We start from the raw sequence: 126947 nt of genomic DNA, 5'->3' as shown, positions 1-126947 counted from the left end.
ATCTAAATATATATACACATCCTATACTGCCTTATGGTTCGTTTTGTTGAAATAAATACATCACTTTTAACATTGTTGAATTTTGTATATATTAGTAATAGGACGCCAAAAGATGAACAAGCAAAAACCATGACTTTACCAATAAGAAGTTTTCTTGATGTCAATGTCAGGTGGCGACATGGAGGACCCCCGAATTATGACGCTGTCAAAAAGCTGTATATGGAAGAAAGGACTCGGCAACACGAGGATGGTTCACTGGAGAAAACTGTGGAAAATCTTGTGAAAACTTGGGAAATTGAAATCGAGCATAAGGCCACACCAAATTGATATTTCGTTCCGCGGATTTACCGCTCCTATTTATTTTGAAAATGTAAAAAAAATATTTTGATCGCCAAGCAGATTTTTTTCAGGTACTAATTTATTAAAAGGCTAAAAATAATCAAGTATAATTTTTCTACGCTAATTTTCGTTTTTTTTTAATGGGAAGTTACCGATGCGTAGTGTTTTTATACTGTATATCGATCGGTTTAGCATGGGTTTCAATAAATTCAATCAAAATGGCGGCTTCCGGTATAAACAATGGAAATTTAATCTTATTTTTGACAATAAATATGTTTTGAGCATACTTGAAGTCATTGTTGATCGTCTAATGCACTAAAGGATTATTATTTAAAGCAATCATTCTGCAATAAAGCATGTGTATCTGAGACTGGTAGCGATTATATTGCGTAATTAGTGACTCGTTTTGAATGGAAATCGGAATGATCAACTTAGTACTATTTTAATCAAGTCATGATACCAGGGACCAAATTTTTACCTTGTTACGACGATGCTGAAGATGACAGGTCAACTTAACTGGAACATGAGTCATTGTTTGGTCCAAATTGATGTATCAAGCTCATTTTTGATCAAATTCTGACAAATCAACAGTTTTGAACAAATATCTGTTCACAAATAGCGATATAAACACTGGTCTGGATATACCTCAACATAAGTAAGCCTAAGTTTATCACCTTATTTTTTTTTTTATTTGCAGCATAATCCGGGATTGTAATGCACTTGTCAATTGTAACCACTTCCCCGCCCACCCCTCGCGCTTGTTCCAGGGGTATACCGGGGACAGCAGAGGCAATGGGCTGTGTTTTTACCTTTCAGGTGGCCCCGAAGTGCCTAGTGAATGTGGTTTTGTCTTCATATTTAAAATAGTCGGGAATGGGTCTCACATAGGTATTCGGGGTTGCGGGGCCATTTGGCAGGGATTTTACCAGCAGTGTGTCCCTGCAGGTCGGGTATTTTACCCGGACTTTGAGAGACCGGATGTCAAAGTCCACTCTATTCCGGATTGTGGGGGGGGGGGGGGCATATACAATTGCCTGGTGCATAAAAACATCTAAATAACCAAAAAAGTACTCTGAAAAATACCCTTGTTCTTTTTGTTTTAATAAGCACATGTCATTGCATTTCCTGTGATAATAAAAACAAAATTTAGTCTATGTTATATGGAGTCTGATGTTTGATGATGCCTGTGTAAGTGATCATTTTTTTTACAAATCCAAAATAAATCCTAAGTTATGTCTAAATACAGTTGCATATGATGTTAAACTGATTCAGGTGATTATGAATGATCGTCATATTAAAGTATGTTTTAATTATATAAGCAATTATATTTATCCATATAATGTTTATACTAAACACGGATGAATAAATAGTATGTATTCCGACATTTTCCCAGTGTCCATTAGAGGTTCAGTTCAAGATGGCATTAAAATGGGTTTAAGGGCAATTATTTTGAACATTTTTTCTTATTTATATTAAATATAAGGAAAAATATTTTTTTCGCTCTTCGCTCGCTTCGGTTTTTATGAAAACTGACAAAAAGTTTTTTTATTCGCTCGCTCGCTCCAATTTTTTTTTTGCAAAAATCCGAGGAACTAAACATTAATTTGGTGTGGCCTAAACTGGATATAAAGGTAGACAATACGATCTTTTGAAATTATATTTTTTATAAACCGATTTATTACTTCACGGATAAACTTCTCCCCTAGTATAGCCTTAGGAAACCTTACTGTAGATTATTGAAGGGACTTAGAAGAAAAAGAAAGTCCAGGCATACTATTTGAATAATAGTGTCATTTTAAGTTATCTAGTCATATTCTAATCAAGTCAGTATGTCACTTCAGTTGGAACACGCCCAGTAGCCAAATGTTTACGCAGACCATGCCAATTTTTTATCAAAAAGAATACAACATGGTCGCAAACAATTTATATAAAGTTTATTTTATATTTAACTACACTGTAGCATGCACGACGTTTAATAGAATGACACATATACGTCAAACAAACTATTACTGTAAACACAGGACTGGCAGACGGTTGATAAAGATAATTTCTACATCCGAATGAACGGTGGTAAAAAAGTTCACAAATGAAGACGTGCTGCTCAAGGGGAGTTACAGCTTCCTGATGACGGAAACACCGCTGTATGACGCCAGTAACGAGACACATGAGACGTCACATAAGATGTTCCATGACGTTTTCAAGAATGGATTTGCATGGGAAGTACTGGAAGTGTATTCAGGTACAATGTAATACCTTTATGCCACACCAAAATATGTTACGTTCATTAGATTTATCGCACCTTTTTACGGAAGCCTTGGTAATTTGGTTTACCAACCGCTTTTCACAATTTAAGTAAAAAATATATTCCGAATGATGGGCAGAGTTTGGCTTACTAAAATGCACCAAATTCCGCTTTCTGCGCGGCAATGTTGTGTTAAATTAAACTAAATGTGTTTCACGAGTGCGTTTTTTGTGTGTTACCTTTAAACAACATTGCTTGAGTTTGACCTTGCGCTCAGAGCGGTGAACTTTAATTCAAGGTATTAATCAAATGGAAAAGGTGTGTCTGCTTTTGCCGTCTCCGATTTTAACACTAAATGAGAACGGTGTATTTTATTCTATTTTGCCCGCTCGCTCCAAGTTTTCAGTCAACATCAGAACAGCAAAAATAAAATTAAAATTGGTGTGACCTTGGTTATTTTTGTTCTATTTCTCCGCAAAGAATCCAAACAAACTAATTTGCAATTGTAGGTATTTGAATGATTTACTTTAAGTTTCAAGAATATTAAATGACATATATAGAGAGAGAGACAGATAACATTAAACTGATTCAGCTACTGTATTTTAAGTAACTTAATCCAGCCATTGTTTAATGAAGAAAAGCAAAACAGATTGCCGGCAGAGGTAAAATCCCTAAGAAGGTTGACGTGATTACAATTATAAGACCATTCGAGACAGCTGCTGTTTACATTGCATACATACATGCTCAAGTTACATTTCTGTAATTGTGTCTTTTATCGAAATAATGCCAGCTTTCTTTTGAATAAAGTCCTGCTTGTCCATTTTAGGACCACCAAAGGTGTCGTTTACCTGGCGTCATTGGGGAAAATGGGAGGAGCCTTACAAAGACACCCCGCCCACTGGTGAGGACATTGAAATGTTTGGCTGTTGAATTGCAGAGGTGAATGACAAGAATCAAATCATCTCCGTGGAGGTTTTCTTCGACCCCAACACCATGCTCATGAAGCTCACGAAGGGCGGTATATCAAGTTGCCCGTTTGCGTCCTCTGGCAGGATGTCAAAGAAACCCAGTGAATGTGAAATTTTGTAACTTTGATCTTTTAACTTTCTATGGCAGGAAACTATGTGTCTAACATACACGTACATGATGTCTTTTATACGCATTTTTTCAGAGCTCATCAAAATGAACTTAATGAACACGTTATTTAATCAGTAAAGTGTGTGTTTATCTTCCCTTAATCGTCATTGGATGTTTTCATTTTCAAATTTCATTATTCTTTTAATACAATTGTTTATAATACTAACTTTCAGCGCGTGTGTTTTTCGAAGGAAACAATCGGGATATTGTTATGCCCGTGTCGTCGACGGCAGCATCGTGCACATTTTTAACCTTGGTCATAACTCAATCAAGATACAGGCGAATCCCGCTATGTCGAACTCTGCTATTTCGATGTTATTGTTATGTCAAATTGTTTTTGTTTTTATTCGGTTTAATTGTACTCTTTGTATTTCGGTTATTTCATTATATCGAATGTTCGATATCAAGAAGTATTTCCTGAGGTCCCAACGATTTCAACAGTTTTGACTGTTTTCAAATGTACCATGGTACATGTGTAGCCAGCAACGATACACATATGCATAACAAGGCTATAGCTCTGACATTATAATTTGTCTTGTTATACTCCTTCATGGGTGGATAAAGTCTTGCAGAATCCTTAACATGGTCATATTTCAAGATATTTTAATGAAATTTTGTATATTTGGAATCAAAAGGAACATGTTAAGCGAGGCCAAACAACTCTGGGTTTATTAAGTATCAATACTAGTGATGCTCCTAGATAGGTGGGAAAAAGTCATGCCAAAACTCTAACTAGGCAATAACTTAATAAACGATTACAATAATTGTATTGCATGTTATATACACATTACGAGATACACTATGCACGAAGCAGTTAACATTCCCGAGTTATGCCCCTTCATCAACTTCACTTCAATCATGCGTTAACGTTCGTTCCGCGGCGCTCTTGTAAGAATACTTTCTTACGTCATAAAAATACTGAGATATGCACAAAACATTTTCAAAATACGAGGGTAAAGATAGTTCAACAACACCTACTAACGATTTAATAGCTAATTTGCCTCGTGTAATACAAACTGTTGAGAATGCATTTATTTACTATAATGGATAATTCGACTAATATCCGTTGATAAACATATAGTCTTTGTTTATATTAATACAGTTAAAATGTCAGAGTTACTGTAGATATCAGAAAGTTGTCTGTATCATAAATATTTGTTTATTAGCTGTTCCACTTGATTGGCATAATCCTTCATCATCTAATTTTGTATATCATATTCAATAAACGGTCATTGTTCCTATAAATGTTAAGGAACACCTTTTAAAACTACACATTTTATTTTTACGTAGAAAATGTAGGACGTTAATGTTAAGTTAATGTGATTATAAAGATGTAAAAATTACATCAAATCAACTGTTTCATGGACTGGATGACGGGTTTCCCTTATTTTTTTTAAATTGTCTTTTAAAACACAACCCATAATAATGCAGTCTGGTTTTGAAATTCTTCACGTCGTTAAACCTTATAATCTTATTAGAGATATATTTTGTGTTTAAAGTTTTTAAGTTCTTGAAAAAGTTATGTTATGTCTGTAAACACCATAATTCATTTAAACAATCCGGCAAAATCCTGAACTGGTCCGGGATTACAATAGCTGTTGAGCTCTGACAGCTCGCACTGGTGGTAACAGCACTCACAGACAATGCCTTGCCAGTAGTAGCCAGAACGTCGCTCCATTCCCAGGTACGAGTTTGCATCAGAACGGGGCAACAACACCGACCTTATGTCTGAAGTACATGATCAAAAGCATTAGAAAAAAATATAGGCGATACAGCATCACCGAATTTCTGTAATGATAAAAAATCATGAGGAAAATCGCTCTGCCTAGATTATAAAACAGCTGAAGATTGAACGTTATAACATCGAATATCTATTTTATAAGTTAAACTTTTTACTATGATTAAAATAAAGTTTGCATGAGTGAGTTATAGTTGGTTTTAAAATTGAGTGTGAGTATGTTTAAATATTATCTTGTGTATATTGTCCCCTAACATATATCACTATTCGTTACCTTCTATTGAACGTCGTTTCCTAAACATTGATGGACTTTGGTTATAGCCGTTCACACAGAAAAGACTGAGGACTGAGTCCAAGTTCCGTCCGCACAGTCCGTCTGGATGGGGCTTGTTTAAGGGTGTACACCTCTGAAAGAAAATATAGGGTTGCGGATTCTTAAGTTATGTGTTATTCCTTTAAAGGCTGTTGGACCACGACCATGTCGAGGGGTGAATGCGAAAAGGTTCTAAGTGACATTAAATAACGAAGATGATAGAACCGTTTCGCTTTAACCCATCGATGTGCTTCTAAACAATACCACTTTGATAATGGGCTTGGCCCTGTGGGTTCCATTGTATTAATGGTGAGGTTATACGATGACGTACAGTTGATATTATTCTAATAACCCGACGTGCTTTCATTGATTACTTGTTAATGTTCATCTTTAACAAAGTGTTCAAAATATGTGACTGAACAATCTAAAAAAGGATTTAATAATGTTAACTTCTACGTGATTAATTCTGCCCAAAGAAATATATAGATAATAGTCGAAAATGAATGGGTAAAATGGAAACTATGATTTGCAAGTTGTTTTCAACAGCATACCATTGTATTGTACGTATAATAACTCCGCTACAGCTAGGAACAGTTACAATAGAATATAATACATAAGTAAATGAAACTGGATTGCCTGTTCGTGTCCAGCTGACACTGTGTCCGTCATCAGTAGCAACAACAGCGATACGACAGGTGCAAGATAAGTGCTAAACATCTTCCTCGTATTCTGCAAAACATGTGACCCCATATCATGTAGGTATTAGGTGTACATGTCGTAAATAGCTCAATGAGTTAATGTTTCTCGTTAACACATACCCGACATTAAATAAATACTTTTGTATCTTGTATCTACTTGAAAGATCGCTGATTACCTATATAATTGTAAGTATTGTAGATTACATGTTTGTGTTTTTTAACTGAAAACATACCAGGAAAACAGATAATTTATAGTATTATTTTTAATAAAAACTTTTATAATCACTTCTATACATATAAAACCCTTTCAAAAGATTCCAAAAATATGGGGTGACAAACATTCTCTCCTCACATAATTGTACATTGGACACGACTATTCCGGGCCAGGCGTTTTAGCTGTTTTATGTAGAATAACCATTATTTAGCTATGGTTTCCAATAGCAAAACCAATATATAACTCAACTTAAACCTAAGAATTTACAATGGTTATGTAATTGAATTAATGTGAACTTATTTTAATGTGTTAGATCTTGCATCTGTTTCCCACTTGCCATGATTTACATCCACCCCAGTAAACAGGTTTCGATTATTCAACAAACAAGCTCCGAAAATGTTGAACTTACTGCTTTATCTTGATACAAACATTGGAATGGTATTACAAATTTGCTGGGCAAATCAGTAAACTTCGTGAACTACATCTATATTTCGCTACCACCAAGAATCAACGACCAAAGCCAAGATGACTTCGATGACAAGTTTAGTTCTTCTTTTGCATTGACACGATAGATAAAAACGTTTACAGATGTAGCCAGATTATTTCTTACAGATAATGAACCGAGCATGGCACAGCAAAATACAAATATGTTGCCATAAAGGTCTTTTCCCAAAGTTTCCCTTTTCAATAGAAATCAAACTCATAAAATAAATCCGAGCATAAAAAATATCAGCAGTAAGGTTTAGGCTATACAAAATTATACAAAATGGATAGTTTTGATCCCGATAGCATGTGGCTGAGCTGGCTAGAGCAAATACAAAGCACATCAAAGTTCTACCCATTATCTACTACCTAACTGTGTACATCCAGTAACGGTTCCACTGATCGCACTATAAACTCTACCAGAGACAAAACAAGCTACTCTTTCAATTGCACATCATGTCCTAACTTTATGACAAAAAAGACCAGCTTATATACATTTGCTCATCCTCGCCTTAACTTGGGGTGCTGAGCAAGAGAAGCCATAGTACTGTATACAATTTCCTGTTTTTGTGTTTTAGTAATATATACGTATTCTACCTGCCAGTTGTGACAATTCAGGAAACTGTAATTCAAAATATGTTTTCACTTTTTCAGACAATCATGTTTACCTTTATGCCATTGTCTGGTAAAAAAGATTCGAGGTCATAACTTGTAAGTGCATGGAAAAGCAAGGAGTGCCTTGTTATTTAAGTGATAAATACTTTTAAAACTGCACTCAAATGCCTTTATACAAACAACTATTTACCTCTGAAAACTACATTAATTTTCCTCAATTCTTATTTTTATAACCAACAGTAACGATGTTGACCATGACGTTGGTAGAATATCTGCTACAATTCCTGGTACAAGACCTGTAGTTTCATTTCATTTAGGATTTTAATAGACCATCATCTAAGAAGTTTTGCAATTATTATTAGTTTAGTTTTCGAATGATGAGTAAAAAAAGCAATAAACCTTCAGTGAACAATGGTTTTGCTGTATATTTTGATGATGTACAATTTAACACTACTCCTGTACCATGGGTTAGCACACAGATGAACATATGCTGCAGTACCATGGGTATACACACTGACGAACAGATGCTGCAGTACCATGGGTATACACACTGACGAACAGATGCTGCAGTACCATGGGTATACACACTGACGAACATATGCTGCAGTACCATGGGTAAGTACACAGACGAACAGATGCTGCAGTACCATGGGTATACACACAGACGAACAGATGCTGCAGTACCATGGGTATACACACTGACGAACAGATGCTGCATTATCATGGGTAAGTACACAGACGAACAGATGGTGCAGTACCATGGGTATACACACTGACGAACAGATGCTGCAGTATCATGGGTATACACACTGACGAACATATGCTGCAGTACCATGGGTATACACACTGACGAACAGATGCTGCAGTACCATGGGTATACACACTGACGAACATATGCTGCAGTATCATGGGTAAGTACACAGACGAACAGATGCTGCAGTACCATGGGTATACACACAGACGAACAGATGCTGCAGTATCATGGGTTAGCACACAGATGAACATATGCTGCAGTACCATGGGTATACACACTGACGAACAGATGCTGCAGTACCATGGGTATACACACTGACGAACAGATGCTGCATTATCATGGGTATACACACTGACGAACAGATGGTGCAGTACCATGGGTATACACACTGACGAACAGATGCTGCAGTACCATGGGTATACACACTGACGAACAGATGTTGCAGTACCATGGGTAAGTACACAGACGAACAGATGCTGCAGTACCATGGGTATACACACAGACGAACAGATGCTGCAGTATCATGGGTTAGCACACAGATGAACATATGCTGCAGTACCATGGGTATACACACTGACGAACAGATGCTGCTGTACCATGGGTAAGTACACAGATGAACAGATGCTGCAGTATCATGGGTATACACACTGACGAACAGATGCTGATGTACCATGGGTAAGCACACAGACGAACAGATGCTGCAGTACCATGGGTTAGCACACAGACGAACAGATGCTGCAGTACCATGGGTTAGCACGCAGACGAACAGATGCTGCCATGGGTTAGCACACAGACGAACAGATGCTGCAGTACCATAGGTAAGCACGCAGATGAACAGATGCTGCAGTACCATAGGTAAGCACGCAGACGAACAGATGCTGCAGTACCATAGATAAGCACGCAGATGAACAGATGCTGCAGTACCAAGGGTAAGCACACATACGAACATATGCTGCAGTACCATAGGTTAACACACAGACGAACAGATGCTGCAGTACCATAGGTTAGCACACAGACGAACAGATGCTGCAGTAACATAGATAAGCACGCAGATGAACAGATGCTGCAGTACCAAGGGTAAGCACACAGACAAACAGATGCTGCAGTACCAAGGGTAAGCACGCAGACGAACAGATGCTGCAGTACCAAGGGTAAGCACACAGACAAACAGATGCTGCTATACCAATGGGTAAGCACACAGACAAACAGATGCTGCTATACCAAGGGTAAGCACACAGACAAACAGATGCTGCTATACCAAGGGTAAGCACACAGACAAACAGATGCTGCTATACCAATGGGTAAGCACACAGACAAACAGATGCTGCTGTACCATTTGATTATATGATATGAAAAAATGTTGCATATATTTAAATTAAGATATTTTTGCAAATAAAAATCAACTGACTGTTTTTATAAGAAAAAGTTGCCGTGTTTCAAACGTGTTCCTGAACTTGAAGGTTAACGTAATGCACTGTGTACCATAATACGTCAACATCGTTTACATTGACTGTGTTGTTTGTTTGTTTATGTCATAACTTCATGCATTATGTTTAATTCATTTTGTATATTGTGTATTTGGGACGGAGGCCATATAATGCAAATAAATTGAATTGAATTGTTCGAACATTTGCTTTCGTACAAAAAATATACATGTGAAATCAACTGCTCGAACATCAATTCGATGTTATATTCGAATCATACTGATCTCTGACAGTGAATGGTGATTGAATATCTATGTATCATTAAACAAACTCTAAGACTGTTTTAAAGTCGATGCTTATTCACATTTGCTCGTTCGACCTTTTCAATTTCCATTCAATAAATGGTAATCGGTGTTATTTTGGCCATGTATTTATGCCAATTTCAATTTAAAAACACTTTCGTGCATTAACTGTTATTATTTGGATCATATGTGCATTAATAAAAGTCAATTCGAGAATGATCATTAACATGTTTGCATTCAAACACGAGTACATGATAAGCAGTGAAAAACAACACTTTTTGAGAATAAGGCCGCTCGTAAACCTCGTTTCCGCAAAACACCCTACGCTTGTGTTGGGATGAACCTGTCTTACACGAGCGGCTATGGTAGATGTCTTTTCTCCCACCTCAGTTAAACAAAATTAAGTAAATATGTGCTGGAATTCTTTTGTGCGTAGTGAAAATAAATGCGTATGGATATGTGATAATTCGTGGTTGTCATGGATATGCGCGCAGTGATTCAGATTATGTTAATAATCAAATCAGTCTTTAAATAGTTCTAAAAAGAGTGAAGCATTATTATGGTGACATTTGAAGCGAGAAATAATTAATAAGCATTCTAAATATTGCCACAAGACAAGGTTTCAATGATGCTACAGACGACAGCCTTCAACAAGGGAGGTAATAACAATGTGGTGACCATTGAAAAGGAGTTCCATACGGGCATTTTATCTTCGCCCGTGGGCAAGATAAGAATTTTTAGCATGGTAAAATTATTGGATCTACTTTTCTGAGGTGGGAGAAAAGAATTTCTAGCATGGTTAAAGTTTTGGATCAACTTACCTGAGGTGGAAGAATTAATTCTCCACGAGACGGAAATAGAAAAGACAGCTAGGTCGTCAGCTATCAAAAGTTTCCACCAATCGTGGAAATATGTTTTTATGACACACGTGAAATAAAATACGATCTTACACTGAAATCAACAATTATCCACCTTATACTCACTGTTCGTTAATACTAATTTATTTTAACTCGAGTGTGAAGATAGCTGAACGCTGTCATTAATCATTCTCGAATCCGTTACTTCGGTAGAACCCAGTACTGGTGACAAAGTGAAATAAGCTTATTTGTAATACAATTATTTCGGTATAATGGCAAAACCGCTTCCAAATGAATCCTCTCGTCTTTGAGGCGGACACCTTTAACACTCGAACTCTCACCCTAATCACTGTTGGTTTCAGGTTCAGCTCTGTCGCCATGGTGTACGTCTCTACGCTTGTCTGTATTGGTCTTTGCACCAAGTTCGATCGGAGGCAGGTGTTAGATCGAGTTCAAATACATGTAAACGAATCGCTTTGAAATAGTATCAAAACTATCTTTAAAACAAATATAACTATCAAAACAGCGATCAAAAAAGTTCAACGTTTACTTCTCACCACATGCATCTCTTTCGTACTATCAACTTCAGATGAACCAAGTTATGTCCGTTTTTTTCCATTCTTCAAGTTGTAAAAACACAAAGATACATTCCAGGATTATTCAATGTCCCTAATAAGTTTTCATTTGAAGTAGAGTTGATATGAGTTGACACATCTAGCAGCAGACTACGTTTTTTTATTTCATATCTGAAAGCGATATAATCAGACGAAGTTATAGGGAGGGCTAAGTCAATAAATATAATAATACTAAAAAAACACACAAAAAAAACTGCGTTATACTTTTGTGTGGCAGGATCGTTTGCGACTGAAGAAAGCATTTGATGCTTATGTCCGACCACTTATTTGTCATATTTAAAGGTCTGTACGAAATGGATACCAGGTTACTCGGCAAAACCTAAAGCCTGACCATTGAGCAATCGTACTTTGTTGACGTGATCCAAGCGGAATAATGTATGACATTGTACTGTCGCAAGTTCCATGTACGAAAAGGCCGCATATACATAGGTGTTCAAGCGTTGCTTATCTTTGCTTCATTTTTAAAAGACCTCCTACTCTAGTGATTTTGTTCAATTAATATATTGGTTTTGTCATTATTTTTATTTTTGTATCGAGAGGCATAAACCGTATGTTTTAATCAAAGGGTTAGTCGAGATTGCTTAATGGCTTTTAAATTGTCAACAACTCTAAGATAAATAAATGCATATTAAAACAGAAAATGCTTTAGATTGACGTAAATAATATTTGTCGTAAGAAAATCCTTCGCCTCCTACTATTTTGTGAAACTAATGATAGGTGATTGAAGACCCGTAATCCAGTCCAGACATGTACAATCCTTTCCCTTAAACTTAGTGTATTGTGACACCCCCAAAGTAACAATATTTGCAGTGAGAAAAGCCGTTGTCAAACAAAATTCGAAGCGTTCCAATTGCAGCAAAGAAGCCTACGAAAATTTAAATTAAATATCTGAGAATATAGTTCAGTTCTAAATATATAATAAAAGAAGAAAAAAAATAGCATATAGAAAGAGACTGAATTAAACATGTAATTGCATGATTGATATACACATGTGTTACGTCCCTTGCGATATTTATAAATATATTTAGTTCTGCAGTTTAATCGTTTGTATTTTTTCCATAGAACGAATTTAAAGTTGAAAATCATCAATACAATCATCTTTATGGATATCACTTACTGAAACACATAATTATTATATTTTGAAATCGGTGCGCAAGTTCTTTTGAAAAGAAAGTTTTAATGGAAATGTAATTGTACCGTATTTACCGTGTAAATATACTTATATACAGTATAAATATACAGTCTGATCTAGTCTGAAATTTCGAAATCTGATATCAAACGGTAATCAATATCGGCTTTGAATTAAGAGACCATGTCAATGTATTTTAATGGTCGATCTACGACGTACTTCCCAGATCAACCAATACGTACAAACAATTCGAAGTGTATTTGTCCATGAGATGGTTGACTCGATATAGTCTTAACAAACTAAGAAAATAAGATTAATACTACAGTCGAAACCCGTTGGCTCGAATTCCTCGTTGGCTCGAATTTGATTTAGAGGAGCGATTTCTTTATACTGATTTGAAGGTTAACAATCCCGTTTGGGTCGAGCGCTCGAAGTATTTTCGCCGATCCCTGCGAGTGTGACCGCGTTTGACTGTATTTCAGCACATGATTAACATATGATAGCTTGCTGTCGTCAGATTAAATATTTTTTATAATTATTTTTTACATCATTCCAAAACTGCTATAATGTGCGGCTATGAAATATTGTAAGCACCTGAAACGGACTGACTTATCAAGCAAAAATTGAAAGATATCGGAATGAATTGAGGCATGACAATAATAAGGCGACGAACCGTCAGATAAACTAACATAAACGAATACAAATCGCCAAGGCAGCTCTAAGGGAGACACCGACTGTAAAGCACGTTATATTCATATACGTTTTTATATGATTATACATATATTAAAAATAAAAAGCATTACTTAAAGCGAAAACCTTGACAAAAATGACTGCATTGAATATCTTGTGTTTACTGATGAGTATTCTCGCGGTTGATGGACTAATATCTTACAGAGGTAAACACTGTTTCTTTTGTCATAAATGCATGCATATTGCAGGATTAAAATATTATGGATATTAATGGGTTCTATCATATTAATTTTATTCCAATTAATGTAACTTTTGATGCCTGAAATTGCTAATTTAATAATGATACCATTTCAATCTATCTTGATTCCTAACTATGACAATTAATTGACACAATTACTTGCGCAAAATGTTTTTGTTTCATCAAAAAACAAACATTAGTAAACAATTTTGTCATTTCTATATGGTAAAATATCTAGTTTATTCTGTTTTATGATAAACTGTTAACATTTGTTTAACTCTACACTTTGAAAAAATACCAACATAATGTGAAGTTTGAATTGATTTATTAATATTAATTGTTTAAGATCTGCATCTAAGAAATGTTCGTATGATGAGATATGATGGAATATTTCATTATTCGACAGTATATTAAATTCATTTTTAAAGGACAATAAAAATGAACAGTCATTTTTTGACATTTGTTTCAAGACGATACGATCATGGAATGCCGCATTCGATGGTAAAAACTGCTATAATAAGACGTGTCGAAAAACTGCATCATCATATTTTCAAAAAGTCATCGCAAAGCGATCAAAGTTTTATATAAAGGTTGCTTGAACCTTTTTTTTTATAGATTATAACCTACATTCCCAGAAGTCTCCAACAAGCATCACATAACATCACACACATAACATACAACATCACTATACAACACACATAACATACACCATCACATAACAACACACACATAACATACAAAATCACTATACAACACATATTACATACGACATCACATAACAACACACACATAACATACATAATCACTATACAACACACATTACATACAACATCACATAACAACACACATAACATACAACACCACAATACAACACACATATAACATACAACATCACAATACAACACACATATAACATACAACATCACTATACAACACACATATAACATACAACATAACAATACAACACACACATAAAATACAGAATCACCATACAACACACACACATAAAATACATCATACACATAACATACAACACAACACACACATAACATACAACACACACATAACATACAACATCACAATACAACACACACATATCATACAACACGCACATAACATACAACACACACATAACATACAACACACACACATCATACAACACGCACATAACATACAACACACACATAACATACAACACACACATAACATACAACATCACAATACAACACACACATAACATACAACACACACATAACATACAACATCACAATACAACACACACATGTCATACAACACGCACATAACATACAACACACACATAACATACAACACACACACATCATACAACACGCACATAACATACAACACACACATAACATACAACACACACATAACATACAACATCACAATACAACACACACATAACATACAACACACACATAACATACAACATCACAAAACAACACACACATATCATACAACACGCACATAACATACAACACACACATAACATACAACACACACATAACATACAACCCACACATAACATACAACACACACATAACATACAACATCACAATACAACACACACATATCATACAACACGCACATAACATACAACACACACATAACATACAACACACACATAACATACAACATCACTATACAGCACACAAATACCATACAGCATCACTATACAACACACACATAACATACATCATCACTATACAATACACACATAACATACAACATCACTATACAATACACACATAACATACAGCATCACTATACAACACACACATAACATACAACATCACTATACAACACACACACAAAATACAACATCACTATACAACACACACATAAAATACAACATCACTATACAACACACACACATAACATACAACATCACTATACAACACACATATAACATACAACATCACTACACAACACACACATAACATACAACATCACTATACAACACACACATAGCATACAACATCACTATACAACACACATATAACATACATTATCACTATACAACACACACACAAAATACAACATCACTATACAACACACACATAACATACAACATCACTATACAACACACACATAACATACAAGATCACTATACAACACACACACAAAATACAACATCACTATACAACACACACATAACATACAACATCACTATACAACACACCTATAACATACAACATCACTATACAACACACACATAACATACAACATCACTATACAACACACACATAACATGCAACATCACTATACAACACACACATAACATACAACATCACTATACAACACACACATAACATACAACATCACTATACAACACCCGCATAACATACAACATCACTATACAACACACATAAACATACAACATCACTATACAACGCACACATAACATACAGCATCACTATACAACACACACATAACATACAGCATCACTATACAACACACACACAAAATACAACATCACTATACAACACACACATAACATACAACACCACAATACAACACACACATAACATACAACATCACTTTACAACACACACATAACATACACCATCACTATACAACACACACATAACATACAGCATCACTATACAACACACACACAAAATACAACATCACTTTACAACACACACATAACATACAACATCACTATACAACACACACATAACATACAACATCACTATACAACACACACATAACGTTAAACATCATTATACAATACACACGTAACGTTCAACATCACATCACAACACACATATAACATATAACATCACAATAATACAAGCACACACACACACAACACATTACATCACAATACAACACACATATAACATACAACATCACTTTACATTACACATATGATAGTTATATCCATAAAGAGGTCATACATCATCTCCCGCGATACTGCCATCTAAGCGCGAAAAAGGTTCGCTAAAATACTATATAAAGGAGTATTATTTGTTTCAAAGTAAGGTCGCAATATGTTTTATGGCATGAACACCAAAAGCAATCTTTCACGAAGCCACCCATGAATGCTTGTGAAATGCTCGTGGAAATGGACAAAACATTTTAAAGACTTGAGTTTTGATATATGTTTATATTGTTTTTTTCTTGTTCTCATGCAGACATTGTAGCTGCGATTCCTTATGTGGGCGGTTATTAGGCTTCTTTTCCATTCTCTTTTTTTCCTTCTCATAGTAAGTGTTCTACATACCTATACTTATAAATGAACATAATGTACATAGGATGTTCACTTCGTATCCATTTACTTATGAAAAAGTGAACTTAAGATGTTTACTACATAATCCATTCACTTATTAGCATAGTGAACATCATACGGATGCTTACTTCATATCGATTTACTTACGGGCATAATGTGCACAGGATGTTTGCCACCTATTCATTTATTCATGAAAAAAGTTTAAATACACATATTGTGCGCCTTTAACCGTTCATATTTTAATAGAAGACCTAATTCTTTTAAGCACAAACGTGTATGATGTTAAGAAAAACTTGATGTTCTTTCATTCAAGGTTACTATCGGGTAGGCAATTTATGTAAATATAGTTCACTGAACTTAGCGCATAACGCGGTGATTTGTAGCTGTGATTTTGTACCGGGCTCTTTTTAAAACAGTGCTGACAAAGTAGTAAATTTACAAATTAAAGAGCTGATGACGCGTTTTTAAACTAGTTCATTCTTTTTAATACGCAGAGAAAAGCCCGAATTAATAACCGGCAAATGAAATTGTTAGCGTCTGCCATAAAAATGTACTATCTGAAAATCTGAACATAATGACGAACAGTTGAAGCGAATCATACCATAAAGTCAACTGGTAAATAGTCATGAATTTTTTCTCGGTTTAAAGGTCAGTGTTCAACTCTGTAGGTAATTGAAGTAAAACAAAGGTTGATGATCAACTGAATGAAAACAAAGGTTGATGGTCAACTAAAGGAAAAGGTTCTTTTGCTCCAGGGTTGTTTATTCTACCTGTACAAAAGCACACAGAACAACAATTAACATTAATGTATTAAAATGTACAATCGGACAATCTTGGCTTGATTGCGAACACTTGAAGCGTGATATCATAAAAGGCTTATGTGACTGGTAAATAATGAACACTCGAGGGCAATGTCTGCAATTTAGTACTATACTTGTCAACATTACATAACTAGTACCTATTATATCGCTGATAAAATGTCGACAACGAAGGTGTCACAAATCCCCGCCCCAACTCATCTTCCATCATTTACTTGAATACTTCTTCATGTCCTAACCGAATCCTGCGTTCACGATTTTAAGTCTGCTTACCAAAAATATGCCTACTTTTTAATACGGCGCTCTGTCCACTTCATTCTCCAGGCCCATTAAAACCCTCCGAATATCGCGTACCAACACAAAGAATTCGTCTTCCCATCACAAACATTTCGTATCTGTACTTTGTAGAGTTGGAAACATACGAAACCCATCCGTGTTATCGGAAGTGTGAAGTGGGACAGTCACGGAGGTGTTACTATGACTTTACACTGGAGCTGTACTATACACTGGCCAAGGGCTGCTACGACTGCCCCCACAACAAGACGGACTGTTATCGCCCGCACTGTGTGGCCGCGGATGGTGTCCAAAGAGCCATATACACCGTCAACCGTATGCTGCCCGGACCTGCTATACATGTAATCAAAATGCAGGGTTTATAATCAAATAAAAGTCATTTCGAAAACTAGAACAGGCTCATGTATATTATACTTTTATAATGTGTATGTCTTGTAATGTGCTTAAAAACAACCTCGGCATTGTGCAAGGGGGTATCGGTACTGTTATGAAAAATGAAAAAAAACAAACAAACGCGAAACTAATCAAAATTCAAGCTGGAATCATATGCTGCAGTTTGTATTGTTTCCCCTCCCTCAAATTTAATTCAACATGTTATTAATATGTATTACCTGATTTTCTCTGCATCCTGAGTAATATCAAGTACGACTGGTTCTTAATCTGATGTGTTTATTTATATATAATATTTGCGGGTTGTATACATTGATTATAAATAAATAAAACGTTGATGGTGAAAAATATGAGTCAACTAGTGTATATCGCCAACTTTTGTTGCTTTAGTTATAGTGTTTACAATGTTTTGCCCGTGACCGCATCTGACTGCATATGTATGATTGTACTCACAAGTATGTGATCAATCAGTTGAACATGTAGTAATGTCGGTTTAATTAATAGTTAAGATATAATAGTATATTAATGTTGTTTTAATGGATTAAGTATTTTGGTGACGTAAATATATCAGAGAGTCCATTTAAAATTATTTTTCTAAAGACACACACACACGCATGCACGCACGCACGCACGCACGCACGCACGCACACACACGCAGTTTATCTTAAAATTACATATCCTAGAAGAAACAACAGTACACATCGGATGTTTTATAGACGAGTTTTTTTTAATAATATTATTATACACAGGTCTGTGAGAACGATACTGTCATTGTGAACGTACATAACGATCTTAACAACGCAGAAGGAACCAGTATCCACTGGCATGGCGTCCTACAGCATGGTTCCCAGCATATGGACGGCGTCGCCATGGTGACACAGTGTCCCATAGCCGCCAAGACAGAGTTTGAATACAGGTAAGCCTTACTCAAAGTAGATATTTAAATTATTGGTATCATTCCCGAATAAGAGTTACAATTAAGCCCATACTGGTGGCGTTGACATAATTATCAATAAACAGTTCAGATCAACCCGTGACCCATATTTTTATATTTTGAGCATCTTTTTCAGAAGGAACTCCTTCAGAATGTAATATTAATCTTAAAAGTATTTTTAAATGGATTTTTTACGTTTTATATTGCCAAACATTGAAAAATAATGGCTATACAAATAATAAAAAGACCTATCCAAAACTGACAGAAAATGTTCTTTTCGCCGGAAAGTTTTGGTAACGCTATTAAATAAGGTACTGTTTTAGCCTCAAAGTGTGATTCAAATTCGATTCATGTGAGCCAGGTTCGGTGTTTTGCAAAATTAAGATGCTCAGGACATACGCTTATGGTAGATAAAGGACGACACTTGATAATTGCACGGGAACTTCGAATCTGTCCCTTACGCTCGAGAACAGGATACATGATGTCGTAGAAGACGAGAACCGTTTGCTTCTGTCCGTCATTCTTACGATGGTTTACAACGTGAATTGTTCCGGACAACATGGCTCACTCATTCAAGCTTTAAACTGGTCAATAATATAATGTGCACTGATGCTACTAGCGATGTATTATCGTTCGTATATAAAGCATTCGAGAAAGCAACTGACCTTAAACGAATGATATATTGTACACCTTCTTATACATGAAATGGAATAATAATAATAATAATAACTTTATTTATAGAAGGTAACACATTAAGACATAGGCATCATATTATGAAAAACATAACACACGTCTTATTTACAATGCGGCCATCTGAAAGAACATACACAGACACACACACACACACACACACACACACACACACACACACACACACACACTAAATAAGATGTGATGCAAATAATTGATACTCAAAACACAAATGTGAAAACACATTTTGAACAATACCGCAAAAATACATATTGTTAAAAAAAGCATTATTACATTTTTTCGTCATGGCCTATAACTAGAATTAATGATCGTTTTAACATGTAAAATGCTTAGAATGGGATTTCAGAAAGGTACGTATTAAAATGTAATACGAAAACATAAAGAAACATGAATATAATACATTCATTTAACACATCAATGCTTAATAATACATCAATTTGTACCTAAATGTTAACAAGAAAACTCATCAAAATTGTTTAATTGAGTAAGTAGGACAGTCACACATTTATTTAACACCTTACTCAACAAATACATACGTATAAACTATACCTGTGGTATGCATGGAATTATGCATATAATTTTTACAACGGATTTTGCGATTGATGATGTAAATAGAACTTCTTACAGCGGGTTTTAAATGTCTTTTCCGTGTTAGACTTACGTATTTCTTCTGATAAAAAATTCCAAACTTTCCCACTGTAGCATGCAAACGAGTGTTTCTTGTATTGTGTTTTATGTCGAAAGTGAGCAATGTCTTGTCGCGTGGAAGATCGTAATCCATATCTTGTGTTGCTAGATATCTTAATAATGTCTCTTATGTAACTCGGTGTAAGATTATTAATAGATTTAAATACCATAACAGCCGTTTGATATCTGCAACGGTATTCAAATTGAAGCCATTCTAATTTTTTTAAATAATTCATGCGATGGCGTTCTAATAGGCTTAAAGAGAATAATTTTTGCAGCTCTTTTTTGAAGCAAGGTGATTCTTCTCATATGCGTTTGCTTACTTTTCCCCCAAACGCTACAACAATAGTCAAACATAGGAAGTATATACGATTTATAAAACAATTGTCTCATTTGATCCGTTAAAAAATAATTGAGTCTTTTTAAAAGGCCTATCTTTGCAATTACTTTCTTGCAGACAAATTCAACTTGCAGATTCCACGACAATGATGAATCAATAATAATTCCAAGCAATTTCTTCGAAGTTACATTTTCAATTAGTACTTTGTCTACGAATAAATTGAGTGCACATGCATTTCTTAATTTTGCATTTGAACCCAACAACATGCAATTAATTTTTGTGGATGTATTGCCATGTTGTTTACTTTGCACCGATCCGATACCATATCTAAATTTATTTGCAACGTACGTTCAATTTCCTGCGTATTTGAACTTTTTGCATATAGTGTAGTATCATCAGCATATAAGTCAATCATGGAATTTTCAATTTCAAAGGTTATGTCATTAATATATATAAGAAAAAGAGTAACTCCAGACCTTATACATCTTCGTGAAGATTGGGAATCCCCAAACCCCAAACTTTACAATTTGGTGTCTATCTTTCAAATACGAAGTTATCAGTTGGACGGAATTATCACTGAAGTTGTATAATTTCAATTTATGTATAAGTATTTGGTGATCTACTAGATCGAACGCCTTTCGTAAATCAAGAAAGAGAGCACCTACATAGTTTCCATTGTCAATTCCATCAATCCAATCATCAATTATTCTTATCAACGCTGTATGACAAGAATGTTTTTCTCGAAACCCAGATTGATATTCATGTATGACATTCGTATTTTTTAAAAATGTTTCGATTTGATCTGCCAAGTGCCGTTCAAACAATAATAATATATATATGTATGTGTGTGTGTGTGTGTGTGTGTGTGTGCGTGCGTGCGCGTGCGTGCGTGCGTGCGTGCGTGCGTGACCATTACTTTGATATGCTTGATTTATGCAACAATATAGAACCATGTTTTGTAAATATCCAATATATTTTATATTTGACGTACTAAATACTACGACTTGTTATACGTTTTCTGGGCTTGTGGCCTTAAATTACAATAAACAATATGCTTTGTTATGTTATACTTGGTGTTGGTTCACAAGCGTATGTGAAATGACTCCTTTTCATCAACGTTTATAAACATATTCTCCAACCTTGAATGAGTCCTTCTAACACCAACCTATATTAGTTTGACTTTAGTGACAGTTCGCCCAAGGCTAGTTGTTACAAACATAAGTATAAAGCAGAAAATCAGGGAAATCGAACGATACTGATCATTCAGGTGTAACAAGATATTTTGACATACTATACAACTTCTGCTTAAAACTGGAAACCCGTCATTTGATAAAACTAGTATAAACTCGAGTTAACCATGTAACCTCATTGAAACCCGCATCAAATTTAATTAATACATACACGATATAACACAACTATATTACTTTTGACAAAACGAAACTCGTACAATTACGTCAATGTACCAACCATCCCCGGTTATCTACCGTAAAAGGACTTTGTTTGCTATTAGTTATTGTCTGATGAACAGGCAATTTTATTATTTAAATGTAATATTTAGAAGTCTATCGTGAATAAGATCTTAAATTATTCACATAAAAAACAAGATCAAGTGTTATGATATAACGAAGGAATGTCCACACAAATAATGAGTCAAATTAGTCAATAAGGTTCACACCTATCACGAGTGATCTTTATTTCAATTTTTATGTAGATAGTATAAGATATTTTGATATAAATTCAAACAGGTTCAAGGCCGCGAATGCTGGAACCCATTTCTGGCACGCCCATTCGGGGTTACAGAGGTCAGACGGTCTGTATGGAGCTTTCGTGATCAGACAAGCGGACGAACATGAGCCGCACCTGGGTCTGTACGACGAAGACCTTCCCGGGCACACGATGATCGTCAACGATTGGCTGGTCGAGCTGGCTATAAATAGATTCGCTAATCATCACAATAGCGCAGGCGATAACAAACCACGTTCTATGCTTATTAATGGTAATGCTGTGATGCATTTTTCGTACTAAATTATTATTACCTTTAAGAAACAACTTAATCAGACTGTGTAAAATCTTAAGTATTCAGAAAGGCGGAGCAAGTGAACCAAACGAGCATTTGAACATGTACAATAAGTGAATCGAAACATCTCCTGAAATATATTGTGAACCCGATCATTTGCTTAGCACTTAGTTTGGTCAACTTGAAGTAAACTGTCGGGTCATTTTATGCACGAAATTATTCAATGATGTTTTTTTTTTTACATTTGTGCTTTTCGTTATCTTTCTTCGCTATCATTTCAATGTAGACCCACAAGTAAGTCCTAGAACCAATGCAACAACAATAAGAAAGAGGGATGTCAATGGTATAGACAAAGTTGATTCAAATCTCACTGAGCCAATGCTTCATCCATTTAAGTGTTGATAATGTTTTAACAGACGACTGTTAGCATTGCTCAAGTGCAATGAACATATTTATAAGCAATACAAGTATAAGAATATATATTTTTCTGTCTGCTTACATAAACATAAAACGTTAATTCTTATAATTAATGCCTCTTTTTGCTTAATATATGCATGCCTGTTACTTGAACACGTGTTGCTTCAGGCAAGGGCGTTCTGCAGGAGTTTTTCAGTAACTCTGACAACACGAGTTCATACACGCCAGTCCATGTGTTTCAAGTGACACAGGGACGACGGTTTCGTTTTCGGACCATCAGCAATGGAATTCTTAACTGTCCCATACAGGTGAGTTCACAAGTTCTGCCTAGATATAATAGACAGGTTTGCTATTTATTGGTTTAGATATCACACACATGTTGAACTCCCTACAGATTTTGTTTTTGGACATAGTAGAAGTTGAGATATCATGCACATGTTGAGCTCCCAACAGCTCTTGTTTTGGGACATAGTAGCAGTTGATATCTCCCACACATGTATATCTACCTACAGCTCTTGTTTTGGCACATAGTAGAAGTTGAGATATCACGCACATGTTGAGCTCCCAACAGCTCTTGTTTTGGGACATAGTAGAAGTTGATATCTCCCACACATGTATATCTACCTACAGCTCTTGTTTTGGCACATAGTAGAAGTTGAGATATCACGCACATGTTGAACTCCCTACATCTCTTGTTTTGGGACATAATAAAAATTCATATCTCACACACATGTTTATCACCTACATCTCTTGTTTTGGGACAAAGTAGAGGCTTAGGTCTCACACACATGTTTAACTCCCAACAGCTCTTGTTTTGGGACAAAGTAGAGGCTTAGGTCTCACACATGTTTAACTCCCAACAGCTCTTGTTTTGGGACATAGTATAGGCTTAGGTCTCACACACATGTTTAACTCCCAACAGCTCTTGTTTTGGGACATAGTAGAGGCTTAGGTCTCACACACATGTTTAACTCCCAACAGCTCTTGTTTTGGGACATAGTAGAGGCTTAGGTCTCACACACATGTTTAACTCCCAACAGCTCTTGTTTTGGGACATACTAGAGGCTTAGGTCTCACACACATGTTTAACTCCCAACAGCTCTTGTTTTGGGACATAGTAGAGGTTTAGGTCTCACACACATGTTTAACTCCCAACATCTCTTGTTTTGAGACATAGTAGAGGCTTAGGTCTCACACACATGTTTAACTCCCAATAGCTCTTGTTTTGGGACATAGTAGAGGCTTAGGTCTCACACACATGTTTAACTCCCAACAGCTCTTGTTTTGGGACATAGTAGAGGCTTAGGTCTCACACACATGTTTAACTCCCAACAGCTCTTGTTTTGGGACAAAGTAGAGGCTTAGGTCTCACACATGTTTAACTCCCAACAGCTCTTGTTTTGGGACATAGTGGAGGCTTAGGTCTCACACACATGTTTAACTCCCAATTTGGGATATAGGAGCGGCTGAGACTTTGTTAACCTATTAAGCCACAGTAACTCTTGTTTTGGGACATAGTAGAGGTTGAGATTTCACACACATGTTTAACTCCCTACTGCACTGTTTTTGGGACATAGTAGAGGTTGATATCTCACACACTTGTTTAACCTCCAACTCTGCAAGTCCCTGTGGTTCCCATCGCATTATTGATTGACTTGAAGATAAAATAGATAAAATAAATCAATACAATTTGGAAGCAAGATATTCATGCAGTAATCTCAACTTATACTGCAAGACTCAAAAGATATCAGTAATATTAATTCCTAAGGATAAGGTTGGTTTTGATAGAGCTTTTTCCATGCACATTCAAAACTTCGGACAATTTGAGAGTGAGTTACACTAAAGAAGGAATAATTTAAACCTGTTGTGAAATGCACCAGCCCACCTAAAGAAAAACTAAAGTTTTAAGTCATCTGGTCCATTTGAAAGAAATCATTTGTTGTTGCTCTTTTTCTTTACAAGAATGTGGCTTAATTGTAAATGTGGAATGACCATTCAAAAAAAGTATTATTAATGATTTTGTAAAACCTTTGCAATTAACTTTTAGATATTTTTACATGTGGCACGAGGTCGGGTTAAAAATGCTTCATCCAATGTTTATAACATTTGAATGAAAAGCAAACATTTTATCACAAAGACATAACAAATTTCTAATGTATTTGAAAAAAGACACAATAACTTGAAACGCCATAGCTCATTCAACTCCTAGCTTTAATTTGCTCTAGGTATCCATTGACAACCATACGATGACAATGATCGCCTCGGATGGGAATGCGTTTGAGAAAGTAGAAGTGGAATCGTTCAACATTTTCGCCGGTGAGCGATACGACTTTGTTCTTGGTGCTGATAAGCCCGTTGGAAACTACTGGGTGCGGGTGCGTGGACTTGCTGACTGTGGGGTCAAATCCGCCCATCAGGTACATTCTTTTTGATGTTCGCATATATCGCATACATATTTTAGTATGACTTTTCTACTATGCTTAAACATTTATACGTCATTAAATGTTACGAGATAAATCTGACCGCCATTAAATCCATTCAAATTATTCACATTGGTTGTATATATGTTCAACATTTTTGCTATATCAGAACACGAAAAACAGGTCCATTTTGAAGTTCTAGATATTTTAATATATAATTTGAGTCTCAAATATTGAGCTGTTGAACTGAATTCGTTATTGCCATGTTTAAATTGGTCAAATATCAGTGTATTAAAAAATCGGTCAACGACATTCTAGTTTTGATGGTATGCAAACAATTTGAATTCTAGTGTTCTCAAGACTGTTGACCTTGCAACTATCTTGTGGCATTCAGTTAAATAAGAGATCCCTTTTATTTGCAAACGTTCTCTAAGGATCACTAATCTTTGTCTGCCACTTTGTCTGCCAATATGCTTATACAATACTTGTTTGCAAAATGTGATTATTCACACCCTTTCCTCATAGTTCGACATCAAGGGTGGCTTAATTATTATGATACAATTGAATTCTAATCCTGATATCAGAGCACAGAAATGAACGACGTCAGTCCCCTTCAAAGTAGTTAAGGTTTTATCAAACCCCTTGATATATAACGTAAATCAGGGTTTGTAAGGCGGTAATCTTATCATTTATCGCTAAAGTCATTTTGATGGGTGTGGAGTCGGCACACAATGAAATTGCCCTTCTTGTTCTATGTAAAATCACTCCAGTTCACCACTTTATTATAAATTTGCAGAATAGATTTCAGCTATGACATTTTTTTCCAAAAATTATGAACACTTTGTCTGTTGATTTAACAACAGAAAAACATATCAAGATACTTTCGTTTTTCTGCTATCACCATTTCTTTACAGTCACTATCTATAACGTCCATGTGCCACAGTCATGGCCGCATATCTGGGGTCATCTCTGAATCCATCCACCCAAAAAAGAGGTCCTGCAAAATATCGTTCAAAACCACATAATTATCTTCAAATATGATATAAATCATGTGTAAACTTGAAACTACATACAAGAATACAATGTACACAAATGCTACCTGAATGGGGAGAAACATTTTTTAAAGAACTACTTGAAGGGGTACTACGACCCGGAAGCATTTCGTTGTGGTCCGGTGTGTGGTCTATTGGCCATTAGGGTTTACTTGTGAATTTTTGACCTGTAGTTTTCATTGTATTATTTTTTTATTTGTTATTTCCTAGGTTGCTATCCTGCGTTACGATGGTGCCGATGATATCGATCCTCCCTTGGACGTGGCTTATGATCTTGCAGACAGAGGGGGCAAGGTCAGACAATTATGTGTTTTAACATAGCTGTATGTAAAAGTAATGTCCTGAAATATGACAAATAAATGTTTATCATTCTAATTTCAATCGGGCAAAAACCGTGAAATAATATGAGTTAATATTGGGTCATCTGCGCTATTGGCATTTTGATTTTAACATCGATTGAGACTGAAGAGTGTCTGTATTCGGAAGATAAAGAAAGGAAGTGAGTCCCAAAAGTGTTACCATATGTATGACATATTTCAGTAAACGGACCAGTAAATAGTTCAAGTTATCACAAGATAAACAACGCTGCCAAGAACAGAGTAATAATGATATGCAATACACTTTCTATTTTCTTTTAATTCAGAAACTGAATCCGTGGAACAAGAAATCCACAGAAGAGCTTGTTGCAGTCGCTGACCTGAAGGCTAGAAATGTTTCAACGTATGCCTTGCAAAAGACAGTACCGGACAAAACGTTTTACCTGGCTATGGACTTCAACATGATCGATAACTACCACTTTAACGACAAGAGTTTCTACCCCCTAAACGCTGTTGATAAGCCTGGGAAACTGTATACCCCACAAATCAACCATATTAGTCTGGTCCTGCCACATACACCTCCACTTACACAGCTCCAAGACATACCAGAGGTAATGATGGTGTTGTTGTTGTTGTTGTTGATGATGATGATGATGATGATGATGATGATGATGATGATGATGATGATGATGATGATGATGATGATGATGATGGTAGTTGCATTTGTGGGGTTGCTGGTGGTACTTGTGCTGCAGATGTTGATGAACCTTCTTCAACTATTTTTCCTCATCATAATTGATTATGAGTGATGTTTTTTTTATTTTTTTATTATTCAGATGCTGGAAACAGTTACGTTTTCAGTCGTTCATGATGACGTTGCTAGTATTTAAGATATAAAATACAAATAAGGAAACAACGACTGTTATGAAGACATTTGAATTTTATATTAAACATCTAAAACTCTATTAACAAAACATAGCAATTGAACGCTTCTTATGTAAGGAAAATGGATCTTTTTTAAACTTAATTTGAATTAATATTAAAAAAATAATGCTTATGAGTATTTAAATGAGAAGCCTAGAATGTATTTAAATTTGAGACGTCTATATGGAAACCTCCGTTGAGTGCCAATAACAGTGAATATTTGAACAGATTATGGGGGTTGGCCGGTTTATATGAAATGCATTTAAGTTAAAGGCTACACAATTCTGTTTGTTTATTATAGTTGATATTAAAACTACGCTAAACTCAATTGACTTCTTTTACGCAAAACGTTGTTCATATCGACGTTGCATTTAATACTTTGAGCTTACTGATGGATAACATCATTTTTATCCATTTATCATTTGTTTTATCACCGTTTTCTAAAATGTGCCAGCTTATTTGGTGCCTGTTCTTTGCAATCAACGGTAGAGCATTCGTGTGTTCAAAACCTTTAAAAATGAGACCATTAGTTTCATTCATACGGATGCGTATAACGTATTTTAAGATAATGTGATCATGTAGTCTTGTCAACTTGTTTAATGAACAAACAAATATATGAAGTATAATTCATAAAATGAAGACGACATGTTTAAATATTTTATAATTAATATATAATTAATAATGCCCTATAACACATCACATTGAAACAAGACTTCATCATCATAATATTAATACACTTGCAACGTTCCGTATGTTGGTGTCAAGCTTTTCTCCCTTACACCAACCTGATAACACGATCGAGCAGATTTACCATGTCTCTTCATATTAGAGGAATTAAAGAATCTCTCTCACTCTCTATGTTAAACTTTCAGGGGGATTTTTGCAGCTATGGAGACGCAGCAGCGGCTAACTGCAGTTCGGAATACTGCGAATGCGTGTATCGCCTGCAGGTGGCGCTTGGTGACGTTGTGGAGCTCGTGGTTATCGACGAGGGCGTCACGTTTAACGCTAACCATCCCATGCATCTGCACGGTCACGCTTTCCACGTGTTAGGCATGGATAGGGTAATTGAGTTTAAATAAGATTTAAGTAAGTTGGCGTTTTGACCTGAGCAATTCATTCACTCCAACTACTTTTTACCAATCAGCGTATGTCTTTCCCCTGATTAAGAGTAAAACGTATCACAAACAAATAAAGTCCTACCAGGTTTTTTCTCAAGATATAAGTTGCAATTATTATTATATTATTTGTGTAATTAATACAAACAAACGATTCGGTACCTAATAAGTGAACGTCTGCATCTCGGATGAAACGAATATTGAAATACTTCATTCTTTAGAGTACTAGTATATTAATAAAAGAAACGGCGTACGATAGTCTCAACCCAAAGAATTTAAGTTGCAAAAGTTCATCCAGCAAAATATGAATTATAATAGATTTCCGAAAATGCAAATTCCATTACAGTTATTTATGAAATTATTAAATACAGAAGAAACAAATATTATGATATGTCTCCTCTCCTGTGAACAGGCGACTAGTGTTATTACATTCACGGCTATTTAGGAAGAATTAGAAAAATGAATACATACGGCATGTGCTATCTGTAAAATTTTCAAATGTTGTCATCGGATTACAAATTTTAACAACGAAAATGTATGGTAAACGAGCAAGTGCTTGAACGGATCACAAATCGCAAACGATTAGCCTGACGCATTTAAGTAAAAGATACAATACTTGTGACTGATCACGCAAATAGCGTTCATTTATTGTTGTTTAAATGAATACTTGGATATTTATGTTTCCTTGCAGCTGAATGAATCCACTTCTTTAGAAGAAATTCAGAAGCTAGATGGGCAGGGGCTTCTTCCTCGTAACCTGAACGACTCTGTGCTCAAGGATACAGTTACCATTCCAGATGGAGGCTATGCCATTCTTCGCTTCCATGCAGACAACCCAGGTAATCCTTTGTAAACAGAATAAACGCTTATATGTTACGAACACCAAACGCGACAACGAAAAGAAACCAGCAACAATCTTTATAACAAAAGCATGTTTTTAGTTGAATGTAGTTGTAGTTTATATGTTCCACAACATCAAATTTAAATCAGTAATGTGAAAATAGCAAAACCTGAAATGAAGAATAATGTCCAGATGTTCACAAAATATTTTCATTGATCCTGGTGTTTTTGAATGTCTACAAAATTTAAATCACGTAAAATATAGGGCACACTTTATGGTCTCTAACTAAATCCAACAACCCTTTCAAAATACTTCCCTCAAAAGATTGGTATGTAGACCAGAGATGTTTGGAAAAAAAGTTACAGTACTTTCTGCTATAATCCTCTGTCAGCACAATTCCCTCAACGTCTTATAAATATCTTGTTCATTTTAATAATTCTAATCCTAGAATTAATAAAAAAAATATAAATCATTCCTGGAAAATCTTGACATATATTCTAATATATCACACCATATATCACAACATGGCATTTTCATGAATCTGGTTCACCATGCAGATAAAACTAGTTTTTTAAACAATGACTACTGAATTAACTTAAATAGATATACCTGTAACACAGAATTAACATTGTTGCCTTTGTTTGATTGAAATTGTTCATGGCAGTTACAATAGGAGCAACACATGCTACACTTCCTAGCAACAGCTTATACGGAATTCTTTTATTAAGAATCACTGGTGTGTAGCATTTGGCCGTGCTACAAAATTTGTCAGGCACAACCATGCCAGAAGAATTATTATTTCTTTTACTGTTTAGTTTATTAAAAGTTACGTACGCCATTTCAAAAACTCGCTAGTCGTATGTATATTCGACAAGAAATTTAATCAAAAACAAAATATTTATCTTTTAAAACGTGATTTTAAAGGACCTATATGACCACACCATTGAACTGAATTATTAAGTTATGGCCTTTGGAAATCTGACCCTCAGGCATACTGCGTTGTCGGTAACACGGCTAACGCAAGTGTCCTCGGGTCGGTCTGCCTCGGAAACACTTGGTAGGTATTATCAATATATACAACTCATCCTCTGTATGTCAAAACCAGGAGACATAATAATGTATTTTTCACAACTATGGGCAGTAAGTTAGACACCTGTTCTGCGATGCCTATTCGCGTGTGATATGACATAGCTGTTTCCAATTACAGGGTTCTGGTTCTTCCACTGTCATATTGAATTCCACGTTGATATTGGGATGGGAATGATCATACAGGTCGGAGACCAACACGACATGCCGAAAGTGCCTACGGGATTTCCTAAATGTGGCCATTGGAGCTTTAGTGGTTATGGAGATGCAGAGGATTACCCTTCATACTGTGTTGGTGGGGCCTCAAGGGCGTTCACAGTTTCTATTTCAAGTTTTACTGTATTTTACATACTGTATGTGTTAATTTCTTAGATGCCATAACAAAGCGCTTGCTTATGTTAATATGAAGTTAATATGTTACAAAGCATATGTTTTACGTTGATTTATTTTTGAGTTAGCCTGTTTTTTCGAAGATATTGTTTTCAAGTTGTTTTCAAAGCCTTGGTATCTTATACACCGTGAGCCCATTAACCATGGCCATCTGGAAAACGACTTTCAAGGCGTTAAATGGACTTTGTTACACATGTTGCCAGTTACAAAGCGCATGCAAATACCGATGTCCTTAACTATGGCCATTATAATTGATGAGTTGTACCAACAGCCCAGCGTTGGCGCTTCATCTGCGGCATTCTTGTTCTGAAGATCAATCAATGAGTAACATATATTTTTTATAAGATGTATATAAACAGAAAGCGGAGACTTTTATGTTACGGATATAAATATTAAAAAGTAAACGAAATTAATGTCGACTTGTTTTTTTTGATACCGATTGTGTTTAAAATATTTTATTTTGTGATTTTTATTTTACTTTTTTAAATAATGGAACGTTATTTTTCAGAAATATTTCCAAAATTATCTATGCGTTTTTATTGGCATTGATGGTTCACTTGAAATGAATTATAATTGTCAGTTTTGCTAATGGCGGAATCAGAAAGGATGCACCAAAAGCATGCAATGTGCATTATGACAATATGATTTAATTGGAAGACGGTAGCTATATTTGTACCGAACCATACGATGGATGTCCTTCGAATGTGCTGTACCAGTCATTGCCATATACCTCTTTCACATGTATTGAAACACATCAGTTCATTTTGTCCTGTCTGGTCATTTAATTGTTGGTTTATGTACTTCCCTCAAATTGTACCTGTGTACGTGTTCTTAATATAACTACAAAACACTTAATTTAAACAGCATTTATTTCAAATTTACATATACAAGGTATTTTAACAACAATACAAACTGAATAAGGATTGGAAAACAAGTTACTAAAAAACTTATGTCAAATGCTTTTCTAAAAAATAATAAAACCGTTACAAATGTTATTATACTCTTCGAAGATAGAATGCAAATGAAACACCTTCATGAATTGGAAAATAACCATACAGCGAGAAAAGTGATAGATTGAACTTACACACACCCGGTCTTGGCATAATACGGAAGTTTTCGGCCATAGAACGATGTGCATGTTATTCACTTTCAAAACAAAGAAATAGTTTCAACGCGGGAATACTGAACCATAAACGTGTTTTCTTGTATCGATTCGATGTATAGTATGTGCATATATGAATCCTTTTTTAAACGTAACTCATACAAATAAACACCGAAAATACTGAAGTCAATCGGAACTGGACATTCACGTACGAGCACAAAACAGTACACACATACTCATTATCTGCATACGTATGCCTTTTTATGTTTGTTAATGTAACAGGTCGTATATTTTATGGTTATGTGTAACCTGTACTTGTACAGTACGGTTGTATTTTTAAGCAGTAAGGTAGCGTTTTACAGTAGTTATGGACTTCCGATTCCGGTTTGCCTTTGGTAGTGGCAAGTTCATAAAAAGTAGAGACGTCGAGATATCTATTAGTATCAAAGTAAGTTTGTATCATATTCATGTTTTTATATTCCATAAGTTGAAATGAATATTTGGTCTCTTCTTCTAAGTTTGAATAACGGTCTTATTTATTATAATTATGTTTATTCCTCTTCTGAAACTTGGGCAATGAATCTTCGTTTATCTTATGTTTCACTAAACTTTAACTAAAATACTGATAGGCATGTTTGCAGCCTATAACGACATAACCAGTTCCACCCAGTTACTGAGTGATTAAGCAGCTCTGCACATATCACCGTGAGAGAACCTTTGCTTTGGTAACATAACACAATGACTATCCCCATGTAAACACCGTGAACTATATCATTATGATCAAGAAACATATGTGAATTATAGTGTTTATACCTTCATTATGTGAATAAAGTGAGGGCAAAGGTGCAGTGCGCCGGAACTTCATTTATAAAACTATTAAAACCAAGGCATTAATGAACATGCATCCATTCTTACAAGAAGGTAAATGCCAAGACATGCGCCTATCGCAATCCTTTTACGGTGCGCAATTATATGAATACCAGCGTTAAGGAATAGCACAACGAACGACATTATATCAAACATTTTCCTAAAACAAAATATATTGTATTTAGAATCATTTTGTGTGAGTTTTAAGTATTAGGCGAAATAAGCATGAAAAACAAACTGATGCAAAGATACCAGACAATGATTTCTTTAGTTGTATTTTTCTCAGAGTATTTTCAGTTGGTATTTAGAATAAGATCACTGATTTAAACAAATGATGCATGTATGAAAAGCCACTCGCATCGACAGGTGGGTCATTGGCGTTTTTTGGTGATTGAAAAGGGGCGCCGGATCGCTGATATGCCTTGCCCAATGTTAATGCCCCACCTGCAAGTTTGTACCAATTTCAAATTGTGTTTATATAACTTAATATTTTTTCTACTTTTTTCTATTGAGTTCAATTTGAAGTTTTTATTGGCATTGACAGTTCTCTTTCAAAACCTTATGAATTAGTTTTTGTTAATAGAGGATCAGACAGGATGAGACAGAACCCTACAAAGTGCATTAATATGGCTTTATGAAAAAGCAAAATGCAGTCCATTTTTTTTACCGGAAATGGTATTTGTAGAGATTCACAGGAGAATCACAGGATGAATGACTTTTAATGTGCTTAATATGCCTTGCCATATACCTTACTCGTATGAATCGTTTTAAAAAGCATCACTCCTGTGAATCCTGTCATATTTGGTCTAAACGTCCAAAATGATATACGATAAATTTAATGGTTGGTGTTTATAGTTCACTCAAATTCAACATGTATAAAAAAATAACGTTGATTTGTTTATTTAAATTTAACTACCTTTTGGGTATTGTCAATGATGCCCTTTTAACGGAATCTCAGAATGCTTTTATTCCCTTCAAGGATGAATTTTAGAATTAATCACTATTTAACATCTGAACTTGATTACATATATTATCTAAAACAAATCTTCAGCATATTTGCTCCTGCTTTAAAAAATACCGCTCCGTCGATCAAATGTAATCTTGAAAGGCTGATAATTTTACAATTCCCTTTTGTTTGATAGGCCAAAACCAAAATTGTGCGGTTTTCATTCGCATTTTTTTTTATTATTTAGTTGTACTTTGACTATGATTAATTAATTGCACAAAGTCATTCATACATCTTGTCATGTCGTTGTTGTTGTTATTGTGCGGGCCCTTTTCATTTTTACAAATAAATCATTCGTAGTTGATTTGACTGTGACTGCATATGTAAGGTTATACTGTAATTATATGTGATTAATCAGGTAAACATGCAGTAGTTGATAGTTACGATATAATTAAAGTGCGTGAATGTTGATTCAAAGGATAATATTCGTTATGACTTTATAGGCATAACGACATTTATTTTTAGGAAATAAACCGCTCTATTTAAGTTCTGTAAGAATTGTTTATGTAGTCGCAGTAATACACAACTTTGTAATTTTGACGCATTGTGGTCGTTTGTTTACACTTTCTGACAGCCGGAAGTGCAATTAATTTTTATAGACTGCTTTCGATTCTGGGATCGAATGTAATCAGATATCAAGATTTAAGGCTGAAATTATTAACCAGTCTGTCATAGCTCTTCCTTTCCGTTTTCGTCGTCTGTAGGATAGCATACAAAAATTTACAGCTACATAAAATCGTATTAAATCGAAGTATTTTCATTGTTTTCTTCACATTATTTTAAGTTAAAATTGCACAGAGATGCCTAAGGCTCGAAGGAAAAGAAAACATCAGGTGGAAGAGGACCTGGTCGAGGGAAATTTGGAAGATGTACCAGAGAAACCTGCGGGTGAGAATCTGATTGATTTTGAGAAAATTATATTGGCCTCAAAAATTATTCCGGGGGGTGGTGAGGGCACTGATTCACCAGGTCAAAGTCAATGTCCAGAGACCACTTTGACAATTTCAGTTGTTCGTCTTAGTGATGACGACTTGGCTGCACATGTTCCACAGCCATTGAGGGAACAAATTCAAAAAGGAAGTTTTATTAATTTGGCTCTTCTGTTAAAGGGTTCCATTGAATTGCAAGACTATGCTAGTAGTAACATTTTGCGGCTAAATGACGCCGGGCAAATTGAGTCAAAGCCACGTGAGTGCAGGGAAAAAATCAGTAACATCGAAAAATGGACTGACGCCTTTATTATTTTTTCGGGAGTGTATCTCGCAAGATTTCCAAGTAAGGCCAATGAATCCGTCATCTTGGGCCCAAATAAACACAGATCTGTGGTGGCGCTGCACACAGAACAGTGAACCCGTCAGTCACACTGGGCAAATTCCATCGACCCGCAAATTCACATGCCACGAATACAACAGTGGCAATTGTAGGTGGCCAAATTGTCGTTTTAGCCATACATGTTCAAGCTGTGGCGGTCAGCACCCTGCAGCGAGCTGCGGCGGGGGGTCGAACCAATTTGCTGTTACACGCTCACCAGCCGCAAACAGAGGCCGCCATATTGTTTTTCGCGGCAGGGGGAGACCCTTCTTTCGAGGTGCCCGCCAATGAGCCAAATAATTTGGACGTTATGAATTTGTCCCCCACCCCAATAGATGTACATAAATTACAATTGCATTCGGAAGGATTTGATTTTAACAAGTTACAGATTATTCTTAAAGGATTTAAAGAAGGTTTCCCAATACATTATGCCGGGCCACGTGTGGCGCGAAATTCAAAAAATCTTCGTTCAGCTCTTGCTCGGCCAGATATTGTATCACAAAAAATAAATGCAGAAATTGCTGAAAAACGGGTTGCGGGCCCTTTCATTTCCCCCTTTTGAGAATTTAATTGTCTCAACACTAGGTCTAGTGCCTAAGAAAACCAGTAACCCAAATGCGCCGGATGTGAATAAATTTCGTATGATCCACCACCTTTCTTTCCCGGAAGGGGAGTCGGTAAACGATTATATAGATCCAAACTTAGCATCTGTACAATATACTGGTTTTGACGAAGCTGTTGCAAAGATTAGGAAAACATTGCAAATTGTTCAAAATGGACATCAAAAATGCTTTTCGGCTAATTCCCATTAGGCAAGTCGATTTCGAACTGTTAGGCTTTAAACATAAAGAGCAATATTTCGTTGATAAGGCATTACATTTTGGCGCTTCTATAAGTTGCAGCACCTTTGAAAGTTTTTCAACGTTACTAGAATATTGTGTTAGAAAAAAATGTCATCAGGCGAGTTGCTGCACTATTTGGATGATTTTTTAGGGGGGGGGGGGGGGGGGGGGCAAAAATGCAGAGGCTTGTGCGTCAATCATGCATATTTTTATAAATACTATGGCGGACATAAAAGTACCAATTGCGAAAGAAAAAACGGCGGGACCGAGCGAAATATTAGTTTTTCTAGGCTTAGAGCTGAATTCTAATAACATGACTGTTAAAATACCGCGAGATAAAATAGAGCAGGTCATCGAAAAGATAACTGTTGTCTTGGCTAAGCAAAAAACAACATTAAAGGCTATGCAATCTTTAATTGGCTCGTTAAATTTTTGTTGCAGAGCTATACCAATGGGTAGTCCTTTCTGTCGGCGCCTAATTGACTCAATATGCGGTTTAACAAAACCGTATCATCACATAAGAGTTAATAAAGATATAAAAAACGATTTGTTGATGTGGCTCGAATTTTTTAGGTCGCATGACGGAGTTTCTATCTTTCACGACAGTTTTTGGATATCAAATGAGGATGTAGAGTTTTTCTCAGACAGTGCGGGAGGCGTAGGTTTAGGGTTTGGAATATATTTTCAAGGTGAATGGTGCAGTGCAAAATGGCCCGACTTCTGGCATAACTCAGGTTTGACTAGGGACATCACGTTACTCGAGTTATTCCCTATATTAGTTGCGTTCTTTTATTTGGGAGGATAGGTTCACAAACAAAAAAATAAAGTTTAATTGCGATAATGCAGCGGTGGTTCAGATTATGAATAAACTTTCGTCTAAAAACCCCAATGTCATGCGCTTGGTTAGACTTCTAACCCTAAAATGCCTCAGATTAAATGCAGTGATAAAGGGACAACATGTTAGCGGGAAAAGTAACTTAATTTGCGATGCATTGTCTCGTTTTCAGTACGAGAAGTTCAGACTAAATCAATTTGAAAAGTATTTCAATCACGTTAAAAACACACAAAACAAGTCAAAAAACGACTCCATTGACATTAAAGCTCCCAGCAGAAGCGGAAAAAACAATCTGCCCTGTTTTTGGCGATGCGTGAATATTGTAAAACACGCGCTTTATCTAAGGGCCCTTTGTTCTGCCACAATAACGGGAGGGCGGTTACCAGGCAGCAAGTGGCAAGTGTTCTTTCTAAGTGCATTCAAAAAACTGCGTATGCGAGAGGCCATTACAGAACGCACAGTTTTAGAATACGCCGGGCTACCGATTTGGCTTCATTGGGTATGTCAAATGAGCAAATTATGCAACTGGGCCGCTGGCGTTCGAATTGCTACAAGCGCTACATAAGACCGTAGCCAGTGAATGCGGGATTTTACAGTATTTTTTAAACCGAAGAAAAATATATAGTTTATGTGCCTACAACATCTAGGTCTATCATAGGGCTGCTATTTACCACTTTTCAGACATCTGGATAGTTGGGGATTCCCTACCATATTGGGGTGGCGTCCGGGTGAGGGACACGGGGAAAGTGAACCTACGCACTTCATGCGAGTTAGGATGGTACGGGGTAAGGGGCCTTGGGTGGCACGGGCTGCGCCGTGCCATCGAAACTAAGGTATTGTTTCAAAGTCCACCAAGGGCTGTTTTTATTCACCTCGGTGGTAATGATCTCGTGTCAGAGTCAATTTTTAGACTCAAAAACATCATAAATAAGGAGCTCTGTTACATTAGAACCGCCTTCCCGGCCGCCACCATAGTATGGATAGATATAATTCAACGCCGCAAGTGGTTGGGTGCGAGCGATGCGAAAGCGATCGAACACAAACGGACGCGAATAAATAGTTGATAGCTGCATCCGGGGGTCCGTCTGATGCGATTACTTGCGACATTAAGGCAGGAGATCATTTCTTTAGAAATGACGGCGTCCATTTAAATGACGTCGGAATCGAATTTTATCTCGATTACCTCAGAGACGCGATTTTAAAAATAAGTTAAAAACTTGAGCTGCTAATTATGTCGGGCGAATTTTTGGGGGAAACCAAGTTTCTGTGGCGGAAAAATTCAGCCAGCTGAGAGTAGGGCAACATTTAATCTACATGATCACTATATCAGTCAATAATCTTTTTGGTTAAATCCAATATTTCTTATGTTTGTTCCCAACTTGAAACTTGATGGCGGGGCTAAGCCCCATACCCATCGGTGATTTGGTGGTTACAGACAAACGGGCAAAAACATGTTAAGACGATAATTTAACGCAATATAATATACAAGTCCTTAGGTTGTTGCTCTTGTGTTATGGTAACACCTTTGTTGCGTAACCCTGCAGGTTCTTGCGTGTTGTGTCTAGTAATTTGTGCGTTGAACCTTTAAATGCTGTGGAAACAGTTTGCTTTGCGTTTTGATTGCGTGTCAGCAGGTTCTTGCGTGTTGTGTCCAGTAATTTTTGCGTTTAACCTTCAAACGCTGTGGAAACAGTTTGCTTTGCGTTTTAATTGCGTGTCAGCAGGGTGTGTATTGCGTACAAACATTGCGTTAAGTTTAACTTTAAATATTTAGCAAAGGGGGGTAAAAATACAAATTATCTGCCCTTATCTCGGCTGGTTGTATTTTTAACGGACTGCTTGGCGCCTTAAAGCGAACCCTTGCAGTTCCGTTTTTTGCGGCCGCATATGTCCACTTTTTGTTTTGAATTTTATTACAATAAGTACGTAGTACATTGATGTTATATATTGCGATGTCATCCACGATATTGTCTCTGTTTAAAAAGTTGCAACTCAATAAAATGATATGTTTAAGAGCTGGCGTTTGTTACAGTTTATTTCACTTATAAAATAATGCCTTTATATATATATTATTATATTTGTATACTGCCTTTAAAATATTTTCGATTTAAAAGAAATGCACGCACGCACGCACGCACGCACGCACGCAAGCACACACGAACACACACACAGTAACTTTATTGAAAAAATACTTTGACTTTACACATTCGGTTAGATGAGTATTCGCCAGTTCCTGCTTGGTGCTTGGTCATAAAAGTAAGTATAATTGAGCAATAATTGCTCAATTTCATCAACGTTTATCAAAATCGTTCCCAACCTATATGTCTGCCTTGAACAAATAAGTTAACTACACTTTTTTTCTGAAATTAAAGTCCCACAAGGTAACTTGTTGTTTAAAAACACTAATCGGATAACTCTAAAACAGAAAATGAGAGAAATCGAACGATACTGATTAATCCTGAGTTAAATGTTGGCAATTTTCAACGCATAAATAGGACTTTCTTAGATGGCAAAAAGGCACACTTTCGCCGCATAAAAAACAATTGAAACACATATAGTACAATAGTGGTTAATAAAGTTTAATCAAGATCGGACATAGTTTTTTTGTGTCCACTTAACCAAGCTTTGACCTAGACTTTTAGAGACGTAAATTCTGACAAAGATTTAGTAAGATCGGTTTAAATATGAACTTAACCAATTGATCTTTCTGCGAAAACGTTTGAAATGACGTTTGGTCCGACTAAAGGTGGGAATATATGTTACGACAACGCACAACACCGTAATTTGGGACAATCAGAAAATTGAATCGTCGTATGACGTATCATATATTTTCGCCTTATTGTCAGACTGACGGGCACGTACCCTTGACAATGCGCACTTTCAACGTCATTTCAGAAGTTTCTAGAAAGTCATTTGTAAACGACGGACAAACAACAGAAATCCAACAATCCTTACATATCCACATGTGCTCTTTGTGCACAGATGAGCTAAGAATTATTTCCTTGTCAAGAACCACTGGTAATTGTGTGATTGTGAAATTTATACACATCTAGGTCATCAGCGTATATCTCTGGTTACCAGGGCAACGAAAGGAAACTTTTGAAGATTATATTGTTTCCAAAAAATTCAACACAACATTAGTTTTGGGCACTTGAACAAGAGGACTCCGATGACTGATATAGGGCCATCATAGACGCCTTTCTTTCATTGATTTTGTTATTATGCACTAATCATTTGTAACCAAGAAAATGCAGATGGGAACACTCTAAGGGGAGTTATAATTTATTTTCAACTTTCAATTTTGGCTCAACTTTAAAATATTACCTTAAATTTGACCCAATTTGCCTGCCTACTTTTCCCGTATTTTTTCGAAATGACAGTAATAATTGCTAGGCCCTAATCTTAATCATCATCATAATCAACAACATCATCACAACCACCATAATCATCACCACAATCACAACCACCACCACCATCATCATCCTCACAACCGTCATCATCATAATCATCTTCATCATCATCATCATCATCATCATCATCATCATCATCATCATCATCATCATCTCATCATCATCACAATCACAATCATCATCATCATCATCATCATCATCATCATCATCATCATCATCATCATTATCATCATCATCATCATCATCATCATCATCATCAACAACAACAACATCATCACCGTTTTTGATGAAATATTAGAATTCTATTTTTTAGTTTTATAATAAATGGTTAACTTAGTCCTCTTTATGTGGCAAAAAGGCACATCATTCCTGGATTACATCCGCATTAAAGAAGTTCCTGGCAAGAGACCGCTGCCTGTGAAAGTGAAATATAATTTTCTAACCCAGCCCCGTTACGCCTGACTTGGTACTTCAGTACAAAGCTTCAAAAGCCGTACCAAAATATATCCCGATTGATAATCTGCCAGTTTGTATCCTCCAAAAGTGCTGCAGAAAAGGGTGCTATTTGTTTTGTTTATTTGAATTTATCAAGGTCTGCCCGCGCCCATTGGCTGCATTATGGCTTGACCCTGCCGTGACGCCATCACGACTTAAATTATGTTTAAATGCCATAAATGACATGAGATAGAAGTGACAGCAATTCGCAGTCAAATCCCGACTTTGGAATACTTGAAAAAAAACAGAGTGAGATACAAGAGATCCAGTTGCGATACCCTAGCTCTTCGCGAAACCTCTTGGTTCTTTTACGTGCTAGGTGTAAAGCACCAATACACGGGATATACCTTTCATGGGTTGAACCAGTACTGAGTACACTACTTTTCCAAGCATTACCCTTTAAAAGCCGAGCGCCAGGCAAGGGAGCTACTTGTACCAACTTTTAACGTCTTTCGGTATGACGCGGCCCGGGATTGAACCCACGACCCCCCACTCCGTAGGCAGACACCTGGACCACAAGGTCACGGAGACGGTAAGAGGGTGCTATACGAGTAGATTCAGTAGATAATGCTATTGAATGAAAAGGTACCATCGAGCATCATTTTGTTGTTACACAGGTTCCGTCATATATAAGAACAACAAAACATCCTGCACGGAAAGGGCATCAGAGACAGTGGGAAGAGGTATGTTAGGTATAGTAAGAAGGGTCTGTGATTGGAAAAAGTTGTTCAGAAGATTTGCCTTGTAAATACGTTGTGGAAAAAAGGGAGAATGTGTGGTGATAGCGGCGTAGGACTAGTAAAGTTTGTAATGATTTTCCAAAAGTCTGTTGAGGAGAGGGTATTATCCCGTAGTATCGAAGCAAGGTTTTCATAATGTGTTTGCTTGGCAGTTCTTATAATATGGTTGGCATGATGACGTATCATCCTATAAGACCGCCACTGGTGTTCATAGTTCGAGAGTCTGGCTCTTCTATATGCTCTTTGTATTTGACGGATTAACTTTCGAATTTCATTATGAAATCAGGGGAAGTCCTGAGTGCGAATAAACTTTGACGGTATACATATTTTACAAAATGTCATAAGTTGATTAGTGAAATTATTAGCGTACATTTTGAAATTTGTGTGGAAAAATGAACTCCAGTCAAAAGATGACACAAGCGATCGAAGTTCGACATAGTCCCCTTGTGAAAATTTCTAGACTTTCCGTTTAAATGTTGATCCGACCGATTTGTTAAATTTAAATATGCAATAAATAGGGCAGTAATAACGAGCTTGGCAACTGATCCAAAAATGGTCCCCCTACACCTCATTGTAGAACAATATCTGATGATGAAACTAAGAAGTCGAGAAGAGATTTAGTCGAGAGGGTTTTTAGTAAAATGAGTAGCGTCACGGATGACTTGTGAGAGACTGAACTGTTGACATACGGACTCAATCTTTCGCCCTGATAATGATTTGTTCACATCAAGATTAAAATCTCCTGTAATGACTATGTCTTTAATACCAGTATCAACCGCCAGTGATATTGAGTTGGTAATGGATTCAAGATCATGGGAGGTCTGTTAAAAGAACCCAAAAGAAGACGTTTAACGTAGTTTTAATGCGTATTTCGAGCCAAAGACATTTTACATCATTAACTTCAAGATCATGTCGCTCTTATACAAATATGTCATATTTGATAAAGACAATGCCACCTTCATGTGGGTCAGTAGATCTGTCTCTTCTAAAAGGTGTATGAAAGGCAGGAAGATGCAACTCAGAAGATTCAACGTTAGGCGTGAGCCATGTTTCAGTAAAGGCTAAGATATCGAAGTTAAGCAATAGGTCAGCATACAAAATGTCTTTTTTTGCCATAAAAATCTGCACATTGTAATGCATTATATTTAAACTGCCATGAACCGCACTGAAAGCTTTGGAAGAGGAGGTCGACAGAGATGATATCGGACCGGGATTTTCATGAACATCATCGGAAAGAAGTAAAAGCATAGACAACCAAAAAATTAATTCAAAATGAGTTAAATGTTTAGTACCTTTTGTTTGAGCTTGATAATAACAGAACAAACCGACCCTCATTCAATATGTGCCTATTTCAGACATTTAAAATCATGTTATACCGGGACCAAACAGCCCTCTGAGTGAGGGATATCTACACAACTTGACCTGTACCACGGGCAAATAAGGATAGCAAGAGAAAGAGGGAAAACAGATGTATGAGGAAAGTACTTGTGTAACATAACTAGAACTTTGAAGTTGAAAGTTCCCTTAAATAGTTAGGGATTGGGTAAATTTTATTAAGTATATTCGTAGATATAAAATGTGTAACGCGAATGCGAACATTATAGTACAACTACAAGTAACATTTGAAAAACTTTATAGAAACAAATTAATGTTAACAGCTTCTTAGAGTATATTCCATGTTTTCGGATTGTTAACGGACGCGACTTAATAAATAACAAAACCAAATGAATGCTACTTTTCTGATCAAATATCAATGTAATTATTAAAGGAGTCTTAGACTCTTGAAATAGTTGAAAATCAGATACAAGGAAAAAACTGCACACGATTTTTGCATGTCATTTGTGAAGCATAAACGATATACGTTAACAACGCGAAATATTTAATAAAACAACCTTTTTTATGTCAATAGTGCCGCAGGATAGGACAATACGACACTACCGAATGTTATTTTTACCGAAAATTGCAAATAATTCAATGCGACTGAGTACTGCCTTTAATGTGTCAACAAGTGTGCACGCTTTTAAAGCGAGGTTCAAAATTACATCAAATCGACCTACATATATTTTTTATCAATGGGCCTTCACGTATAGATAGACAGCGAGTGTACATATCTATGACATATATACCCGAACCTTACCTTGTGTGGCAAAACTTATATAGGTGCATTACGTACTCTTAAATAATAGTTTTGTCGTGAAATGACTATTATAAGACCTTGGACGGAGTTTTAAAAACAGGTGCCTGATAAATTACAGATTTTTTTTTTGGCCTATGAATACAATTCCATGCTTAACTGTTCATTAAATGTGATTTATTTTGCTTCAAGGAAATCATGTTTTAGGAGTTGTATATATCTTTCTGATGATACAACGTGTATATGAGAAATGGAGCAATGAAATAGCGAATGCCGATTGGTTGGATTAGAGTGGGCGTGGTTTTATAATACATACGGATGAATTGACGAAATATAAGTATAGGATAGACAACGAGTGGGCGTATTTATGACGTATATATGTCATAGACACGTCCACGGGGTGTCTATCCTATACTTAAACCACGTGAACTAACGCTAGGAGGTTTGGTTCTAGTTCTTCAATATAAAGACTCTTAAAATCTAAATACCATTTAGCTTTGTATAACACAGACAATGCATATTTGGTTTGGCTCAATCACGAATTTCTATGGTTAGAGAATTAATGTTTACCGTAAACAAATTGCAAGGCAAGAATTTTAACCCATTTGTCATAACTGGAATTGCCATATCGGAATTCCGTTAAGAGTCCAAGGACGGAATAGTTTTGAAACGGGTGGTCGAAAAACTAAATTGAATATTATTTTCTTCATTAATATAATTGATATTGATATCGAAATGTAAAGTATCTGTATTTTTTACATCAAAAGGGTTCATGTTTTTGACGTTTTTATTTTATTAACGCTTTCAAAGATTTTCATATGTCGGAATAAAGCTAACCGAAAAAGTAATTTGGTATGGCATTACACATAAATGCACTTTAAGTTTGATTTATAACTTTTGGGGTAAAGATAAAATGCGTTTTCAGTGTTATTAACTGTTGTTTGTATGTATAATTATCGCCATTGAACTAGTTACCAACGCTAGTGTTTGCTAATAGAGATAAGTAAAAAATATCTTAAATGAGAACAGCATCATGCACAAGTCAGCGTTTTTCGTAAACACGGCGAAATTTAGGTTAGTGCAGTTGGAGAGGAGTCTTTTGGTGATGAGTTGACTTGATATTTATTCATCGGACGATACACCACAATGGGGTTGAGAACGCCATCCCTGAACCTTCTGTATGCCTAGACGTTTTTACGCAATCATCAGGTTGTCTATATATCCTATGAGTTCCAGTCACACACACCATGCTCCGACCCTTACCTGTTGGGGCAAAACTTCTATAGGTGCATTACGTACTCTTTGATAATAGTTTTGTTTCTTCTGCTGTATTGATTAGCAGCATCCCTTAGCGATTGAACTGAGCCTTTGACATAGACTATTTTCTTTAAGGAGCCGTACTTTTTCATGGTCAGCAGAGTTCACCATAGCTTTTAAACCATCTCTTAATGACACCCGGAGACAAGTCACTTATTCGCTGTATATCCCCGTCAGACAGCATGGACTGTTGGGGGTGGGTGGGGCCCTGAGTTGGAATCTGAGACCCGATGTGTATGGGCGATTGCATGTAGACTGTCAATTGAAGAGGAGTGTAAATATACTGATGTTGTTGCTGCTGTTGATGAGGCGTAAGATATGCAGATGCATGTCTGACATTGACAGGGGTTGTATTAGGGCTCATATTTGCCATTGTGAAGATATTTTCATTTGCATTAGACATATCAATTGTAATGTCAGGGTTAGGACTAGTGTTAACCCAATTTATGCACTTAATATTCGCACTTTCGATATCTGGGCCAGAAGAATGATTTGATATTTTAGCTATACATGTACATTCAATACCAGGCGAGGTAACTTTTCTCTTTTGTGATCTGTTTCTTATTGTGTGTCTGTCAAAGCTTTCTGAGACAGTATTTGGCTTAGATTTGGGGTTAGATTTTACTCCTTTATCCATTTCATATTAGCTGCTTTAGATCTGCATCGGGAGGAAGTTGTTAGATAGTGTATTTACATAATTTGTGATATGGGAGAAAAATCAGGTTTGTTTACACCGGAAGTTGTACTCTGTATCTGTATCTGTATACGGTGTAGGACCCTTTCAGGCTTTGCACACGGGGGACGGCACTAGTAAAATTGGAGGGCAGCCGTAAAGCCCTTAACTGTTTTTGCGTTGACCACACATTCTTTCAGCTGGTTCAACTATCTTAGCGTTTTCACAAAAAATGATTTTTTATTTGCTCAGATTTATATTGTCTTATTTGAAAACCTCTAGAGTTGTCTATAACTTGGTTTTGTATGATGTTACACAATCACTAAAAGTTTTAGCTTTAGTGTGCCTTTTTTTCTTTGCTGGTTGAAGATACACTGCTGATGGTAGTGCTGGCACCAGACCCTCGGTCGCCTTGTAGAGGAAATTCAGACGTGTTCCGGTCCGGCGTTCCTGGAGGCTTGTTAGTTTCAGTTTTTCTGTGACTTGTTTAAGAATATGGTCGCAAAGGTTGTTAAAATGTGGATTCTTGTTTTTTGTGCTCATGAAATTACATTTCTTTGCATTAAAGCTTAAACCCCATTTAACAGCCCAGAGTTCAAGTTCTTTTACTCAACACTCTTTTATTTGATACTTCGGTATGTTCGTGAAGTTTGTATATAGGAACAGTTATGCATTTATACCTCTTCAAGGGAAAGGATCCCGTATTAAGAATAGCATTAAATAAATCATCTTGATGAGACGACAGAATACCAACTGCCTGGAAAATTTTCTCTTTGAGCAATTGGTCATTACTTTAAAGTTTCATTATCTTAGTTTAAACACTTTACCATTCTGGAGTGATTTCCTCAGATTTATAAGGATATCTAGTTCCTCGTGCCTAAAATTAATATTTTCAAAATCATGATACTTGCAAATAAAGGCTTCTTCCTGGTTTTCAGCTGAAGGTATATAAATTTGCAATGAAAACATGATTGTAGAAATCATCGATCAAAATATTGCTATTTGTATCAGGTTTAATCTTTTCAAACAGTTTCCAAAAACACATGGCTTTAAATGTCTAAACCTTTCAGTTTTCTTTATTTTACTGTTTTCGTAGCCTCATATTCATTTGATCTGTTATTAATATTCTCATCACAGTTGAGGTAAGAATAACATTAATCTAAAGATAATGTCATACCAATCTTGGCGGATATGGTGTGACATTCGCTACGCGGATTTAACACACCTGTATTTCGAACAATTTAAGATAAAAATAAACACACTCGCCTAGAAATCGAGATACCCATAGACAACATTCACCAATCTTCATTGCAATAATTCCTACGTCAATAAGTGTCAAGTTCTCTTCAATTTCCTCTTAATTTTGCAATAAAGGACGTCAAATATGAGTAGCTAGTGGTATAACATTATTTTTCATTTTCTTTGTAATGTAAACAACAGAATCTTTATTAAGATCTTAAGAAATAATGTAAAATGAATATGGAAAGATTATAAGTATCTTCCATGGCCGAGAGTGTAAGAAAGGTTCATTCTGACCCGAGCGTAGGGTGTTTTGCGGAAACGAGGTTTACCGAGTTTCCGCAAAACACCCTGCGCGAGGGTCGGGATGAAACTGCTTTTTCCCACCTCAGTTAAACAAAATTAATTAAAAATGTATTTTTTGGTGGAACTCTTTTGTGCTTAGTGAAAATAATTGCGTATGGATATGCGATAGCACGTGGTTGTCATGGATACGCGCGCAGTGATCCAGTTAATGTTAATAGTCAAGTCGGTCTTTTTAAATAGTTCTAAGGAAAATGAAGCATTATTTCTTGAATGCTGCGTGAAAAGTGTTTTATGATGACATTTGAAGCGAGAAATAATTAATAAGCGTTCTAAATATTACCATAAGACAAGATTTCCTTGATGCTACTGACGACAGTCTTCAACAAGGAAGGTTATTATAATGTGGTGACCGTTAAAAAGGAGTTCCATACGGGCATTTTATCTTCGCCCGTGGGCAAGATAAGAATATCTAGCATGGTTAAATTATTGGATCTACTTATCTGAGGTGGGAGAAATTGCAATCGAGAAATTAAGTTCTAAGAGATTAAAAAACAAACACAGGCACATTCTCTCGTAAATACAAATTTATGTGAAACTAATACTTTCACAACATCTGCGACTTAACAACATTTATTTTAATTTCTACCTATGTTTTTCCAGACAGTAGTTGCAAAGTACATTATCTTTACTTTAAAACATTAGATTCCCATAATCAATACTTGCTTTATACAACTTTTTCAGGTGATTAATCATTTCTCCTTTAAAGAACTTAAAGAATTTATTTCATAACACTTGGTTATCACGTTTTCATCACCATTTCGTTAGTAGTAGCGTAGCTTCCGCTAGGCTTAAAGGCCGGGCATGTTAAGAAAGAACGAAAAACTACCCGTAAAAGACCTTTTGTGAACTGTTATGTTAATTATCCCTCAAGATAAACGTCAAGACGCACCGTTAGTAGTCTACAAATATAAAAAAAGACGAGCGTGGATGCCGCCTGACCCAAAAGTGTATGGTGCCTGCACATCAAAAGTGGTGTAGCTACGCCGCTGATTAGAATTTAGAAGATTATTTTCACGTTTGTCCTTTGTTCCCAGACTTTAAAAAGTTGCTTAAGGTATAATTCTATTAACAGACATGAAGAATTTCACAGTGATATTGTGTATAAATTTTACCAGACATTACTGACAAAATGCAGGCAGGATAATACTTTTTGAATTCGATGAAACATTCATAATAGGTACATGCGGGATTTGGAGATATCGTTAACCTGTTTAACACCAGTATCTTTTTGAGAGGATGCGATCTTGTTAATAATTTTAATCTCTAGGGGCTCTTGTTTTGTGACATATTGAAGGTTAAGGTTTCTTAAATATATTATTCCATAGTTACTCTTGTTTTGGTATATGTAAGAGGTTAATATCTCGTCAGCCCTGTTTACCCTCAGGCAAGATCTTGTTTTGGGACATGTGACATGATGAAATATCGTGAGCCTGTTTGGCACCAATATCTGTTGTTAAGGCATATATGAGATGCTGAGTTATCGTCAGCCTTGGTTCCCCCAGTAGCGCTTGTTTAGGGGTATGTGACGTGTTTAAATATTGTTAACCGGTTTAGCCCGAGTAACTCTTGGTTTAGAACATGAGCTATGTTGAGATATCGTTAACCGGTTTAGCCCGAGTAACTCTTGGTTTAGAACATGAGCTATGTTGAGATATCGTTAACCGGTTTAGCCCGAGTAACTCTTGGTTTAGAACATGAGCTATGTTGAGATATCGTTAACCGGTTTAGCCCGAGTAACTCTTGGTTTAGAACATGAGCTATGTTGAGATATCGTTAACCGGTTTAGCCCGAGTAACTCTTGGTTTAGAACATGAGCTATGTTGAGATATCGTTAACCGGTTTAGCCCGAGTAGCTCTGGTTTGAGTGCATGTGACATTTTGAGTTAGCGGTAACAGATTTAGTCCCACGACGTCCCAGGACTCTTATTTTAAAACATCTTAAATTTTGAGATATCGTTAACCGCTTTAGCCTCAGTGGCTCTTGTTTTTGGGACATGGGAGAAGTTGAGATATCGTTTATCGGTTTAGCAACAGGAGCTTTTGTGTTCAAAGACGGTTAAGCGAACATTTATTGATTAAACAGATTCCAATGTAATGATGATTGCATAACAGATATCGTAACGGTTTGATTGCCGAGCCAGTCACTAAGGCTCATATGGCATAAAGTTGGATAATGTTATTCAACAACGTGTCACTTTGGTATGTGTTGATATATTTTAATAAACATATGTTTCCGAATAAATATGTTTATTTGGATAGTGCACTGCAAGCATCTTAAAGCTGCACTCTCACAGATTTACCATTTTTACAGCTTTTTTTATTTTTTGCCCTGGAAAGAGCAAATTTTTGCGTTAATATCTGCAGTGATATAAGATTATTGACGAAAAAATTATACATGTTCATATTTCCGTTAGAAAATTAATGTTTTATGGCTAAAACCGTTACTAACGGTTTAAGAAAAATGCATAAAAACTTCAATTTTTGAACTTAAATTTATAAATCTGCGATCTATTTTTTGTCGGCAGTCTTATTTAACTGATTTCCACGGATTTTCGCAAAAAATGGCTCGTTCCAGGACCAAAAATAAAAAAGATGTCAAAACGTCCAATCCGTGAGAGTGCAGCTTTAAAAATATAATAATAATTTAAATTCATAACTTTAAGGATTTTTTTCAATTGAAAGAAATAACATAACCCTGTTTTCAAATGCATTCACCAACTTAAAGAAAAACTCAATTATGTTATTTATTTAAACTAAAACAACAACAACTACTGATCGTGAAATTCACAGTTATTTGAAATCCAAATGCTCATTCAACTCACTGCTTTATGTTGCTCCTAGTGTCCACTGTCAACCATACGATGAGAATAATACCCTCGGATTGAAATGCGTTGGAAAAACACAGAAAAGTTGGATCGTTCGCCAGTGAGAGGAACGATAAGCTGTGTTGGATCGTTCCCCAGTGAGAGGAACGATAAACTGATAAGCCCGTTGGAAACTACTGGTTGCGGTTGCGAGGATTGACTGCCTTTGGTAGGGATCCGCTCTTCAGCTATGTTTCATTACGACCTTATATATTAAATACAACTTTTGCTATGACCTTTCTAATATTTGTTTAAATAGTTTGATGTAGATAAATGATACGAAAGCGTCATTTAATGGGCTTCGATATAACCATTTATTTTATTTAATATTCCACGCTCGTTGTACATATGTTTTGCATTTTCTCTATAACAAGACACTAAAAACATGTCAACATTCATGTTCCAAGTTATCTCAATATATAGTTTGAATCTTAAATATTGAAATATTAACCTGCAATCGTTTACAATCAATTTGTATTCTTTATGACTTTTGAACTAGTAACTATATTGCGGCATTCGCTTAAATCAGAGATCCCTTTTATTTGCTAATGGTGGTTTGTTGTATTTGCGGCTGGTGCTTAGTCTTTATTCTTTACTCCTTATTTTCGCCGGTATCATCAGAATGCATAAATGTTGCTGTTGAAAACTATGTTGTTCTTCGATGATGCCACTGGTAGTGTTTTAGATAGTTATTCTAAATAAAAAATAACTGTACCTGTGAAGATAGTTGGATTTAATATTTAACTTCACAAAATCAATGCAACAAAAAGCATATGAGCATTTCTTATGTCTTGAAAACGGAATTTTATTTAGAATCAATATAGATAATAGTGCATTCAAATGAATATCCCAGAGGTATATAAATGTCACATGGCTACATTGGAACGTGGGTTTATTACCAATAACAGTGAATATGAGAACAAAGTATGCGGGTTTTACCGATTCTAAAGAAATGTATCTCACTTGAAAGTTGCACAAAATTATCTTATAAGTAGGGGATATCAAACAGACGTTAATAGAAATTAAAACATTCATTACTACGCCTTTTTTATAATATTGATGGTGCATTAAGTAATTTTAGCATGACATTTACTTCATCTATTTCTTGTATAAGTTCTGAAATTGGCGAGCCCTTTTGGTGTCGTTTCTTTCCAGGAAGCGGTTAAACATTGATGTACTTGCTTCTAATCTCTTTAAATTGAGACAATTAGTTTCATCCATATGGTAGCATTTATCATGGTGACACACTACTGTAAGAGTATTTCATTATTATACATTCACCTCAATTGTCAAACTTATAGCTCGTTTAGCTTGCATCGTTATTGGTTACTCAAATACAAACATGAAGGCATGCTGGATCTACGTAGTAAATCTTATATCATGTTTGCTATGTTTGTTTGGTTCAAGCTTGATACAGCCACACCGACAAAATAACACAATCAAGCTTGTTTTATGTTTTGCTTCCAGAAAATGATTGCATTTACGCAAACAACTTGGCGGATAACTGCACTTCGGAGTACTACGAATGCTTGCCCAGCCTGCAAGTGGCGGATAACTGCACTTGGGAGTACTGCGAATGCTTGCCCAGCCTGCAAGTGGCGGATAACTGCACTTCGGAGTACTGCGAATGCTTGCCCAGCCTGCAAGTGGCGGATAACTGCACTTCGGAGTACTGCGAATGCTTGCCCAGACTGCAAGTGGCGGATAACTGCACTTCGGAGTACTGCGAATGCTTGCCCAGACTGCAAGTGGCGGATAACTGCACTTCGGAGTACTGCGAATGCTTGCCCAGACTGCAAGTGGCGGATAACTGCACTTCGGAGTACTGCGAATGCTTGCCCAGCCTGCAAGTGGCGGATAACTGCACTTCGGAGTACTGCGAATGCTTGCCCAGCCTGCAAGTGGCGGATAACTGCACTTCGGAGTACTGCGAATGCTTGCCCAGCCTGCAAGTGGCGGATAACTGCACTTCGGAGTACTGCGAATGCTTGCCCAGCCTGCAAGTGGCGGATAACTGCACTTCGGAGTACTGCGAATGCTTGCCCAGCCTGCAAGTGGCGGATAACTGCACTTCGGAGTACTGCGAATGCTTGCCCAGCCTGCAAGTGGCGGATAACTGCACTTCGGAGTACTGCGAATGCTTGCCCAGCCTGCAAGTGGCGGATAACTGCACTTCGGAGTACTGCGAATGCTTGCCCAGCCTGCAAGTGGCGGATAACTGCACTTCGGAGTACTGCGAATGCTTGCCCAGCCTGCAAGCGGCGGATAACTGCACTTCGGAGTACTGCGAATGCTTGCCCAGCCTGCAAGCGGCGGATAACTGCACTTCGGAGTACTGCGAATGCTTGCCCAGCCTGCAAGCGGCGGATAACTGCACTTCGGAGTACTGCGAATGCTTGCCCAGCCTGCAAGCGGCGGATAACTGCACTTCGGAGTACTGCGAATGCTTGCCCAGCCTGCAAGCGGCGGATAACTGCACTTCGGAGTACTGCGAATGCTTGCCCAGCCTGCAAGCGGCGGATAACTGCACTTCGGAGTACTGCGAATGCTTGCCCAGCCTGCAAGCGGCGGATAACTGCACTTCGGAGTACTGCGAATGCTTGCCCAGCCTGCAAGCGGCGGATAACTGCACTTCGGAGTACTGCGAATGCTTGCCCAGCCTGCAAGCGGCGGATAACTGCACTTCGGAGTACTGCGAATGCTTGCCCAGCCTGCAAGCGGCGGATAACTGCACTTCGGAGTACTGCGAATGCTTGCCCAGCCTGCAAGCGGCGGATAACTGCACTTCGGAGTACTGCGAATGCTTGCCCAGCCTGCAAGCGGCGGATAACTGCACTTCGGAGTACTGCGAATGCTTGCCCAGCCTGCAAGCGGCGGATAACTGCACTTCGGAGTACTGCGAATGCTTGCCCAGCCTGCAAGCGGCGGATAACTGCACTTCGGAGTACTGCGAATGCTTGCCCAGCCTGCAAGCGGCGGATAACTGCACTTCGGAGTACTGCGAATGCTTGCCCAGCCTGCAAGCGGCGGATAACTGCACTTCGGAGTACTGCGAATGCTTGCCCAGCCTGCAAGCGGCGGATAACTGCACTTCGGAGTACTGCGAATGCTTGCCCAGCCTGCAAGCGGCGGATAACTGCACTTCGGAGTACTACGAATGCTTGCCCAGCCTGCAAGCGGCGGATAACTGCACTTCGGAGTACTACGAATGCTTGCCCAGCCTGCAAGTGCCTTTTGTTGCTATTGTTGAACTCGTAGTCATCGACGAGGGCGTCAAGTTTAATGACAGCCATAATATCATGAACCTACACGATCACGCTTTCCACGTTTTAGGCATGGACAGGAAACTGTAGTAACTACGATCAACCTTACTAATCTTGGCGTAGTAATAAAAGAATATGCGTGTTATTGTCCATTATAGCTAAAAACAATTCCAGTTGCAATAGTTCACCCAGCAAATAATTGAATCTGAGACATTTCAGAATATTTGCAGTTGTTGATAGAAATGTGGTAATAATAATGTTATGAGATTTAAGATCTTCATGTTCGATATTGACCTATTGACCACCTTTTCTCCCACCTCAGATAAGTAGATCCATTAATTTAACCATCTAGAAATTCTTATCTTGCACACGGGCGAAGATGAAATGCCCGTATGGAACTTCTTTTAAATGTTCAATAATTAGCAAGCATATTACAAATATCATGTGTAGCTGTTATTAGAGGTTGAGTTTTTTTAGAAAATACTATTGAATCAGAATTATTATAAAAAACATTTGCATTTTTCCGGAAATGTTTTCGTTTTTAAATGAATATTTTTTTTGTAAAATAATAAGTACTGCCAAACCAACAATGTTTCGAGGCTTTAAGGTGATTGCAGCTATTTAAAGAAAAATATATGCGCTTTTCTTACCAAAATATAAATTAAATTTGAAACAATATTTTATTGAACATCCTTCTCATTTACTAAGATAACATCAATAACTCACAAGACATCGTTAAATCTGTATTCTCGAGCATTTTCACACCAAAAAGTTATATTATTGAAAGACTTTTCCCCAAAAATGCAATGTTTTTGGTCCAAAATCCAATAAAATATTCTTTCGTAAAAATTGGTCAACCCCTTATTATCCCATAACGTGTTGCAAAGGATGAATTTTTTTCCCCTAAACAGATTGTTTCTGAAAACTTAATAAAACATTTTAAACTTTTGAAACGTTTTAATTTTTGGTGTTCCCACCTCCTTTTGGACTTTGGAAGGCCCTTCATAAAATAACAAATAATTGAGATTAACTGATGAATAAATAAATTCATAGTGAAATATGGATAATTTTATTTCATACATTTTAGTCATAATATAACAAATGTTTTTCATTTAAATAACATTGCAACACATTTTTTTTTATTTGATTTATATAACAAAAATTATAATATACATATCAGATGTCATAAAGGTTTATAGTTTATAATGTTAACCCATGAACGTTAATGTCAACGGAGACGTTAGCCGAAATTGACATCAAAGTATCGAGGGTTAACAAAATAATTATGTTTTCACCCTCCCTAACGGTATTTATTTTATTATACCGAACAACCATTGTTTGCACTGGTAATTTTACAAAGAATCACAATATCGTAATTACCAACAACTATGAGGTGATAAAAATAACATCATATAATAAACTGTTTCTGGTTCATTTCTACCTTTAGATTTGCAATTATACGAGGAGTCAAGTGAATGGATTTGAAATCAACCTTTGACTGTATTTGTGCACAAATTTATGTTCAATTGTCAGAAGTCTCGTCTACTTCTCTTAATATTGTTTTTACGCCTCCAAGTAAATTGTTGTTTCTCTGTATTATTATAAGTTATTTTCAAATGTCACACTTTATATGTGTCTTAAAAAGAATTGATAAGTTTTTAGCTCGACTATTCGAAGAATAGGTTGGCTATACTACTCGCCCCAGCGTCGGCGTCGGCGTCGGCGTCGACGTCCGGTTAAAGTTTTAGGGCAAGTTGGGATTTTCACTTATAAGTCCAATACTATACATTCAATTGACTTAATACTTAACGCAGTTGTTCAGGGCCATCACATGATGAGGTTAGATAACTCCATATTATTCTTTACATAGATTATGGCCCCTGATTGACTATGGAACTTAGGTTAAAGTTTTAGGGCAAGTTGGAATATTTATTAATAACTTCTATATCCTTTGTTCAATTGACTTAATACTTTACACAGTTGTTCAGGACCATCACACAATGTAGTTACATAACTCCATATTATCCTAAATACAAGTTATGGCCCCTGCTTGACTTAGGTTAAAGTTTTAGGGCAGGTTAAAGTTTTAGGGCAAGTTGGGATTTTCACTTAAAACTCTAATACCATTCATTCAATTGAATTAATACTTCACACAGATGTTCAGAGCCATCACATAATGAGGTTAGATAACTCCATATTATCTTTTATACAAATTATGCCCCCTGATTGACTATGGAACTTAGGTTAAAGTTTTAGTGCAGGTTAGGATATTGTTTAATAACTTCTATACCCTTCATGCAATTGACTTAATACTTCACACAATTGGTCAGGACCATCACCGAATGAGGTTACCTAACTCCATATCCTTAATACAAGTTATGGCCCCTGATTGACTTAGGTTAAAGTTTTAGGCAAGTAAAAGTTAAGGGCAAGTTGGGATTTTAATAAAAAAAACTTCTATACCGTTCATTAAATGCACTTAATAAAATTCAAAATTATTAACGACCATCTTACAACAAGAAACATAACTCTGTTTTAAGCCTCAATACAAATTATGGCCCATGATTTTTTTTTTAATTTCCTTTGAAAGGCATATTTGTATATTCTTAACCACATTTTCATAATGTTAAATCAACTTTTTTGAATGACTTGCGTCATTGTTTGGGCGGGCTGGTGGGAGGGCAACATCAAATTCACCTTATGTATCGAATAATTTTAGTTAGGTTTGACATAAAGAGACCAAACTTGGTATTATTACATCGTTATTGTATTCTAAGTCAATGGGGCGTAGTCTTACGACGGCTCTTGTTACCAGTATTTATTATCTCAGACTTTTGTGACTTGCTTTTCTGATCGCTAATGGTTAATGTGTCATAATAGTTACCTCCAATAATCTTAATCCCTGAAATATAAATTGGTATGAAAGTGTTTTTTTTTACCATTTAGAGCATAAGAGTTTACTAAAGTGTATGTTTTATCAAATATGTCTAAATTGAGTTAAATATATCTGCCTTGTATATAGCTTACGTTATTTAAAATATTAATTTGAAGTTCATTTTTCATTAATATTGAACAATCCTTACTATTCGATTTACCATAATTATTTTAAGAGTCCACTCAATGAATTCCTTTTGAATTAACTCGTCGATATTATCAGTAATTTGTGTTCCCTGAAGAAAGCCAATACATGCTTTTTGGTCTTTTACCCATTGAATTACATGGCCGCGTTTACTATATCCCTTAAACCTTAAACGTTAAAGGCCTAATTGAAGCCTTCTATAAGTGACCCCCCCAAAAAACACACAAAAAACAACAACATAAAAACAAACAAACAACAACAACAACAACAAAAAACCGTGTATTTGTACACAACCTCTGTTAATTGATCTTAATCTAATTGCCTAATTGTCTTATCAGATCTTCGATCTGAATATCCTACTGTGCTGTTTTGGATGTTTTGTTATAGAAATGGACTCTAATTGGCCCTGCGCCAATAAACGAACACAGGAAATTGGCCCCTACTGTGATACCAGTGCAAATAGCAGGAGATACACAGCAGGGGATTATTATGCCAAACATTCTTTAAACTATGCATTTATACAAGAGACATCAGATGAATAATACTTTGTGCGTGTGTTGTATTATATAAGAATGTTCTTAAATATAGATGATTTAAGAAAAAAATCGCTCTATCACAGATTTTTAAAGTGAAAAAAATAGAAATAAAATGATGTAAACCCGAAAATGTCCTATCGTGAACAGGAAGGAAAAGTTAAGAAGTGCAAAAATGCACCATACAAACACTTATTTCTTATACACCACAGAAACAAACAATACTTCAAAAAGCGAAGTAGAATAATTATGTATAGAAATATTGCATTTTGACATCTGTCATAAAGCATCTTGTCAAACGGAAATTATGTTTAAGATTTTTTTTATTGCGTACAATGGACAAATACGTGTAACATGTTTACATGCTGTATTGTGTTTTTATTTGTTTTAAGTCGTACATTTGTCAATTATTTGTATAATTATGTTTTTATGCTTGCAAATTGTTTGTTTCAAGTATTTAAAGTTAGATATAAGCCAGTCTTCGGACGAACTTAAAAGAGTCGCTTTATCAAAATTGGACCTCCGGTATAAATTATAAGACCACTGAAACCGACAACGACAAGAGCCATGTAGGTCACTGTATGTTCTGGCAAGCTGATCTGTTTGCAGAATCCAGTGAATCGAGCAATCTTCCCTATACTTTGCGTTTCTGTCATTTCGTTGTTTTGGATACTAAGATTAACCCCAAGCTGATGGTTACTGTCAATGACTTTCTCTTTCCGAAATTTCAAAAGGCTTTTATTCCTTGCAAGCGTAAATGCCAGAAGCCATTTTGTTCTTATCCTATTGGGATCTAAAAACACAAAAAAACACATATAATTCAATTGTGTCACCACAATTTAAAACTAGAAAGGAAATAAGAAACAAAATCAACTTTCGCGAAATTAGCCTATTTTCGTAATTTAGTCATACCGCTATACAACATCCGAACATGACTAAATGTATTGACCTTATTATTTCTACAGCAAATTTGCCCCGGCTTTAATAAAAACGAAGCTCGATTGATTAAATTTATTTTTGAATGGCTGGCAATTTAAAACAGAAAAAATGCGGTCAAGATTCCCCTATGCTCACAGCCAAAAATACGGTTTATACTCGTATTCTTATATATAATACTCAGGCAATAGAATATACAGCAGAATGCTCAGTAATTAAACATTCTACTATTGGGATGTTTAATTACACATGTTGTCAATTGGTTCCATACAAATTGTTATATTGTTATTATTATTAAAAGAAAACAAATTGTGTTAGGAGTAATCTCAATAGAAGATGAAATAGTTTGTGAGTATTTTGGTCGAATTTGTTCTTCATGTATTTTTTTTGGCACAGACATGTTTGAATCCATTTTTTCATGGCAAATTCCTAGACTAAAATATAAAAAAGTCAATGTAGGCCTTTTGCTACTGGGCATATCCTTGTATATTCTATTAGAACATAAATACATAACCATACATTTGGATCTACCGCTACTCAGTTGGAAAGCTGGATTCTCCAACTTTTTGTTCTGAATTGTTTCGTAAATTAGGTCACAGAACACTCTCATGGCGGGGTTATTGTTTGTAGCATCTACCACAATCATTCCGATATAAGCACCATAACCTATAACAGTATGATTAAAAGTAAGACCAAAAGTGTTTAAATCAAGACATATATGTTTATGATATTGTTATAATTACAGGAATACTTTCTCAGTGTTAACCTAGAGAGGGCAATACCGGTTTATTATACAAAAAACAATAGACGAATATACATGCGAACTCTAGTGTTTCATACAAACACTTGTCAAAATAATTTGGCGTGATACGTTTGTTGAAATCAATATGTACAGTTAAATTTAAGCATTCATACTTACATATATCAAACGATTCAAACCCAGACATTAATAAACATGTGTCCATTCTCCCGAGCAGGAAAAGACCAAGACCTGCGCCGGTAGCAATCCGTTTAAAGTAAGCAAATACTCCAATTCCTGCGTTAAGGAATAGCATAAAGAACGACACCACATCGAATGCTTTCCTACCAGTAGAACGTAATGTAGAGTAAGTAAAGAGTTTGCTTATAACAGTGTCACCTCTCTCAATTAAGAAACATTCCGCTGGATTTATGAGACACGTTGATCGTCGAATATCTTTACTCCTAATTCCCATCCTATATTCCGGGCGAGGAAGGCAGTAGGTCCCCATTATTGAAATAACTGATTGAACAGGACTCTTGTGATATACACATTGTCAGAACTTTTTGAAACTCAAAGAAATGTATTTCAATATTTTATTACCTGTCTACAAAAAAGGAACAAAATGATCATTTTAACGAAAAGTCACAAGTGTGCGTTTATATACCATTTAGAAAAAATCTATTCGATTTCATATATATATTTCATGTTTCGCAATCAATAATTGGTACTCCCGTAAAAAGCAATGTTAAACACAATGAAGTTTTAGTATTGCACGATATCTTTTGTTATGCATACCATGGAACCAGTGTACATACCTGTTGTTAATCAAATATCCTTCAGCTCCATCCTCAGTACTCACAAAAAGCTTCTTAACCAAAACTATTTGAATCTGGATGATGACGATCGCAATTACAGGGTAGCTAAAACAGAACGAAAATAATTTTCTTTGCATATATAAAGTAAACACAACGTTCTCTGCTCTTAAAACAGATCAGTTCACGAGATTTAAATTTCATTGCATATTTTGTATTAGACCACAGTAAATGCCACGCAGATGGGCTTGTCACGGTTGTCTCTCTTGTGTTATTGAACAGAATATCGTACGAGTGTATATATAGTAAACTAGTTAACTACTCACACTAATACATCACATCGAGAAAGCAGCTCCATGAATAAATGTTCTTGTCGTGCTAAGTCCAAAATAGCTATCGTGCAGAATAAAGCAACGCTAAGTATAATGTAATTGATCAATGTATCTGAAAAAAATAAAACAACTATTGTAATTTGAACATTTATCTTTATGTTTCTATTTAGAAAATTGTTTTACACACGTATCTGACCGCTATGAAAAGTCTTGTATTTATTTCAAAGGCAAAAAAGCAACAACAGATAATCATTAACTGTCTGTAATTGTATAACTATATTTTGCAAGCAAATGTCGATTCTAAATGTGTGAAAATCATAAAGCAAGCGTTTATAAATGGTTTAAACAAGCTAAGTTGCCGAATGCTGAGGTCTCCACAAGTAGCTCATTTTAAAAATAAAAGATAAAGTTGAAGCATGATGTCAATGGCGCCAGAACAACTGTGCATGCTTATATCTTTGAAGTTTTGTATTGAGACTAATATACATTATATGTTATCTGCGTTTCAAATATCGTCTTTATGTTTGTTACCTGCGTTTCCAAATACCCTTCTTCGCTCATTTCATATGTGCTACTATATCTCATTATATATGTCATTTCCTTTATATATAAGGGACCAATACTCGTTATTAAGCTGTTGATAATAACAAATAGACACCAAAGCAATATTTGATAAAAAAAAGCATAATTATTCGTAGCATGAAAATATATTTGGAACAAAAACAACCGTTAATATTCTCGAAACAATTAAAACAAATTTATTGTAATGATCTGAATAACGTCTCCATCCATGAACAAATGCAAATGGCCGGCGTCTTACTATCTAAACTTTTGAAAAATGACTTACTATAAAAAGCACCAATCATAAAATACCCAACAAAGCGCGTGGAACTGTGCTGCAAAATGAAATAAGATTTATACAAAATATGGGACTGCAGAGCATTTAAATATATAATACTGTCACATGACAGTGCGCCTTAAGAATATTTTGCACCGCATATACGAAATTACGTTTTTGTGTGACCTTCTTAATGCATATTATAGAGTCTTAGACACGTAATCTATGGACGGTTGAGACCACAACATACATTTACCGAGATATACATGAAAGCATGGAGACTTATGAAACTAGGTAATCAATATACCCTTTTAAGCTTATGATGAGACACAATGTGGATTATGCTTCCCTTGTCCACTATATCATGCTCAAAGATATCATCTATACGGCCTGATTTCGGCTATTAGACTTTTTCTCTGTAAGTACTACCCTTTGAACCAGCAGAAGCCCGATACTAGACAAACAAAACGATTTTCAACCACGTTCAGCTCTTATTTCGTCAAACTTGACGTTTCAGATTTGCTTTGCATACACTAAGTCAATCCTGATTATACCATGTCCCTCCCGCCCTGTGTTTCCTCCCGTTTCTTTCCTTTTCTTCCATTTTGTCTTTCTTAAACGCATTCTACCATTGATTTCACCATACGTTTAACTTATTCACCGTATTAAAACCAACCAATATAAAAAACAACAAAAATAAACAAACAGCATTACAGCCTTTAAACAAGTATAAGAAGCGATGTATAGTCTAGGTTTCAAAGCTTCTTATTCTAATTTGTCGTGATTATTTTGTTTTGAGCATATGCCACCGTTAAACCTGAACATGCTCAAATTCTGTACATCTTGAAATTAAAAATATTATATTGAAATTAAAACGGTTTAAGCCAATGTAAACTCCAGCCAACAATGGTCAGTGGTGAATAAATTAACATGATCAAATATGTTTATATATGTTACTACACACACTATTTTGTAATGCATAAACGTACAATTTTAAATTTTGTCTCTTGACTCAATGGTTACTTCATTACCTGGTATTTAGCCGGTGAACAGTTACGGAAAGACTTCGGCAAGAAACTTCTGTCACCAGAGTGTAACATCTTGATGTGACGCCTAGTTTATTTGAAACAGATGGAAATGCCCGCTGAGTACCGCTTTAATAGTAACATTGCATGAGTACGTCGTGAAGGTATTTTATAGGAAAAATGAATATACAATGATCGTGGCAATATCGATATACTGACCAAAACTACTTAAACTGCATTTTTTAATTACCGACATGTGCAAATATATATGCCCCTTGTTCAAAAGGGGGCATAACATTTGTTAGTTGCATGTTAATAAAGAAGTTTATTTGTACTCCAAAACACTCAAAAAAGGGTTAAATTATAAGCGATAAATCGTACCTGTAGCTTTTGATGAGATAATAGCTGTTGCTTATAGCTATAACGATCACAACCAAGACAGCGCACGAGCTCGCGCCTAGGAATATATAAAACAGGGTAAAGGTAACGTTTACTTGAAATAGATTTAGATTGACGAAACGCCATTAAATTAAAGGCAGACTAAATAATTTTATGAAAATGCATATTATATCAATGTCTTGTATTATTCATTTCTTTGTGCGAACTCTATCGAAATTGAAATTGAATGGTACACAAGTACTTGCCGAAAATATATTTAATAAGCTGTTCAAAATCCGATTGATCACTCCATTCCTGAAGAAATCTGTACGTCAAACCGAAAGCTTCAACCACCACCTAGTTTTTCGCATATAGCAATATTTATAATGCATATAGCAATACATAGCAATACATATATACTATGTTATATCTGTGTGTGTGTGTGTGTGTGTGTGTGTGTGTGTGTGTGTGTGTGTGTTTGTTTGTGTGTGTGTGTGCGTTCATGCGTGCGTGCGTGTGTGTGTGAATGAAATATTCAATGTACACTACAGGAAAAAAGGATGAAGCTAAAGTGTTAACGAAGACAGGCACAAGGCACCAGGCCTAACAGACACTTGACAGACATACAACTTATTACAGTTCGCTTCCTTTCCAAATAACGGATTATGATCAGCACATGCAGTTTGTCTCAAATAAGCAGTTATAAGGGATTATCACATTCAGTGAATAGATAAATACATTTAGACAACACACTTACAAATACATCTCATATCCTATGTTGTGATGAAAATAGACTCTCTGTTATTAACGGTCATCAATTGAATATTGATCCACTGGTCTAATACTGCCACTACTAATGTGATATTATTACTAGTGTGTGTATCACGTACCTGATATGTAACGACAGCTGCAGATACAACTCCAATAAGTATTGGCATAGAAAGATCAAATGCATCAGAGATGGTCTGTTGTATACTTGATATGAAAATAATTATCAACTTTGTAAACAGTAAACGAACAATTTTCATATCAAACTTGGTGCATTTAGGAAATAATGTGTATAACTGCAACTAATTGTATAAAGATGGTTCATTCTTTGGTCTAGTCAAACTAAGCCAAAATATTTATTTATCCAATGATTACTACATTTGCAAACCGGACTTAAGATAACTTTGGGACTAGTAATTTAGATTGCATAGTGGGCTGCTTCTACCTTGCATTATTTTCTGATATCTTGGCTATCAAATGTTTCACATAGTCCCTCTGTTTTTTTGTACACATCGTTTCGACCTACAAGTAAACAAAACACTTTTTTTTTTTTATCTTTTACGTCAAACACAAACTCGAAACGAGCCATTCCACAAATTGCCAATAAGAGTTACCTTTGAACTCCTCGTTTTCAATGTTTGAACAAGTTTCCAACAGAATTTCAGAACGACCAGTACGCTAAACACCAAAGTTGGTATTTCTTCGAAGGGTATCTGTTTAAAACATACATTGTTAGACCTTCAAACACACGAAACATTACTTTCGCCCAAAAAATACATATTATTATAAGACAACACTGCAATAACGACAGAAACATTAAGGCAAACAGGTTAAGCCAAAATATGTTGCGATAAGGTATGTCTTTTAAATTAACATATCTTGATTTTATATAGATTAGTAGATAGATTTAATCAAACTCGTAGGCAGTGTATTTAGCCATAATAATATTTTCTTATTTTCGGAACGTTTAATTAAATAATCAAATAATTAGTTAAAAACTTTTAAGAATCCTGAAAGGATATGTAATTATTATTATTTCAATAAATTTCTATAATAATAAATGCAATTATTCAATAATCAATATTATTTTAAGCATAATGTAAAATGCCTTAAAGTATTTGATTCACTTAGGAACAGGTTTAACTAAAAAAAGATACTTTACTGGATTACCAGGTATTCAAAATGCTTGACGGCGCTGTTCTGCGTAAGGCATACGTCTACAGACCACCGAACGAATGTGCAAAAAATTTGCATCGCGAGCCTAATAAAAAACATATATCACGTAATTGTATTAAGATATTAATGTGTTTTAATGAACTAAACATGACTTGTTTACAAGCAGTAAAACCTTTTGGTTATACAAAGGACAGTTAAACATGAAATGAGTTTCACAAACCTTAACATTCAACTTGCAAAATTAAATAAGAATGGCCTCAAATTATACAGTGAAACTACTCATAAACATCAAAAACGAAAAACCTGTCGTAAGATACTTGCGTTAATGATCTCAGTAGTGTACGTAATTTATATAGTTGTATTGTGTGAGATTTCGTAGTGACCGTCGTATATTACATCTGTATATATGTTCACTGATTGCCACAGGCACTTACTAATCGTTACAAAGGTAAATACAAAACTAACATACTCCAACAGTATCAACATTTTGAGCACATGAGAACTTAACAGAAAACAAAAACAAATGATACTTACATAATCACTTTAATTCATAAAAAAAACAGTAAAAACAATACATACTGTATCAAATGAATATTAGAGTAAAAATGTTCTAGAGGTTTAGGTGTCCGCGTCTTGAGGTTGTGGGTTCAATTCACACCTGGGAAACTTCCACATGGCGTCTCGTAAGAGACATCAGTATTGGTCCTACCGAGGAAACGGACTTGAGCGTGACTTAATTAGTTATAGACTTTCGGCAGAAATGAGCTTAAAGATATGCATTTACACTAAATAAATGTTCTTACCATAAAAGGGAATACAGTAACCCCAAGATACCACCGGCTAAACGGTGTGGTGTCGTCAGACAAGCAAACACAGGGTACATCGCCAGAGAGAGGACTATGGTGCTTAAGTAAGACCATAGAACTAAAAAAATAATATTGTCTTTAGTTATATAAATGAGATGGAATCAAACTCATTAACCCAAATCATTTTTCAAGGCACAAGAACCAAGGCCAAAAAAAACACTAGACGACAGACTTATTAATGTAAAGTTTAACGTTTACTATATAAATAATAAGGAATAAATATCCACACATCGTTGTACTTGCTACTATTAAAATGAGTTGCAATATACCATTTGTAATAAATACTTAATTCAACAAGTACATGTTAATATATATCTTCAGGCATATTGTAAAAGCTTGCATTCTTCCAGTGTACAACATAATGCGATTCATGAACATGTATACATCAATAATTTGCCAGCAAGCCCTAAATAAGTGATATATTTGAAGAAAACGCTCCGTTATCAAATCAGAAAAAAATAATATCGACTAAACAAATGTTACATGTATGTCACAGTTGAAAATCAGACTACTATACAGCAAGAAATTGCAATATTGAAATCATCGAAACAACTACTTCAGCGGGATGTGGAGTATGTCAGAAAGAAACGAACAAAAATTAATGTAAATTGAAGATATGGACCGAAGCATTAAATTGTGTCAACAATCAATAGCACATTGTATATCGCAGGACAACCGCTTACGGGCAAAAAGGTCGCCATGAGCGATCAACAAAAGCCGATCACAGACCTACGTGAAATGAAAACAAATAAAGTAATATCTTCGGGCTCCGTCTATGACGTGTGCAGAAGCTCTATTCTCGAAATAAAATTGCGCCAAACCTGATGACACATTGATCAGAAGTACGAACACCTCTAAGCCTCCCGGGCAACCGAATGTCATGGAAACAGCAACAAACACAGCTGTTACTTCTGAAAGCTCAAAGACTACTACTAGACTCAAAACACAACCTGCAAAATCCAAACTTGAAACTGATCATTCTCTTTTTAAGCGATCAGGCGAACGACTAATGAAGAAAATTCACATGATGGTAGTGGTGTAGCAACGCCAGCAGTGCAGCCGTGACATAATATCCAAATGAAGTACAGTAAGTAGAACATATGAACGCTTCGCACGGAATCGATGTGCACGTTACCAAAAGGAAATGACACGGTCGCGACAAGGAATCTCACCAACAACAATATCAAAACTTACCGCATCAACAGCATAAACAACAAACGAAAGACGACGGGCCATTAAGATTCTGCGATGCAGATGAAAACGCGGATTATTCTCATGCAAATAATTGTGAAATCGAGTGGCTGTATGAATGTGTACTGTCCAAAATGACCCAGCGCTATTGCATTGGGGGAGTCTCGAGACGCTCAAACAGGGCAGGCTTACGCGAGTTTCTGATACATTCGAAGAAAATTGAACCGGTAGCAGTTGAACTTATTGACACAAATCGTGGACGCCTAGCAGCCAAATTCACTGTGTATCAGTTAAAATGTGAAGTAAAGAGGCGGAGGGCATCTGGCCGAAACGTATGTATTGCCGACGGTGGTACTCTGTGAAGGCAAGGCTAGAAAAACAGAGTTTGTTAGGATCCTAACTCTGGATCTCGATGAATGTCTTGTCTCAGACCATCTACCTATATTAAGCAAATGTATCAAACCCCTGCGTGTAATAAGTACTCCAAAATTTCCGCTCATCGATTGGAGAAAATGCAATGACGATATTATGTTTGCATAATTATATATTAAAATGAAGAACACTTATGCAAATGCTTTTCAATAATACACATCGTAAACCATACTAGAAGAACAAAGTAAAACGCGCTTATTAAGTACAAAAACTGCAAGGCACAGGTGAATGATTGCCAAGGGGACCCACGTTTGTTGAATTTACACAGTACACACATTCTAAACGAAGTTTTATTAATGAATGCAATTAATTTGTGCAATACCTCTTCTAAATGCTATCTGGATAATAAACCTGAATGTAATATAAGACTTTTCTGAATCTGGTGAGAAAAAAAGTGTAAATCGAAGGACAACTCTGTGACAGAAATCGAATATGCTCGCATCAGCTCATGAAATCAGGCTATAAGTGCAAATGTTCTCACTCCAACAAAAAAAAGAAAGCTAGATGAAAATGTTTATCTTGTAAGTTTTTTCAAGTGAGATAAAAAAAATCATGGTGCAATTAAAAAGCATGAAACTCAGAAAAGCCGCCGGGATCGACTTTAATGCAAATGCACACATACGATGCAGTGGTGAGCAGCTGGGAATCAACAAAACGTTTTTGTTCAATGTGAAGCTCTAAACCGCCTACATACCAAATGAATGCGAAATTGGGATCATTATACCCATCCATAAAGAAGGAAAGGTTATAACGTATCCTAAAGGTTATAGACACGTGGTGCTACTTCCGGTTGTGTACAAACTGTTTGAAAAACTAACTCACAATCATCTAACGGAGTGGTGCAACATACACGAAAAGCCTTTTCCAAATCATTAGTAAAACGTACCAGATATTCATGCTCGATTACTACATCGTTTAACCTACAGGAGGCCATTTATGACACCCTCGAACATGGATCATGAGTATACGCGACATTTCTTTTTCGCTGTTGGTATCGTTTATCACGGTGTCCTCTATATTAAGTTGCAATGACTTGTTAAAGGTGGCAAATGTATTAAATTGATGATAAATACATACATGCATCTGCAAGGAGCTGTAGGAGTTGTAAACGGTGTACTCTTATATTGCTTCCATATTAGGCCAAAGCGGATTAAAGTGGATTTATGTAATCTTTCTCAATGATCTACTAGATAAACTTGAAAACTAAAACAAATGGCCAAACTGTCGGTCCCTTGAAATGTGGGCACCCTATCCTAGTGGACGATCTGTCGTTACTATGCCCATCAAACAAAGATTTGGAAGCACAGCTAAAAATCACGCACTCCTACGCAATTAAATGGGTCTACAAATATAACAAGGACAAATGTAAATGTATCGTGTTTAGCAAAGGTCCAATGAACCCAACATCTGTAAAATTCTATGACAGCATAATCAATTGAATGTACATATGTTGGCATTCAGAACCGCTTACGCAAAGGACGATACTGTCCTTTATCTGTTTTAAGCGTCGTAGAAAATGTTGGAGAATTGAATCCCTAACTATTACATCAATCTTCAAGAAAACCTCGTTTCCAACAGTATTTTATGGCACTGAATTATATTGACATACGAAAGTTACTTCTTTTCCAGAAATTGTGCACAATGAAATCGAAACTATTTTAGTTCCGCCTTAATTTATGCATCACTAAAGGCATCAAAGCCAAATAGGCTTCATACCTGATGTTTGTGAACTATTTGTTAAGTATAAACTTACGGACTTTCTGAAAAACTGTCATCAGTGGTATACACCCTAACAATTTTTTTTGGAAACGTATCATTAAAACGGCGGTTTTTAAATTTCGCGAAGAAAATTGAATGTCACGCATCGAAAACAACACTGACTTTCGAAAGTTCTTGCAAATTGCCATCTCTCCATTTTCAATATATACAGAAACAAGGAACGGATTCACGCACTAAGCGCCAAATATGTTTCAATATATGGACAATTTTACAAAGATTATTTGTGTAATTTATGCAATGAAAGCACTACTGATTTCATGTTCCATGTAATTTGCGACTGTTATGCTCTCCGGCCGATTTTTTTGAAATAGATAAACTCAATTGAAACACAGCGTTTTTCAAAATGCTGCTTCATCGACTATTTTCATTTTGCTAAACGTCAACCAAATAAGCCACTTCCATTCAGCAATGCATTGTGTACATAATGTTTGTATTGTTTTAAACAAACTAGGTAAAACTCTGTCCGATAGATGGAAATGAATAACTATATAACATATATAATTAAACATATAAAGCAGAGATCACTGCTACCTCTGAATTTCAGCGTTTACGTTTAATCTTATTGTCTTACTGTTTCGTTTTGTTACTTTAAATATTAAATAGTTCGTATCGAAAAATCAACATATTTTGAAATTAAAACATACTTTATAATATCTCGAACGAGGTTACATGATTTTAATAATCACCTCGTCAAAATGATGACGGCAGTAATTACTTAACAACCCTTTTAGTATTCCTTGCTCGCAGTTTGGTTTTAAAAAGGCAAATGTGTAAACAAGGGTACGTGGGGGTTAAGGTAGTGATTTATGCAAGCAAACTACATTTATTGCCAACTGCAACCTTTCTTGTTCGGATAGCTACAATAGCATTTCGAGTCTTGCAACTCCTCTTAAACGTTAATTACTGTTTTAAAAGATTCGAACTTACCTTTCTCCCATGCAGATTGTGGGTTACCGAGAGGTACCATGATATATTGTAGAACTATTGATGTCAGTGATCCAAATCCGAAAACAATACCCCATTTATTTCTCCGCTCGTCCAAAAATCGAAGTGGTCTGTAAAATAATTTGCAATTTCATAGTTGTGTTCACATACAGAATTACAATCCAATCCTTTTTGATATGGGTATTATTTATATCAATTTCATAAAATTATATATGATCGAAACTTGAATATAAAGAAGCTACATAAGACCGACCATTTTTGGGATAAGGCTTTATTGTTATCAAATATCATTGACAAAACGAAAATATTTTGTTTCTGTTTTAGTGCGACTAGGTCACAGTTTTATGTATGTAGTCTATCGCCTTGTGTGTTTTCATTGATTGTCAGGTATGCTTTGATCATTGGGACAGTAAACAAGATGAATGTAAATGTTGGCACCTGTGCTTGTCCCTGCAATACTACGTTGTTTGTGTGAAGTAAACTTTGATAGGAAAATAACATAAACTAACAGGTTTTTTTTTCTTTTTCGAATCGGGCCGCTTTTTTTTACTTCATGCGTTATCCGCGTGTGGTGTCACACGTGGTATGACCACTATGTGAAGATTGCACTTATTTTAATCTATCGGATTATGTTTATTTTATCAAAGGATTTCCACTTTATCTAAAAATATTCAAGTAAAAATGACAATGAATATCAGATTCACATATTGAGGCATTGGAAACTAACTTAATACACTCTGAAAGTCAACAACTTTTGATATATTCTTTTTTTCTGAACATTTGTACGTGTTACATTTAGATTATTAAATACGACACGTTACTTAAACATAATCTATAAATTCAACAAAATAAGTATCTATGGAGGGGTACTTTACGATATGTTTCTCAAACTAAAATCATCAACAATATATTTATATTCATTCAAATTGAAATAAAGAGTACATTAAATTACTTTTTAATATGACCACCTTATATGATTCCAAAATCAAATAACGAAACAATAATTCAGGTAATGAGTCTTTACTTGTAAGAATAACGAGTGTCAGTGCAACATATTGCTGTCGTCTCAGAATGATAAACGTATTAAGCGAATTTATATATTTAAATGATACCGTCGCATTGAGAAGGATAGAACTCATAGAATAATCAAACATCATCATTTTTACAAATATATATTTAAAGCATGGTACAGACACAGATTAGACTTCTCTTAAATCACATGGCGAAGTTTTTCCAATTGTTTTCACTAAGTTCTGTTTAAGTCTCGCGTATTAAACAATGTATTAACAATGAGAAAGCATAAGCTTTCCAAACGTTTTTAAACCGGAAATATATTTAAGAATATTTGACGATTAATAACAAAATTGGTGAGCACATAATACGTATCAAGTTTCATTGAGCTGACAACTAATAATACTGTTTTACGTTTGTTTTTCTTTGGCAAAAGAAAATAAGGTCTTTTGTTTTTACATTAACAGTTTTCCTAGTATATTAATTAACGTGCCATAAGGGCAAATATGAAATGAACGAAAAGCCTATTTGATACAGAAGGGATACTTATAACTCGCTGAATTCCGTGAGGATACGCACAAAACACTTAAATTTTGCTATAGCAATCGAAATGCATAAATGTTATAATGTTCATAATTATTTCCTTTATACACATAAATCTATAAGAGTTTCAAAAATGATAATTGCGATAAGTTGTAAAGTTTTCGAAGTAGCAAAACTGTTCAATAATATTAACTTCTTCAAGAGTTTTTATACTTTCGATAAGAATAATCTTTATTATAATCACAATTAACCATTTTTCATTCATCAAACTTCAGTTTAAGTATGTATTTAGGCTAATTGAAATAAGCTACTTAAGCCTGTTAAGCTTAAGAAGTTTCAAGAAATTGGGGCCAGGGGTTTACTTAGAATATTTATGTCCTCTTCAAAAAATAATAAATGACAATAACATTAGTCATACTGAATGCATATCCGTAAAAATCATTTCTGCATACTATTAAAAAGTAATAGTAATAGTAATAGTAATAAAGTTATACTCTGAATACCAGATCTATATAACTTTTACCACAATGCATTTTTGTAAATACGACATGTTCTGATACAATGTTTTACTAGGAATTTCAAACTCAGTTTTTTCTAACATGATCAGTTATTCGAACACTTACCAATGAATAAAATATGCGAAAAAAACACACGATCGCACGATACTCTCACTGATAACATATATCTTATATCATGATACGGATATCACCATACACAGAAAAATGACGTTACAAAACCAAGTTCGGGATGACCGTGTAAGGATTGTGTCTGTTTTGTTTAGTTGGGATTATTTTTTGTCGCATTTCAAAATTCGGTGAAAAAATGGTGCAAGTGGATATAGTCCGGTTTGAAATGTTCGAAATAAGCATCAAGTGTATGCTTATGAATGACGTTGTTTTACGTGGTATGCACACTGTGTACAAGTAGGGGAATGACTGAGTGGTCCAAGCAGTTACCTTGCGACTCCAGGACGACTGTAACACACGTTGGTCAAACAAGAGGTTCTCTTCTCTAGTAGAGACAGCACACTTAATATAATGACCTGTAGACAATACATATTCTGTTATATATAGTATACATTCCTGACGACATGTCTATCGAAGAACGTAACATGTATAAAAGTAGGAATATAAAAAAAGCAGTGGCGGTTTTATTACGACGAATAACTCCAAATACAGCATACAGGTTTTTCGAATAATTTGAGATAAGACGTTTTTTATCCGCCTAAAACTTGCTTAAAACTTGCGTAATCAGTTGAAGAAATGGTTTTGACACCAGGCGAAGTCTAACAATTCGTCATTTGAAATACTAGATTAAATTTATCTTTCTGCCTTCTAACGTTAATAAATTTTAACCATTTACCATTGTTCTTACGATAAAGGCATCTCAAGTTTACTGATATGCTGCAAATGTGCAAATGAAATGTTAGACATCAACGTGTCTAGCCGGAAGAGAACGATATAATTTTTGTATATTATTCAAATTTCAAAGCATAAAATTAGTCGTACATCAATGGGTTTAATTTTTACTTTAATTGTATCACCTAGATAGTATCATGTTTGATTTACTTAACAAAAATATAATACCCCGTTTTAATCTGGATTTACCCTTTGGCAACTTTGATCACGTATATTACCTGAAGAAGGGTATACCGTTTACACCGAATTAAACAAGGTCTGGTTACTGATATCCGGGGATAACCTACCGCTGATAGGGAAAATTCATTTGCGATATGTAATTGAAGTAGATATTCTTATGAAATATATATGCGGGAAAAAATATTTGGTTTTTGTATTATATTAGGATTTCAAGTAAATAACATATGCCGAATTTGTAGGATTTATTTTCGCCACTCTTTATGTATAGTTTGTATTTAAAAACTTCATGATGCATGCACACTTTGTAGAGAGGTTGACAAGTTCAAAACCAATCAGCAGTTTGCACTCCGAATATCTTCTTTTTTAAACAACAACATTGTTTTAACAAGTGTCGTAAAGTAAGCGGCCTAGCGGACTGGCGGCCTAGCGGCCTGGCGGCCTAGCAAGTTGGCGGCCTAGCGGCCTAGCGGCCTGGCGGCCTATTTTTTTTCTGTATTTTAAAGCAATTGTTAATGCTTTTTTTTTTGAAACAATGATATATCGAAGTTGTTTATTCATAGAGTTACATAGCGGCCTAAAAATGTTTTCTATTTAGAGCATTTTTCTATACGTTTTATTTTAAAACAATGATATACGAACTGTTTTAATGCACAAATTATCAATCTGAAGCAATGATAAACAATTTTCAAAAAAAAACGAACAACAGTTCAGAGGCCTAGCGGCGCGAAGTTAGCGGTCTGGCGGCCTAGCGACCTAGCGGCCTTAAATGGTATCCTATTTCAAAGCATGTATACATGTATGCACAAATTATCACTCTGAAGCAATTATCAACATTTTTTTCAAATAATCGATTAAGCAGTCAGCTATTTCAAAGCATGTGTGCTTCCATTTTCTTTTAAAAAATGATATATTTACTGTTTTTATGCCCAAATTATCACTCTGAAGCGTTTTTCAACTTTTTTTCAAAAAAGTTTATAACTTCACGCCGCTAGGCTGCTAATTTCACGCCGCTAGGCCGCTAATTTCACGCCGCTAGGCCGCTAATTTCACGCCGCTAGGCAGCTATGCCGCTAACTTCACGTACATTATACAAGAGAGGTAAATACATGTTATAACAATTACGCATGTAATACAGACCAAATATAAAATGTTCCAACAGTTTTCAAGTACAGCTTAGAAATTCAAACATAGTACAGATCAAAAATTGAGAAAGACTTAGCTAAATAATAATAACTGCTGTAGTACCATTTAGTGCATGGCAGGTGGATTTAGCAATGATATACAGACTATAAATTTAAATTTGCTAAGATTAATTATGTAGACTTTTTCCTTTTTATCTTTGTGTCTATAATGGAAAGTTAACGTTTTTTATGAGAAACATGACAAACCCTAAAAACAATTTGAAACAAGTTCTTATATATATATATATAATTTAATCAATATACTCACAGATGGAATGACAGAAAGAAATACTAATAAACTAGTTAAGTATTCCAATCCTTCTGATCCACAGTCTACTGTTTGCGTTTCGTTTAAAGTTGAATTTGTCAGATTTTTGAGAGACATTTTTTACTTAGTCGGATGTAACGAGTAGTTTTAGAAATGTTTACTAAAGTACTGAACCCCACATGTTTTGTAATAAATATTTTCCTTAATTAAGCACATCATACGGCCTAAACATTAAATCCCGTAGTTTACAGATAATGCAAGATAAATACTGATATCAAATCTTCCTACTATCATAAATGAGTTATCACAAACACAGTTGTGCACCTTTCCACAAGTGGTAACATCCGTCAACTGAGATATTTTATAAACCACTGAAAATCAGGTACTTCTCTATTCAATGCAATGTCAAGGCTCCCGTCAGTGAGATAACAATTACAATAATTATACAACTTTCGAATGAGTACCTTTTTCAATTATCGAACTTCAGCAAAGTAAATTTGCGGACAATCCTGCTGGCCTTGATGTTGAACATAATATTTTCATGTTTTATGATTCCCCCAGTCAGCAACGATGAAGGCCTTTGACAAAAATTCAGAATTACAGCCTCAAAGAATGCCCCACTACTGACTTTTTTGTTTCCAGCAAGCATCTGTAGAGAGACTTATTATAGTTGTCCTCTTGTCGGTCTTGAAGAAGTTCTTTGAGGGGTCTGTAACCATCCACTTCTTGGACTGCACCTTGATTTCAGTCTCATTGTGATGAAAAAATGTCCCCCTCTCTCTACCCAGGAATTAAACGTGATACCTCACTAGTCTGGAGTACCTTCCCCTAATACTTTCGTTATCGGGTCAGGCAAAGGCCAATAATGGCGGCGCCCAGTGGACAATATAAGGTTACCATTAATTTTACTTTTGTTGATCACGTTAATATAAAAACGGCATTTGAACACTGTTAATATGTAGAAAATAATGGTACACTTGATTTTTGGTGATCTCATGTCTGGCAAGAAATATTTTGACTCAAGTGAAGTTTAGGTAATTCGGAAGTTGTGTATTTTCGGATGTTTGTGAATTGGAAATGAATGCTTTATATGACTTCACGTTCTCTTATTAAGACTAATGGTAAAAATGGGAAATTTAAATGAATAATGGAACAAGTAGATATAAATATAAGACTGTATTTATTGCAAAATTTGTTTTGTTGCATAAAAAATAAATGTTTTGTGTTTCAGATTTCCCAGTTCTGATGTTGGAAGAAGTTTGCTGCTCAACGACTTACATCACCTGATTTAAACATTCTTATTTACAAGTGTGTCAGTTTATTTCCATTTGTCATTAGAGTTTTCTTTCTGGGTGTGTAATGCCGAAGTTTTTTCAAAAGTGTTAAGGAAGGACTCGGAAGGGTTTCAGATCATCGCGAAGTCATGCCGAATCATCCCGATTTTGCGAATTCCGCTTCCATAGATGAGACATATTGACATATAAAGCTCGCCAAACATGTTTAAACTTTCAAGCTACATCAAGTGTAAAATGGATGTCCAACTATCTACAAGTTGGGTCAAAATGTGTTTTGCCATTATATCTTGGACAAGTTTATAAACCATCCATATTCATTTACTGTATCACTCTAGAGATATGACCCTTGAATTGGCAAGAAATTTCTTCACAGTATACGCTCTCTTAATTTTGCTTAACGTACAACCACTTATCACCAAACCTGATGTCATAAAATTAGGATGGGCATATTTTGTGACAGTGACAGCATCAGCATTTTGATATGTCTGCCCCAGTTTGAACAAGCGGATGTGCATTACTTTGCATATGCTGGTCATTCTGTCAGTAGACCAATGCTTGTGACGCTGAAACTAGAAATGCTCAAGCCTAAGTTGGTCCTCACACTAGATAGGGAGATTGGTCATGGATACTAGATGACACCTTATTTGAGATCTTTAGGTCAAAGGAAGAGTAAGTTAACCATGAACACATAAACCAACAACCTCTCGCTCTGTAGGCGGACGCTTAACCACTAGGCCACGGAGACCTAAGGATGACTGACGATATAACTACCTTTACCAATCAACAAGACTAAACAAGGATTAAGGCTTGTAATTTATAACAATTTTTACTTTGTAAGATAAATAGATTGAATCTGTGTCTTTGTGCCTGCTCGGCCACATCAGTAGCCCCTTGGTTCTTCTGGATGCGATGTGAAGGCCCTCTAACATTTTATCCTAGATCGGAATGGTCATAGCCTCACTGACTGAGCTCTCAGAACTTGACACAAGTAAACTGAAACGAAATTAGCTTCAAATTTTAAACATATTTAATGTCAATTCATCCCCATGACAATCTGAACTGTTGAAACATAGTTTTTCTCATAAGTACCTCTACTGATACTTATCTCGAGATCTAAAATTAAAATCATGATACGAATTGCTGAGCGGGTTGGTGTGACATAAAAGTTTTCTGTTGCCAATGAAACCTCGAGTGACAATATTTCCGCCAAGACCAAACTGGTTTAGAAATTGAGAAACAAGAATAATTTTTATTTGTAATGCTTTCAATTTTTTAAAGATCCGGTTTATAAGGAGGTTAAATTTATTAAAAATAGCAGAACTATTTTAATAATCCTGAAAATAAAACAAAAAAGTAAACTAAATCATCCTGTGGTATCTAGTCTCCAGTTGTGCTCAGAAATCAATGAATGGTGCATTACAACGCTAGACAGTTGATACCTTCTGTATCTAAATGAAATTCATTAAAGATACAGTAGCATGACATACAGATTTCTGTATGTCAAGATGGTTAGACGTGTGTAACCGCATTACCAGTAAGCTCTGTAGAGCCTTTTAAGAATAGTTACCTGGTATTTGGGTTTGGCCAGACGAGCTACCCCAACTATCCTATTCCAGCGATTCGGTCCCTAGATTGATCTCTTGTTCTGAGAATTATAAAAGAAATGTGTTTAAGAATTTTATGATGCACAAAATAAACAAATACTTTGTTCCTATATCTCATGTTTTAATATTTCATACAATCCTTTACAATATAATTGCAATTGCTCAAATCAGATAGTTGGGATTGCTTGAATGGTCAAAACTGTCCAAATTTTAGGTAAACTAGGATTTTAGCAAAGAACGTATGTGTAGTTTTGAAATCTGCTTTGAGCATGTAATAAAGAACCATTTACTGTTTATAACCAGAACTATTTTCAACAAACTCCAGGTGGAGATGGAACTCTGGACCCTCTGAATCGGCGTCTGATAAGCCAACCGCTCGGCCATTGCCACCAATACACAAATGAATGTTGAACTGTTTAATATTGGCATTACTCAAGACAGGATTTAAACCCAAACTCGGTCAATGAAATAATCGTAGTAAAAACTGACCACAGGGGCAGAGTGTGTTGTAATGCCATACCCCTATGGTCCTTATCAATAACCAAAAAGTCAAAAATATTCCCAGGCTGATATATAAAGCATTAGCTGGGGGAATTATTACTTGTCCTAAAAACAAGAATTATAGGTTTATGCCTCTAGTTTCTGTCTAGTCAAGAAATCACTGAAATCAATTGTACCATTATTTTCTACAGATAAAAACTTCAAATTACGTTGTTTAATGAATGTGATCAACAAAAATAAATAAATGTTAACCTTATAGTGGTCAAAGGGCACCGCTATTTTTGGCCTGATGTAAGTCGGTGAGCAGCAAACGTCTTCCGACATCAGCACTGGAAACTTGGAAAATCTAAAACATGAAACATCTCCATTTATTTTTTAAGCAACAAAACAAAATCATGCAATAAATACAGTGTTATACTTCTATTTACTTGTTTTATTATTTATTTGAATTTACTATTTTAACCATCAGTCTTAATAAGAGAAGGTGAAGTCAAATAAGGCATTCATTTTCAACTGACAAACATCCGAAAATACACAACTTCCGAATTACGTAAACTTTACTTGAGTCAAAATATTTCTTTCCAGACCTGAGATCACCAAAAATCGAGTGTGCCATTATTTTCTACATATTAACAGTGTTCAAATACCGTTGTTATATTAACTTGATCAACAAAAGTAAAATAAATGGTAACCTTATAGCGTCCACTGGGCGCCGCCATTATTGGCCTGTGCCTGAGGTACTGTATTGAATATCAGTAAGCAGGGAACTAGACTAATACCTCACAGACACGATTCCTAAAATACTTTGAAGTCGATTAAAAATAAAAATTGGCTCGTTCCCTTTTTCAAGAAGACATCCTATCGCAGTTCGTTGTTCTTTATAGTTTGAGTCCATATAACCATGTATACATACAATGATCGTCCGATTTTTAAAATCGTTGGTGTACAGTGTCTACCAATAAACGTAAGGGTCCGTGTTTGTTAACGTCAAGAGTCTGAGTTTAAGACTCAACCTCAGAAAAGCAAAAACATAATTTTGGAAGTGCTATTACAGGAGCAAATATGGCCAAATGTGCTGTATCTGATACAGATAAACTGTTCAAACAATCAGTCACAAACCTTTTGTTTTAAATAGTAATTTAAAAAAATATATATTTCAGTTTTCCTAAGAGAAAACGTTAACGGACATTGATTGACCCCTAATATCGAATGTGTTTAGTCTGACCTTTGCAATATTTGAACTTAAGACCTCCGAGATAATGTCCTTGTTTTTGAATTATCGGTAACCGTGTTTAAAAGTAGCAGGTAAAATTACATTTTACATTTAACTCCGTCAAATATTAACTCCCGAGGCCTTTTTAACGGATAACGGATATTTTTTTTACGGCGAAAACTGACTTTTAGTTAATGACCCTACGTTGCGAGAACCTTGTTGAAAAGTTTTAAAGGGTGGAAGTCAGTCCTATGGCCATACTTCATTGAATTTATTGATTGTATATGTTGTGAATTTAGATCACGTAATCCGAATGGCTACATTAGTCTTAGATCCAATTACGATAAAAAAATAAGACCCTAAACGTAGTCATTTTTCAACGTGATAACTGACCCCCAAAATCGCATGTAAGGTACTTAAAAACCTGATATGCACTTTTCAGTCGATAAATGTTTTTTGGATTGTGAAACGTATGCCACAAGCCTTGAGTGCTATGCTTTTGCTTAATCTATGGCCTTACCTGTGAAATACTTGTATATTGTTTAGAAAACTCATGAATAGGTAGTATTCCATTTTTACAGATTAACGAGTCATTTGTACCAAGAACAAATCCGCGGTGGATTTTTTAATGCTTTGGAACTTGCTCGTTCAAACCCTGCTGATATTAATGGTTTCAAACTGAGGTAACATTGGTATTGTTCGCATGGACGATCCAGTGGCGTCTATGAAGCCGGCATGCCTTCTGTAAATCCGAGGTCGGTGGATACCTACGCATTAAACCGGTATAGAAAGTTGTACATACGAGCTACTGGACCATTTGTATGAGCTAAGCGACCAAGCGACATAATTTGTATTTAATATAACATGGCGTTATGTAATCTTCTTGAGTGATGGCCATCAACAACGACTTGAAGTCCATTGAATGTACGGTATTTTAGATCTGAATTAAAACCCGAAGATGCTCTAAAACTTTAATCAAACTTTCTAAGTCGATCAAGGGCCATAATTTGTATTACGGATAACATGCACTTATGTAACCTAATTCTCTGATGGCCTTGAACAAATGTGCAAAGTATGAAGTCAATTGAATGAAGGGTATCGAAGTTATAAGTGAAATTCCAATCTTGTCCTAGATATTTAACCGGACACAATGCGCCCTAAAACTTTAACCTAAGTTTCTAAGTAAATCAGGCTCATTATCATGGCGGAAATTGACAATGGTATAGCAAAACATCAGTTAAGTTTTATGTGAACGTATATATTTTACTTGAACACTTAAAATAAGTCAAAGAATTTGCAGTCCAGACGGCAACCTATATATGGAACTGCAAACTATCTCTGTAAAAATCGGAGCTGCAGCCTATCATATCCTTTTCGTTCTAATCTCTTTTAAAATCTTAAAAATATTCGTTCACAAATGCCCCTACATGTTATATTTATACAAAATAAACGTGTTTTATGCGTTTTTCCAAACCATTACCTCATTTTCCGCTAAATTCGAGCCAAATGATAAATGAGCCTGTAACCTACCAGTCGGATTTCGTACATGTTGGAAACATTGCAGAAGTGTTCTCGAAAACGGTTACAGTTTCAAGGAAAATATGGATATGCTAATACACACTAGATAGGTGGGCATATGATAGGCTATGTTTTATTTCCAAGAAACTATTATAATTATATGTATTAACTTGATTTTTGACTTGAGTCGAGCGTTTTGGTGACGCCATCTTGCACTGAAACCCACCATTTGGTCACGTGTATTTCCCGTCGTGATTATTTGTATTTAGGATAATATGGAATTATGTAACCTAATTGTGTGATAGTAATGAACAACTCTGTGAAGTACGTAGTGAGTGAAATTAAGAGTATTGTAGTTATAAGTGAATATGTCATCTTGCCCTAAAACTTTAACTGGACGCCGACGCCAACGCCGACGCCGGGGCGGCGAGAAGCATAGTCCTCAGTGTTCTTCGAATAGTCGAGCTGAAAATAGTAAACCTTTTTTTCGTGACCGGCTTTGGTTTGTTCAACGTGATAGGGCTCCAATTACAACTCTCAAGTCTCAAACGGAAACTCCGAAGTTTGTGGGCGAAGTTTGTAGGCACTTTGTTAAAAATCAATTTACAATCAAACATCAAAAACTAGGACAAAACCGATCATATTTTCCAGAATGATCGTTTCCAAACTAATAATCTTTTTAAAAATAATTGTTTTCTGTTTCGACTGATGTACATTTACAGACCGGTTTATTAATAAGTCTGTCTAGATAAGATAATGGTGAAAAATATTTCAGATTAATATTCGAACTCCAGGACAGTGTTAATGGGCGTGATCCTAATGTCTGACATTTCCATTACTTTTAATTATTAATTTAATGTAATTTTTTATGCTATCTAAACACATTATTGTTCTTGATCCCCGTAATTTCTGTCTGGTCAGACAGTTGCATGATTTTTTTCGTTGGAAAAAGTGCTATGTTACGTCAGAAAATCGCTTTACGCTGTTTTTAATATAGTTGTTGAGAAACATAATATTGGAAATGTCACCACTTGTCTATTTGTTTTCGGAAAAAATCTCGATCGTCAGTCCTGGACGTCAGAACTCTCAGTTTGAATGCTGATGAAAGATGCGATCGTCCTAGATCGTCTGCATAATATCTACGCGCTGGCCCGTGATTTCCGTCTTCTACGTCACTCGGTTTATGACACTCGCTAATGTGGTACGACATGCCAATTAGTGCATATGCCCATGTCACTTATCGATTTAATTGGGAATAAAGGTAATAAAAGAAGATGTACCCTGATCATAAATACAGATAGGGGAAGCCATTTAATGCTAATTAAGAATTTTGCAAACTGTGAAAACACCGAAAAGGTGCGTATATTGTCACGTTCGGTGCTTAGTAACCTTCAATGTACTAGTAATCGATTAATTATTTCATTAAATAAAAAAATCGAGTACTGACACTCATCAAGCACATCTTGTAAACTTGGAGATTTTCATTAACAGCATACGTGCTTATAACTGTCATTTGCTGCAGAAAACACATTTAATTGATTTGGTTCATTATTTGTTAAAGGCAGTTATAATATATTAACAGAATAATGATCGTAAGTTATACAGTGAGACAGGTTTTAACACACTATAATGCGACCTCTGTAAATAATATACTAGAGTATGTACGTAACAAGGCAATTGAAAAAGTGAATAAAGGGTTTATATTTCGTGGGATCTTGAATTCGTGGATCACCTAACCCACGAAAACCACGAACATTAATGCCCCACGAACATTAATGATTTCACAGTATATGGTTCCATTTTGATGAGGCATGATGATGGCTTTGATAAAAATAAAAAATAATTACGCTATTTCTTTACACTTGTACTTGTGTCACATATTAAGATACACTTAGAAATTCAGAGCTTCAAGCACAAGTACTACTACAAGAACCAAACAAATTTATTACACATAGATGATCATCATATTACAGCTTTCCATACACAAGTCTCTATTAAAACTAGAACATATTACAGCTTTCAAACAAGACATTAAAACTAGAACACATTAAGGCTTTCAACCATGACAAAATAATGTCTCTATTAAAACTAGATCCACATTAAGGCATTTAAAACATTACTAGATAATGTCATTTCAAGAACTAGAAAACAGCTTCCAAACATAACAAAATGTCAATAGTACAACAAAAACAAATAAGACATTTTATACATAAATTTTAACAATGTCACTGCTATGACTAAAATTAATTTTTACATATAATGAACACACCAGTTTTCATTGTCTCTATTAAGACTTCAAAACATCTCTTTGTGGTGATATAAACTGTCATTTTTTCACTCTTTTATTGTTTTGTTAGCACCTCTGGTCTTGATAGGTTTTGTTTCCCTGCGTGTTGCACATTTCGGACAAACAATGCCAAAGCATTCTTTTCAATCTCGCATTTCATCAGTGTGAAGAACATCACTGTCCAGTAGAAGCAGATATCGTTAAAAATCATTGTTTGACCTGAAAAGGCAAACATTTTCATTTGTAACCTTAATTAACTGGGTTTGTTATACCAGCTCTAACATAGCACTTATAGAGTAAACTAAGTTGTCAGTCACATTGAATTACCAGGCTGCCACCAAAAAGATGCTTTGTCAACAATTCTTTTTTTATAATTCATGAGAATAAACTTGGTACTGGATGAGGCTTGTATTCAAGTGGATGATTTTCAGGCTAGAAAAGTTGAATGTTCAACCTGCATAATAAGATGCCTCTATTAAAATACTGCTTGACAACCCTTCCTTGACAATGATTTTGTACCTGTAAGTCCTTGCGTGGAAGAGCGGATCCCCGCATATGTAAAGAAGCTCTTCCTCAACTCTGGTGACCGACTGAGCCTCAGATGACGTCAATTTTGCTGGGCAGTACACAATCCAACGTAAACCACATTCCCGGCACATTGTGAACGCCCTGACCTAAGCTGAAATATCATTTAAAGATGAACATAAATATAAATGAAAAATAAAACTGGAATCTATATTGTCCTTTATAGATAGTTGCACAAAAGGTTTCTTAAACAGAAATAAAGTTTTAGCAAAGCTATCAGTACAGTATTTGGACATGTTTAAAAAATTAACTGTAAGTGCAGGATTATTGTCCATAATCATTTCAGTTATGTATAACTTCTGGCAATGAGTACCTTATTGAAATATATGTTTTATAAGGACCAATAATAAAGTTTCTGCAAAATGCTCAATTATTGTTGTTTTTTCAGTTGAACTCTATAAATATACCTGCACAAAGCGCCAAGTCAAGATCACTTTAAACATGATTATGCCTCAAGCTTGAGCTTATTAGGGTCATACTTTCAACAATGATGTGTTCGAACGTCTTGTCCCTCTCATCTGAGAAAAATCCTTCAAAACTCCAAACGATTACTACGTATCCACCTCTGTCTGCTTCTCGGCAAGGACTTTTGTTATCTTAACGTCATTTTGAGCTAAGCATTAATTTCTTCCACAACTTTATCAGCTGATAAAGTTATTTTTTTCTTTGCGTATCAATAATTTTGAAGTGTTTTAGTCAATTAGAATCAATTTTAAATATTTAATATCACATGTTTTATTGTTAACATCAAAGGTCTAGAGCGACGTCATTACAGTGATTCTGATTGGCTTACGTCATATTCAACTGCAGTGAACATCCAATTAAAAGCCGTTATACAATTTACGCGGAATAGTATATTATTTGACAAATCGTCTCCGAATCGTCATCAGTCTTTTTTTTTCGAACACACGAAAAAATGACAGTCGGCGGCCAAAATAAAAATAAAAGATAACGATATAACTTTTATTTTTATTTCATTTTGGCAAAAAATAGGGTCGGCGCTCCCGTCAACCACATTATAAAAATGCTGGTCTTAGTTGCCTTTTCAGTAAGGCCAAAAAAATAATTGTTTGTTGAGGGTAACTTTCCCAAAATTTCTAGGTAGGGTAGGTAGGGATTTTTTATTATTTTTTTTCAAAATTTGTCGTGAGTTCAGAGTGTTTTCTTGCACATGGCAGTCTTTCCTACATTACTATCATTGCCTGACTTTGTTTTATCATATAAACAATAATTCTGATTAAAATCTGCATTTATCCGCCCTTCGTAACTCTCTATTCGCTAAAGAATATATTTTTTTTGCTCAGAAACGGAAAAAATAGTTAGGGTCGGCGCATTTTTATAGGTAGGGTCGGGTTACCCGAAACGGATATATATTTTTTTAGGCCTAATACCAGGTTTATATCGTGTGTTCAGAATGTTCTTGCTGCAGGTTCATTCCGACCCGAGCGTAGGGTGTTTTGCGGAAACGAGGTTTACCGAGTTTTCGCAAAACACCCTGCGCGAGGGTCGGGATGAACCTATCTTACACGAGCGGCTATGGTAGATGCTTTTTCTCCCACCCCAGTTAAACAAAATTAAGTAAAAATGTATATTTTGATGGAACTCTTTTGTGCTTAGTGAAAATAATTGCGTATGTATATGTGATAATTCGTGGTTGTCATGGGTATGCGCGCATTGATTCAGGTTATGTTAACAGTCAAGTCGCTCTTTAAATAGTTCTAAGGAGAGTGAAGCATTATTTCTTGAAAGGTGCGTGAAAACTGTATTCTGGTGACATTTGAAGCGAGAAATAATAAATTAGCGTTCTAAATATTGCCACAAGACAAGGTTTCAATGATGCTACAGACGACAGTCTTCAACAAGGGAGGTAATTACAATATGCTGACCATTAAAAGGAGTTCCATACGGGCATTTTAACTTCGCCCGTGGGCAAGATAAGAATTTCTAGCATGGTTAAATTAATGGATCTACTTATCTGGGGTGGGAGAAATTACTATCTATTTAATAGCTAACTGTTACAATTCTGATGCTTGAGGCTGAGGTGCAATTTCAGTGTTCAAAGTGTAAAATACAAAACAAAGATTACCTCATTTTACCATCAACACTTTTGCTTGTTTTCATATATGTATATGATGTAAAGTGGCCTAAATGTTTGCGAATATACTATGTACAAGGCACAAGAATGAAGACAAATCAAGGCAACGAGAGACAACGAGAGACAAAACACATTACGTAAATATCAATCTATTGTTATACTTACGTTATAAGGTTGGGTTGTTTTACAAAGGTCAGAGAGATATGGACGCTGACTTCTGAGGAACTGTAAAATCAACTTAAACAAGAAAAAAGTTGATGCATAGCATCAAGTCGGCGCAATGAAATTAGAAGAAAAACGTGCATGCAGATAACCAAAAATGGTTATTATTTCAATGATAATATTTTTTTTATGTTGGGTGTACATATGCTCGAAGGACATTATGGTTAATAATATTGTTACAGTAGTTTAAGCCCGGAATTATAGATATTCTGTTTCTTTTTGCCAAGCCAATCTTTCGGTTAAAACTAAATTATAACAAAAATATACATACGTTTCTTCGGAAGAAATAGAGTCAATGGTCTAATTTCTAAAGTAATATCAAATATAGTCGGCGCCCTTCTGGGCGCCGACTAATGAACAGTTGTCGTTTGTTTTATAAGACATTCGAATCATGTCATGCTTGAGGAATGGATGTTCTTGTATGTTCCGTATCACTAATTTAGTGTCTATTTGGCTAAGACCTTGTGCCTTTACACAGATTTATCATCACAAGTTGTTTGGCTACTGGTATTGACCCTAGTTTACATTGTGTTTTCATATAATATGTTGGTTTTACAGTCAAATAAATTGTAGAAGTCGTATGTGTGACGCTTTTTTTCTAATGTTTCGTTATGATTTTGAGCTGGTTGTGTTAATCGTTGTAAGTGTTAATCGTTGTAACAAAATTTGCAAATGAATCCTAAAGTCATTTTATGTATACAGTTTTTTTTAATGATATCGATCTATCGAACACAAGCACGATGTGAAATGTTGTATTAGATTATTATGGAAAGCCGAAAGGCCTGTTAATCGTGTTTCGCTTAACGCCGCATTTCCTTAAATGAAAACCCAGCACACCATATTTCCGCGGATACTATTTCTGTATGCCGCATTTCCACGAGCTGCAGATATCAATCCTACATCGCTATCCCACGATCTATAGATATCAATCCCACACATCGCATTCCCACGGTCTGTAGATATCAATCCCACACATCGCATTCCCACGGTCTGCAGATGTCAATCATATACATCGCATTTCTACGAGCTGCAGATATCAATCCCACACATCGCATTCCCACGAGCTGCTGATATCAGTCCCATACATCGCATTTCCACGGTCTGTAGATATCAATCATATAAATCGCATTTCTACGAGCTGCAGATATCAATCAAACACATCGCATTCCCACAGTCTGCAGATATCAATCCCACACATCGCATTCCCACGAGCTGCAAATATCAATCCCACACATCGCACCCCCATGAGCTGTAGATATCAATCCCCACACATCGCATTTCCACGAGCTGCAGATATCAATCCCACATCGCATTCCCATGAGCTGCAGATATCTATCCCACACATTGCATTCCCACGAGCTACATATATCAATCCCACTCATCGCATTCCCACGAGCTGCAGATATCAATCCCACACATCGCATTCCCGCGGTCTGTAGATATCAATCCCACACACCGCATTTCAACGAGCTGCAGATATCAATCCCACACATCGCATTCCCGCGGTCTGTATATATCGATCCCACATCGTATTTCCACGAGCCTGCAGATATCAGTCCCACACATCGCATTCCCAAGGTCTTTAGATATCAATCCCACACACCGCATTTCTACGAGCTGCAGATATCAATCCAACACATCGCAATCCCGCGGTCTGTATATATCGATCCCACATCGCATTCCCAAGAGCTGCAGATATCAGTCCTATACATTGCATTCCCACGAGCTGCAGATATCAATCCCACACATCGCATTCCCACGAGCTGCAGATATCAATCCCACACATCGCATTCCCGTGGTCTGTAGATATCATTCACACATACCGCATTTATACGAGCTGCAAATATCAATCCCACACATCGCATTCTCGCGGTCTGTATATATCGATCCCACATCGCATTAATCACGAGCTGTAGAAATCAATCCCACACATCACATTCTGACGGTCTGTAGATATCAATCGCAACACATCACATTTCTACGAGCTGCAGATATCAATCCCACACATCGTATTCCCACGGTCTGAAGATACCAATCCCACACATCGCATTTCCACGAGCTGCAGATATAAGTCCTATATATCGCATTCCCACGGTCTGTAGATATCAATCACACACATCGCATTCCCACGGGCTGTAGATATCAATCCAACACATCGCATTTCTACGAGCTGCAGATATCAGTCCCACACATCGCATTCCCACGGTCTGTATATATCAATCCCCACACATCGCATTTCTACGAGCTGCATATATCAATCCCATACATCGTATTCCCACGGTCTGTAGATATCAATCCCACATATAACATTTCTATGAGCTGCAGATATTAATCCCACACATCGCATTCCCACGGCCTGCAGATATCAATCCCGTACATCGCATTCCCGAGGTCTGTAGATATCAATCCACACGCATCGCATTTCTACGAGCTGCAGATGTCAATCCCACTCATCGTATTCCCGCGGTCTGTAGATATCAATCCCACACATCGCATTTCTACGAGCTGCAGATATTAATCCCACACATCGCATTCCGACGATCTGCATATATCAATCCCACACATCGCATTCCCACGGTCTGTAGATATCAATCACACACATAGCATTCCCACGGTCTGTAGATATCAATCCCACACATCGCATTTCTACGAGCTGCAGATATCAATCCCGCACATCGCATTCCCACGAGCTGTAGATATCAATCCCTCATATCGCTTACCACGGTCTGTATATATCAATCCCACACATCGCATTCCCACGAGCTGCAGATATCAATCCCACACATCGCATTCCACGGGCTGTAGATATCAATCCCCCACATCGCATTCCCACGGTCTGTATATATCAATCCCACACATCGCATTCCCACGGTCTGTAGAAATCAATCCCACACATCGCATTCCCACGGTCTGTATATATCAATCCCCCACATCGCATTCCCACGGTCTGTATATATCAATCCCACACATCGCATTCCCACGGTCGGCAGATATCAATCCCACACATCGCACCCCCACGGTCTGTATATATCAATCCCACACATCGCATTCCCACGATCTGTAGATATCAATCCCACACATCGCATTCCCACGAGCTGCAGATATCAGTCCCATGCATCGCATTTCCACGGATACTTATCCTGCGCAAATGATTTACGAACGACACTTTTTCGAACGATCCCGCTCTCTGTAATTTGGCGTTTTTTGACAAACGCATGAGGCCTGCTCCGTCGAAAGAAATTCACGAGATCAAGATTTTTTCCTTTTTTCAAATATTCTTCATGAACGATGATTCAGTTTTAATGGTCTCCAAAGACCAATATTTACAAAATATTGAAATAGTTTACGGTTTTCGTTCCATTTCTTACAATGCAGTCAATGGTAGGTTTTCAAACCAAGTCAGCCAATCATCATTGATATTGTATGATTATAATTCAATAATATAAATACTGAATTTATATATGTATCGTAAACCATAAATTGTTATAATAATGTTCATATTACATTATAAATGTGACTCTGTGATATACATGTTAAACATACACTACAAAAATGAAATATGAATTGATGATTAAGTTTAAACATAACACATCAGACATTCATAACTGTTATTTAACCGATATCATATGAAGTTCAGACAAACCCACAGAAGTTTTAGCAAATTACTGGAAATCGACACTGAATTTAGGTTAAGACGTATTTAATTATCGCAGGAAATCCCGTAAAGCTTAAAAATACATTTCAAAGTCTCAAAGACCAAAAAATTAGCTCCATTTTAAATAAATAAATTAGCAAAGATGTATAATATGACTTTCTTCTAAAATTTAAAACAGTAGTAGCGTTCTTTGTATGCCATGAACGAACTATTTGTATTTATTCTTATTATTAAAGACATATTATTTATATTTCTTTCATTTCGCATATATATTGTGAAGATTGTTCCAGTTTAAAACAGCTTGATAATTTACAACTAGAACTGGTAAATTTTTGCTTTGAGACACCATCAAATTACAATGATCTATAATTATTATGTTAATTAATATCAGAACTATTGGTAAAAGTATCATGCTAATGTGATGAACTTCTGTAATTCACAATAACATACAAAGGATCGAGTCATACTTGCCTATTTAACTCTATTGTCAACATCTAACCAACAAATATTACAAATTCCAATTAGGCCAAATAAGATCTACATTCATAGCCAATACAACAATCTGACAAAGATCTTTTTAAGCAATTCGAAACTTATTCTGAGATTGTTAAGTAAGACCATTATACCAAGATGAGCTAGAATAATAGTCACAGTGACATTGCTGAAATTACGAAGCATATTATGAAAGTTCAAGTTCATAGAAGGGTCTTTGTCTAAACAAAATCTTGATTCTTAAATTATATGCGAGCCATTTCTCACTTTGCCTTAGTATAGTTTCTGCAATCAATTTGGATCCATATCCCGCTTTCATCATTTAGCATGTACACATAATTTACATGATACACTAAGTCATTGGTATAGCATACAATCAAAGAGTCACCAGAACCCTGGTGAACATCATGTGATATAGTCTTAACATCAGACATTAGTGTTGATATTTATAAATTGCAGTAGGTCGCATCAATAAAAATGAAACCGTTATATTGTAAAGCAAAATGTAAATTTAGATTTAATTATGATAATTATGATTCCATCTCTAGTCCTATGTGTCTTATAGGAAAAATATGCTGCAGAAAAATATTAATGTAATCATATAAGATAACCTGAAGTAAGAAGAAAAAAACACTTTGCGTACACGTTGAACTATTTATATTGAGGAAACAAACAACAACACATGTTAATAGATCACGGAATACTAAGCAGTAGAATATTGAAATTTAATATTCACTGATAACAGTGATCGGTCTTCAAGCAATTATATAGTATTTACACTCGTGTAAATATGTATACCTCCCAATACACACGAATTAGTTACATAAAAAAGACTGAATTAAAATTCATTTATTTGAAATATTCATTTCTGTTAAAATCTAAACTCATTATTTCTCGAATTACCATTTTTTCTTTGTTATTGCTTAGACAATGGGCAATGCTGTACCCTGCCTACTTTCCCCGCATTTTCTTCAAAATGACAGTAATATGCTACGCCCTAATCTTAATCATCATCATAATCAACGTCATCACCATCGTTTTTGGAACTATTATAACTCTATTTTTAGCTCTATAATCAATGGTTTAGTTAATCCTTTTTATGTGGCAAAAAGGCACAGTTGCGCCCCATATAAGCAATTTCTGCTTTATGCGTTGAGCGTCGCCGCATAAACGTGGTCACCCTGTTTATGCGTTGAAATATAAACGAAAGAAAAACACGTTTAAGCGACGATGCTGCTATGCGGCGTTACAGGCTTGAGAAAGTCTGCGCTGTTTTGGATTACTCTTCGTATACAATAGCGCAAGTGATTTGTGCGAGTATCGGTGAGCATACAAGTACAAGCTTTGTGAAATTTCACAAATACATTTGAAACCAAACTGTACAGGTTCATACCCACCTCGTTTTTCACAATATCTCTACTTCAACCCATCATGCTACTTTATAAAATTAACTAATGTGTTTTAACGAGCGTTTGGGTTTTTAACAAGATTGACACTTTTCAATGATTCGCGATACTAACATTTGAGCTTTGAATATTTTCTTTTATGTATCTGGACTTGCATCTCTTGTAAAATGTTTTTATGTGAACTACTGGAACTTGGCCATTTTTTTTTCACAAAACTGACATTTGGATTGATTTGCGAAATTCTTTAAAAGTAAAAAAAAACTGGAAAAGTATATTACGTAACATTTCATTCGAACATAGGATGTTTAAAGTGTCAATTTGATGTTTAAGGTAAACATAATATGTTATGCTTTTAATTAGATCGTATGGTTATTTTTGTTAAGAATTACTATATATGTTTCCTGTATTTGTTGTATATTCCTGCTGAATTTTATTTCAAACAGCACCTTTAAATTAATTAACCACCGAAAGAAATATGAGGCTTACTAGTTTCATTTTCGCGATTCTTATCGTCGTCGTCCCGAGCCAAGTTGCGGTCGTCGACGCCAGGGATGTATCGAAGGAACGTGTTGCTTACTTTGTCGACGTCAGAGAAGGATCTGCGTCATGTATGGAATACATTGCAGGTGCAAAATTACATTTTCTACAACTATGTCTGACGACTTAGATCATATATGATATAAATTCATTGCGGCAAATATGTTGGGAAAATTTCAAGAACAACATGAGTGAACGATAGGAATTCGCTTGTCATAATTGATTGTGGAAATTTCTCTCTTTCTTTAATAAGCGGGAATATGCTTACAGCTGGACATTTATGTGTTTTGCTTTTGGGAGTGATTGTGATTTCCTGCTGGTGCTTTTTAATTTAAGTGGTGTTCCTTTTAAGTTATACCGGTCATTAACTATGTATCATTTAAGTCTAGCCCAGGCAGACATGGACTTCGATATGTGGTATACTTTGGTTTTCATTTTCGACTACGATGCAGGAAATATTTGAGGTTTTAAACCAACGGAAGGCACCAATGTCACGCTTGGTCATTTTTTGCCACTTTTGTTTTGAGGTGTCTTTTATATTATAATTAGATAGTTCACCATTTAAATCCTAGACTGATTACTTTGTTTATTTCAAGTTGCTTTCATGTATTGTTTTTTAAAGGATGATAAATGAGTACTAGTATATTAGTAATGTGCCCTTGCTTCAGAGTTACTGTAAAGTACGTTAGCAGTAGAAAATGCATTTGTTAATGTAACGTCAATCAACATGTACATACAAGTTCTTCAATGATTATGTTACCATAATATATTTACAACTTTTTCAATTAATGGTTTCTAGATAACAGCGATATTACGCAAAATAGACTACGTTATTTTAACTCAACTACGTGCACCACCATTTTTTTGTTCGTGACTTGTCTATTTCAAGTTTGCAAATAAATCTTTTAAATAAGAATTTAAATATCTTTTTTGCTATTTTTATTTTCATTTATGGTTATAATTATTCTGATTTATCTTTAAAGGAGAGATAAAAACATAGGTTACATTACGTTTATGCATAATTATTGATTTGTTAAACAAATATGTTTTAAATATCATTCGTATGAACTTTAAACAGGCTGGAAAAAATACGTGAGAAATTTTGTTAACTATCCCTTTTATAATGAATTATTTAACCTTAAAATCAAAGCCTCTGAGATTTAGTCGCCGTGTTTTATCATTATCTTGTTTTAACTATTTATTTTTATTACATCAGTCATCCAGCGTAAGTGGTAATTATGGTTGGTATCTAATACACTGTTGCTATACATTTTAATGACACTTTGATCAAAGTTGTTGAGTATTCCAAAGACGGTTTATTTGTGCTTTAAATAGTGCTTGTTTTCCTGCCTCAATGATAAGTTTAAAAACAGGGATGGCATAATGGGTTTTGTTTTATCAATTTAAAATCAAAATAGCTTAAAGTGTCTGCAGATGAGCTGCCTAGCACGTCTACGAATACAAGTCATTTTAATAGATTGATGTCTTTGTAAAATTGTTTCTTTTGTTTACCAGACGCAATTCTTCTCGATTTCCAATGCAACTAATACGATACTCACTGCACTGAAAATGAATATAATGATGTCTTTCAGATGAAGTCAGAAATATAAAATGAACATCAAGGAAACAGACACACTAGTTACTAAATAGTTTTATGGAAATATTGAATTATTGTACGAACATCATTTAAATTAACAATACCTAACTTTAACAACGTTAACATTTGAATTTTACACACATTTTATGCTTCAGAAAGCTCTTACGTCAGGTTGACCAAAGCACTTGCAGATGCTAGTAGATTGGCATCTTTTGATTGTCATATTAAGATATTATGATCTGTTTGGGTATTCGACAATGTCAAAGTGGGGATTAAACACATATAAAACCATATACCTACCTGTAATCATAATTTACTGAATAATTGCCATGGATATGACCATCTTTAAAAATATAATATGAGTATGCAGAAGATTGATACTCATTGACTTCTTAAACGTTTTATTAATTGTGGAAAACCAATTCCTTACTTATAATTATTTGTTTAAAATTGATATTTATATTTAGAAATAATTTTTTTCATTAGATTATGTCACATTTCTTACCACGCCGTTATTTAATAAAAGTCTCTTTTTAAAGTAAATATTGCCATTACGATTGCTACAGCAATCATAGACTTCACGCTGTATTTCAAGTAAATTGACATTTAACTACTCTTAATATGAAAGTTGATGAGGTATATCTTGAGAAAGTAATTGAAAAATACTTCCCAGCATTACAATAACCAATGTAACGCGTATAAAAGTTTGATATTAAGTTTGAAATGTGATGAGGGTTACAATATTGTTTGCCACTGGTTCTTTATGAATTAATCTTTAAATAAAGGATGTTCACCAGTTTTACTACATGTGGTATAGTTTTCATCAGTTTTACACAGTAATGCATGCAAAAAAGACTTGTTTATGAATATTACCATGCATGTAAAGAACATTGTTTGTGAAGGCTCACCAGTTCTACACAACCATGCATAGCATGGAGATAGTATAGGGGTGGTCACCAGTTTTACACAGTGTGCATGTGATGAAGATTGTATTGGAATGTTCATCAGTCTTACACAGTTAAACATCCATGGCATATTCGCCAGTTTAACACAGTAATGCATGTGATGAAGATTATATTAGAATGTTCACAAGGTTTAAACATACATGTCTATGATGAAGATGGTAAAGGCATGTTCACCAGTTATGGACAGTTACGCATGTGAAGAAGATGGTATAAGCATGTTCACCAGTTTTACAAAGTAATTCATGTATTGTATATGCATGTTCACCGGTTTTGCACAGTACTGCATGTGAAGGAGATATAATAGGCATGTTCACCAGTTTTACAAAGTAATGCACGAAAAGAAATAGTAAAGGCATGTTAAGCATTTTTACACAGTAATGCATGTGATGGAGATTGTATTGGAATGTTGACAAGGTTTATAAAGTAATGCTTGTGATGAAGCTAGTATTGGAATATTCACCAATTGTACCCAGTAATTGTTTGTGATAGAGATATTATATGAATGTTAACCAGTTTTACACAGTTATGCATTTGATAGAGATATTATATGAATGTTAACCAGTTTTACACAGTTATGCATTTGATAGAGATATTATATGAATGTTAACCAGTTTTACACAGTTATGCATTTGATAGAGATATTATATGAATGTTAACCAGTTTTACACAGTTATGCATTTGATAGAGATATTATAGGAATGTTAACCAGTTTTACACAGTTATGCATTTGATAGAGATATTATATGAATGTTTACCAGTTTTACACAGTTATGCATTTGATAGAGATATTATATGAATGTTAACCAGTTTTACACAGTTATGCATTTGATAGAGACATTATATGAATGTTAACCAGTTTTACACAGTTATGCATTTAATAGAGATATTATATGAATGTTAACCAGTTTTACACAGTTATGCATTTGAGAGAGATATTATAGGAATGTTAACCAGTTTTACACAGTTATGCATTTGATAGAGATATTATAGGAATGTTAACCAGTTTTACACTGTATTGCATGTGATGAAGCTTGTACTCATAGCATCAATTATACTTTTTTTTCAAAAAGTGCAATTTTGAATAAGAAAATGTCAAAAAAAATTAAAGCGTGTTTAAAAACAGCAAAATATAAGATGTCAGTTTATGAAGTAAGAGATAAAGTATTTTGATATTGTTAAATTCTTGTGCGTCGAATATATGTTTAAAGTCCCAGTATGTTTAAGTGATGTAAATTTAATGTGTGTATATATCAAATTGACTTTCCTTAACCATTTTGTAACCCCGACGATGATAGAAACGCATCATTTGCATTTAAAAAATGCAACAAACTTAAAGTATTCTCTAATATTAGCGCGCACAACGTTATTTTAAAATTTGCATATCGCGTGACTTAATGCCAAAAAAATATAAAAAAGTATCGTGTGAACCTCGGGGTTTTATCAAATAATATTTGAGGCTTCATCATAGATATATTCGCACCGTTTTCTCGAATTATTTAATCTTAAGTGGATTTTTCGATGCCATTTACAGTAAAAGAATAATAACACTCCCTCTCAAAGTATTTAAGCTTTGGCTAACATCGCCCATAAATATTAGTAAAACATAAATTCGTTTTCGATTTTAATTTTGTGACATTAATTTTTCAGCGCAAATATTTTTTTGATATCTTATAAAGTGATGTAGGCCACCTTTTAAATGACTATGCACTTTTTAATAACACAATGTGAAATCATGCAACAAATAATTTTAAACACTAAGTTTGGGTAGAAAACACCCCTAATAGTATTGGCATTTATGAACATATGGTAAAAAAAAATAGGTGATACAATTTTAACATTGTCCAAAATAGTCTGTGCATTAGTTAATGCATGCTAATTATAAAATAATAGATCTTCATCAATACTTTAAAATGAAAATTTATTCACATCACAGGAAAATAGAATTTGTACGTGACTTTAACATCATTTAAACAGTTTGAAATGGTGGGGTTTCGAAAGAAATATCGATTCTTGAAGTAGAGTGCTGCTTTCTATATTTGTCTTTTTACTGGGCTCATATTCGTAAGAAATGAAAAGTAAAGTACAAGAAGATGTTCGAAATAAACAATACACATGCACATGCACGTGGCCTTATTGAAAAAATCAAACAGAAGAAGCATTTTCCAAATGTTTTGTTCTTAATAGCATTAACACAGAAACACTGCACCATCTGACTGCAAAAAAGTAGTGGTCATATTCGCGACCGTTAAATCAATTGGTCCAAATTTCATTTTTTTCCCAAAGAAAATGCAAAAATAACTTTCCTTGAAATTTGTCCAATTTTGAGTTGGCATTATGCCCAATTCAACCCGTCATAAAAACTGTGAACACGTATGGAAAATTAAGAAAATGCTTTCTCTTGGTTCCAGATACTCAAAATATGACAGTGCCAGCAATCGTAATTCTGGAATACTGTCGTAGACGCTCGTTAAATATTTTCTAAAGGTCCCGATTGGGTCCTGAATGCCCTCCCTATTTAAGATTTGTGCATTAAAAGGTAGCAGTCAACAGTGGATGTATGGTAAGTAGATAGAAACTGTTAATCTGACACTCCGCTTAGCGGAGCTCTTTATAACCCTTACCCCATTGACCATTATTCCGATGATAACCTTATCTTCAACCTTTACTGACCATCGATCCGATGATGACCAGCAGCCGGATGAATTGGTAAATAACCTGTAGACTTCATCCGCTGAACTTAAATCACCTATGCTCCGGTGATGATATATAACCAGTTACAGGTTTAATATTTAAACCAATGTTATATGAAATAGTGTTCAAAAGTTGGAATGATCTTAAATAATGACACAATCAAAACAAGATGCTATCAACGCTGACTTAAAAACCGTGGAAATAGTTCCGTCATCATTTTATAGAACAGGTGCAGAGGAACACTATTTATATGAATAACTACAGAAACAAGCACAGTAGTCGGAAGTGTTAAGATAATAGCCACCAAGTTTATAGAAACGTTGTAGAACATTATTAAAAAGCTATTGTATGCACGGTAATTGTTCCTCTTCGAATAAGCCTGTAAAGGGAACAGGTTCACTTTTTTGACTGTGTTACCTGCGGACGAAATTCTTTTTCATGAGTTAAAGACAACAAAAACGATATTCTTATGTATTTTGGGGGGTGAGGGGGGACGGGGGGTGGGGGTACGATCTTGCTAAATAATACGCTCTCTGAATCTTTTGAAATGCTTGTCACGACAAATCTGTTTAAATCTGTTATAGAACATTCCGATTGCCAAAATGATTCCACACCGACACAGGGTTCCGGGTGAACGTCGTTTCTATATTCATCGTCTCATGATATGGGTGGCGTAAACAATTGATTTGGGGACTGATATGTAGACTAATATTAAGACTGACTGATGTTTTGTCGTTTTGTTTTTTCTCCCTTAAAACTGGGTCTAGAAATCAAAGAGATTCATCGTGTCTTGGAATTCCCCCCCCCCTTGCAGATTATATTGACTTCAACACTGAAATGAAAAAAGAAAGCTACAGCTGCATTTGAGAAAACCTTCTATAAGCTGTTGATGGAGTATTTCGTACGTTATTCATTGCTTCAATTTTTTGTTATCCGAAAAATGTTGGATTTCATACATATTTCAAAATATTGATCATTAAATGAACAACTAATGAGATGAAGTAAATCAATAATAATATATTATATCATGTTTAAACAATAATTTTAAATCCATTTTAATTCGAAATGGTGATATTTATTGTTTTGTTTATCGACTTTAAATATCATCATCATCATAGGTAGCAGTTAACGGTTTTCGTATAAGCGCTCATGTTGCTTAAACATGTAATGAAACATGGAATTTTTCATTTTTTTTATTGAAATTAAATAAATATTTCACTATTGTGTGAAGCTAATGAGCACAAAACTTATAAACATGATATTGCAAGAAAATCCATGGAAAATGTCAGAAAGCACTCTAATGTGGAACTGTGTTACCAGAAGAAACGATTAATCAAACTCTCCACCAAACCCACTTACAAAATCCATAGGGTTTTCTCAGAGATCTTGATGGTGTGGAATTTATTCATGCTAATGTGACCCTTAATAAACCGATATATGTTTGGATGTGCATTCTAGACCTGAGCAAACGTTCGATGTATGACTTTTAATATAATCATTTAAAACAAACAATATAAGGATCTCGAGTGTGACAATATTTTAATGACTACAAATCCCTTACAATTGTTTATGAAACATCAGAGTTTTAAAAAGATCATCCATTGCAGTGTGATATAAGAAAGAAGATTCTTCGTAAAATGAAATCGGAAAGAAATGAAATGTTTATTTCTAAATTTTGTGCATGAAAGCCCAAGATTTATGCCTTTGTTTGTGATAATTTAGAATAACAAAGGTGTAAAGGTATTTCTAAAAGTATATTATAAAATGATTTTAGAGCATTATAAACAAGTATTGTATACATTCCAATATGTCAGTCATTCGAAGTCATGGCATGAAAACTGGATTACATGATATAAATAATGACTGTCTAGTGGATGACAGTGCATGTTGTCAACCTGAGGTAGATATCTTCGACCGAGGCTGGCAGTATCTTCTGTAGGTTGACTATATGTACTCGCATGCCACCTTCAAGGCAGTCAATATCTAATACATTATACCGAAAAAATACTCACATGACGTCAGAGGGTTACAATGTGACAGAGTGTGATAGTGCGGGGTAATAGTCTAAAATATTGTGTTTATTGGTGAGCAAAATGGTATGCACATGGGTTAAATATATCTTATTTTGGACTAAACTTATCATTTAATATATTGTTTTAGTTACAATAAAATACTTTCTTAGAGAAGGAGCTGTTAAATATCCGGATTTTATGCAGGCTTTTGCTTTTTAGATAAGTAAACTTCATATTTCAATGATCGGTTGAAAGTACGTTGTAAATGTTTGCTCTTTGGACTTCTTCAATAAAAGTAAACTTGTATTCCTATGAATATTTTTCGACAAATAAAGGCTGATGATTGATCAAACAGGTATAATAACTGCATCATTGGGATCTTAACTTTAATGTCTTAATGATCATGAAAGCAATGTTAGTTCATGTAGTTAAAAATCTATTTAAAAAATACGTAACCAGAGTTTTGTGTCTGTTCAAAACATATTTATATATAACTAAACAAACCCTGATCGTAAGAGCATTTATCGCAAATCAAACACTTAAGTCATATAGATTGATTGAACTTTCTTAACTACTACTTTAGAGCTCAGATCTTTTTTAATGCGAGTGTATCATATCATATTGATTTCTTTCGATATTTGTCATGATCTCTGTTAATGTCCTATTGCCAAGTGATATGTACATGTGTTGATTTGTTTTGAGTAGATTTTCATGAACAATTTAATATGTAATTAAAATCGGTTGGGACATAATTTCACAAATGAAACATTCCACTTGTTTAGATTGGTTTGAACTATTTAAGGGCATTCTAAATGCCCAGGGTTTTATGCGCGTTGCAAAATATCATATCGATTTCTCTTAATCAATGACTATTTTCTCGTGATCTCTGTATGCTTTCATTAGTGCCAAATGCTATATAAATTATTACTGATTTGTTTGTATTAAACTTCCTTTAAAAATAAATTGAAATAAGTTGAGATCTCCGTTCATTGCTATGTATTGTATTATTTGTTAATGCTCAAGGGAATTTTATGCAGGTATTTCATTTCTGCAAATAATGTATTCTTGATTTCTTCTGAGACTTTATATTAATGATTATGTTCACTTGTCTGAGTTTATTAGTGCCAAATGTTCTGCGTATGCGTTGACTTGAATTGATATAGTACATTTTTTACCAAAACAATATAGGATTAGAGTTGAAAAAATTAAGGTTGTAATACTATATCACAATTTCAACATCATGTTTTAAAACATAGTTTATTCGTTCAGGGTGCTATCTTAGTGAAATCCATATTTTGGTTTTACTTTGTTAACCCCACTTTGTTAACCCCGCTTTGTTAACCCCACTTTGTTAACCCCACTTTGTTAACCCCACTTTGTTAACCCCGCTTTGTTAACCCCACTTTGTTAACCCCACTTTGTTAACCCCGCTTTGTTAACCCCACTTTGTTAACCCCGCTTTGTTAACCCCGCTTTTCTAACCCCGCTTTGTTAACCCCACTTTGTTAACCCCGCTTTATTAACCCCGCTTTGTTAACCCCACTTTGTTAACCCCGCTTTGTTAACCCCACTTTGCATCTACAACGGAGTGAGCAAATGTAGCAATAAATTGAAGAGTTTTGAACATTGAATATACTTGATGCATGAAGATGTTTGCCTTTATGCTTTGGTGATCCTGGTCACAATATTTACAGTATTTTTGTGTTTTAATAGTAAACTAAATCATACAAAATGTAACGATAACCTCTCATACAAAGAAAAAAATGTTAAGATATTCCCATCAAATCATTGACATATTGTCACAGGTCGGTATCCCGCCGGTTTCATTGACATATTGTCACAGGTCGGGGTATCCCGCCGGTTTCATTGACATATTGTCACAGGTCGGGGTATCCCGCCGGTTTCATTGACATATTGTCACAGGTCGGGGTATCCCGCCGGTTTCGATGACATATTGCCACAGGTCGGTATCCCGCCGGTTTCATTGACATATAGTCACAGGTCGGGGTATCCCGCCGGTTTCGATGACATATTGTCACAGGTCGGGGTATCCCGCCGGTTTCGATGACATATTGTCACAGGTCGGGGTATCCCGCCGGTTTCGATGACATATTGTCACAGGTCGGTATCCCGCCGGTTTTGATGACATATTGTCACAGGTCGGTATCCCGCCGGTTTCGATGACATATTGTCACAAGTCGGTATCCCGCCGGTTTCGATGACATATTGTCACAAGTCGGTATCCCGCCGGTTTCGATGACATATTGTCACAGGTCGGTATCCCGCCGGTTTCGATGACATATTGTCACAGGTCGGTATCCCGCCGGTTTCGATGAACTTGAAGCCGAGATCTACTGGACTTATTTTTGTAGTTTTCATATAGATATTATAAATGTTCAGGGGTGCTTTAATGCCGTATTACTTGTAGTCAGTGAAACATTTATTCTGGCATGTCACTTCTAACTTACCATTTCAAATCTGGCTACATTAATGTCAAATGCTATGTATATATGTGCTGATTTGTTATGAGTCTTTTTCTAACATGTTGAATGTGATTAACTAAAAAAGACAAACTATCTCAGGTTGTGAGATAATATCAAATCAAACGTCTAAGTATTTTAGATTTATTAATTGTTAAATGTCCCATTATGTTTTAGGGAAGAAATAATATTTTTATGTATATTTAAAAACATTATATTCACCATTTTGACATTTTTGCCCCCCACAATGCATTGATCGCAATTACAGATGCATCAAAACCGAAAATATAATGTGAATTTAGCGTGCAAAAAGTCATTACGGCATTTGCTTATCATGTGACTTTCTGAATACCTAAAATTGTGTGTGCTTTATATACAATTAATTTACATTTTATTCAAAACGTTTTGGATTTAAATATATTTTTAAACAAAATGACTTATCGTACAATGCTAGTTTTATTAATTAATTCCCTTGAAAGCTAATTTGTATTCCACCGATGAAGGTAATAAGACAATTAGTATTGACACAGTGCTCGCTTATGTTTTGGACCAAAATTAGTTTTCCAGGTAATGCATCTGAAAACACTTATTTTATCATTATTTTCTGTTTGATATTGAAATTGCAGGAAAAGTACATTTATAGTATAAATCTTAGTTTTAACACTCCTTACAATTTGCCAAACTTTATTTCGTCATACACAGAACAGCGTATTTAACAAAAACATGAACGAGTACCCATCTGCAATTTTTCACTAAACAATGATGATATGTTTTCATTTGAAAATACAGTACATACATTACCTTTATTTTAGAAACAGCATCCAAATATCTATATGTGAAATTTCATTTGAAAATGTTCAGTATTTTTCTTGTTATTTCCTCATTTCGGCAACTGCTAAAGTACTGTTTGCCAAGCGCTATGCTCCGCCCACTTATATACCTCATTTGCATATAGTGAGTCAATGGTCCAGTTTGGATTTTCGTTGGGATTCCTCAAACACTTATTTTTACTTAAGCTGCGTGTGGACTTCGGGAATTTATCCAACAGTATATGAGGATCTATCATAGTTATATAATCACTTTTATTTTTTTTCTCTTATTATTTAATTTTAAGTGGCACTGAGGCTTCAGAGATCTTATTCGGTAGCTCTTGCGTATAGTAAGACTGTTGCCTCAAGGTTTCAACGCATTTCATGCAAAGGTGTAAATTCGGGATGTTTGATTTAGATATTCAAAACGGATATCAACCAAATAAACTTTTATAAATCGATATATTTATCATAACTTCCAGCATCTAACATCATATATTGATATAGTTTCACGGCTACATTGTTTCACGTGTGACGTGTAGGATAACTGAGATACACGTTTGTCACAAACTTTTGAACACACTCCGTCATGATTTCCCTTTTCATGTTCACAATATTATGGTGAAATGCCTCGATTCGTATCTGGCCATCCACCCTATTGGCAATATCGTTCTGAAACATTTTATATATGTTTTCGAATAGTCGGATTATAGTCGGAAGGTTTCTGTCCATCGCTCCCATGATGACATTATGGCACATGATGTCCTAAAACACATTGAATATCGCTATAAGCAATATTTGTATTTGGGGAAATTGTTTATCATGTGTTTACGTGAATCATTTTTGGGGGCACTGAAATAAGGTTTGGTTGGCTGTTAGTCGATAGGAATAGGATTGGCCCAATCTCTTAATAGTCACATACACTCACCAATGTTTCTATACGTCCATTTTTTTTGAATTTCATTTTATAGAAACTACTTAATGTATCGTATTGAAATTTGAAACTAAAGCGTAATGCTTAGTACTTTATCGATTTTTATAAAGAAAATACCGCTCTACCGTCGAGGTTAACTATGCGAGACGATACGAGCGATTTTTTGGCACGGAAATCACGTTGAATTCATTTAAACACAACATATTTTGATTTTCTAACACGAAAAACAGAAAATAGGGCTAGAATGACCACTGAAGAGCGGGCAAGGTCCGTCGGCATGATTGATGCAGGTACCCCGATTCGACAGGTATGACTAATTTTGTAAATTGATAACGAAATTTGAGTATCCGTCACATGTCGTGAAATTTAAAAAACCGGAAGTGATGCTGACATGCGCCGAAATTCGAAACGCAGAGTAACAGTGAAGATGAAGTAGGCTCACACAACCGGCCAATTAGCCCAAGGACCGCCTGCAACCGTCTCGGTGCCGTCGGTATTTGCGCCCGTCGACCACGATAGGTTCATGTCCTTACTGCTAGGCACAGAGCAGCACGGTTAGAATGGGCGAGACGTAATGGACGGTTAACTAGAGCTGACGAGGTTAATGCTAGAGAGGACAGTTAGGGCTTTGCCCCAACTTTGGCGTGATATTTATCGGATGTGGTACGTTTATTTCACAGAACTTCATGCACAAATAAAGAGGTCAAGGTGCCATGCAGTAAATGTTGCGAATGGTTGACATACAAGCTACTCAATTTCACACTTTCTACTGGACAGTACTTTTCGACTTTTAATTTTATGGGTGACTAACATTATCATTTCAAATGAATTATTATTCTAATGAAATGATTTCTTTTATTAAATTGTTTGCAATAAAATACGTTAAACGTTTTTAAAAAAAATGAGATATTTTTTATTTCATTCTCATATTTAGAGTGACACTTTTATTCAAAATCAAAACATACATATATTTTTCGACTGATAAACCTTAAACTACTTACTAAATAATACATTTATGGACAATTTTAACTACTGATAACAATATTGTAACCGTGAAACTAATAGCAGAAAGCGCAAAATAAAATAAAATATTAAATGATTTGTGAGTGCTAAAATATTTAAAGGGACTGTACACCAGATCGGCACCAATTTTTTTTTCTGTAACAAATCTTGGGACAATTATTTTATGAAATGTTTTACTCTTTGCTATTATAATTGTAAAAAACATGCCAAAATGTAAAAAAAATCATCGAGTCGGAGACCGGGTTCGAACCGGTGTCACCAAAATTGCAGTACAGCGTTGTATCCACTGTGCTACAAAGGCTTACACTGAGAAGTTGGAATATTAAAGCTATATACCTTACTTGGTCATATCCCGTGATAACATCGACAAGCCAATCACGCATAAGAAATGAATTCTACTAGGTAGACATACCTAGTAATCTTTTTTAATGGAAAAATACGAAAAAACTGGGAAAAAAATCATTGTAAACTATGTGGTACTTGAGCTTGTAAGTTTCAATGCATTGTACACATCGATACCAAGTTTTCGACATTTTTCTCTTTTTTTTCGCTGTTTCATCATATGGAGTACAGCCCCTTTAATATAGTCTATCATAGTCTCATAAGGTAGAGAAAGCGTGTTTTATGCTTCTTTCTTTCAAATTAAACTCGGTCTCCTTCATAAGAACCATTGTTTTTGACATTTATTCATCCTTTTTGGGATATTAAAATAATATTATTAATTGTGTTTAATCTTATCTGGGAGTAAGAGTGCATCTTTAAATAAAACACATAGCGAACGTTTAGAAATGTTGTGTTTATGTTCATTTCAAAAACTTGAATGTACTAAAGTAAAGTAAGTAATACTCAACATGTTGCTTATCTCTATGAGCACAACCGTACCTCTTGTGTACTGTATATCGCTTATATCGCCTGAATATGCTTGTGTTCAATGGATGTATTTATCGCAATTTGCACATTATATAACTTCATGACATTTACATGTGACATGAACAATGGTGTGCAGGCAATGTCATTTACATGTGACATGAACATTGGTGTGCAGGCTTTTACATTGCTCATGTAACAATTATTTGTACACATCTTATCATACATCCTTTTTTTCTTTATTTTTTCTAGTCCATAATATCATCATTGAAAACAAATCATTAAGATGTATTAATAGTTATTTAAATGAATCTACATAAATCACATATAAAGCTTTACAAAATATTCTTGAAAAGTTCAGTTCATATTTTTCACCTCTTTAACTCTCTTCACACAATTACAGGACTGACCTGTGTTGCTTATAATGACTATGACCCAATTATCTGCTTTTCATTGATCCTCACTTATTTGGGGTTAATTCCTCCTGTCATTCACAAACCAGTAATTCCTCCTGTCATTCACAAACCAGTAATTCCTCCTGTCATTCACAAACCAGTAATTCCTCCTGTCATTCACAAACCAGTAATTCCTCCTGTCATTCACAAACCAGTAGTTCCTCCTGTCATTCACAAACCAGTAGTTCCTCCTGTCATTCACAAACCAGTAATTCCTCCTGTCATTCACAAACCAGTAGTGTAAAAGAAGAAACTGAAGTAAAACAAACACAAAATTCAAATAGGATATTGTAAAGATGCTATCTAGAAAGTCCGTAGATAAATATAATAAGCTCTGTTTTCGTTTTGAAACGCTTCAATTTACCATATTTAATAGTATGACATACAATGTTGCAATGAATAATATTTATGTTGAATAAACTATAATTGAATTAAGAAAGTCTAAAAAAAACAATTTTAAAAGATTTTTTCTTTAAGAATATAGACAAACAAATTTCAAAGATTGTGTCTTTAAGAATATAGACGAGCTAATTCCATTATACAAAGTTTTAATGTGGACTTCCCATGTTCATTAATCAAATCAGATGTGTATTGTCGGACTGTTCGACTTTAGTGATCCAGACATTCGGTTAATCTTTCTTTAAACCGAAGAAATTTTATTTCTGATCTGACTTTCACTAGTTACATTTTTATTGTTTGTTCCCGTGGCTGTTCTATTACACTCTTCATATCTTGATCGATCATGTGATCCAAAGAACAACATTCTTAGTTCCCGCCTAAAATAGGCACCGGTAACACTGTATAAAAAGAAGTTAATGCAATAGTTCATGTAAAATATGGTTCGTGTAATAAGAAGCACGCCCCTCCAGTATTGGAAAGATTGAATGTCCTCAAGTTCCATGTCGCTCGATTTTGAATTCATATAGGTTTCTATATATTGCTTGACCCAAATCACAAAATACGGCAGGTTAAAGGCTATGAAGAAAAATGAAATTGCCAACAGGATAAGGGTAAATTCGAGTCGAATGTGGCATTCTGTGTTGATAAAATTGTATCTTAAGCTTCTTTGCCGTTTTAAGAGTTTCCTGATGATTAAAATGTTAAGGGTAGTTATAATTAAGAACGGCACCATTGCAATGAGAATAGCGTACGCAATATCTAAAACGAACGACTCGGAAGCGAATTCAGAGTTCCTTGCACATGTTTGTTTTCCCCTAAAATTTTGAACATCACTCATTATTGGTTTATACAGTGCAACTAATCCCGAAACAAAACAAATTCCACAGATTATCCGCGATGTATCCTTTAAAGAACCTAAATTTCTTCGTCGCATTGGCATGCAAACTCCAATAAATCTCTCACAAGTAAAGGCTACAATTAACCACGATGAAATTAATCTGAAAGTGTAATGAATGTAATTCCAAGTTTGGCATACTCCGCGAAATTCAAAGAAGGATATCTCAAATTCCGGAAATATAACTGAGACTCCTCTCCTTAACCATTCACAAAACACATAAAACACCAACGTGCAGAGATCTGCTGTAGATAAGGCGGCAAGATATCTACTAGCAGACATGCTTCGTAGGTTCTTCGACAGAAAAACTCTTAGGGAGAGAGAGTTACCAAAAAGCCCTATGAGGATTATGCATGGCGTCACATACGCGTAAAACTTCTCGCCAAATTCTTCCATTGGTTGAGACCTTGTTATCACTGGCGTTGTACTGAATATTGACCCAAACGTAAGATAAGTACAGTTTGTGCTTTCGTATGTATAGTAATCACACTCTTCATATTCCATTTTCAACCATGGTGGGGTGCCTTTTTCTTGAGATTTTTATTTGTACCTGAAGAAAACAAAACACTGAGATTATTTCACAAGCTTATATATCCGACAAATGTACGCCATTTCTAAATCTCTATATATTTTACATTTGCTACTTCAATCGGATACCATTTAGAGTGAATGCTCATATGTCGAGAGGCGGAAACAGTTGCTTCTAATTTTATTTCATGTCTTGACTAGTTAAACTAAATAATAAATATTAAAAAAAATAACGGCGTTCACGAGCTATAATTACGTAACTCATGGTAATTACCCATCTGCATTCGTTAAAGAGGAAGGTATTTCAATAAAGGAGATAGTTAAACAAAAGTAAACCAAGGCAAAAATGACAGAGGTTCAATATAAACCATTTTTTGGAACTTCTCGACAAAACCATCGAAAACAACCACGTTTTTGTGCCTGTTCATCACTTACTACGCGACCTTCTTGCACCGTGAATAATTTTGACATTGTAAACCGTCCATATACATCCGAGGTCGTTGTCAACGGAATAAAGCCGATGAGTTCCGATCATAAAGCTATGGGCATTCTCATTATAGACTAATAAGTAAATGGAAATTGGTAACTTATATAATGTTAGAGTCAATTGACCAATTTCAACGCGAAATAAAGATTTTTCAGTGTGTCACGACCCCCCACACAATATGTGAGAAGAAAGTTCAACCTTTGTACTAAGAAGTTAACAACGTTTGAAAAAAAGGAACGTCCTTTTACAAGAAAACAATGTTGAAAGTAACCACTGTGTTTTTCGATAAAACTACCCCATCAGGTTTAGGAGCACGATCGATACAGTGTTTTGAAAACAAACGAAAAAGCTCAGGTAGCTGCATCGTGTTCGGCAATTCATTTAAATCACAAACCATTAAGCTAATACACCCAATAGCGATCAGAAGAAGCCAGTGGTCTGAAACAATACTTTGGCTTACTGCCATGCGTTAAAAAAGGGGAAAATTCATGTAACACTGTGTTGTTACTTCCGAATTGGTGTATTTGGAGTTTGCCCTTCTCATCAATCCGACCCTTATGTAAGTTTAGGATCAAGCGTCCTAATTGCATCCAATAAATGTTGTTTGAGCCAAAAATTAACAAAGTCTGTCTACGAACAAACTCATTTCAATACATTGATATTTGGCAAAGGAAGCAAAGCTAGAAAGTAACGTTTCCTTTATTTGCCGTAACCTATTTTACTTGCTCCGCTAGACTAAAACATACCCTAGCAATGAAAACAAATATCAAAATCACTTTCAGATATAATGATTATGGTAACTATTATGTAATTCCATGCTTTGTATGCCAACCGGTATCCTAGAAAGAATAATGTGTGTGAAGTTGGCTCAGCCATCGGCAATCGAGTTGCAATGTCCAGCTGGATAGAATTCTAGCTCGACATTCGATATTATATAGCAAATCTTCAATGTCGACCTGGGACGTCGAGCTGGACGGAATTCTAGCCTGACATTCGATATTATATATTAAATATTCAATGTCGTGATGAATTGTCGAGCTGGACGGAATTCTAGCTCGACATTCGATATTGTATAGCAGATATTTAATGTCGATCTGAAACGTCGAGCTGGACGTAATTCTAGCTCGACATTCGATATTAAATAGGAAATATTCAATGTCGTGATGAATTGTCGAGCTGGACGGAATTCTAGCTCGACATTCGATATCATATAGCAAATCTTCAATGTCGAGCTGCAATGTCGAGCTGGACGGAATTCTAGCTCGACATTCGATATTATATAGCTAATCTTCAATGTCGACCTGGGACGTCGAGCTGGACGGAATTCTAGCTCGACATTCGATATTATATAGCAAATCTTCAATGTCGAGCTGCAATGTCGAGCTGGACGGAATTCTAGATCGACATTCGATATTATATAGCAAATCTTCAATGTCAAGCTACAATGTCGAGCTGGACAAAATTCTAGCTCGCCATTCGAAATAATATAGCAGATATTTAATGTCGACCTGGAACGTCGAGCTGGACGGAATTCTAACTTGACATTCGATATTATATAGCAAATCTTCAATGTCCAGCTGCAATGTCGAGCTGGACGGAATTCCAGCTCGACATTCAATATTATATAGGAAATATACAATGTCGTGATGTATTGTCGAGCTGGACGGAATTCTAGATCGACATTCGATATTATATAGCAAATCTTCAATGTCGAGCTGCAATGTCGAGCTGGACGGAATTCTAGCTCGACATTCGATATTATATAGCAAATCTTCTATGTCGACCTGGGACGTCGATCTGGACGGAATTCTAGTTCGAGATTAGATATTATATAGGAAATATTTTATGTCGTGATGAATTGTCGAGCTGGACGGAATTCTAGCTCGCCATTCTATATTATATAGCAAATCTTCAATGTCGAGCTGCAATGTCGAGCTGGACAAAATTCTAGCTCGCCATTCGATATTTTATAGCACTTATTTAATGTCGACCTGGAACGTCGAGCTGAACGGAATTCTAGCTCGACATTCGATATGATATTGCAAATCTTCAATGTCGAGCTGCAATGTCGAGCTGAACTGAATTCAAGCTCGACATTCGATATTATATAACAAATATTCAATGTCGAGCTGCAATGTCGAGCTGGACAAAATTCTTGCTTGACATTCAATTTTATAAAGCAGATATTTAATGTCGACCTGGAACGTCGACCTGGACAAAGTTCTAGGTCGACATTTGATATTATATAGAAGATTTCAATGTCGACCTGGAATTTCGAACTAGACGGAATTCTAGCTCGACATTCGATATTATATAGCAAATCTTCAATGTCGAGCTGCAATGTCGAGCTGGACGGATTTCTAGCTCGACATTCGATATAGTCTCAAAAATATTCAATGTCGTAATGAATTGTCGAGCTGGACGGAATTCTAGCTCGCCATTCGATATTATATAGGAAATCTTCAATGTCGAGCTGCAATGTCGAGCTGAACGGAATTCTAGCTCGACATTCGATATCATATAGCAAATCTTCAATGTCGTGATGAATTGTCGAGCTGGACGGAATTCTAGCTCGACATTCGATATTATATAGCAAATCTTCAATGTCGAGCTGCAATGTCGAGCTGGACGTATTTCTAGCTCGACATTCGATTTTATAAAGCAGATATTTCATGGCGACCTGGAACGTCGAGCTGGACTGACTTTTAGCTCGACATTCGATATCATATAGCAAATCTTCAATGTCGTGATGAATAGTCGAGCTGGACGGAATTCTAGCTCGACATTCGATATTATATAGCAAATCTTCAATGTCGAGCTGCAATGTCGAGCTGGACGTATTTCTAGCTTGACATTCGATATTATTTAGCAAATCTTCAATGTCGAGCTGCAATGTCGAGCTGGACAAAATTCAAGCTCGACATTCGATATTATATAGCAGATATTTAATGTCGACCTGGAACGTCAAGCTGGACAAAATTCTAGCTCGCCATTCGATATTATATAGGAAATCTTCAATGTCGAGCTGCAATGTCAAGCTGAACGGAATTCTAGCTCGACATTCGATATTATAAAGCAAATTTTCAATGTCGAGATTCAATGTCGAGCTGGACGGAATTCTAACTTGACAATCGATATTATATAGCAGATATTCAATGTCGTTATGAATTGTCGAGCTGGACGGAATTCTAGCTCGAAATAAGATAGTATAAAGCAAATCTTCATTGTTTAGCTGCAATGTTGAGCTGGACGGAAACTTTCATGCCGTGGCTTAATTTTGGCGTGGAAGGTTAACATATCTTTTTCATCAATCATAGTATAATGAATAATGTTTAAATTCAGGGAAAGGAACTTAATCTAAAAGTAGTAAAATGAAGTTGACAGTGCTTTAATGTTTAAATTTAGAATATGTTGTTTTTTATTTTGTTTTCTGTATGAAATGAAAATAAGGATGACAAATGTGAACAGGTGTATTTGCCCTGCCCCCCCCCCCCCTTCCCCCTTCCGTTAAATCGATAGTGTATATATATGACTACTTACCCTGAATCTTATGACATACAAGCCTACCCCCAGGCCATTATTCTACAACTATTTTTTCAATAGCATGTAAATACCGTTGTTAGTTCTTGTAAAAGTGCTTTGGGATAGGTCTCAATGTTGTACCATGGAGGGTCACGTGATCTAAATGGACCAGCAAACATTAATTTTGGAAAACAAATCTTTTAAACATGCTTAATAAAAAAAACTTTATAAAAATGATTATCTTGTACCGTTACAAACTTATAATACACATTTGGCACATTTAATGAATATTTAATAACTCGTCCTAAAACTTGTAGGCTACGGGTTTTTTAAACCTTGATGTACGATTTTTAGGACCCGATTATAATAATAATAATAATAATAATAATAATATCTTTATTTTAAGAAGGTGACATATTAAGATCATGTACAAAACTACAGAATCTTATTTTCGATATGGCCCTCTGAAACAGAATGAAAATATGGCAAATAATCATAAGACAAACATGAAGACGATGCTAACAACGATGACGATGATGATGATGATTATAAGTATGCTGTTGATGCTGACGATAATGATGCATATGATGACATGATGATGATGTTGAATCAATATTAGACAGATACTCTCAGTTAAATATAATTATGAATAAAACATCACAATTTGTATAATCACAAGTTTCCTATGAGGTACTGTTTGACCTTTATTTTATACGTATTAAAGTTTTTTGATTCTCGTATTTCCAAAGGTATATTATTCCAAACAATTCTGCTGTAATATGTAAACGATGCTTTCATATAATTAGTACGAGGTCTAGTTTGTAAAACAATATCTTTGTGTGCCATTGATCTTAGCATATATACATTATTGTCTGAAACTGTTACTAATTCTGACATATATGATGGAGCCATGCTATTCAACGTCTTGTCAACTAATACTGCTGCGTGGTATTTACATCTATCCGAGAAGTTTAGCCATTTTAGTTCTTTAAATAGATTTGTTGATGAATCTCGTTTAGATTTACCAAGTATGATTTTTGCAATTCGTTTTTGTAAGTTATTTATTTTATTCACATATGAATTGGTTCCCTTGCCCCAGACCAAGCAGCCGTAATCACAATTTGGCAGAATATATGCATTGTAAAACATTCGTTTTGTATCAGGTGTGAGGAAATATATTATATTTTTTAGAAGTGCAATTTTCTTATTCAGATTTTTACAAACATAATCGATTTGCACATGCCGGTTTAGTGTATTATCTATATACAACCCTAATAACTTTTGCACAACAACATTAACTATTTAAACATCATTAATACAAAGTTCAAGATTCCCAGTGTTTTTTAATTTATTTGCAGACCCTATTAACATGCATTTAGTCTTGGAAGGATGCAATGACATATTATTTAGTTGACACCACTTATTAACATAATCTAAATGATGTTGTAATTTATTTTGAATATCCGTCAACTGATATCCAGATTCATAAAGTGTTGAGTCATCTGCATATAGATCTATATTTAATGTTGGATGCATAACTGCAATATCATTTATGTATAAAATAAAAAGCAAGGGTCCCAGTATGGAACCCTGGGGTACCCCAGATGTAACAGTGAGTTTTTGCGATTTAATTTTGCCAATCTTTACAATTTGGTTTCTATTTTCAAGATATGATTTAAACAAATTCAATGCTATTTCAGAAAAATGATACAGTTTCAATTTATAAAGAAGAATTTCATGATCAACTAAATCGAAAGCTTTTCTCAAATCCAAAAATATCGCACCAACTAGTTTACCACTGTCAACATCTTTAAGCCAAGTATCTATAAGTCTTATTAGAGCAGTGTTACATGAATGGTGTTTTCTAAATCCAGATTGTGTTTTGTGTATGACATCGGTTTTCTCAAAGTACAACTGTACCTGTGTCGCTATATGCCTTTCAAAGATTTTTGATATAGTTGGGAGTATTGAAATGGGGCGGTAATTATTGGGGTCCTCTTTGTTGCCCGACTTGAAAATTGGTATTACTCGTGCTTCTTTCAGTTTATCAGGGAAAACTCCATGCGCTATACTACTGTTGATAATTGATGCTATACAAGGTGTAATAGTATCACCACATTGCTTCAAAATTTTGGGGCCTACTCCATCTATGCCTGTGGCCTTTCCAACATTTAATTTATCAATAATAGTATGGACTTCATAAGGGGTAATATGTTAAATCTCAAACCTATTTGTACCTAGTTTTGTATCTAGAATATGTTTTAAGTTTCTAAAATTTGTATTCAAAAACTTTGTTTTATTTATAATGTTTGAAATGCTTACAAAATGACTGTTTAATTCGTTTACAATATTTGACGGATCTTCAACCGGAAATTCATTAAATGTCATTTTATGAGGTAATGCTGTCACAGTTGATTGATTCAAATGTGAAATATCTTTTAGATTTTTCCATAAATATGTCGGATTTTTATTGTCTTTTATTGCATTGTTGAAAAAATTCTTTTTACTTTTCTTTATCATAGAAGTTACTTTATTTCTAAGTATTTTATACTGGTCTATGTTGCCAGTTTTTCGGCATTTATCCCTGTGATTTATTATAGATATAATTTCCTCAGTAAACCAATCAGGCTGATTCTCGCGTTTCACACGTTTATCTTTGACTGGGGCATGTTTAGATAAAATGCCATTTAGAATTTCATAAAATCTTTTCAGTGCATCATTGGAATTTGACAATGAGTCTATTTCATCCAGTCCTGAAAACATCAATTCTGCCTGAAAAGCTTCTTTTTCAAATTTCTTAAAAGATCTATATTGTATAACTGTATGGCTATTAGGGGCCAATTTTGGTAATTTGTCTGTAATAGAATGTGTGAAACAAACGGGAAAGTGGTCACTTAGTGATAAGTGAGACACACACCATTCAGTTACATGATTACTCATATTCGTATATAAATGATCTATTATAGTAGAGTTATTTTTTGAAATTCTTGTTGGTGATTTGATTAATTGTTCCAAGCCATACTTCGTGGTAAGATCTGCCCATTTAGTGTTGTTATATTTGCCACTTTCCGGCGAATAATTGATATTAAAATCTCCAATTAAATGAAACCCAATATTAGAACTATCAGCTATTTCTAACTGCTTATCATATAAGTCAATCCATTTTTGTTGGGAGTTCGGAGGTCGATAAATGAAATTGATTAAGAACGATTTGCAATATAGACCATTAATTTCAAGCCAAATCGATTCAATGTCATTTACCTCGAGATCTAGACGTCTACGGTACTGTATATTATTGTTCACGTAAACAAGAATACCCCCTCCCTTTTTATGTTCTCGGTCTTTCCTTTCAAACGTGTAATTCTTAACTTGCAGCATATTGTCATTGATATCTGCGTGTAAAAAAGTTTCACATAAACCTAATATATTTGGCGAATACGATTGACAAAGGTGGTATTTAATTTCCTCAAGGTTCGGAAGCAAATGACATACGTTTAAGTGTGCACACCGAACACCCTTCTTATCAAACATGAACACAGTGTCACCTTGAGAAGAGGCTGCTGGAGTATATGTGTTTCCATTTGTTTCCATATTTGTATTAATACACTGCGAATTATGACTACCGCCCAACACACTCGTGCAATTTAGTTGACAGCATTTTTGGCTTATTATGGTGCTTACGTTGTTATCGGTATCGGTAATAATTTTATCAGATTTAATATCGGTTCCTAGCGAGTTGACGTGACCGTATAACGCAACATTATTTTCGATACAATTTGTGCTAGATCTATTCTCATTTTGCCAGACGTCGTATGTTAACTCAGAATGTATACTTTCGATGTTTTTACACGTTTCAATTTGGTCAACACACATAACTTGCCTAAAAAAACTGCATGAACATATTACCTCATTACATTCCTGGCATATATTAGCTAAAAGATGATATCTATTGCAAGAACGAGTTAAATCAATAGAGTGTCTGTCATGCTTATCCTATTGGGAATATCTTCCATTTTTTACCATTCTGAAATGAAAGTTATTCCTAGATTGTCTGGGAAACGTGCCCCACGTCTGCGTTGGAGGTGTGTTAAAGTGTCTCTGTGTTCTGTGTGTCTTCTGGGTACCGTCTCTATCACGAATAATATGAACTCGACTGTTTACAGTCGCAACTAGTGTTCTCGATCCCTGCTCAGTGAGATGAATTCCGTCGCGGGTAAAGTATGGTATCACTGTATCTCCGTTTCCGTAGACGAACGCCTGGTAGCAGTCGATGAGATCGGCTCCTGTTTCCCGGCTTTCTTGTCGCACCCTGCTGTTAAACTCCGAAACGTCGGCGTCTCTGCGTGGACAGACGGTACAGAGGTGGACTTTACAACGCTGCTCCTGTAGTTTCTGTGTGACGTTCAAAATTTCGCGGTAAGACGCGTCGGGCTGTTTTCCGTCACTGACGTCATTTCCGCCAACGTGTATGATGACGTCGTTATAGTGACGTGTGTCAATTTCATTCAGCCTCTGAGCCACGTCCCTAATTTTCGCGCCGCTGATCTTGACGAGTTCTACGTTTGTAGGTAAACCAGGGGGCTGTATCCCTTTCACAATTGAGCTACCTATTAATAGAGTCTTTGTCCTTTCCGGTATTTTAGTAATTGAACTCTGAGCTGGTCGCTCTGTTGGAACTGTGTTAGGTGAAGTTGGTTTTCCGGCAGTAGAGAGATTTTTGACCGGCATAGTTTTAATCAAGTCTGTTATTTGTTGCAGTCTTTTAGTTAGGCTGTCGAAGTTTTTGACTACATTTTGTCTAATGTCATTTGCTGTGGTATTTACATCATCAATTTGTAACACGTTGTGCTTGTTTTCACAAATGATCTGCTTTTTCACACTTTGGATCTCATCCCGGATCTGGCCAAAATTTATATCCGTCATTTGTATATGGCTTTCAAGGCTATGGTGCAGATTTTTGACGGACTCGGCAATTGATTGGAGTAGGCCGATGTACTTGTCATAATTGGCGTCACAGTGATCGGGGCCATTTTCATTAGAGCTGCCTTCATTATTTTGTGAATCTAAACTGGAGTGATCGGACAGTAATATAACATTACTGGCTGCAGTTGCCGATGGGAGTGAATCACGCACTTGTATAGACAGGTCTTCTGTAGGGGTTTCGGGGACACTGATCGCTTTATACTGATGAAGGAGGGATTTCAATTGTGAGTTAACATCTTCTATAGACGAGTTGCTAACTTCTAAGCAGCTTTCTATTCCTTGAATCAGGTTTGGGAAGTCGGCATCTATGAACTGAGCCACCTGCTTACCGTTCACAAGGCAACTTGACTTCGTGTGGTACATATTTAAGGTATAGATATGAGACTTACCACTGCTAACTTTAAACTTCGTTTCCACAATGTTTCCTTTTTTATCTGTCACTGGAATCTTTTGAAACTGGAACGTGTCGTTTTCAGATGCGTAAAAATGTTCCGCCGACACTTTTAAAAGTTCGTACGCACCAGTATTCAGCATGATCTTTATTCCACCGCCCGTATTTATTATTTCCACATCATTCACTTCGGTCGCCTCCATTTTCTTCCTGATCGCCTTCTTCTTATTTAAATCATAACTCCTTGTTTCCGTTTTTGAAACATGACGGTTAGAGTCTACGTTGTGCGAAAGTTTATTTTTCGCTGCAACTTCCGCAATTTCCATCGTAGATTTATAAAAAGCACACGCATGCAATTGTTATAAAATTTCCTTCAAAATGGTATGCTTTTTCTATAAAATCGAACTTCTTTGACTTAATAATTAATTAATTTCATAAAATTTGTTCAGACGTCGAGAAAAACTTGTTTACACAATTCATCAAATTCATCAAAGCTCAATTTGCTATATAATATCGATTCATCAAAGCTCAGAAAAAAAGTTCGGATAATGTTTTTCTTATTCAAAATAGTCTGATTATCGATAAACAAGGAAAGTCAATGATAGTATATTACATAGAATAGTCTCAGTGATATCATGTTGGAACTGTACGTAACCCCACAATAACATAGGCCAACACGATTACCCGTCAACCAATCAAATCGCAGGAAATTCAGTTAAGATACTTCTTGTTTGAGTTTAACAACAAAAATAACTTGTGGTTAAAGGGGTCTGTGGAAAAAAACGGAAAACTATTTAAGGTTAGTACGTATATACAACTGAAATGTATGTGAAAGGGGTTGGTGCGGCTGGTGTTCATACTATATTGTGTTGGAAAGGGTGTATAACATAAACCATCATACTAAAATTCTGACACAGTGGTTGGTGCTGATATTGTCAGAACAGTAACCGGGCAGAGGTTTCGGGTGGTTACTTGAGGTTAGGGATTGACCTGGTCATGGGAGAAACCATGCTTTTGTACGTTTCTGATAATATCAACAAAATCTTTAATAATAACTTTATTTAAAGCAGGCAATCCATTAAGACATAGGCATCATATTATAGATAAACATAACACACGTCTTATTTACAATGCGGACTTCTGAAAGAACACACAAAAACACTCAAACCGACATAATATGGAATGTCGAGCTAGAATTCCGTCCAGCTCGACATTGCAGCTCGACATTGAAGATTTGCTATATAATATCGAATGTCGAGGTAGAATTCCGTCCAGCTCGACATTGCAGCTCGACATTGAAGATTTGCTATATAATATCGAATGTCGAGCTAGAATTCCGTCCGGCTCGACATTGCAGCTCGACATTGAAGATTTCCTATATAATATCGAATGTCGAGCTAGAATTCCGTCCGGCTCGACATTGCAGCTCGACATTGAAGATTTGCTATATAATATCGAATGTCGAGCTAGAATTCCGTCCGGCTCGAATGTCGAGCTAGAATTCCGTCCAGCTCGACATTGCAGCTCGACACTGAAGATTTGCTATATGATATCGAATGTCGAGCTAGAATTCCGTCCAGATCGACATTGCAGCTCGACATTGAAGATTTGCTATATGATATCGAATGTCGAGCTAGAATTCCGTCCAGATCGACATTGCAGCTCGACATTGAAGATTTGCTATATGATATCGAATGTCGAGCTAGAATTCCGTCCAGCTCGACATTGCAGCTCGACATTGAAGATTTGCTATATAATATCGAATGTCGAGCTAGAATTCCGTCCAGCTCGACATTGCAGCTCGACATTGAAGATTTGCTATATAATATCGAATGTCGAGCTAGAATTCCGTCCAACTCGACATTGCAGCTCGACATTGAAGATTTGCTATATAATATCGAATGTCGATTGTCGATTGCTGATGGCTGAGCCAACTTCAAACACATGAAGTAATAAGAGGTTTTATGAATTTCCATATGCAATCATTTTGTCTTAAACAATATTCTAATCAGCTGAGGCGAACATCGGTTCTTACCTGACCGGAAAGAAGCCATCTTTCTTTCAAGCAATTAAATATTGACAACATTCGGTACCATTTTGAGTTCCATCGCTGCAATGCTCACACATTCCATCACAATTACAAATTGTATTTATACTTAACTGTGTTTTACGTGGTGCAGTGATTATGGTCCTAACCTACAGTTAATGTTTAATTGTTCAGATTCTACTTTTATTCTTCATTTTTGTGTGAAAACATTGTTACAACTATCAAATTGATTCATTTTTATATTTTATAAATAAATAACATTCAATATAAAAACGGCGGCCAAAGGTCAATACGAATTCCACACGCACGCACATTTACACACGCACGCAAGCACGTACGATCGCGCGCGCACACACACACACACACACCCACACGCGCACGCACGCATGCAGTAGTAGAACTTATATTATGATTAAACATACCATTTAGTTTTTACATTGAACATTACTAAAGAAAGAAAAAAAATCGACAAACAAATATGGAACTATTTCAAATTCGTTTACGAGTTTGTATCAAACAACCAAATGTTCCTTTCACACATTTAATTTCCTAACTTGAAGGTCTTTCGTTATAAAGAATTGTGTATGGCTTTCTATTAAATTCTATCTGAATCGGCTGAAATGAGTTAATACTTTTACCGCTTAAACAACAGTTCTGCTGGGGTTTAGGGCTTCCTTAATTGCCAATTATAATATAAAAGTTGATACTAGAGTAGCGAACCCACGTATTTGCAAGATAACAAGATACAAGATACAGGATTTTTTCAAATTAGGTATATGATAAAAACAATAATCATCAGTTTTATGATCTTTTTACTGGGTGAAAACCTAACATTTAAGAAATATAACACAACACTGAGGGTCATATGACATTATAAGGACCGGCCAGTCAGCCCCCGAAGGTGTATAAGCCGAGGTCCATTCACCTTCGGGGGCTGACTGGCCGGTCCTTATAATGCCATATGGCCCGAAGTGGTGTGTTATATTTCTTATATTATACCGAACATTTTTCATTACAATTTAATATTTTTAGAGAGATTTAAATGTGTTTTATTGAACAAAGCTAATAATGTTTACTTGCGACAAGTTTTTGCCGTTGTGAAAATAGCAAGCCGCACTTACCAATCGTATGACGTCAGCGGTCCATATTACATTTTTGGCGAGGTCCGAACCGGCCAAAAATATAATATGGACCGCTGACATCATTCAACTATATTTTTATCAAAATACAGTGATATACGGACCGATCGAGTTTATATATACAAAGAAGGGACACATTTTTGCGAGGTATAATATACTGATTTAGTTAGTACATGTTTTTTAATAGCGACAATTTTTATTTCAGGAATCATGTTTACAATATTAATTAACCCAAGTTGTTTTCATAAAGATTATTAGTAAAATAAGAGCAAACTCTAGTGGAATTAACCCGTTGTATACATATTACTTATTAACATTTCCGCCCAGTAGTATGTAAGCGCGTCTCGAGTTAACTTCAAAAAACAGTAAATCCGAAGTGGTCGTTTGAAGACTTAAATAAGATTATTGACTCATTGGCTATGATTATTGCGAAATGTAGGTTAGAAAGACACCATTTACGCGGCACATCTTGGTGTTTCACAGTGTTACAATTCAAGTAACAAGATACAATACACTAAGAGCATTGCGATCTAGTCTGGTGAACAGTGGCTTGGAGCTCCAGCAGCTGAATGCTTGGTACATGTATCTGCTTTAGTGACAGGGCATTGCGATCTGTGTTCTTGCAAAGTTTCAGGCATTTGACATCGCTAGTGAGAATTCACAAGCGCCGTAAAAGGAAGTCATTTATAATTAGGTGATTGATGTTTATTAAACCTTATGAGTAATCTTTAAACCCTAATTATTTGGTTAATTATTGTTAAACTTACCAATCATTTTTATACCCCAGCTTTACTGGGTAAATTTCGGGCTATATAGCAATCATGCACGTCGTCACGTCTGTCCGTCCATCCGTCCCGTTTTGTTCCAGTCCCTATCTTTCTCATTGATGGTCGGATTTTACAGTTATTTGGCGGAAGTGACCACCATGGCATGATTATGTAACGCGCACAAAACCAATGTCCTTACCTTTAAAGTCAATGTCACAACAAACATCAGAGTTTTGTATGTTTTGCTATATAAGTAATCTCAGCAACCCTCTGAACTAAGAATGTTTGCTGTATAAGCTTTACTGATACTTGTTTGTGTCGGGTCTGTATATTTCTCATAAAATGTCGGATTTTAAAATTGTAAGACGGAGTTGACAACCACAGCATGACAATGTGTTGCGCACTTGACCCTTGTCTTTACCTTTAAAGTCAAGGTCATTGCAGTCTTCTAAACGGAGTATGGTTTTGCTCTATTAGCTGAAGTGATAAAAGCTGGTGTAAGGCCATTATCTTTGCCGTATACTGTTGGATTTTAAAGTTATATGGCAGTGACCAGCATAGCATGAGGATGTGTCGTACAGAAGACCCTTACTGCTACTTTTAAGATCAAGGTCACAACAACTTACTATGTTTTGCTAATGAAGCCTTACTGAAATAGTCGTGTTCGGTCCATATCTTTCTCATTCATGGTCAGGTTTAAAAATTATTTGGCAGAAGTGACCACCATAGTATGATGACGTGAAGTACACAATAATAATGTCCCTAACTTCCAGGTGAAGGTCATTACAACCTTTTGAACTTAGTATTAGTTGTCATATAGGCAGTATTTATGGGCATGAGGATATTAATCACAAACTGTGATAGTTCTAGTTTAACATCATTTGTTTCAGTCATAAGGAAAAGTAGCCGGAGGAAAAGACAAGATGAACACAATTATTTGAACCGTAAATGTGAGATATAGAGTGAGCTACACCACATGCACTTGAATCGAGGGGATGGTGTACCCGGTTTACATCCTCCTAACCTAACCATTGCGAACTTTTAATCATTCACACTAAATATATGCATGAAATGATGAGATTAATCATAATTCACCATTTTATATTAAAGCCTCAAACACGTATTTTAGAGCATCTATTTTAAATTTCAAGAGAAAAACGGCGCACATCCCAAGTAATAAAGATCGATTATAAATAATAACGCTCAAATATTTACACTTCAACTTCCATTCCTTCAATTTCTTCAATGAAGGGCTTCGTGTTTTCCGATGAACGCAACATCTTTTGATACGTTTGGCTCGCGCATAAATAAATAGCATGTAATAGTTTGTATTGTGTCAGCAGGCCACGATATTTTTTAATCAAAATGTTGAAAAGTGTTAATTTATGATTTGATAAATGTATTTCGGTATAATATGACCATATGCATGTCGGAGTAAGGATGGTATATGGACCTCGACCCGCAATTGTCGCGTTTCATTTGTAAAATATTTATAGTGCTAAAACACTAGACGTGATGTCACAAATGAAAAACATTGAAAATGAGTACGCGACATTTTATAAATAAAGCGCTGTAATTTATAAAAAGGTAGTTTAAACTTTCACAACGAGGGTGAAAAAAGTTAAGTTTTTTTATTATGTTTAAGTTATTACTAACGCTAAGTCACTATTGTTTGCACGATAATGCGTGCGATTGGGGTCATCTGATGTAAGACAAACGTGAGTACCCGTAGAAAACACACTAATCTGGCTTGGTGACCACGAACCAATCTCGCTTGCGCCTAAGACGAGAATTGAACGCGGGACGCGAGTGTGCTTAGCCGGCCAACAAAATCGTATACTATATGATTTAAATATAATTTCACTTTCATGCTCATTCAATATAAACATTATTAAATTCATCAACTAAAATTGACCATAACTAGTAAAGTCTCATTCGCATTATTTAAAAAAATGTTTGATTAATTCTGTATCGTTTATCTTATGCCAATTAAACAAAGCCTAATAATTGATGCTTTGAACAATAATCTTAACTAAACAAATCCGCACTTCTAGAAAATGAAATAAACAATAAGTATTACCTTAACAACGCAATCCTGCCGCGGCTTGATTCCATCAGTTTATCAGAGCCAACATACAAAGACGACTTGACAGTGCTGAGACTCTGCGAGGAAGTGAAGCAAATCCAATGACGATTTCTCTGCTGGTCGTATCGGAGAAAATGGTTTCATAGCGCACTTACGATTTTGGTCACAACTTTCTTCGCAGTTGATTTTTGGTGATATTAAATGCCCGTATTGCATAAATGACAAACTTATCTCGCCAAGGACTATTGTAATATAAACTTGAGACATATGTGCAATAGCCTGTAATGTAATTTCAAATGTATTGAATATATATATATCTAAGCAATACTCAGACCAAAGTGCACCATTTCCTTTGCTTGCGAGGGTATATTATATTGAAAAAAATATCGATTTGAGTAAAAGAAGCAAAACGTTGCGGTGACCTTTCTCTCAAGGAAATGGTTCATTACGTTTATAGCTTAATATTTACACCTCAACTTCCATTCCTTAAATGAACTGCCTTTCGGCAATAGCTGTTATCATCTGATAAACGCAACATCTTCGGATATGTTCGGATCGCAATTCACCGAATAACAATATACTTGAAAATTGTTCATCTTGTTATTGTTTGTATTGTCTCAGCAAGTCCCGTAAAATATAAATCAACATTTTAGAAAGTTTAAATTCATGATATGTGAAATGTATTGTTGCCATAAGTGATTCAATTACACGTTTAAAAGTGATTCCAAGTAGTTGACCTTTTCCTGCGTTATTGTGACGTCATTTGATAAAATGTTTCCAGTTACAATCGGATCGTTCTATTTACAGAATGTGTAAGAAATGATTATTGAAACGTTTTCTTAAATGAAATGAAGTATTGTTTTAGCAATCCAATAATGAAATAATGAACTATTGGTGTAGGTGTAACTTATGAGTTTGATATCATTATCGGGGATATGAACGCAATTGGGGTGTTCAAAGTACGCTCGGCGTCCTCCGTACTCTACACACTTTAACCAGCCCAGTTGTGTTCATACCCCGACAATGCCATCAACCCCGCAATTTATTCCTTAAACATTGACTCCGAATCATACGCTCCAACACTTCACCTTGGCATATTATGTCATGAACAATAACTTCCAAACACAGACGTGCAATTTAGTCTATTTGTGTATCTTGATGTACTCTCAACTCTCCATCAGTAGATAGACAGATCACAATCGTATAAGAACCCTTGTTCACATACAGTGTTCCATTTAATCTGCGTCTCAATACCAAAACGTATTACTGTTAATTCCCTTACGGCAATGGCTGCTTTGTCAACTTGTCAAGAAAAAGAAAAGGCTTGTTTAAATATGCTTTTCAACAGAAATCAAAGGAAATGGCATCATTGTTCTTGACAAACTAAAACGTTGTTTATATGACAAGTTTTACCCTCGAAGTAAAGTATGCATATACATGTGATAAGTTTTGTTTAAAAAATACGATTTGTCGTATGCTGGAGTGGTGAGACGGTGTGCGGAAAAGAACTGGTGAGAATGCACGAGGTTCCGTACTGTGGTAGATAAGAAGATAAAAGCTGCGGTTCGCCATTCGAAGGTTTGATTTGGCAGCGATAATATTCATTTATTTAGTCAACATTTCCCACCCTTCTTTCGGATGACGTATATACTGAAATGTTGTTATTTTTCTAAAACAATGTCTATATTGTTTGTTGTTGAAATATTGAAGACACATATATGTAGAAGTCTCGTTGAAACAAACGAAAATGGCAAAAGTATACGGAAGTGTATGTGTTTTCTAAAATTTGTAGGGGACCAGATAAAATGTCTGAGAAAGATGGCTACATGGCGGTACATTTTAATCAAACCGTATACAACTATTGTCTCAGTTAATTAGTTTCGTTTCCGCTGAAGCAACACTTATAACATTGATATCAACTTTACAGACGAAAACTATCGTGTTCAATGCTCATAGATGTATGTTTTTAAACGAATGAAGTGTCCGCCGTCGTAATTCACGCCAAAAATGACAGACATCTCAACCGACAGGGGACTTTAGATCTCCATAATTTAGGAATTCGTTCGCGCAGTAAAATCTCTTAAGCGTTAAGATGTGCTTTACATTCACAGTAACAAAAATGGTTTTTGCGTGCGTGTGTGTGTGTTTGTGAATGTGAGAGAGAGAGATAGAGAGAGCTTAATTATGCTCGCACTCGGGCCGTGCCCTATTAAGCAAGTGCTCGGATAAGATTGTTAATCATTTTAAGTTGTTGGAGCAGAGTGAGACTGGTAAAATGTAACCCTGGTTAGAGCTACCCTGGTTCTTACACGTGCACCAGCGTATAGCGCTGTCACACGGGGCCCCCATTTAATGTCCCTCTCGGAAGACGATAAGTATTTTTTGAATGATGCGGCTGGGAATCGAACCTGTGTTACCACTTGATCACGGATCCGCCAAATGGACATTGAATGAATGTAATGTGGATCTAATACATTCACGTTTTAGGAGAAATGGCTTATTCAAATACATTGTGCTACACAATTTGTACGTGTAATTCTTGGATTGCATTTGCCGTTTTTATTGACCTCTTTCTCGGATGAATTTTGCATGATTTTTTTTACGTATAACGCTTGAATATAACGTGCAGTATATATTCCTTGCCATAAACAGACCAATTCCAAACTTGCTATGTGGTTAATTGAAACCCGGCTAGATGCTAAGTTTATGGTATCGACGACTTTTGATTAGAAAATAATTGTTTCAATCACGATCTTAGTGAGCAATTTAGTGAATATTTAAACACGAATATCCACGGGGGTAAGTTAACCCTCGGATGCAAAATTTCCCTCCGTTGATATCTTATGTCATATTTACACAGCATTTAGTTAATCCCCCCCCCCCCCGAACTGGATGATTGCAGGTTTTAACAGTAAATAAATACAAAATAAATAAAGGAATGAAATTGTTATCAAACAAATTTATTTATTTATCAATTCTTTTTAAATTTCTCGGCAGAATATTTTTACAAATGCTGGAATGCTCTATATCTGATCTAACTTTTTGCTTACTTTTGAGCTATTTCGGCCTTCAAAGATTTTCTGACATTTTTAAACTGCAGTAATGGAAAGTTATTTTTTGCTAGATCATTGGTAGAGGTGACCCCTTTGATAAATCTGAAAAAAAACAACAACAAATATTTTAGATTAAATGTCACTAAATGTATTTCAGGTCATATGACACCAAAGTTAGAGTTCATTCCCATGAAATGACTGTGACAATATCTCCACTCATTTATAGGATATCAGACAAACAAGAGCTAGTATCGATACACTTGCGCAGCCATGGTGGTACGAGATGTAGAATTCATTACATTGTGCTCTGAAACAATTCAATCTGTAGCTATTATTGATATTAACAATTTCCAAGATGTTTAAGTTATCATTTGTAGTGCTGAATACAACACTGTGACCATATATATATTGAAGTTGCAGCTACATGTTTTTTTCATTTGTCCGCATATTTTCAGCTGTTTCTGTGAAACATACAAGTAAAATATCTCATGGCTATGGATCACAGAAAATGATGGCTTGTATCCAATGTTTGACAACAACTCCATAAACAATACAACAACACGATTCCTGGTACACTCTGATATGATTATTAATAAAGTTATCATTTCAGGCTAAATACCTTAAAAAAACATTGTTATGACATCGGAAATTATAGCAGAAAATATGCAAATAGCCAGGACCTGCCAAAAA

At 35.5% G+C, this 126947-nt stretch overlaps 5 protein-coding genes and 1 pseudogene across 5 annotated transcripts; 3 read left to right on the top strand and 3 right to left on the bottom strand.

Moving 5' to 3' along the window:
• The first annotated feature begins 2463 nt into the window (after positions 1-2463).
• On the top strand, positions 2464-3670 carry LOC128226017 (uncharacterized; annotated as a pseudogene).
• A 1594-nt stretch (positions 3671-5264) lies between these two features.
• On the bottom strand, positions 5265-11496 carry LOC128226016 (insulin-like). Its single transcript, XM_052935916.1, has 3 exons — positions 11458-11496; positions 5731-5863; positions 5265-5446 (listed from the first exon to the last, which is right to left on the bottom strand). Exons 1-3 carry the CDS (start codon positions 11494-11496, stop codon positions 5265-5267), a joined length of 354 nt encoding a protein of 117 aa, XP_052791876.1.
• A 2078-nt stretch (positions 11497-13574) lies between these two features.
• Positions 13575-32233, top strand: LOC128226747 (uncharacterized). The gene is made up of 11 exons (XM_052936778.1): positions 13575-13776; positions 18291-18517; positions 19316-19482; positions 22984-23234; positions 23841-23980; positions 25898-26089; positions 27355-27438; positions 27788-28072; positions 29258-29449; positions 30195-30342; positions 31552-32233. The coding sequence occupies exons 1-11, from the start codon at positions 13707-13709 to the stop codon at positions 31800-31802; spliced, it is 2007 nt and encodes a 668-aa protein (XP_052792738.1). The 5' UTR covers positions 13575-13706; the 3' UTR covers positions 31803-32233.
• Positions 32234-35595: 3362 nt separating this feature from the next.
• LOC128226015 (uncharacterized) lies at positions 35596-54374 on the top strand. The gene is made up of 2 exons (XM_052935915.1): positions 35596-35683; positions 52489-54374. Exons 1-2 carry the CDS (start codon positions 35596-35598, stop codon positions 54372-54374), a joined length of 1974 nt encoding a protein of 657 aa, XP_052791875.1.
• Positions 54375-58109: 3735 nt separating this feature from the next.
• On the bottom strand, positions 58110-74962 carry LOC128226014 (stimulated by retinoic acid gene 6 protein-like). Its single transcript, XM_052935914.1, has 17 exons — positions 74718-74962; positions 72627-72712; positions 70099-70226; positions 65707-65827; positions 64898-64988; positions 64342-64440; positions 64173-64249; positions 63850-63934; positions 63214-63316; positions 62963-63038; positions 62588-62669; positions 61566-61614; positions 60713-60830; positions 60390-60494; positions 59752-59915; positions 59352-59498; positions 58110-58689 (listed from the first exon to the last, which is right to left on the bottom strand). Exons 1-17 carry the CDS (start codon positions 74832-74834, stop codon positions 58388-58390), a joined length of 1950 nt encoding a protein of 649 aa, XP_052791874.1. The 5' UTR covers positions 74835-74962; the 3' UTR covers positions 58110-58387.
• A 31017-nt stretch (positions 74963-105979) lies between these two features.
• On the bottom strand, positions 105980-107650 carry LOC128226013 (type-1 angiotensin II receptor-like). The gene is made up of 2 exons (XM_052935913.1): positions 106646-107650; positions 105980-106213 (listed from the first exon to the last, which is right to left on the bottom strand). Exons 1-2 carry the CDS (start codon positions 107648-107650, stop codon positions 105980-105982), a joined length of 1239 nt encoding a protein of 412 aa, XP_052791873.1.
• Between the last annotated feature and the right edge of the window lie 19297 nt (positions 107651-126947).

The sequence above is a fragment of the Mya arenaria genome, chromosome 3 (genome assembly GCF_026914265.1).
Source record: "Mya arenaria isolate MELC-2E11 chromosome 3, ASM2691426v1".
In the NCBI taxonomy this organism is placed as follows: domain Eukaryota; kingdom Metazoa; phylum Mollusca; class Bivalvia; order Myida; family Myidae; genus Mya; species Mya arenaria.
Note: the sequence above shows the minus strand (reverse complement) of the source record. Positions and strands in the feature narration are given on the sequence as shown.

Excerpts from the sequence above, each read along its gene's own strand:
- LOC128226016 (XM_052935916.1), bottom strand. The coding sequence starts at position 11,496 with ATGGCGACAGAGCTGAACCTGAAACCAACAGTGATTAGG. Across the intron at positions 5,864-11,457 it reads TGAAACCAACAGTGATTAGG|AGGTGTACACCCTTAAACAA; the intron begins GTGAGAGTTCGA and ends ATTTTCTTTCAG. Across the intron at positions 5,447-5,730 it reads GAAACGACGTTCAATAGAAG|ACATAAGGTCGGTGTTGTTG; the intron begins GTAACGAATAGT and ends CATGTACTTCAG.
- LOC128226747 (XM_052936778.1), top strand. The coding sequence starts at position 13,707 with ATGACTGCATTGAATATCTTGTGTTTACTGATGAGTATTCTCGCGGTT. Across the intron at positions 27,439-27,787 it reads TTGCAGACAGAGGGGGCAAG|AAACTGAATCCGTGGAACAA; the intron begins GTCAGACAATTA and ends CTTTTAATTCAG. Across the intron at positions 28,073-29,257 it reads AGCTCCAAGACATACCAGAG|GGGGATTTTTGCAGCTATGG; the intron begins GTAATGATGGTG and ends TTAAACTTTCAG.
- LOC128226015 (XM_052935915.1), top strand. The coding sequence starts at position 35,596 with ATGCCTAAGGCTCGAAGGAAAAGAAAACATCAGGTGGAAGAGGACCTG. Across the intron at positions 35,684-52,488 it reads TGTACCAGAGAAACCTGCGG|AAAATGATTGCATTTACGCA; the intron begins GTGAGAATCTGA and ends TTTTGCTTCCAG.
- LOC128226014 (XM_052935914.1), bottom strand. The coding sequence starts at position 74,834 with ATGTCTCTCAAAAATCTGACAAATTCAACTTTAAACGAAACGCAAACA. Across the intron at positions 64,989-65,706 it reads TTACTGTATTCCCTTTTATG|GCTCGCGATGCAAATTTTTT; the intron begins GTAAGAACATTT and ends GTTTTTTATTAG. Across the intron at positions 60,831-61,565 it reads TATGATTGGTGCTTTTTATA|ATACATTGATCAATTACATT; the intron begins GTAAGTCATTTT and ends TATTTTTTTCAG.
- LOC128226013 (XM_052935913.1), bottom strand. The coding sequence starts at position 107,650 with ATGGAAGAATTTGGCGAGAAGTTTTACGCGTATGTGACGCCATGCATA. Across the intron at positions 106,214-106,645 it reads CGGGAACAAACAATAAAAAT|TTTCTTCTTTTACACTACTG; the intron begins GTAACTAGTGAA and ends GTTTTACTTCAG.